Source organism: Cuculus canorus, chromosome 2 (genome assembly GCF_017976375.1).
Source record: "Cuculus canorus isolate bCucCan1 chromosome 2, bCucCan1.pri, whole genome shotgun sequence".
In the NCBI taxonomy this organism is placed as follows: Eukaryota; Metazoa; Chordata; class Aves; order Cuculiformes; family Cuculidae; genus Cuculus; species Cuculus canorus.
In genome coordinates, this window is record NC_071402.1 from 9,546,952 (window position 1) to 9,691,130 (window position 144,179).

General features: G+C 41.3%; 2 protein-coding genes across 3 annotated transcripts; one reads left to right on the forward strand and one right to left on the reverse strand.

Annotated features, from left to right (window-relative positions):
• Positions 1-32,048: 32,048 nt before the first annotated feature.
• Positions 32,049-74,546, forward strand: NDRG1 (N-myc downstream regulated 1). 2 transcript variants are annotated; one of them, XM_054057807.1, is made up of 16 exons: positions 32,049-32,105; positions 48,368-48,446; positions 51,041-51,076; positions 58,220-58,325; positions 59,990-60,110; positions 62,188-62,250; positions 63,882-63,942; positions 64,400-64,486; positions 65,935-65,991; positions 66,936-67,039; positions 67,409-67,465; positions 68,392-68,443; positions 69,202-69,249; positions 70,806-70,841; positions 72,156-72,207; positions 72,928-74,546. In XM_054057807.1, the coding sequence occupies exons 2-16, from the start codon at positions 48,384-48,386 to the stop codon at positions 73,191-73,193; spliced, it is 1,209 nt and encodes a 402-aa protein (XP_053913782.1). In that variant the 5' UTR covers positions 32,049-32,105; positions 48,368-48,383; the 3' UTR covers positions 73,194-74,546. The 2 variants fall into 2 exon arrangements, with proteins under 2 accessions (XP_053913782.1, XP_053913783.1); XM_054057808.1 differs by lacking the exons at positions 32,049-32,105; positions 48,368-48,446; positions 51,041-51,076 and adding an exon at positions 56,581-56,735.
• A 5,242-nt stretch (positions 74,547-79,788) lies between these two features.
• CCN4 (cellular communication network factor 4) lies at positions 79,789-118,580 on the reverse strand. Its single transcript, XM_009560021.2, has 5 exons — positions 118,309-118,580; positions 91,055-91,334; positions 87,128-87,385; positions 85,123-85,316; positions 79,789-84,588 (listed from the first exon to the last, which is right to left on the reverse strand). Exons 1-5 carry the CDS (start codon positions 118,354-118,356, stop codon positions 84,289-84,291), a joined length of 1,080 nt encoding a protein of 359 aa, XP_009558316.2. The 5' UTR covers positions 118,357-118,580; the 3' UTR covers positions 79,789-84,288.
• Positions 118,581-144,179: the final 25,599 nt, after the last annotated feature.

A 144,179-nucleotide genomic window follows, 5' to 3' on the forward strand; every position in this document is an offset into this window, starting at 1 on the left:
GTGTTTGAGTTGATGCTATACAGCTCTGTGTATCTCGCTGCAAGAGAGATGTAAGGGACAAACATCCTTAAATTCCTTGTGAAATCCTCTAAGCTCTACAGGTGACATGAGGGATCCTTTTCTCCTAAGATCAGAGTGAGCTGGGGCTGGGATTTCACCCATGCTTGTTGCTATTGCTACAGGCAGCAAGAGGTTAAATCAGTCAAACAGAGTAAAAAACGTGAAGTAACAGAAATCATAAAAACTGATGATAAAAGAAGGTTGCATTTGTGATGTACAGCAATTTTGGAAGTATAGGGTATTTCTGTTTTATGCCAATCTCAGCAGTTTCAGAGTTGGCAAGGTTTTCCCTTGGCCACCATGGTGGTTGATTCCCAGCTCAACAGAGGAACCAAACCAAGAACCATCCCTGTCGTGTCCCTGTGGAGTCCAGAGCTAGGGTTGGAGCAGGCTGGCTGACCTTGGCAGGGCTGGTTTGCTTTCCTGTGGCATTCAGGGAAGCAAAATGACTTTTGGGAAGAGAAAATGGGCTGCTTGAGACAGAAATCTCTCCCGATGCACATGACCAGCCAAGCTACCTTCTAGAGATATTGCCCAACTCCCATTTCTTGAATCATTAAGGTTGTTGAGGTAGCCATAATTGAAACCACACTCTGTTCTTCATTCTGTTTCCCTCCCCAGGAGGATGCTTTAGCACAGCATGGTGGTATGTGAAAACTCCTTGAGGTGCATGTGGCTCTGCAAGCCCACTCTGTAAGACAAGGGGGTTCAACAGCAGGCAGCAGGCAAGAAATCAGAGGAATTGGTCCAAGCTGGATATCCATGGTCAGAGAGAAAGCCCTGGCCTTAGCTAACAGCCTTGAAATATCTCAAAGCTTCCTTTTTCTGGCTCAAAGAAGCCTAGGAATTATAGTCCCATGGCCAGGGGATTTGCCCTTTGCAAGAAGTCACCCTGGACACAATAAATGCAGCTTCTTGCCAGAGAAGCCAATGTGATTCAAAAGGGTGAAGGAAGCTCTTAAACATTTGCTTTCTGAATTTTGACCACCAGATCTCTTGGGAGAGGTTGGACTCCTCACAAAAATGCTTGACGGGAAGAAACTCCCTAGGAAGGGATTGTTCTGTTTTGTTTTGAACTTGAAGGCCTCCAGTTGACTTGGGAAACTGCCACCAGCCACCTAAGGAAAGCCTGAAGCCTTCCTACACAGGGTGGGGTGAAGTCCTACTGTGGGCGTACAAAAGGCCTTCAGAGGCATGACTTTCCCTGGGACATAATCTCTTTGCCATACTATACTTTGTGGTTGAAAATAAACTGGCTGCTTTGGTGCTTTTAATGACAAATTTCTACTGAGGTTTCTTTTTCCCATCCCACCCCTGTGGCTTTTACTCCAGGTTAAGATGAGGTTTCCCCTGGAAATCACTCTCTATGGGTCCTATGTGCCTGCTATCACTTTTTTTCTTCCAATGACTCTTTTTAAGAAAAATGCATAAACAATCCAAAAAGGAAACAGAAAACTGGTTTCTCTGCTCAGGAATGGGAGACTTCCTTACTGTCTTCAGCATCTCACTTGCTTTTACACTCCCTGTTGCTCCTTGAGTCTTGCTTTTTAGGCAGTACATTCTCAAGAGGAGAGAACAGACTGTTTCATAGAATCATAGAAGGGTTTGAGTTGGAAGGGACCTCAACGATCATCTAGTTCCAACATCCCTGTCATGGGCAGGGACATTTTCCACTAAACCAAGTTGCTCCTTGTTCTTCATGTCCCTGGTCCCAACTTTAATGCCTTCTCCCATGAGTATGCCCTCCTCACTGGTGACAGTAGAGTCTTCTTCATCAAAAGGAGCAGTGATGCACATCAGTTCCTCTGCACGCACACTGACACTGGGAAATTGGGCAAAATGTGGACTTTAACGTGTCCAGCTGGGTGCTGAGGGCTGTTGTAGTGCAGGGTTCACATGTGTTAGTGTAGGAGCAGTGTATTGTGGTGGATTTGGTGCTTCCTGCCTGCTGTCAATACTGTCAGCACCATGGTCTATAGGTTTGAAGGTAGTATCGTGGAATTTCTAGGCTCCTAAGTATAGAAGTTATTTAGTGGCTTTTTTTTTGTGGATATCTCCTTGGGTTTAACACCCACTTTCTAAGTTCTCTTTTGTGGAGCTAAGTGCCATTTTGGACTATTGCTGCTAGATTGTCCTTGCCTCAGTTTCCTTAAGTATATAGTGGAAGTTACAATATTTTCCAGACTCACAAGTTTATTGTGATGTTGCATATATTCATGGAACTCAGTTTAAAATGAGGTAAGATGAATATTTTACATGTTCACGATAAATACACAGAACCCTGGTTATTTTGGTGGTTTACTAACAGCCACTTCTGATTGAAACCCTAGAGCCTGAGCAACATCTGTAGGACTCTGCAGATTTGTTTTGTATGAAACACCGTCAAACAGAATAGGTTGTAGTGCTAAAACTGCTAAAACTCTGGTCTCAGTACCAGTTTCTTTAAAGACATCGTCATTAAAGTTCAAATTTGTGACAATGTGAGAGACTGCAATATGCTAGGATGAAAATTTCCTCTCTCTATGGAAGGAATATGGTAGATTTGATTTATTAACCCAGAGATACAAAATAAAAACAGCAGCTGTTGTCTACTCTTTGCAACTCCCACAATTGCCAAGACCACAGCATGACTTGCCCTTAAATTTGACTAGTATTACAAAATGCAAACACAGAAATAGGGAGAAAAATATAGGCAGAGGTTGCCCTTATTTTCACTTAGTGAGGTGGTGATGGGAAACTGCCTGTAAGATGCACTAGAGCAATTCAGCTTCAGTGTAGGGCTGGGAGCTCGACCTCTCCAGGTCATGGTGTACGAACTGTGCCCATGTCCTATTTAATTGATGTTCTGCTTACCACTCTGTTAAGCACCAGATTTGGAAAGTCTCCAGCTGTGAGGAGGAGTCTATTTGCCCCTATTCATTCCTCCACCGCTGTGCAGAAGAAGGGAGGATTTGGCTCTCTGTTGAGATTTTAATCATTACTCTTCAAAATGAGTACAGAGTATTTACAATTTTCTTTTTGCCTGTCACGTGCTAAGTGACATTAGGACTGAACTGTACATGGAGTGAGGCAGTGGTAAACTGCTCTGCTTGCAGCCCTGGAGCCAGAAACTAATTTGTTTCTCATTCAGCAATGCTAACCCATTGCGAATATGCTGACGACAATTTTTTAAGTATTTTGTCAATGAGAGGATTAGGTTTACACCATGTTGAGGACATACTCCTTTTCAATTATAATTTTATCTTTCTTTTTTTCCCCAAAAAATTTATTTTATTTTTTTTCCCAAGAGAGATTATCTTCAAATTTTCTAACTACGGAAAAAAAAGAGGACTAGTGAACCAAAATAGTTCTGGTTATCAATGTTTCATCTTTAGAAAACAAATACTGTGCTTGTAACCAGCACATGTAAAGAAATGTAGTGACCAATCATGATTTACATACAGAGTCAGCCTGCTTGTGAATGGAAGGAACAGCTAAGTTTGTTTATGATATTAGTATGCAGATGTTATCTCTTTCTACGGATAGTCAAGCTGAAACTCATAAAAAGTGAATTGCTTGCCAGGAAAAGACAGAAAAAGGCAGTAGCAGGTCTGGGGAAAGATTTTGTGTTTGCTTCCTCCAAATCATTGGCTGTACTAGACAGTACCTCCCTTTAATTAATAATTCATTGTTAAGCATTTGGAAACAGTTGAGCAACAAGTACATTACACCAAAAGATATCTTGTTGGTATCTTTTTGGTCATGAAGGATGTGACTTAATATTCTTCCATTTTGGCACTGGGAAAGCCTGTATATGCTAAAAAGCAGCTATGCTTGGTCTTCATGAGTGCTTAAAGGTGAATAATTTATGACTTTTGGTACAGATCTTGGCAACTAGGCAAGATGTGAATTGCTAAGTTGTTTTTGTCTCAGTAAATGCAGTGTTTTCAGCATGATAAATATTTTTATTCACATACTTATCTCCCTGAGGACCTCTTCTTCTGCCTTAGCTCTGTTATGCTAAACCATCACGTCTCTTTTCAAACTTGTCTTTCACAGGGAAAAGTTTCAGGCTCTCCTTTCATTCATGAAAAAAGAGAAGGGGGAGAAAAGCCTTGGATTGTTCTCAATAGATCTTCACAGTACTGACCCCCACCCCTCCCCCGACTGGACTGTGTCCTTAAGCATTTCCTTTCTGCTAGTAAAGACGCTACCTCTTGCTTCTTGGTATTTGACTTTGGCATCATATGTGTGGAGCTTCCCAGGTCAGCTTCTATGAGTTACAGTCAGCTGTGTGTCCATGTGAGTTTGACTGTTTCTCTGGGTATGGCAGGTGCCTTCAACAGGGATGCTTTGCAGCCACCTAATATGTAAATGCAGATGCGCTTCCCCAGCAGAAGTTAGAGGCCATCTTCACTGCCATTTTTAAATTCATCGAAGCAAGGAGAGGAAGGCTTAACATTGCTTCAGGCAGCTTGGATGTTGTTGACTTTGCTGAGGCACAGGTTCTGCTGGCAGCCTGTGGAAAGTGTGATAGTCAGAGGCTTGTGAGGCTTCCACGTGGATCAAGGTGCCTTGTGCTCATGATGATGTCTGAAGTAGCTCTTTAAGAAAGGCACATATAGTCTATGCCTTACAAGCTCCGGCTTTCGTTTAGTTTATTTGCATCTTTCTTACACACAAACACCGAACAAGTTGCATCTGCCCACAGGACCTTATTACTTGTCCCTTTGCTTATATAGCAGCCTTGCTGCTTCAGCCAAGACTAAACATTTTGAGCAGTTATTTGGTCTAAGTATTCTTTGTGTGCCATATCTCCATCTGTTCTGAAATTGTTGTCCATGAGTCTACTTCCTCTCAGACCTTCCAAAGTCCAAGTATCAACCCCTCCCTGCACCAGCACAGAAAATATGTCTCTGTGTTGCCCAGTGCTCTCAGCTGCCCAGGTTCCTGCACGTGTAAAATATCTCCAGCAGTGTGCTTCCAGGTACAAAGAGAAAAAATACACATCCTCAAATAATGCCAATGGGCAAAGTCCAAAGGTTTCCTTCCTTTTCACTGTCCTCCTGTGAAGTTCATTGCCCTTGCCAAAGTCTTCCCTGTGATTCCACCCTTGTGCAGCTCATGTTTACCTTCTTTTTCTCTCTGTCCCACCACTTGCCTCGCAACATCAGAGTTCCACTGCTCTAGGGCCTTTCTATGAAGCTCCATCTTGTAGGACACTGATCAGTACTGTGTCATGTCAGCATAGTTTTCTGGTTGCCACCAAACCCATCTTCCTTCTGTAGATGGGCTTCTTCACCTACCTGAGCTTCTTCACCTAGATTTCATCCTTGGCAACTGCAGACAATATTTCAAGCTGTAAAACAGTTGGTAGCAAAGGGGACGAATGTCCCCTCAGTGGAGTAAATCAGGAGTAACTACATCTGGCATATTGCCATCTGAGTGGAAAAAAACAGTCCTGTGCACAAAATACTGCAGCGCATGAAAGTTTGGTGTGCTGTGTGACTGTGAAAACCATGACCTGTGCACCTCATGTGACAGCATTGCTAAATGAGCTTTGAAAAGAGAACATTTTTCTAGTGGCCTCTTAAAGAATGTGCATGGCAAAACAGCAACAGTAATCAGCAATGTTAATTGCAGTCACACATCAGTTTTCATTGGCGTTTACCAGCTTTCCATATAAAAGAGATTGTTACACTTGAAAGCCGAGGTCAAGTTAGCTAATCATTCATAGCATGTTTACTTTCCCCCAGGATTGTCTAGCAGGCATTGTACCTTGTGTTTTAAAGCTATTTCAAGCAAAGAGCCTAGAGTGAAATTGTTAAATTGATTTAAAGATCTTTATAGTTGACCTGCCAATCAAAGTGGTTCAGATAACTAGCCGGTGTGCTGCCTGGCGAATTAGACTCGACTCTGCATTACACTGATTGATGTGTGGAGTATCTCTGAGGAATTGATCTGTTGTTTTCCAAAACGTTGATTTCAGTGAAATGGTGTTACTAGGTATTTAAAACCACCCACTATGTCTGTGCTAAAAATCATGGGACCGTGAGTCAGTCATCTTGGATGACTTACAGTTCCAGCACTGATTCACCAGAAATGAATGTCTATACTGCACCCAGCATGAACTAAGCGAAAGCTCAGACGCAAAAAGCAATCTAACAGAAGGGCCAGAGGGTTTGTCACTGGCTAATTAGGATAAATTATATGGCTATAGCTTTATAAGGCTGTTTTATAAGGCTATAGTGTTTCTAGCTACCATGCATACTTGCTTAGAATGGACTTGTTCCTTTATAGTCTTGTGCCCAAGGTTACCTAACCACATGATGGGTGAATAATATATTTTCCTAACTGAGAAATGTACAGGCATAGAGAATGTTTTAAAAGGAGTATTTTAGTCATTGTGTTAGAGTAAGTTTGTTTTCTTCGAGCTATGGAATATGACTTTAATAGATTAATGGGGAAAACTAGGCTTTTAGTCACAATATGCCTGTTTATAATCCAAATATTGTATAGCTTAAAAAACAGACAGCTATAGTAGGTGTTCAACTATATGACCTGGTACAAGACTCTGAGGCTCCAGCCTCATTAACAGCCTGGACTAGCTAACACTACCTTCTGCAGACCAAGGTAGTATTGTCCCAGATTTATCTGCCAGTTATTAACAGTCATCGAAGGCTGGAGAAATCTTGTCTCTCAAACACTTCTAGGAGCTCAGCACCAAACCTGGCTGCTGTCCCTGTGGAGGGGAAAGCTTTAGCTCAGCCAATAATTGTGGCTGGGCCTCCCTTCAGGGTCTGCTCCTGCCTGCCACCCATCTTCCAGACACCTAGTGCTGCCTCCCAGCACACCACAGCCCAGTGCAGGAGGGGCTCTGCCCTGGCACCGTGGGTGGTGGCAATAGTAGAAGCACGGAGGCAGCTCTGCAAAGCATCGCACAGCGAACCGGTGCCAGGGAGGTTCTGTGTCTACCTCACAGCTCCTCCATGTCTGGGACGCTTGTTTATGGCTCTCCGCAGCAATGCCATCATTATTTTATTTTATTAGATGAACTGGCACATGGCACATGGCCCAGCCTCATACATCCAGCATAATTAAATTGTTGGGCTCTGCCTCACTTTAACCTCCATACAACTTGCCCTTAGGGAACTGTTTGGTTCATCCCATCTATACCTAATTGTGCAACATCATGGTTATAAGCATTCACAGACGGGGAGCTGGTTGGTTAGTCCCATCTGTACCTCATCGTGCAACACCATGGTTACAAGCATTCACAGATAGAGAAGAGGGACAGAATTTGCATCACATTTTGTAGAACTGACCCTTGCCAGGACCCAAATAAGGATGACCTTTCCCACCCCTTGAGGAGTTCTTGACATACACTGTATCTTTGCTTGCTTCTGTGGTGATAACTGCCTGTGACTATGCTGTCATCTTTTACATACATCCTGTACGAACCTCCATGATCAGTGAGGCATGTCTTCCCATGTCAAAGAGGAGCAGGGGGTGCTTTGCTAGAGGTTCTCTCTACTGAAAGTCTCCAGTGCAAAGGGAACCACCTCTGAGTTTCATTGGGATCCAGGGCAAGTTGGAAGGACTGGCAACTAAATGGGCACAGACAAAACTTCACATGCTCTCTTACTTAATATTGTGGTAAGAGTTTCCTTATATATTTGTGTTTGACCTTCACTGATTGCCTCTCCCACTCTCGGATTCTCTCAAAACAGTGTACGTGTTGCTGTTGATACCGTTGTAATGCTGATAGGGCACTTGTTATTTACAGCCTCTGTGCTTGCCTGGTATTTCGCAAGCATCAGTCACTGAACAAGTTCTGTGGTCAGACTGATTCAGGAAGCAAAACATTGCTACTACACGCATCTGTTTGTGTCTGGTTTTGGTACACTCTTCAGTCAACCCTGCCTCTCTGATCTTCTTTTCCCAACATCTTATTTTTGATGTTTTTTCCTCCTCCTGTCCTGCCCCCTCACTCCAAAAACTCTGAGAAAAGAGATCACTCATATCTGGACTTAAAATTATACATTTCTAATTCCTATATATTCACCTTGCTCATTGCCAAATGTCATTATGAAAATCACAGAGAAGTTGGAGATTTACAGCAAAAACCAAAACATGATGCTGATGTTCCAGGAATCCTTTATCACAGTCAGGAGAAGGAAACTCATAGTTCTACCAGCTCTGGAGGCTGACAGAGAAAATGACATGAACATTCATCTCTGCTCTCAGATATTTCCTCAGGAATTCTCTGAAAAGGAAATTATACAGGACAGTGCCATGGGATTGTCCCTTGTGTTCACACTGGGCTGGGAAATGGACTCCAAATTGCAATGGGTGATGAGCTAGGGGCTGTTTTTGCCTTGCAGTTCTCGAATCATTTTGGCCACAAGGGTACAAAAGGCTTTGTTTTGCTCAAAAAAAGGCAGGGGAAATCTTTGAAAAAGGCAAGTTTAGGCCAACTGTGCTGGGTTTAGTAGCTGGTGCAGCACACAAAGCAGGGCTTTGTGCAGACTCCAAGGCAAAGAACTTATGTGTGTTTTTAAATGAGAACTGAAAAGAAATGCTCTGTCAGCTGACCAGGAGCCGGGATGTTTCAGGATCAGTTTCCTAAGCGAGTGTAATGGCATGAGAGCAGTTAGGAGATGATTGAGACCAACACAGAGCAAAGCTCTCTGGAAGAAAGAATTGCAGTGGACATTTGATCTGTAGAGTGGATCTCAACTGAAACAGATCTTTGGTTTTGGATGACCAAACTATAAGCAGGGAAGGATACCTTTTAGGATATGGTTCTCTAGGAAACATTCTCTCACAGGCAGAATAAAGGTTGATAGGGACCCAAACGGAAATGATCACCTAGTTAGACATCCTTCTGTGCTGTGGTTGTACCTGTAGTTACCCCTTTCAGCTGCTTGTCACTGCCAATACATTGGATGATCCAGTTCTGGGACTGTTGGTTTTTTTCCCTCATGGAAAACCAGCTGGATTACTTTCACTGTTTAGCTTGTCCATCTGAGCTGATTTGCATCAGCAGTTGACTGAAGGGTGCTTCCATAAATTACCCTGACTGCAGGGTGGCTGGCAGTCACTATAGCAGAGAAAGGTGGAGACAGCAGAGTCCCTCAAGAAGAGCTTAAAAAGGTGTAAAACCACAAGCCATGACACAGAAACCCTATGTTCTCCCACTTCACCCAACCACAGTAGCTCCCTAGAGCCTAGTGCACCAAGCTGTGAACCATGAGCCTTCATAACTGCCACAGCAAAAGGAGACATATTCCTGGGATGTAGAAACTAGGTCAGTTTGGAACACAGTGGAAAGGATGGAATAGACACGCAGAAACTGTCTTCTACAGTCATAATTCTTGCTTGCACCAGCAGCACTGAGATATAAATAATGGCAGGCATCTTTTATATGGGAAGACATTTGTATTGCGCATCCTGTACCTGTCTGGAAAGTATCCTAAAATAAGTGACAGGCACTTTTGAATAGGCCACTGCTTCAGTACTCCTCTTGAAGCTGGGTTGTGGTATAGCCAAGAGTAGAAGGTGCTTGCGTTCAGAAGAACAATCCATACAAAACAGTCCTCTGGCTCTCAGAAGAAGGTTCTTCATCCCCAGCAAACAGTGGTAACTCCATTTCTCTTCTGCTTCAGGCATATAAATTCAGAGTAGGACAGCAGTGCAGCAAACCCACACACCTCTTATTTCCTGTTGGGTAGGCAGCCCTTGTTCTGCCTGTTTAGATCACATTTATGTACTGTTTAGGGGATCTTATCTCTGGATTTCATTGTGAGGACTGTGCATGTACAGCCTAGAGATGGCATTCCCGAGGTCTGGCCAATGTCTGGCTGCAGGTTTTCTGAGAACAGTTTGTTTTGTTGCAAGGTCACCTCTTAGTGCATGATGAAATGTGCTTTTGCTACTTTGTGTTCAACACTGGTCCTACATTGGAGCATCACATTTTTGATGATGAAAACACTGGGATTCAACTAAAAGTAGAACATATCTCAGTGGGTGATTACAGTCACTTTCCACAATATTTCTGCTGTGCATAGAGCAGTCTTTGTGCCTGTGCAGCTGAAATATTAAACAGACTAACAAGCCACTCCTGGCCTTTCCTTACATGTAGGCATTCCTGCCCACCACCTCTTCCAGCAGTTAACTATTGTTGGGAAGGATTGACTCCTTCACAGATAGCCCAGCAGAAGGGAGGCCAACCTCTTGCCAGGGAGTCTGAATGAAAGAACCTGTTCCTTATCCTCATTATAGCAGTAGGGTGTGTGCATATCAAAAAGAGATAAACTAAGCTGGCAGAAACCATAAATGACAATTTCATAACTCTCCTGAACAATCTGACTTGCTTGCAAGTGTGACCACTTCAGTCATACCATTGGATTACTACAGGAGCTGAACAAGAACGATGTCTCCTTCCATTTACTGCTCATCTCAGGAGTGGGCTTGGCTCCCTTGCATTGCATGGAGCAGTGACAGTCCTAGTGGAAGGAGATCACCTATCCACCTGATTGCCAGCTGTGTCCATCTTGTCTTTACACCAACAAATGCTGAGTCCTCTGAGCCACAATGCCAACGCACTACTTCCCTACTCAGTAGCTACACCACTTTTTGAAGCAAAACTGTGAAAAACGTATTCTGCATGTGTATCTAGCAAATAAAAAAAAAATCTAGTCTGTTCTGTCTTCTCCCATGTGTCTTTGGAAATCTGTACCTAATTTCCATTATTTTTTTCACAAACATTCAGAAATCAAAAGTTCGCTCTTATGGGGTTTTGTGGTCACCTGGTTTAAGTAATCTGAGGAGCTAACACCAGAATCTGTAGACTTTGTCAACCTAGCACATAAGGAACGCATTTATGAGGTTAACTCCCAAATTTTGAATCTGTGCCTCGAATTTTAGGCTGTTCTTAGAAGGCTGTGCACCTCAAAAATGTGTGCATATAAAGTCTGCGCTAGCTGCCTGCCCTTGCTTGATTTTTACACAACCCTCTTCCTTGCATCCCTCTTAGACAACCTTCTGTGGCTGATAGCAGGTTTACAAGCTGGTTGACAGCATTTGTCTTTCTGTCCTTAAAATGCTTTGATTTCACTGAAAAGTAGCCCAGGCACCAGACAACCATCCGAGTGACCCCATGGGTCTGTATTTACAACACTAAACCCTTATCAACTCTAGGAAGTGATCCTTAGGTTCTATCACAAGGTCTACCAGGACGACGATTTTATCATATGAAGCTGAGGGCACATTCCTAGGGGAAAGCACAAGAGCCTGAGGGTTCAAAGACAGCGGGGATGATGATAAAGGCAATGCAAGGCATCTGGTTTGGTATCACCCTTACTGCCAGTGGGGAAGGCTACCTGGAAGGAGGTGTCACCTACACTATGTGGGGGTTTGGTCTTGGGCAGAGCTGGTTGGATTGGTCCATAACAGATCCTGGGGGAGGAGAAGTGGTTCTATAGTGTGGGCAGTCAGTTTTATCACCTCAGTTTCTTCCCTGGATGATATTTATTTAACAGGGCAGGCATAACCCCAGAGCACATGCAGGAGATCAAACTGTGCAGAGCTTACTCTACAGTTCACTCTCAGGGACAGAGAAGACACATTCCCTGTTTTTTGAAAGAGGCTCTCCTGCTTAAAGTAATCACCCCTCGTGGTTTTTAGATGCAGAAATCAAGCATCAAGCACGAGGCATTTAGGCTACAAAAAAGTCCACCCTGAATGTTGAAGATGCCCTTCACCAAAAGCTTTTCCTTTCCTCCCTCTTCTGCAGATGGTTGACAGAAGGCCTTAGAGATTAGCTGCGTTCCTGTGAGCTATTTATACCGAAATATTTTGTGTTGAAAGATGTAAGCCCTTTGTTTCCTTTGTATGTACACAGTGATCCCTGAGGGCAAGCAAATCCTGCTTTGTTTTGGATCAGATACACTGTGAATTACTGTTGTAAAACAGCTCTGTGTGCACTTTTATGAGTCAGTCTCACCTTTAAGCTTCCACATGTCACCAGGCAGTCTCAAATGTCTATGCAGCTTTCCAATTCCTAGTTAAAACAAGTCTAGTCCCTACTTGGAATGATGCTTCCAAAACATTTTCTCAAAAATAATTATTCTTGATAATTTTTCCAGGCAGAGAAAGCATTTAGCTCCCCGTTTGAGCAAAATAAGAAAACCTTCCAATTTGGCTGGCTGATGTGTTGAATTAGGCAATCCTCATATGTAATGTAACTCTAACATCCTTAAATAAAATGCAGGGGGCCATACAGTATTCTCTGCTCCTGTGAATGGAAAAGGACAATGCCTCCACACATCCCAGGTGAAAGGATATAAAAAGAAAACATGTAGATGAGAATGGTATGCAAATGCAAGCAGGTTATGGACAGATTTCACATCAGACATCCCTTCTTTTTGTCCTTGCCCATAGCTTATCTGCTGGAATACACAGTCAGAAAGAGCTGTCTCAGAGCCTCACAGAGGGACCTTGGCACAAATGCCCATGTGGGGATTTTTATGTATATCTCTGCACTGTGGAGAGCATCTGCAAACCTGAACAACCAGAAATCTGAACAACCAGCCAGCTCCATACCAAGCCTGGGATGGGACTGGAGACCTTCTTACCAAAACTCCCATGAGGTTTCCAGCTCCATATGCAAGCATTCTGTTACAAGGGAAAATCCAAAAGTATTAAGTCTGAATATTGTGTTTGAAAGAGAGGTCAGCTAGCAATACAGCATGGCTTTTCTTATGTCCAAGTCAGAACACTTCTTACCCTCCCCTTAGCTCTGTTGTGAATCTGACAGGACCAGAGGCAATGGGCACAAAGTGAAAGACAGAAGAATTCAACTGAGCATCACGAAACACTTCTTTACTGTGAGGGTAGCTGAGCACTGGCACAGGTTGCCCAGGGAAGTGGTGGAGTCCCCGTCCTTAGAGATGTCAACAAACCACCTACACATGGTCCCCGGGAACTGGCTGTAGGTGGCCCTGCTTGAGCAGAGGGTTGGACCAGATGACCTCCAGCAATCTCATCCAGCCTCAACCATTATCTGTCATTCTGTGAATCCACCAGAAAGGTCCCTTCCCCTGAATCCTCCTGTGTGCTTTGTGGTAGCACGGAAACTCAGTGTTAGCAGCAGCCCTCTGTTACAGTCTCTAACAGGAGACAGCATTATGTGATCCAGTATGAGTTACTGGAGTTGCAGGTCAATGGCCAAATTCTTCTTTTGTTACACCCATTTAGTCCTGTGGGCTTCAGTGAGGGGGAGGGCAATGGAACTGGTCCAGATACATTTTATTAAGCAAAAATGCATTTTGGTCTAAGCAGTTTCAAAAGTGCTCAACAAACAAAGCATGCTTTAATATGATGCCCTGAAAAGGTCACCCAAATCTTATCCCTTTGGGAAGAGAAGTGATTTAAATATGACTTCATTAAGGAATAATACCACCCTAAAGGGAATTTTGCTTTTTCTTGGACAGTATAGGTGGCCATCAGTTGCTAAATCCTTCTTGGTCTGCACAATTCAGAAAATACAAACACAAAATGTTTTTATGTACAGGGCACTATTTACACTTCTAATTCCTCTGAGACGAGGTTTTATGCTGAGTGCTTCCACCCTTGACTGACACTGTGTTTTTGAGAATTTAAACATGAAGACTTTTCTCTTCACCTTAGCTTTGATTTGAGGATTTTATTTTCTGTTACTTGCAAGTTATCAGTACCAGACTTAGTAGGTATGCTGCAATCTTAATAGGTTTCTTCAAATCAACTGAAAACACCTTGAATATTTTGGTTTATGATATCCTTTGTATGACCTGGGGTGATTATTTTCCAGATTGAGAAAGCCGTACGTACCAAATGCCCCCATCCCTCCCAAATAAAAATCTCAACCAAACAAAAAACCTGTCTTTAAATGAAGTTTTATCATACAGTCTTTGTGAAACTGTTCTAAGGCCAACACGTATAAGGAAGGATAGCAGATGAATCTGGGCTGCACTGTAGTCTTATTCTTCTCTGTAAAGCAACAGTGCTGTAGGAAGAAATGTCATTGTTGTTACAAAAGTTGCTGCAAAGCAACAAAAGTTGATTCTAACCAATAGGTTTGTTATAATTGATTCTTTTTACATGGAACTATTCTAGGGTATTGCTGACCTTTTTTTGAACCAAACATTTATAAAGAATAAAACAAAAGGTATTTGTGATTTTCAATTTTTATTTTAAGAAGTGGATCGTTCATAAAAGCTTAGAAGCATAAAATCATGTTTCATCAAGCATAAAGCATGATAAAATCACAGATTGCCAGGTTGGAAGGGACCTCGAGGACCGTCTGGTCCAACCTTTTTAGGTGATATATAGTTTAAAGCAGATGGCTCAGAACCCCGTGAAGCTGAGCCTTAGAAGTGTCCAGTGTAGAGGAATCTACCATTTCCCTGGGGAGATTATTCCAATGTTAACTGTTCTTATAGTGAAAAATTTTCATCTGGAATCCAATCAATCTCCTCAGGAGGAACTTATACCCATTATCCCTTTACTTTTCCATGTGAGTCCTCATAAAAAAGGAGTCTCCATCCTCTTGGCAGACACCCTTTATGTACTGGTACATGGTAATAAGGTGTCCCCTAAGCCTTCTCGTCTCAAGGCTGAACAAACCCAGTTCTTTCAGCCTTACTTTGTAGGTAGGTTTCCTAGTCCTCTGATCATCTTAGTGGCCCTTCTCTGGGCCCTCTCCAGCCTGTCTGCATCTTTTTTTGTACAGCAGGGACTAAATTTCTGGTTTCTATTAGATTAGATTTCTGATTTCTATTAGCAAAAGGAAATCTTCCATCTTTAAAGACAATAAAACATCAGCAATATTTATACAGAACCTAGACAATAACTCCTCATTTTTAATCTATTTTCACTCTGGTTTCTTCCTGCCTTGTATGCTGCATAGTCTCCTCAGTCTAACAGACCTGATTGCAGAGATTGCATTTTGTCATCAAACATTTAACAAAGACCTTCTGTTGCTAACTGCATGGCTATGACAAACGGCAGATTGTTAAAGCAGGAGCTGTGTTATCAAAAGTGAATCAAGAGTGTGTCAAAAACTCTGGCTCCTTGTGCTGAATTCAAGTGGAATAGGCATCATCTGCCTGTTCTGGCAGACTGGAGAAAGAGAAGGCTCATAAACACATGCCAAATAAAAACATTAGGAAGAAAGAAGAACACAAAGGTGTGCAACTGGAACCAGCAAGCGTGTCACCGAGTGTGTTCTTGTTTACTTGCTTTTCCTAGAAAAGTCCTTAAATGAGGGAATCTTTAAAAGTTGACTAGAGTGAGGAGAGCCCTGAGGACTTCTGGAGGGTGGGTGGCCTATCTGCCATTAAGGTGGTGGAAGCAAAGAAAACGAATAAATACAAAGAATTCAGCTGAATGTGGAACACTACTGGAACAAATTATGAAATAGCCTGTGAGCACTTGGAAGGTAATACGATGCTATGAAACAGCCAGCGTGGTTTCATCAAGCATAAAGCATGTTAAGGGAATTTTGTTTCTTCTCTGACACGGTAATTAATTGTACAGGGTTCATGTGGTAATGGTTTGGTAGCAGGGATGCTGTGGAAGTGAATTCTGTAAGAAAATGCAAGAAACTGTCCCCCATGTGAGAAAGAGCCAGGGCCAGCCAAGATGGACCCACCACTGGCCAAAGCTGAGCCCATCAACAATGGTGGAAGCACCTTTGTGATAACACATTTAAGAAGGGGAAAAAACTACTGTGCTACAGCAACACTGAGAAAGGAGCAAGACTGTGTGAGAGAAATAACTTTGCAGACAGCAAGGTCACTGAAGGAGGAGGGAGATGAGGTGTTCCATGTGCTGGAGCATAAATTCCCATGCAGCCTGTGGTGATGCAGGTTGTCTTCCTGAAGCCCATGAAGATCCACAGTAGAGCAGATATCCATCTATAGCCCATGATGGACCCCATGCTGGAGCAGGTGGATGTACCCTGAAGGAAACTGCAGCCTGTGAAGATATCACATTGGAGCAAGCTCCTCACAGGGGAGACCCAAGCAAGAGCAGTCTCTTCCTGGAGGACTGCACCCTGTGGAAAGGATCCATGATGGAGCACTCAATGAAGGAATGTGTCCTGCAGCTGGGACGCTTTGCTGGAGCACAGGAAGAGCATAAGGAAGAAGGAGTGGCAGAGACAGCATGTTGTGAAATGACCGCAACCCTCACTCCCATGTGCTGCTCAAGGAAGGGTAGGGAGGTGGAGGAGTCTAGACTGAAGTTGAGCCTCGGAAGAAAGGACAATGGGAGGAAAGGGGTTGTAGTTTTGCTTTTATTTCTCACTGTTCTACTTTGTTACTAACTGGCAATAAATTAAATTAATCTTTCCCAAGTAGAGTCTGTTTCGCCCATGACAGTAAATGGTGAGTGATTTCTCTGTTCTTATCTCAACCTACAAGCTTTTAAACTCAGTTTCTCCCCCTGTCCTACTAAGAAGGGGGGGTGAAAGAACAGCTGGGTGGGTACCTGGAAGCCAATGAAGGTCAATCCACCACACTCATCCAGATGACAGGGAAGCAACTGACATGATTTATTACATTTGTAATAAAACTTTCAGTAGGACTTCGTTATAACGTTCTCATAAGGAAAGTAGGGATATATAGTCTACACAAATCTACTACAAAGGAACCATAAAATTCAGTGGTATGACTCAGAGCAGGCTGCAATAACTGCTGCCCAATAGGGATGGCACATCAAGTAGCCCCTTTCATTTTGCGATTTGTATCACTGTAAAACAGAATTGCAATTTACACACACAACCGGCACCAACCTGTGCAGGCAGGTTCAGCACTTAAAGTGACCTCATTAAACAGCAGAAATGGCCTAAATTCATTAATTTATTAAAAACATAGAAATGAGAAATCATAGACCAAATAAGAAAAAAAGAACTTCCAAGGCAGCAATAGCACAGAATAGGATCTGCAAACTGAATACAAAAAAGTATGATACTTGGACAACAAAGTAAATGTCAACCTGGGGCATATTAGCAGGATTACTCTAAGTCAAACACAGAAGGTAAACTTTGCCATTCATTTAGCTCCCTTTGAGTAACAAATCTGTAGAGGCACCCTTCAGCACCCTGACTTCCAGATTTCAGTGCCAGCTTTGGATACTGCATATTAAAAAAGATCTAAAGAAAACAGAGACATTTCAGTGAAGAACTATGAACCTGGCAAGCAGTTTAGGAAACAAGAATTACAAGGAAATGATTTAAAAATAAAAGTTGTCTTGCTATTCAAAATAGTAAAAATGGAAGACAAGTAGTAAAAATGCCACAGAGAATGCAAGGCCCCAAACTGCTAGCCTTCCTGAATCAAGATGTTATCAATGTTATCAAGAGTGTTACACATTAGAAGGAAAATTTGTTCTCCAAGTGTTCTCCATCTATGACAAGAATTAGCTAAAAGGAAGAAAAAAAGAGAAAAGAATTCTTAAAGTAATGTATCTCAGAAGATGACTTAGAGAAGTTCTCATTTTGAGTCTTCTTCAACTGTAATTTTCTATCATTTGATATGAAAATACAGGTTCTGTTCTTTCCAATAGAAGCTGCTTGGCAGCCTTCTCTCTTTAAGGGGAAAAAAAAAAAGTAATGTTTGGAAAGTGCTGTGAATTTCTTTCCAACTCCAATTTCCTATCATTAGAGTAAAGCCTTGATTCTTACTCAAAGCCTACAGGCTAGTAGCCTTTTTTTTCAAATGTATACAGTAAGTCAGCACTTCCAGTAGTATTTTCATCTAGTATCTTTTTCTTTTTATACATCGCTGCAGTCCTTCAGTACATCTCTTTTGAAGACTTGAGTTGTTTCAATGGTTTCCAATACAATAAACCACGTGAAGTTCTCTTAATTCCAGTTCTATAGGAAGCTGATTGAAAAACTTTCTTTCAGTCTCTTGCAGGGTCACATCCCGGTTCCAGGATGTTTCTGTCTCCCTACTCCACGTGGTCCTATGATGTTTATGCCATTTTTCTTCCTAAATATCTACACCATCAGTAAATTGAGCACAAACCAATAAACAGAAAAAGACATGTTCAGCTTCCAGAATTACTGAGTTCATGCCTGCTTTGTACAGTGATAGATGCCCATCTTGAGGCCAAAGCCCTTGCCATCTGGACTATCTGCTTCCTCAGTGGAGTTTCCTAGACTTAAAACCATCTTAAATGCAGCTAAGCTTCCTCAAAACCAGCAGAAATCCCTTCTGTTTATCCTTAATGTGAGAAACAATCTGAAGAACACAAAGTTGACTTTTATGTCAGCTAACAGATCTACAACACTTCTCCCCACCCCCTTCTTTTTTTCACTTCCTGCTACTATGTCCCTCCCTCTTATGATCAAGAAACAGGGATTTGTCCCTATCCAAGACAAAAAAGTACTGAATGAAGTACCTGATACAACGTTCAGGTTTTCCACTTAATTGTAACTACCTCAGATCTTTGGTCAATCATTCAGTCTAGGATAGACATGTCATTCCTTTCCACTTTTATAAGCAAACCTCCTACATTAAGGAACTAATTTAAGTTCAAGTATTTAAACAGAAACACATATCAATGACAACAATGAATCATTATTGTTATTCAGCTGCAGAAAGGACTTTGAGTGTTGCAGCATGAGTGAGTGTTTATCAGAAAAAGTGTTTTAAAATAGTGGCTAATCCTAACCTTAAATATTTACCAGATCTGCAGGCTCAGCATCACACCTCTATGCATTCGCTCAGTGTTGCTGCAGTACCAGGGAACATACTAACTGAGGCCCTTAAGATTATTACAGAGAGGTTTGATACTTTGCCAGGAAAACTCTTGAGTACATAGCTGCTGGATGTTGGCAATGGGCATGCAGGCTCTAAAAATGTCAAGTTCAGTACACTGCAGCTGCTAGACAAAAAAATAAAAAAGGCCACTTCCCTTTTTGGTGAAGAAAGTTCTGTTTTGACAAAATGCTCAGAAGAGTCTGGCAGCCACCAAACCCATGACATTTTTGGTACCAGCAATTATCATCAGCCGTGTTATTTGAGTTTTTTTCCCCATTGGTCTTTTAGCGTGTGGCTAGCTCTATGTGATCATCTGGGCAGGGAGGACAAGTTACTCTGCAGCACTGACAGTGGTTGGCCCCCCAACAGCCAGGCACTCCTTTGAGGCCACTTGGTCATAGGTGAGGGTATATTTTCTGCAATACCTTCACTAGACCAGCAATTCTGAGAAGTTGTTCTTGCAAATTAGCATTAAGGAGGATCAAAGCCAAGGATGTGGATTCTTTCATCTAGAAAAAGCCCTAAAGGATTTAACTCCACCATGAAGATGCATTCCAAAAGCCAAGGCTACAAATCTTGTCTTTTGGACATAGGATCCACCGGATTCGTCCATCACCTGATCAACAAGCTTGCCATTGCACTAGCTCTTGGCTGAGCTTATGAAGAGGCGGTACATCAAAACTGGGTGGACCTCCTGCCGGTGCCCCAGGAGTCTTTGTGACCCTTTCTGGAAAACCAGCATACCCACAGAACGAAGGGCTGAGTTCTGGCTTTCATGTCTGCATCTCAAAGGTTTGGATTGACCAAGACTAGGGTTAAGCTTAAAACACTGACTTGATGAAAGGTCAACAAATAACAGGTCTTGCAGGCAGCTCAAATCTGCTTATAGCCTTTGTCTTGAGTTTCTAACAGTGACAGACAGAAAGGACCTAGAAAAACTCCTTTCACCACTGAAAATAAACTGCTGTAAAGCAGCTCCACAGCTGTCCAGGGGAGCAAGTTCTGTCCCTTCTCCCAGCCTGCATCAAATGCCACTGATAGAATGTGAGATTACATTTGGCTCCTGTGGCCTTTTGTGTCTTGCAAATAACAACACTGACAACGCAGTAGGAAGAATCAGATGTGCCAGTGGTTTTGAAGACTAATTAAAGCTTCTGATTCTGCCTATACTACATAATACTATTTTTTAAAGCATGTTCCCCAATTTTACCATACTTCACAGTTTTAAATACTGCTGCAGATAGAGTTTAATGCTTTTCCCAAAGTGTTAACTAGTTGTGGTCAAGGATTTCTTTCTGAGTTAAGAATTTTTTTTCAGGACTTAATTGAGTTTCTAACAAGATAGCTTTGAAGTTCAGTCCAAATATGGCTTGAGATATCATGTTTGAAAATTGAACATAAAATCGGCAACAGATTTTTATCCTCTCTTAAATTCTGATAAATTTTAAAGAGCTGCTTCTGAGATGAAAACAACCTATGATGTTCGGGACAAACAAAGCAATAAATGCATTCCAGGAGGGAAAGCATGCTAAACAGGAAATCTTACATTCAGTAACGAATGTTCTTCAAGTCACCCCTTATCAGTTTGCTCAGGGTCTTTCTGAGCTGAAGGGACACAAAGTGTCATACAGGCAGTCTTTCAGATACGGGGCCTCATTGCTCAAAATGGTTTGTTTCAGTATATTCATACTATTCCCCCAGAGTGAAGTGAGTATCACGCTCAAATCTTTGATCTTGTGACTCAGATATGTTCATCACCAAGGGTGTGGCGATCCAGTGAAAGCTTCATGATACAGAACACTGTTTGCTGGTGGTTAGGTTCTCCCTTTCTTCAAGGTTATCCCATTCCACAAACCATGTGCAGGCAGATTACTACATTCAGGCCTTTCAACAAAGTGTATCTACATGTACTTTAAATCTACTCATCACACAGTGCTAATATTCATGATAGCTCCAGTACATGTAATTACATATTACCTTGAGGTATAAATACATGTTACCTTCAAGATTTAAACTCTGGCCTTGGTTTCTTATCTAGAGGATGTCAGGGATATGTCATCATTTCAGTAACAAGTATTTTTGCCACAAACTGTATCTCGAGATTCATTTTTAGTAAAACGTACCAAAGCAGGGTTACTAACCTTAGCTTTAGTGAGCAATGTAATGCCAATGCTAATGAATAATAATTAGTCACATTTGTAAAGCCTTGCTACATGCTATTAAACACCTGTGGCCTTGCATCCATAGACAATGTATCTCAGTGCTGGGTGATGAAAAGCTAAATTAAGCACTCCGTTATGCTGGCAGACACTTAACATGAGTTCAACGAGGCTAAACAGGGCTAAACTCAACCTTGCTGCTTAGCCTTTCTGAAAAGCTGCTTTTTCAACTTGATGTCATTGGTGATCAGCCCCTGGGACTGAGGATAAGGGAAGCAGAGGCAGCATGTGTGCATATGTATTTCACTACAGACTGTGGATGTTCATGCCCACGGAGCTGTGATCGCTGCTGGGCATTACCAGCTATGTAGTATACTATTTAGTTGTAGTAAAGAGAAATGATACATCTTAGTACTGTATCTCCTACCAAGACTATCTTTGGGTAGAAACTAGAAAGACATATGGATCCTAGCTAATAAACACAACTAAGCATTTAAGATGCATTTTTTGCCAGCAACTCTTAACAGTGGTTTTGGTTTTTCCTTCTTAACCTGCTTGGCCTATATTCTTCCTAAAAATAGCAAGTCTTTGGACTTTTTGCTGTCTTTGTTCATCGGATACCCCCCAAGACAGCCCTGAGAGTCTTCAATGGTTTTGACATGCTTGTCCTCAGCATATTCACCTGAATTCCTTCCTACTCCAGTTGGTTCTCCCCAGTCTGGTGCCTCTGAATCAAGTTCTATTCACCAGTGAGCTCTTCCTTTTCCAGCAACAACTGGAGCTGGAAATGGGCTGTACAGCCACTGCCTGCCAATAACCTTAATTAAAGTTTTCCAATCTAAGGCCCACCCTGAGCTGTAGTTCTGCCAACATTGATCACCTATTTGTTACAAAACACAGTATTTGCAGGTTTTAAGTGAGGTTGACCCTCTCACATTAAATTTCAGGTGTTTTCTCTATTAGATTATCAAACTCTGTTTCATCTTTCAAGACATATCTTTGATCCTTTTTCAGAAAAGCCCTAAGTCCCTCTGGCCTTTGGGCATGGGATAACTCCATTTACTGCTAGCAGTAACTCAGACCTTATACCTCTTTAATCTTTGCCTTGGGCTTTTAAAACTTTAAGCCTGCATCCCACATCCAGCGGACATGCTGCACTGTAGCATTTCAGACCAGCAGCTAGTTATTTTGATTAGTTAGATAAAGCCTCTGGAGTCCACCTTTTTAAGTCATCTTTGCACCCTTCATTGTTCAATCTGTTTTATGGCCATAAACACACCATTCCTGTGATGTACCGTATTCCTTCCCGTGATGCTTTCCTTTGGGCTTGCTACTTCCACTGAACAGAACTTATTTTTGTTTCCTTAGTTTTACATTAGTGTCTTAAACTTCCATCTAATCTCCTCCTCTCAAGCCACAACTTGTAGCTGTTGCCCTTTTATATTCTCTGTCACTACTGAAAAGGGTTTGGCATCATCATCCCTCCAGTTTCCTTTCTGATAGATGTAGGCTGCTCACCTCTGAGTCTCCTCTTGAAAACACTAAACAAGCCCAACTCCCTAACTCAAGTGTCCTATCCTCCCACGACTAGCTTTGCAGCTCTTTGCTGAGCTTTTTATGGTTCTTGTCATCCTGGTAGGTAAAAAAATGGTCTCATCACAGATAAATAAAGAAAATTATTTCCCTGGTTCTGCTGAGCATGCCTGTCCTGATGTAACTCAATACGCAGTCTGCAATACCTGCAATGAGAGCAGACTATTGCCTCTTATTCTGGCATCAACCAGAAACCTCAGATTTTCTTTCAAGTAGTCTCAGCTGTTCAGTTCGCAACTTGAGCTGATGCATGCAGTTATTCCACCCCAGGCACTGAACTATCCATTTTCCCCTGATGAACTTCAGGAAGTACATGTTGGCATAATTTTCATGTTTCTCGAAGTCCATTTGGGTTAAAGATTTGTCACTTGGCATGTCCATCACTTTCCTTCACTGAACATCACTTTGATTTACTGCAGGGTGCACATCCCAGCCTCATCATCCAAATCACTGATTTAGACATTGAACAATACCATACCACTGTAGTGCTCAATTTGTTACTGACCTTCTGGATATTAAGCTATTAACTATTATACTCTTCAACCTTGGCACTGCATCCATTTTTGAAGCCTCACCAATGCATCCCATACTTTCTCAGCTTGAGAGTAAGAATATTGTGGGTGATGGTTTAAAACATTTTATCAGATATATGTACCTATTTTATATATATATATATATTTATATATATACACGTATATTCTATTCACCACTCTCTCTTCATTCACATTGCCAGTCTTTTAATCAGTAGCCCTTTCCCAATTGTCAGGAACCTCCAATAACTGACATGATGTTTTGCAGATGATAGACATCAACCTGGTAATCACTTATCGCTGCTGGTTTCACTAGCTGCATGATTCTTTAGTCTAAGGAAAGATTTCTCAAAGTATGGTTTGGATTGCAGTTGCACTTTCTCTATTCTGTGGTATTGTGAGAACTCCTTTACATTCCTTTTGCTTTTTCTTTCTGATAAAAATACAATAGTTGCCTTTTCATTATGGGAATATATGTCTATATATTCGATTAAAAAAAAAATCAACATTCAGAGTTGCTCTGGAGTTAACCGAAAGCTGTTAACACATCAAAAATTTCAGCTGCTGTGAGAAATAAGGCTACTGTCTTCCTTTTGGCACCTGGTTTCAGGCAGAAATAAGCTGAAGTGCTGGTGAAATTTCCTAGTGTTTTCCACCTACCCAGAGGCTGCCAGTGGAGGTGCTTCACCAGCTGCAATTCTTCATTGTTCAGTGCTTAACTCCAGCTCGATGCATGTGATGATAAAACCTACAGAGTAGCCTGCTCAGTTCCTTCGGATATGTGTAGGCTAAAAGGGGACAGAGTTTGAGCTTGACATCCAAACCCTTGACTGCCCACACACTTAATCGCTATTTTGCTCCCTGGCCTCTTCCCAGGAGCTATTACCAGGCAGTATGGAGTAGACCACACTCTACAGCCTAAGCAGTTCCCCAAGAGTATCCCATGAGACTCTGTATTCTTGTGCACATTCATACAGCCCCATGCATAACCTGGGGTATGCAACACATCCCTTCGGTTTCATGCCATAAAAACATCATGCTTGTGGCTCGCAACACCACCCTTAGATTATTTAAGAGCTTTTTCAACTAAAATAAATATTAAAAAAAAAAAATCATATCTTAGAACCACAGGGACACCATTCGTAGCACAGAAGAGATCCAGAGCCAAGTGCCATACAATGTGTGTGGGATCAGTGTGCCGAAGAGGGCTGGTCCTAGGACGTGAACCCTAAGCCAGGCCATACCACCTAGTGTCAGGACCAGAGACTGGGGTTTATCCCTTTTATATTTAGCAGCATGGACACAGAATCTGTTTGCAATGCAGCTCATACAGACCAAAACTCAACACCAAAGTGGGATTTTTCTGTGACTCATTTGATTTGCTAATCTGAAACAGATTTACCATGTCTTGTTTAATAGGGAACAGCCTCTAAAGCTATTAAATGAATGAAATGCTGTTTTAGAGCTGGCTGTTTGATTCTGAGCAACTGTTTAGAAATGACTGGCAAAAAGAATGCCAGTCTGCTGCAAGAGTGCAATCAGCTTACCTACGGCTCTCTTCTCCTGACCCTACTCTCTTCCATTACTTTGTCTAAAAGCTAGATATCAGGTCTCTGTCAAATGATGCCTAAAGATATTCCTTAATCAGACTGTAATAAAAAAACTGCAGTTTCTGTCCTGTCTGCTTTGTAGCACCCTCTTCTTTAAAACTTCTATAAGCGAGCCAACCTCTATCTTCTTTGCCTGAACATGGGGAAGAGGAGAAATCTGAGCTATTTGTTTTATAGTTGTATTTTACGTCCAGGAGCCCAAGACCATGAACGTTACCCCAGGCCTGTTGGTACAATCAGCTCTGAGTCCATGATGCCAACAAGCAAAATTACTTTGTACTTCCTTGACTGTGAGCTCAAAGCTGTAAGAGCAGTATTTCTAACCAAAAACTTTAGAAAAAGTTAGAAAAGGCATCTAACTGATCATAAGTGATACAGGTCATTTAGGGTCTTGCAGAACCAGGCTTTCACTTCGTTAATTGGTTTTCTGTGTTGTTGCTCTGTAAATGTGTACTCAGGGCAAAAGGACGTATATTCCCACTGCATTTTCAACCAGAAATCACATGTCATTACTGTGCTGGGAAGATTAGACAACGATCAGGCCTTTTACCATCTCTTCCTTACCAGACATAAGTGAGAACAGAGTTCTGACTTGTACTTGCTTAGGTGCTCCTCAAACCGATAGGCACCGACTAACCTGTTTTGCTTGACTTCAAGCCATCTCAGTTCTGGTGGGTTCAAAAGTTCAGCTGAGACGTGAGTTGGATGTTCCTTCAGAGAAGCTGCGAAAGAGGGAGCGGGAGGGATTCTGGTACACGCACATATATATTTGTGCCTATATATTTGTGTGTATAGCAATGCTTCAGCCAGACTGAGTGGGAGGAAAAGGTGAGAGAGAGGGAATGGCTTTCCAGATTTCTAGCTAGAACAGAAACTTCTTTAAAAATATAGTAACTAAAGATGGTGACTAAAGGAAGACAGAGGGGCACTTGTATTTCAATTTTGGAGCAATTTTGCTCAGCCAAATAGTGATACCAGAGAATGATAAAAACATCAAATACCATTTGGTGCTTTCTGTCCTGATCACTACAGAAATTGCAGACACATTGGCTGATGTGACCCACCCCAAAGTGTTTGGAATTAGGAGGTTTTCTGGTGGCTTTCAAGTCCCATGATCTCTTGCTCCAAATGGAGGAAGAACAAATACTAACTTATCAGAGCACACACTCGTACCCAGCACCTCCCTAGTCACACCTCCCTAGGTTTTTTTATATAAATGACTTGAAGTCTCCCAGCTTACCACATGTTGTTTGTGCAGTCCCTAAATTGATTCAGTTTGAATGTCCCTAACGCTGTGCCTCTAGGGTGAGTATGTCCAGGTTTCTCCTCGTAATGCTTAAGTACATAGAATCCCCATTTCATAGTATATGAAAGCAGCTTTTATGAAAACACATTTACAAATTAAAATTACATTGTTGAACTTTGCATTGATTTTGCAGTGGAGAACAGCAGTTGCAAAAAATGGTCACATTCTCCTCACTCTGTGAATGGAGATGGAGAGTCCTGGCACCTCAAGGTGCTGGATGGGCAAACTGAAGAAGGATTGCAGCCACAAGAAGTTGTATATGACTAACTGTGGGGATCATTTGGGCTCTGTTAAATTGCCTACCCATCTGATGTTTCAGAAATTGAATCAGTGACCTGTGTAACTTGTTCTATTGTAGGTCATTCTGTGAAGAAAAGTAAAGATGCTCCTTCAAGAAGAAATGACAAAGGGCAGCTGTTAATGCTGAAGGCAGTGCTTTCTAACCAGTTTCCTTTAGCCAGAGTAAACATTTTCTGGTAAACACAAATTTTCTTGTTGGGAATGGGATGGAGAAGGCCACCTACCTCTGATGGAGTTGATAAAAATCGCTCCTCATTTAGAGTTTTACAGCATTTCATTTCTCCTATCTCTGGCTGCTGCGTACAGTTAAGGAACCGCTTTTAATTCACAGTTAAAACAGGTCTCTCCACTTTCTTGCCTGCTCATAGCTGATCATGAAAAGAGTCAACATGAATAAAAATAATATCTCATGTCAGCTTGGTAAAGCTATATATGTAAGGGAATTTATTGTGTTTATGTTATACATTTAGTGTAGATCTCTAAAGAAACTAGCTCTATACAACTGCACATACAGTTGCGTACATATGTACTTAACAGGTGGACAAATCCAAAAAGTGCAATATTCCTCCAGCAGGACTAAATAAACTTGGGCAAGGGGCGGTCATGTACCCATAACACCAATACTTTGAACTCCCAGAAGCCCCAGATAGCTTTATTTAGCCCATTAGGCAAACAAGAGGGCAAGTCACCACACAAGCTATGCTGGGGCCATCAGCAAGCAGAGGGCTCTTCACAGGCCATGGTGCAGAGTGCTGTACTGCTGCTTCTGCCCAGCGGCAAGCAGGTGAGAAAGAAGCGAAACAGAAGGAGCCCATCTGAGTACACAACTCGAGACTACATCAGGGCAGATAATTAGCAGCAGTGTATTGCATTCTGGTTGTAGTGAATATGCAAGCTGAATTCACCTGAATCTATTTAGCCTGAAACATGGGTATAACTTACATCTCTAAAACTCCTGTTGGGTTGCCACCAAATCAGGAAGCACTTTTCGTTACCGCTTGACGTGCAAGGAACCACTGTCAACATAGGAAGAGGAGTTGGTCTGGCTCCTCACTGAAACCCTAGCTAGGATTTCTGCTCTTTTGTCTTACCCTATGTAAGTTTCAGAGAATCCCTGCTGGCTTCATCTTTGAACAAGACAGTTTTGAAATGGAGTCTCTCTCTTAGTGTGAGAGACAGGTTTTAATCTAGATATTTGAGCTTCTTCTGTTTGGAGGAGGAGTGGAAGTATGTGGCAACTCCCAATTCCCCTTCCAACTGTAGCAGGGATATGAAACTATCTCCCCACCTTCACAGTGACATCTCTGAGCTGCAGAACCAAATTATTTCTTTTTCCTGTCTGGCTTGATGAATTTCCGTCGTTTTTACAAAACACATTAGCTCCAACAAGAGAAATTGCAAGCAAAATGTTGTGCAATGGGTATATAACCACCCAGTGGACTGTGGTTAAGGTAAGCAGAAGAACTGCACTCAAACACAACTGATTAACTACGGTAACTGAAGCCAAGTCCCTCAGATGCCTGCATTATCTGGGGGTTACAAACTGTGAGGCAGTATTAGAGAAAGCACCCAGTGATCGTAGGTATTCATCTCTCAGAGAGAACTCACAGTCAAAAACCTTATGTGGAAATAAACATAAAATCTATTTTAGACCTTGTCTTTCTTGGCTTTTACTCTTGGCTAGCTTTAATATTCACCACTCATCATGTTGACTTCTCAGAAATCCAATTCTCAGGCACTTAGTTGTCCGCATGTATTGGACTGAAAGTGTGACTTCCGAACATGGGGCTGGGCAGCCCTGTCACTCGGCAGTTGAGTCCTGCTGTGAGTTTAGTTCACGGATTCCACCCAAATCAACAGAACTTCCTGCATAAATGTTCCTCTTGTTAAAACTCTACACCAGAAACCTCTTGAAGCGACATAACTATTCAAAGTAAAACAAAAACCCCACCCAGACCCTCCATTCATTGAATGAACTTACAGATAAACCCCAATCTTCTACAATATATTAGAATAATTTACTTCCTTTGCAAATGACAGGAAGTTCATATTGCAAGACCAACTAGATGACTCACCACACATCTATTCTTTTGCCAAACCAGAGCAACCTGCCAAAAGCAGTTTCCAAACTGGAAATAAGTACTTATGTGGGGATATGAATAATATCAAGCAAATCTCTGACAAGGGCATGTGAATCTGCAGTCCACGGTGTTATTTAGTTATATTTTTTATTGAGGTCACTGCCCTTGATTCAAAGCTGCATTGGACAATTTCTGGAAGAATAACTGATCCATATGGCTACATGTCAGCATCATCAAGGGATCCAAAGACAACAACAAAAGGCTGTAGTAGAACAAAATTCCCATTGGAAAGGGTGTGAGATTTGATGGGTCACACAGGGAATTCTTTTGACATGAACTAGAAAACATCAAGTATATTTTCATAAAACATGTAGCTTGATCCAAAATTATCCCTGCTGTATTGTTAGTGAGAACAAGGGAACACCCAGTTACTTTTGCAGTGACTAATAATATTACCGTTGCTTAAATGTAAACAGTGTGCAGAGAGCTTTCTAAAGAAATGCACAACTTTTTTATCAAAAATGCTGTGCTTGTACTTTATTCAACTCATTTTCCTTCTTTGCTGCAGCAATACTGCTGAAATTTACTGTGTTAATTGCTGGCATGGGAAAGAATAGAACGTTAAAGGAAAGAATAGTCTCAAAATTGAAATGTGTTTCTATAGCATTGAAATAGATGGAGATGCGACCCTTCAGTGGACTTTGGATTAGATCTCTAGCCTGGTGGTTCTTCTTTTGTACCATACTCTTTTCCCATGGATCCTTGTAAGCATTAATCAGTTAATGGTGTTTAAGTGCTATTTAAATGATGAAATATTGTTACTGCTACGTATGGGTTTCTGCTCAGCAGTTAGGATTATCTTTCTCTAGCATGGAAATACACCGCCTCCCTTCATTGTGCATTCATGTCTCGATGTGTGCACTACCAACAATAACCCAGTTTGGTAAGACAAAATAAAACAATAAATCAAGGATTTGTTTACCTTACTTTTAAAAATCTTAGAGAATGATGCTGTCATCTCAAGTGAAAGCCATAAACAGAACTGGGGATGGGTCATGCTTTCAGGTTAGTTTAAACAGCCCATTGGCTGGTATGGGAGTGAACATTGTGGCTGGGCAGCCACCCCTTACAAAGATGCTCTTTTGAAAAAAGGGAGAGTGCATGCCAGCTGCACAAAGTTGGTGTATTAAATAAAATAATATTTACAGTAGAAGTACTCATTAGGTTTTCAGCAGGCCCACGTCGGTGGCAGCTTGCCTTGTCCCTCAAGCACAGTGGTTCCTAAAGTACACACGTCTGTACACGTACAGATACTGGTACATGAGCCACTCAGCTGCTATGGGAATATGGTATGAACAGTTGTGCAGCCCAGCACAGGGTGAAAGCTCATGGAGGGAGAGGCTGTTCCACTGTTAGTGGCGCTTCTCTGGCAAATTAAGCCTTGAAATGCCTGTTTTCCATATTTATCTTCTAAGTAGACTTTTTCAAGCAGAGAAGAATGATGTTCACCAAGCTTTCAGCTGTGCTTCTTTCTGGCACATAACAGGATTTGGCTTTCTGAGTACAAACTTCAGCAATTACATCTTCACATAGTAAAAATTCTTCCAAACTGGGATTTTTGAAATGACTTCACTTTATTTTGCAATCCACCAATCACTCTCAAAAGACACTGTAAATCACCATGTTATTCTCAGTTATAACTAAGCAAAATAGCTGGGAAGAACGATTGAGGTAGTGATTGCCCAGTTTGGATGCACATGTTCCCAAGCTTTCCTACTCACGTGGGCTTGCAGCTACTGACTCCTGGCTTCTACCTGCCTACCCAACCTTTTTGAAGGTCCAACACTACATGTGATCCAAATAACAAACAAACAGCAAAGGTCAAAGCAAAAGAAAACACTTCATCTCCAGTTTGTTCCAGACTTGGTACTTGTTTTTGCTGCAAAAGTGTGCACAGGGAACGGTTCATTCCATTTGATCCCTGGAGCTTTCAGCCCCTTCCCTAAAAAGCAGCCAAGCACAGCAGTCTGAAAACGTGCTTGAGGATGGGCCAAACCATACAGTTCAGACACTGACCCAGATCTGCTTTCTGAAGGACTGAATGTTCCTGAGCTAGGATTTTGTTTCATGGTCAGATGAAGGAAGGATTGAACCCCTGGAAAATTAGTCAAGCCCATCTTCTTGTACCAGCATATGCACTTGTTCCATAATTTTAGGAGCCACTGAGCTAGACGGATCTTCCATAACATAGTAAGTCAGTGATTTGATTACATGATTTTGAAGATGTGACTTCAAAATAGGCTCAGTTGCCAATTAAGTTATTTGTGATTGTTTCATTGGTTTCCTGGCCTCATACTTTAAAAGGAGTATGAAAAAGGTTAGACCTTTTATGTTGAAAAAAAAAAAAAAAAAAGCAAGCACACACTGGGCAGCACTGTCTTAGAATGATAAAGGCTTCTTTTGTTGTTTTAGAAATAGTTTTCCACTCTGCAGACACTAACTAATCGAAGGTAGGAAAGCATGATAAGAAATTTCCTTTTATTTTACACAAAGTGATACTTATTGCTGCACAACACGGTGTCCCACTATTTCGTGGTGAAAAAGGAATCACACTTCCAGGGTTCTTCTTCCAAAGACAGCACTTCATGACTCAGGTGCAGAAACTGGTTTAGGAGGAGAGAAGCTAATATGCATGTGAACAACAGCAAGCTTTTATAGACTGGACTAAATAAGCTTATTGTATAGCTGAGAAAACAGAGGCATAGAGTTTAACAGTTTCAGAGTTTCAGGAATTTCTGATTTCCTCTTCCGGCTACTGCGTGAAGGAGAATGATAACATGCTGTGGATTTCATCAGTCTGAGTCACAGTAACCTGCCATAAAAGTGAGGTTGTTAAGTGAAATCACACACATGGGGTAAATGTGCTTTACAGAAAAGCCACAGAACAAGCAGTTCAGGCTGTCACACTTTAACCCGCCCCTTGGCAGGTGGCTGCTCTCAGAACTGTGTATATAGGGATATTCTTTACTTGGCAGACTGGGGCCTCTTTTCGGAGTAAACGATTAGTTGCACTTCTTGCCAAATTATTGCTCGCTGGGAAACTCACAGCGAACTTGCAGCACCCGCTGCACTCTCTGAACTTCATCAGGAATATGTGAGGGCATTATTTTCTTTCTACTGTAATTAGAGTCCCTTCCAAGCAGTCACATTAATGTACAAGCACAAGATCTACCAATTCAGGATCCAGTAAAAAGACTTATTCTTATATAGGAGTTCAAGATGAGGCTTTGAGCAACCTGATACAGCAGATACACAGAAGGCGTCCCTGCCCATGGTAGGGGGGTGGAACTGGATGATCTTTAAGGTCCCTTCTGATGCAAACCATTCAGTTATTCCATGATTCTACACACCTGCACGATTTTGACCACCTGTGCCAGACCCTGCTGTCGAAGCAGCGTGTGCGCCCGGCTCCTCTGCTGATCTTTAGGGATGCTGCGCAGCCCCTCCGGACGCCTGAGGGCGACGGGAGGCGCGGCGGGGCGCGGGGCGGGCGGAGCCCCGGACAGTGCCGGGTCCGGAGGCGGCGGCGGGCGGGGCGCGGGCTATAAATCCACCCCGCGGCCGCGGGCGGCGGCTGGAGCGCGGCTGGGAGCGGGGAGAGACGGATCGCAGCAGGTAAGGGAGGGGCCCTGCGCTCACCTGCCTGTCTATTCTTCCGTCTCCCTCCCTCTTTCCTTCTCTCTCTTTCTCTCTCAGTGCATCCGCCTGTCTCCCTCTCTCCATGCATCCTCCTGCCTCCCTCCCTCTCTCCATGCATCCTCCTGCCTCCCTCCCTCTCTCCATGCATCCTCCTGCCTCCCTCCCTCTCTCCATGCATCCTCCTGCCTCCCTCCCTCTCTCCCGGTGCACCCACCCGCCTCCCTCCCTCTCTCCCGGTGCACCCACCCGCCTCCCTCCCTCTCTCCCGGTGCACCCACCCACCCCCTCGGGCCTCGCAGCCCCTTTGAGGGATCATCCTTGCATCACCCTTACCAATAAATCCCCTTTTCCCTGCAGCCCCCCCTTCCAGGCAGGGATTTCCCAGCGGGTGGCTCTTAGCGGGACCGTGGCTGTGCGCTGGCAAAGGGGAGCAGTGGATGGGGTGCTCTGAGCCATAGTCAGGCCTGTTGGGGGGGGGGGGGGCACCTGCTGGGTGCTGCTGCCACTGTTCTGGCTCCCCTGGCAGCACTTGGCTGGGTTGGGCTGGAAAACAGCTGTGAAATGAAAACACATAGTTCTCCTATGGAAGTTGAGTGCTGGCGCTTGTTGCTCTTGTTTCTCTGCTATCACAGGTCTGTGTTGGATTTGGAGTAGAGGACAGACTTGTTCCCAGCCTTGTCAGTTGTTTCAGTTGGAGTTATTGTCTTGCGTGATGCTTGCTGTCCGTGCTTCCAGGCAGTGCTCGGGTGCAGAGTTTGTAGTGGATGCACAGCCGCGTTCCGGGTCTGATGAAATAAGCGATTTCACTTCTGCTAGGGAGGATGTTTTGGTTAACGCTTCCCACTGTGTTACGGTTTTCCTATGAAACACTTGCCAACTGGCATTGCTCACTGTTTTATGAAGACCACAGTGCCCGATTTTGTACCCTATCCCAGAACAGGACTCCCTTTAGGCTTCAGAATTTACCAACTATTATTTGGACTTCTTTCTTCTCAGTTGCCTGTTAAAATAGGAACTGTCTTTTGAACCTCGACAATGCAGGTATAGCGGCATGAAGCCTTCTGTCCAGACCCTCTGCAAAGTGATGTACTGTTTTGACAACTTCTGGCTTTTGTCAACTTTTTTTGTGTGTTGTGTCCACACATGTCAAAGATGCACAGCTGTTAAAAACTTCACCATCCAGGGCAAACAAGCTTGTAAACAAGAGATACCAAATGCTCCAGGTAAACGTGAGAAGCCTGTCTTGCTGGTTTTAAGCTTGACTGTTAATATACATCACTTACATAAAAATTTCAGCCAGTGGCATTACACTGCTGCACTTCGAACTTGGCTCTGGGAACATGTTTTTAAAATTTTGTGCTCTTTTAACCGGAGTCTAACGTAGCTTGACATAGAATGACTGTGTTTTTATCTCAAGTACTTGAATAAACAGCAGGCAGCTAATGCTGTACAATGCCCTGTGCACAGCAAGAGTTTAATGACTGGTTGAAATGGTAAAACTCAAGAGTAGGTGTAGCAAAGTTGAAGTGTTCCTTAAAGGTTTATACTGAGGACTAATAAACTCCTTGCCCTTCAATAATAATATATGAATGTTTTCAGGAGGAAGTGGTATGTGTTTTGACATGGGAAATACAGATGGAAACAGCTTTTAATATAGTTATGAGAGACTACTTAGGGTGTGTATGGTTTCTGTACCTAATATTTTTTGGTATAAACTAAACAAATGCCATGGTGTAACAGTTTGTGGAACTGGAGACCGCAACTTCTGAGAGTTCCTTGCACTGCGGTTCAGCAGATACCTGAATAGGCTGGATTTCAACTTCAAAAACTTTGAACCTAAGTTTCTACAATCTGTGAACTAAGAGATGAACTCATCCCCCTGAGCATGGGAATTCTGCAAAAGTGGCTGGCCTTGAACCTGGCTAGGGGAAAGGGTTCTAGAAGCTGTTGATAAGCAGGGTTTTTCATTTGTTTCCTTTAGGAAAAAGGGTTTGTGTACTGATTCGCTACATTCCTCAGCCACTTTACCCAAGGTAACAGCAGGCTAGAGATTTCAGTGTTTCAGGTGTCCACAGAATTTGGCAGTAGCCAAAGAAGTTACACCCACTGCTGAGGGAGCACTGCTACATGTGCCTGCCTGTGTTTGGGAATCAGCTTCTGCACCACCCAAACCCAGACTCTTAAGATTTTCCACCCTTGCGCGGTGGCTTTTTTGTTCTTGCCAAAATAAAAGGAATGCTAAAACTCTGACAGATCATCTGGGTAGATGGTGTGAATGGTCACTAAACACAGCAGGATTTCCCAATTTTCTGCCCTCCAGTGGGAAATATTCTGCTCTTTGAATATTCTTTTTTTGCAGTATGAGAGTTACATGGGGAGGTAACAGTGAATCTTGGGAAGCACTTTGGCATGGGAATCTGATCCTTAAAAATACATAAAAGGTAATTGAGTAATTTACTCTTGTAGTTCAGGTGGGATTAGTAGTTAACTGTTGTGAGAAAGTCTTTGATTCATATTTTTAAACCTAAGTGATTAATTTGTTTGACTGAAGTGCAACCTGCATCTTCTCATGACCAGCTTAAGGGATTTTGGCAAACTTCTAACTTCCCATACCAAATACTGTTTTTCCACTTAACCTCATTAGAGCCTGAGAATCTGTTGCACAAAACATGGAGCCTATATGTAATAAGGCATTGCCTGCTTTTATTGTCTCAAAACAGACAAAGTGTGAAAGAAGAGACATGGAAGGGGTGAAACTGGCTTGAAGCTCTTCAGAATAAAGACAAATAGAAAATGTGAAACTCTCAAATAATACAGATTCTAGTTGTGTTGGATCAGCAGTGTTTACATGATGTGTACAGCTGGAAGCTTAAGGCAGCAAAAGCCCATTTACTGTTCAGGGAGTGTACAGCCTGGGAAACAAACAGCCTGAATCGGTTTGGTCCCAGCAGTATGCGGTCTGGCTTGACCACTTGAAAGGAAAGCCTTCCAAAACTCAGGAGATGCAACTGCTTGATAGTAATAGTGATGAAATCCTCATTCATGAGACCAAGTACCACTTCCAGATGACAGTTTGTTTACATCTAACCTCCACACTATGTCACAGCACCAAGGAATCTCAGGGAGAAATACAGAAAAGCCCACTTTGTCTTGCTACTGTTTGCTAAATAAATGATGTTGTACATAGACTACCCTTTAGCTTCAGCTTTCAGGTGTAACTTCGTAAGTCTACCTAATATGTTATGGTGCTGCTTTTGCATTCTTCTTGATGAAGAACTTGCCTGGGCTGTTGTATGGGGAGTGGATCTTCACCTGTCTGCAATTCAAGGAAGTAATAGTTACACCTTTGCCATCTGTCCAAAGCTCTGTCCCCAGAGTTTCAATTAAATCACTTTCTAGTGCTGGAAAGTCATGGGAAACACATTGAAACATTTCAAAGGGCTGAGAGTAAGGCAATTCCATTTTCAGGTTTGGTGTGTTGCTATCGGTGACTAAAATCTGGGTTAGGCCTCTTGGAAATCAATGGCCATGAATATAATGGCTATCGAACTTGGTGCTTCTCTCAAAAGCTGTTTTTTTCCTATCTGTGTCACTTCCAGAGCCCTGGGTAACTTCAGCGGGACCAGTCAGTGGGAGGTAATCCCTATTGTTAATTCCCTTTGGCTATGGAGATGGAGCAGCAGTAAAAAAAACACTCCCAGCTTCTCCTGAATGTGTGATCATGTATTGTTAAAGTGTTATTATGACATAATTAAACTCGGTACTAAGCGTTCATGAGAATCAGTGCCATTATTTGCCCTTTAATCTAGCACAGCAAGCGCTTGGATTGCAAGACTGCAATTATCCAAGTTTCAGGCTCAAATGTGCAAGCTTCTCTGTTGGATGATGAGGGAGATGAGTTTAGTTTTACTTTTAGCTAAGGGCTGCGGCAGGATCAGGCCTGTTTTGATTCTCAGCTGGCAGGAGAGTGTTGTCTTCAGATAACGCCCAGAGATTTGTTGTCAAATGGAGTGCTTGTCATGCCAAGTTGCTCAGCAGTGTGTGTGCTGATGCACAACTGGATTGCTGGTGCTGATGAAATTTTCCACAGCTGTATCTGGTTGTGCAAAGCAGGATGTATGTCAGTCTTACTGCTCTTGTTTTGTGTGGCTGATCATGTTTCCTATGTTTCTTTTGGGTTTTGTGCTACTTCCTTTCAGTTAATTGTCACAGTTTTAATATATCTTTTTCATGTGTCAGGCTTTTTTTCTCCATTTAGCTGGAAGTTGGTCAATGCGGGTCTTCCTTTTCAAGCCCTGTTTTTGAAACTAGATATTTGCTACTTTTACAAGCCTATAACTGGCTGCTTCCTGTCTGAACTAAGTATAACTTTAAAAGTATAGCACTTTTAGCTTGCTTTCTACCATGGATGTGTAAGGCCATTCTGCTAGTATTGTATGTATGATCTAAAAATTAGTGGAAAGAGCAAACGTTAGGAGCTCGTGCATTATAAAAACGTAACTGACTGCAAAACAAATCTTTCCATGTGCTTTCAGCTACCCCTTGGGGTTATTTTTGTCTGTGTATGTTTTTCTTTGCCATTTCACCACTCTTCCAGCTTGACTTCTTTAAGAAATCCTGATTTTTTTTAGGAAGAGAAACTTAAATAAGGATCTTAATCTGTAATGCGCCTGACGAAGGCTCTTTAGGTGGAGACACTGGTGTTCAAAGCAGAAGAGTGGTAATGTATTTTATTTATATAAATATGTGGGATTTGGTAGGCATAAGGTGAGGTGGAAAAGTAACCAGCAAAGTAGAATGCAACTTTTGAAGGAACCTTTTTTTGTGAACAGCTATCCAGACAGAAAATGTGCTATTAGAGGAATGACTGCTCTTGCTGTGGCTTTTTTGCTTGCTTCCTTCAGGAAGCTCATATGCATCTTGTCAAACTAATCATGTCATTTTCCTACTGCTGTAGATCTAGAGTGCGCTAAACATATTTTGTATGCATTGTATGTATCATATCCCTGCTAATGCATTTTAACATTCATTTGTGTCTTTGGACAAAGTTGTGATGTGTTGGGTTATGTGACTATTCTATGGAATAGAGGCAACACAGGGAGAGGCATTTTATCAGGGAGTGCAGAGGCAATAATGGTTTTAAGCTGAAAGAGGGGAGATTTAGATTAAATACTAGGAAGAAATTTCTACTGTGAGGGTGGTAAGGCACTGGAACAGTTTGCCTAGAGGAGTTGTGGATGCCATGTGGAGGTATTCAAGACCTGGTTGGGTGAGGCTTTGAGCAACCCGATTTAGTGGAAGGTATGTGGCAGGGGGGTTGGAACTGGGTGATCTGCAGAGTCCCTTCTGACCAAAACTATTCTATGATCCATCGGCAAATTTAAAATACTTTCCTAGATTATATATTTTAAGAATATTACATTTTTTTCCCATGTGTAGCATAATGAATTTTGTGAAGTTGTTTATAAAATTCCCCATCTTAAATACAAACTTCAGCATGTGTAACTCCACCCCCTGTTGTAAACAAAGCCTGGAAAGTGATAACAGTCAGTACTCTGCCTGATGAAATAGATGCTAACCTGTAGCATGCATTGGTAAGGCTTTGAAAAAAAGTCAGACAAAGATGAAGAATTGTTTTTTGCTTACTTTGAAGGATTTTGAAAAGCCTTATTTTGAGAAGCATGGCGTATTCTGGCACTAGATGGTGCTGGCTTACACACTCACTCACCAGTCCCATCTGTTGTGGTAAAGGCAGGAGTGTGCTCAGCCATAAGGAAGATGATATTGTATCTCTAGATGTCGCGGTTTGCTGGCAGTGGAGGACTGTTACCCAAAGCTAGTCATGAGTAGTTCAGCATATACAAATGCTTAAATTTGGCTAGTTTTATAGTGGGAGTTTCTTGGGAAGAACAAAAGATGTGTCATTAAAACAATGGTCATTTGTGCAAAGTTTAAGTCCAGTTTAAGAACTAAAATGCAAGAGTTCATGCTAGAAAGCTGACTGGGAACTCACAGGACCAAAATAATATCCATAAATTGTGTTTTCCCCCTCAAAACAAAACAAACTCTGACATTTGTCATGGAAAACTTAGTCCAAACTTTTCGGTAAAGGCTATGAAGGGAATGTGTAACAGCAATGAGCAAGCAATTTTAATAGGTGACAAAACAAGTCATATATGTACTCAGAAGCTGTAACCTATATAGCATGACCTAATAAATAAATGTAAATTATGACACATCATCAACCTTAGCTGTGATATTTTGTAACTTAAGTACTCGTAGTTGCAACATCTACTAAAAAAATGCAAAATATATAAAAAGAAACCAGTATGTATTTAAAAGGGTGCAGCCTAGAGAGCCAGATAATATTCCTCATCTGAGTATACTATGAGCCGGTCCCTTGTAGAATAATCTCGGGGGGATTGCCTCTAACTTGCACAGAACCACCCACTCTTTCAAGCAGTTGCAGCTGGGCAGAAGCTATGAACTATTAAAGCATGGCAGCTTGAGAACGGGAGGGGGTGGGGAGCATGGCCTGACACTGGTGAGCTGTAGAAACAATAGCTCATTTCTTGTCTGTTTAGACTGCAGTCTTTGTGGCAGAGGCAGTCTCTTCCATGTAATGAAATGCTTAATGTGTTTTTGCAGTATTTGTTAGTTAATCTGCCTGCACCCAGGTACATGGCAGGCTTCAGGATCTGTACCAATGCATCCCCTTTAAATTTTGCTTAAGACTTTTATTGCAGTCAGTTGAAGGAGAAGGTAGACAGATGTAATGAAGGATGTTTGGAGGGTGCTGAGGCCAAGGAAGGAGAGAGGCTGGTGAAAGGGAATGAAGCAAGGGAAGGCATCTGATTGCTCTTTGCGCTTTTCACCCTGCAGTGCTGCCACCCACAGCGTGGAGTTGTTTAAAGCTGAAGGACAATATTGGCACCAGTACAAATAGGCATAGTATGTTTCCAAATAAACTTAGACTGCCACGTGGATGTAGGATTTCTTACGAAAGCCCCAGGTTCCCCTACCTCCGCCCTGTACCATCACGTCTACAAGGACTGTTTGCAGGCATGTCAGCAGTGAGCAGTGCCTACTTGAGGAGGCAGGTTGGGATGACAACACTCTTTATAGCTAGAACATCCTGGGAATCACTAGTATTTTTCATCTCTTTAAAGAAATTATCTCACGTTATTGAAAATACCACTTTTCAGAGGTATGACCGGAAGTAGTTTCAGGTGTCAGATGCTAAAGAAACCTGAATTTCGGAGAACTTCATTAGGGTTTATAATCTGCCCCTCATAGAGTGTGATATTATTATAATGCATAGTATTGGGGATGCTACAACAGGAAAAAAAGCCGTAAGACATTGGAGGCTCTCCATTTCCCTGGCAGCTAGGAAGAGAATAGCCTCTCGTTATATTGGGCATGTGTGTGAACAACAGGGGCATTCAGCATAAGGGAGATGGGGCAGCAGCATGTCCTTTGGCTAGCACATCAACCCTTCTCACAGCCAGTTTCTACTCCAGTTAAGCATGGGATGACCCTGAGCTTTCCAAGGAACATACTTCATCACATCCCACAGTAAGAATTGTGCAAATTGTATTGCAACAGTTTTGTTGCTCAATGTCTGTTGAGTAGACAGAAGGGTTGCTTCCAGCTCATTTTGTTTTGCTGCTACTATCGATGTGCAGCTGCCAGAGCGTATCATGCGTGTGAAGAGTAACCAGTCCCTGGTCTGAAGAATTGGCAGTTTGAAGGCTGTGTCGAATACCAGAGCGATTGCAGCTGAACTGTTCTTCACTCATACAGGCACTGGCGCCAGTCACACAAGCGAAAAACAGCCAGAACAAAAGGACTGGAGACGAGCCTGGAGATCTTGTCTTTCTAACTGCACGAGTATGTCGAAGCCGCAGGCAAGCGTAGCTGCGGGAGGCACTGTGAACCTGCACCTGCGCGTTATTTGTGGGAGCCTGGTGGATTCAGCTGCCGGCTCTGTCCTTGCAGTCGTCTCCATGCGGCTTCATCTGGCTGTTGCTTGGCTCGGGCCTCAAGTTCTTAGCCAAACCATTTGGTTTCCTAATCAGATTGATTAGCACGTAGCGTAAGTCTAAACTTAAAAATGGCTAAAACTTTAAGCCCTTCTTGGTTTTTGGCTTTGAAAATCTACAAACATGTAGATGTAGCACGCTACATCATGCTCCTAAAAACCCACTGTTTAGCTTTCTGGACACCAGCCTAAGCTCTTATTTTCAACTAGAGTCTTCAATAAAGTGTGCTGGTGGAGTAGCTCACAGAAGAGGTTGAAAAGAAATAAAGCAAATTGGTTAGAAACAAACAAACAAAAATCAACAGTGTCCTGTGCTTGAAGAGGGCTGGTTGATGGCAATTCACAGGATGTCTGTGAATCAGAGACCACCAGGCAGCATAGTTGTTTCAGTTTCCTGATATTTAATGTAATGCTTTGGTTCCTGATCTTTTATGTTTGCAACTTTAGGTTATTTAAGGCTTATGCTTCTAAGCTTCCTTTGTGTCAGGTTAAGAACTTTAAGTTGCAAATCTAGATGATCACATATAACTGGTCTATGGAAACCTAGAGTCTGAAGTAGTTGAGCATCCTCAACTTTCAACACTTGCTCAGACTGTTTAGTCAAGTAGTCAGATGCTACTTAACTGTCATCTAGGCTCTTTTTAAAGGGAAGGAACTTCCATTACAATCTTTCCTGGTTTGTGCTGTGGGACTATGTCAGAGAAAATCAGTTACTAGGTACACAAAGGACCTTGTGACATCACTGCCGGTAACAGGGTAGCTTAAACGGGGCAGGGTATGGGCAGAGGCTTATGCGTGAGCTGTTTTGGATGCTTGTAAAATGAACAATTTTCAAATGAATCCAACAGCAAGGTAAGATTTGTCGAGTTTATTATAGGGAGGACGTGGATCTGTTAGAGCAAGTCCAGAGGAGGGCCACAGACATAATCAGGGAGCTGGAGCACCTCCCATATGAGGACAGGCTGAGAGAGTTGGGCTTGTTTAGCCCAGAGAAGAGGAGGCTCTGAGGAAACTTTATAGCAGCCTTCCAGTACTTAAAGAGGGCCTATAGGAAAGCTGAGAAGGGGCCATTTGTCAGGGAGTGGTAGGGTAAGGAGTAGTGGTTTTAATTTGAAAGAGGGGATATTTAGATTAGGTATTGGGAAGAATATTTCTTCCTGTGAGTGTGGTGAGGCAATGGAATAGGTTGTCCAGAGAAGTTATGGATGCATCATCCCTGGAGGTGTGCAAGGTGAGGTTGCATGAGGCTTTGAGCAACCTGATCTTTGGAAGGTGTTCCTGCCTATGGCAATGGGGTTGAATGTAGATGATTTTTAAGGTCCTTTCTGACCCAAATCATTCTATGACTCTAAAATACCTGGAATGTAAGCTGCGGCTATGAGAGCATGCATTGCAACCGTGTCTGGCTACGATTCAAATGCAAGGTCAAGCTAAGAGCTGTCTCCAAAGCTCTGAATTAGAGAGGTTTTAGTTGTTGTGAAGTTGATAACATTAAAATTATTAGAAAGTGATAGAAAATGCACAAGATTTCTGGGAAAATTGATCCATAGGCATGGAAGTGGGAAATATATTATGTAAGCAGCTTTTGTCTCATTGCACGTGACTGATGGAGATTATTCCATGTTAGCCAGGCCTGACAAAGGATGCTTGCTTTCTAAATTTCCAAAACATGTCTTAGAGTTGGATTTGCCAGCACTTTTGGTGTCATCTGGAGCCCTGGCTGCTGCCTCGAGCCTGGATCTCCAACCCCTGAGCTCTGGAGCCCCAGCTGATCTGGATTTTGGGGCTCCAACTGCTGCTTTTTGACTGTGGAACCCCAAGCTCTGAGCCCTGGGGCTCTGGCCACTTCTGTGACCAGAGACAGTTTGTTTGGGTTTTTTTTCCTAAGTAGTTCTCCAGTTTACAGTAACCATTTTTAGTTTGGAGCCAGTCAGACTGATTTACAGCATTCACAGTTAATGACTGGAAGAGGTCTAATTGACCATGTGTAAAGCTCAAATTCTGTTTAAGCCTCACAGTAACTTTCCTTGCTTCATTGTCATAGTCCTGAGCTGCTTGGCTATTTTCCTGTTCTGGAACTGATGGGGATCTTTGCTAATCAACTTCTGCAGACCACTGGAGACCTCTTAGCTCTCTCTTATCTCTGCTTCTTTAATAGTGCTTTGAGCTGCTGCAGGTGGACAAAGCATCAAATTGTCACCCCTGTCCTTTGTACCTGCTCTGATGCCTGAGCTCTGAATATACTTGTGCCTTTGAAGGGATAAAGTGCAGAGTGGTGTGGCTGGCTTGGAAACACCTCTCACATGTGGCTCTGGAGCCCGTCTTGTGTGGTGTCCCTCTCAAAAGAAAGAAAAACCAGTGTTTGGGAAGTGTGGCCCTGAGTGCTAGGGCCTTCTCCACTTTGTAATCATGCTCATGAGTATATAATCCTGTGTGTAGAGTGGTTGCTGTCTTTCCTGCTTGCTCAGCCTGCAAAGATGGAGATACCATCAAACTGCTTTGGTGAGGTTGCCCTTTTGTATATTAGTACTCAAAAGGAGAATAATCTCTGCTGCCAATGTTTGATCAAGCTGTTTTGCGGAAATTGCCTTTTTTATGAAATGCTAAGGCAAAAGGCTTTCCCTTTTCCTTGTTTTCCATGATAGCGTGTGAGTAAAAAACAGTTGAATATGAGGACAGGTAAATCCTGTCATGCTGGCTGCAGTTCTTCCAGCCCTTCAGGGATGTGAAGCTATCACACTTGATGGTGCATCCTGTGGCACAAACTTGGACAACCAAATGTGTGTCTTTAAAATTTGAAGCAAGAGATCTTTGAACTTGTTGCACGTCTGTGCTAGGAATGAATATTAGGATAACCTAATGTTTGGTACTTATGATTGAAACGTTGCTGATGTCTGAGGAGGGATGGCCTGATGTGTGGTCTCTTAGCTCCTTTGCACACCGTTGTGAAAAGCCAGGGTGTCCATCTGTCCTGTATCTCTTGCTACCAAACCAAGGCTCCAGCAGTGACTGTCCCTCCGGCAACGATGCCCTGAATCTTTAAGAGCAGAATAATCAGTCTTGGTAAAATGATTGCTGAGCAATTAGCCTTGGTTATGACGCTTGCTCTGGTGTCTTTGGAGCAGTGAGTTTGGGCTGGAATGGGTACGGAAAAAGCTTCTTTGAATGAAATTAGTGGGCAAAGCATTGCACAGATGACTTTTCCCAATGCCTTGCTTGCTTCCTAGAGACTGGCTTGCTGCCTTTCTTTCTAATTGGAAAACGTAGATATGTGATCAGTTTTAAAGCACTTCGCCAGTGGCAAAGATGCATTAAACCTTTGGTTTTTGGTTTTTTTCCAGGTAGAAGTATGATTGATTTTTTTTTTTTTTTTTAAAAACTTAATCCTCTCAGCAGCAATTGTAACCAATATCTGGGTGCCGGGGGGAGGGGGGGGCCGGTGTCCACTGTGTGGAGATGGTATGTCCCAAGAGGAGAACTTGGGACCTCTCAGCAGGCTGAATTGGCCAAGTGGAGTGAAAAAAAAAGTTGTTTTTCTCCAAGTTGGCAACTTTACACTGCTGCTTGCAGATATAAATGAACTTTGTCTTTTGAAAATTTCTGTGAGGCGAGTGCTTTGAAATGTGTATAAAAGAATACTTGTATGGTTATCTGTTTAGGAGAGTTATGCAGTTACATTAGCTTCAAGCTACGCTGTCACGTAAAAGGGGGAGCACAAAGCACCTATTTAGAGGATTATAAAATTTGTGCTGAACAGGAATGGTACAAAACCACTTCCCCAGCATCTTTCTCTTTGGAAAACAAGCATTTTTTACAGCGCTGTCATATAGCAGAGCTTTGTTTGCCAGCTCTCATGAACAAATAGCATGTTGTTCTGCTACCTTATCACGAAGTTGTTTCTTGGTAGGAATGTTTCAGGTATTCCAGATGTAGAAAAGTAAAGCCCAGAGCCTGGAAATGCCTGATCTGAAAACATTATGTAGCTCCAAAATCTGGTATATTTCCAGAAGTGAGAACTTGGTACACGTTGGGCTTTTGTTTAGCAGACTTTATGGCAGTCGTGTAATCTGCTGGTCAGCACTTCCTAGTGCTGGTTCTTTTGGAAACATAGAGCGACAACTTTGAACTATTAAGAAAACAGGATTGTTTTTTAAAGCTATAAAAGACATCCATCTTGTTCTTTTTGGCACAGTCCTTCTGGTCATTTGTAGTCAATGCTCCGAGTCCCTGAAAATCTGAAACTGTCCCATGTAAACAACTTTCTTCCCCAAGCACTAGCTGTGGCTTTGTTGCCCGAGCCATTTCTAACTGGAAAACTGCAGGGAACCCAGCTTCTTACTTTCCTTCCCTATAGGCAAAACATGGAAAAATCTTTTCTGCTTCTAGTCTCTATTGCAAAATTAGGTGTCATTTATGCCTTAACGGAATTTTAAGAATTGCAAAAAGAAGCCATCTGAGTAATGTGCAATTGCATGTGAATATTTTTGACCTCCAAATATTGCAGCAGCATTCATTTTCCCTCTCTGCCGTGCACAATTGCTCACTGTGTTGGATGGCAGATTCCATAGATGACTAATTGTGAAAATATTTAACACTGTTTCTAAAATATCATAGAATCATTAGGTTGGAAAAGACTTTAGAGATCATCGACTCCAACTGTACCTGTCTACTACTAAATCATAGCCCCAAGCACTTCATCTGTCTGCCTTTTAAACACCTCCAGGGGTGATGACTCAACCATCTCCCTGGGCAGCCTGTTCCGGTGCTTGACAACATTCTGTGAAGCATTTTTTCCTAATATCCGATCTAAACTTCCCCTGACACACCTTAAGGCCATTCCTTCTCGTCCTATCACCTGTCACTTGGGAGAAGAGACCAACACCCACCTCTCTAAACCTCCTTTCAGGCAGCTGTAGAGAGCAATAAAACCTACCCTCAGCCTCCTCAAGGCTAAACTGTTTAGCCACAGTTCCCTCAGCCGCTCCTCATAAGACTTGTTCTCCAGCCCCTTGAACAACTTTGTCACTCTTCTCTGGACACGCTCCAGGACCTCAATGTCTTTCTTATAGTGAGGGGCCCAAAACTGAACACAGTATTCAAGGGGCAGCATTGCCGGTGCAGAGTACAGAGGGAGAATCACTTCCCTCGTCCTGCTGGCCACACTGTTTCTGATACAAGCCTATATGTTCTTGGCCACCTGGGCACACTGCTGGCTCATGTTCAGTTGGCTGTTGACCAATACCCCCGGGTCTTTCTCTGCCAGGCAGTTTTCCAGCCACTCTTCCTCAAGCCTGTAGCGCTGCATGGGGTTTTTTTGTCCGAAGTGCAGGGCTTGGTGCTTGGCCTTGTTAAACCTCATCCCACTCGTCTCAGCCCATCCATCCAGCCTGTTCAGATCCCTTTGGAGAGCCTTCCTACCTTCCAACAGATCAACACTTCCTCCCAGTTTGGTGTCATCCGTAAACTTGCTAAGGGTACATTCAGTCCCCTCATCCAGGTTGTTAATAAAGATATTGAACGGGACTGGACCCAGCACCATTTATCACTGACCATCAACCCAGTATTTTACCCAGCAGAGGGTACACCTGTCCAGGCCAGTGGCAGCCAGTTTCTCAAGCAGGATACTGTGAGAAGCTGTCAAAGGCTTTACTAAAGTCCAGGTAGACTAGATCCACAGCCTTTCCCTCATCCATCAAGTGGGTCACTTTGTTGTAGAAGGCTGTCAGGTTAATTTCGCAGGACCTGCCTTTCATAAACCCATGCTGAATGGCCCTGATCACCGGGTTGTCCTGTACGTGCTGTGAGATGGCGCCCAAGATGATCTGCTCTGCACCTTCCTTGGTACTGAGGTCAGACTGACAGGTCTGTAGTTCCCTGGATCCTCTCTCTGGCCCTTCTTGTAAATGGGTGTAGGATCTGCCAGCTTCCAGTCCAATGGAACTTCCTCAGTCTGCCAGGACTGATGGTAGATGGTGGAAGGAGGTTTGTCAAGCACCTCTGTCAGTTCTCTTAATACCCTTGGATGAATCTCATCCATCCCCATAGACTTATGAATATCTAATTTGCCTAGCAAGTCTCTTAACCATTTCCGCTTGGATCAAGGAAGCCTTGTTCTGCTCTTCATCCCTGTTTACTGGCTCCTGAGGCTATGTGTCCAGGGAACATCTCACCTTACCACTAAAGGTCAAAATCACTTTGACAAACTTTCTTTCTTGTTTTTTTTTTTATTTGAGTGGTGAGACACTGGAACAGGTTGCTGAGGGTAGATGTGAATGGCCCGTCCCTGGAGGTGTTCAAGGCCAGGTTAGATGGGGTCTTGGACAGCCTGGTCTAATGGGAAAAGTCCCTGCCCATTGCAGGGGTTTTGGAGCTGGGTGATCTTTAAGGTCCCTTCTAACCCAAATTATTCTATGATTTTATGATTAAAATTTGTAATGGGCAAAACTTACTGGAAAACATGGAGGAAAAAAGGGTGAATTGGAGTAACTGCTGGGGAAATAGCTGTCACGACTCTTATGACTATCTGTTTCTGGTGTCTTATAGTAAATTTGAATTACAAATTACTGGCAATAGGATCAGTTTTGTTCCTGTCCCCATACCTCAAGTGGTAGGGTTGAACGTTCATGAAGCATTTGACTAAGCTTGAAATCTTTAGTCTGATTCTTTACCCAGTATCCACCCAATTGCATAGCTAGAAGAAGGTTTCCTAAAAATATGAAGCTGTTTGTATCTGCAAGTACACCGGTGTTTTTTTTCAGCATTAATATTCTTAATCTGTGTGTGCCACTTCATAGCTTTCCTGCAGAATCCAGGCATCCTGCAAACTTTCTCACTAGAGCATCTTTGTGCAGGGGAAAGTCCATTGAGTTAACCCATTGGACAGAGTGAAAATGTTTGTGCTGCTGCCACTGGCAGCTCTTGAATACTCCTGTGGGCTTCACAGCCTTTCTTGAGCACCATGTAATTTGTGTAGACAGGATTGATTGGCTTAAATCAGATTTAAGTCAGGAGGTGGGAAATTACGGTTTAAAGAATTGATTTTAATTCTGTTCTGTAGTTTTATGCTTATCTTAGGAAAACTGTTGATAATTAAAATGTAGTCACACTTAGTCAATAATTCCTAAGCATATTTCAGCCTTCTGGTTTGCTTTGAGTACACTTACTCATACGATTCACTCAGGACAGTTCTAAACTTTTCTTATGTATTAAATAATTGATTTGCTTTGTAGTTGTGTAGTTGATAAATTTCCAGTTTTATCCAAAGGACCCAAACCACCCATGGCATGCATTTCTCCAACAGGCTGAAAATATATAACAAACATGCTTGGGCTTTGTCATCATGCGGTTAAAACGCTTCTCAGTATATCTTTTGAGAAGCGTTTCTGATGATTCATTAGAGCTTCACAGAGAGTAGCCCTCTGCCTTTGGCACCTTATGTCTGCCAAGAAAATGAAAAGATGCAGTTGGTTTCAACACCCAGTTTGGCCTGATGTGGCTGCTGAACTGAGGTGCCCCGGTTGGTCCGAATGCAGAAGATGCAGAACACCTGCAGCACAACCTTCTGCTCCACCTGTCTTGGCAGTCATCTTTTCTGGGGTCCAGCTGTATCTGTGTTCCCAGTTAAGCTTCCCACAAATGAGGGATGGGTATCATGATGCTGGCCTTTTCCTAGAGCAGGACACGTTGATCTTGTTCCTTATTTTGACAGTTTTGAAAATAGCACTGCTACATGCACCCTGTTATTGTCTGCTTAAAGGAATGTGTTATTCTTGATACTCTTTGTTCAGATCAAGGAAGACGTTTCTGTGCTGAAGAATGGAGTATGTAGGTCTGAGAGTAGAGTAGTGGTTGTGCAGATTTGGCTATGTCTCCTTTTAACTGTGAAACAACAGTGTCCGTAACACACTCTGTTTTGGTTACAGCTCTGTTTCCTTCATCATTCTCCATTTTGAAGCTGCCAAACTTATTTGATCTTGCAGTGTTAACATTTCTTCAATTTCTTATTGTTTTGGAGTGTGTATATAAATAAGCCAGGGAGGGATTTTACCTGAGATTCATAACCTTCTTGCAAAGGTCTTTAAACTATAACCTGAAACAGTGGGTGATTGGTGGGGGATGGGAGGGTGGAGCAGGATCTTTCTTTGTTCCTGTATTTAATCTTTGCAAGCTGAGAACAAATCTTTTTTCATTTTTGCAGATACCAACTACTAACCATGTCAACAGAGTTCCAGGATTCTCACCTTGCAGAGGTGAAACCTCTGGTGGAGAAGGAGGAGGTAATTACTGTAAAGCTTTTTAAATCTTGCATGTTTTATTAAAGGGCTACTGTTGGAACTGCGTGAGTTCTTAGATTAGTTTTAACATATTGTACAGAAGAAACAAGAGAAAGTAGAGGTGAATAAGAGGGTGGGTTTTTTAATAATGCAAAACTGAGCCTTAATTGTTTTCTCTTTCTCGGTCTCTGGTTTTACTCTTCTGTAGAGCTAATCTGGTGATGACATTTTTATTTTTTTTCTTTTTAGAATAATGGCAGTCTTAGGTGTCTTTAGCCACTTTGGATGATGCTAATTGAGCAATATCATATAGATCCATCTACACCTATAGGCTTATCAATGTAGTGGTATAAACTACTTTGTCAGCAGGGAGGTATGGAGAGAGCCTTTACTTTTCCTCTGGGCACATCTGAGTCCAGAGGTACAGCTGTGCCCCATCTGGTCCCTTCTGTATGCACTGAGTTATGTGTTACAGCCAAACTGCTACCAGGTCTGCAGCTGGCTGGGTGTGCAGAAGCCACAGCATTTACTCAGGGGTCACAGTGTAGAAAGATCTTAGCCTTTTATTGCTTAACCTTTTTATACTTCTTTCCCTTTGCTTTCGCACCATTTCATTCAAAAATCTGCCCACGGTATCTGGGTTCAGTGGCTGTCTGACTCTACAGTGTTAGCAATACTCTGTCCTTTATGTTCATAGCAAATAATTCACTGTAATGCATGGAGGAACCTCTCTCTTTTTTTTTTTCTTGAATCAAACCCAAGATTTTCCTGGTTTTCCCAATGATTATAATTCTTGACAATGATGTATTGAGTGTTGAGTTTGTTCTGTTCCACAATAGAACTGTTCATTACTCTATCTACTACTTTCTTTCTATTCCCTACCTCTTTCATGTAAACACTTTGGAAAACCATTTCCACTTGTTACTGCAGTGAAATGACTGGAGAAACTTTAAACACAACTCCTTTGCCAAGGACACTGTGTGAATGTAGAGCTTGTTTGGATACCAGTGAAAGCAGTACTCAATTTTTTTCAGAAACTTAAGAACCCTTTTTATTGCCAATAGTTAAGTAGTAGGAGAGAAAAGGAGATACTAAGCTGATGTCTGATGGTTACTGAAATGCCTTTTTAAAGTTCAGAAATATCCTAAAACATTGATTATTTTCCTGGATTCCTGTAGCACACTGATCAAATGTTGAAGTCTTGACAGCCCTGTATGCTTTTATTCATGATGTTTCCTTAATTTTTGTCTGCATGGTAAATGAGCAGAGTTTGATTTCCTCTGTGGCCATTCTTAACAGAATGAAGGAAGTTACTGAATGTGTTTTGAGAAAGTGGGAAAGATTGCCCTGAAGGACACTCAGCACATACTAAGCTTTGCAGTTGCATCCTAGCTTGTGTCTAGGTTTCTTCTACAGCCGAGTCTTCATTCCTGAACACTGATGGAGCCTTATTTCATATGCTGTCTAGAAAGGTGCCGTATGTACTTATCCTTTTCAACTATAGACCTTGCAGGAACACCAATGTATGGAACTAGCTATGCCTAAAAGATCATGAGACCAACAGTGTAGTAAGATAAAACACAGTGTTGTCTAAAGCTAAGCCTGTGTAAAATGACTTCCACATGCTCAGTCAATTCTTTAGCTATGTTTTTATATGTAAAAAACGTTTACTAAAAGAACACAGCTCTAGAGTCCTGTCGTAGTTACAGGTTGAACTGTGATGCTTTGACATCTGCCATCTGAGACTATATTGCCCAAGAGGGCATCTGTATTGCTTCTAATGTCTTCTGTCCTTAATTTACTTGGGCGTCTGAGACTGTGTGACCTTCCTGCCTGACCTTCATCCTAAGCTTTTTATCTGTATACTTCAAGCTTTGGCTTCCCTGTGGTACTCTACAGCATAACAAATGTTGTCTTGGCTGCTCTTCCCACTGTTTTCAGCCCTTTAGTGGAAAAATGAGCTTGACTTCCTCTTTTTTTGGGGACGTTGTCAACCTACTCCTTTTCTGGTGGAGATCCTTAACAGGTGTAGGAGCTTGTCCATAGTAGTGATGGCTGGTCACAGATTAGAACACACCTCTTTGTGTTCAGTTGCCTTCCCAAACATAACAAGGGTGGTTTTGGCTAGGATAAAACCCTTCTCACCTTTGATATCATGTAACCAAATCTCAGTTCTTACTGCCTAACAGAGCTGCAGGTGCTCAGTGCATGCTCATGAATAACGGCTTTCCATCCTAGGCAGAACTGAGGTGGGTGTTGGCTGTCCTGTGGCTACAATAAACAATGGAGAAAAGTTCAGTGTTTTACAGCTCTGATTCATCCAGTGATTTAACAATAACTGAAGATGTACTAGTTTTTGTGCTTTATTTTCCTGGCCTATAATCTTGATGTTTTACTGCTTTCATGTTCTCCGTGAAGATTAGTGGGTAAAAGCTCTTGGTGATTTTTGATCTTCAGCAAGTGAGCTTTTATTGAATAAAGGGGGTCAGGGTGGAACTCTTGGCTGCAAAACCAGTGGATTAGTGCACTCATGTCCCAGAACAGATTTCTTTAGCTGCAAAAGTTACCCATATTAATGCTTTAAAATCTCTTCACAGGCTATCACTCGCCTCCTTCCAGACTTTGACGTTCAGGTAGGTAAAATTATTCTTTTTTTCCCTTTTTTTTTTTTTGTAAAAGGGGGAACTGAATTGACACTTGAAAACGGCAAGATGTGATCAGAAATGACTGACTGTTTGCCAGAAATACTGTTACTGTGGGAGGAGGGTCTGAATGGGGCTCTGACATAGTGATGTGAAGGGGACTGCAGGAGGTCTTTTCAGACGGAAGCTGAGAAAGTTTTATCCAAAAGAGGTGACTGGGCTGCAAACAGTTCTGTTCTTGCTAAGAGAATAAGATTCTTTTGCAGTGGCAGTGAAAACAAAATATTCCCTTCCCACACAGACACACATTTGCCTGAACTAATTTGCTTTCATTAGCAGCCTACAAGTATTTCCTTGGAGAAAACATCCCAGTCAGTGTCCCATTATGTCATTGAAAGTTTCCAAAATATTCCTGAAGCCTATGGAAGGTGAAGGTGCTAAGCAGTCAATTTTGCACATAACAGGCGTGATGGTAGTTTCAGTATGTTTGTTTACACCCAGAACATAGAAGTTCGTAAAGTGCACCACTAAGTCAGACAGTGGTTTTCCACTTACCCTGCGTGTCATGCTTTTGAGAGCTGGCTTTGTAAGTCTCTTAGCTTCCCTTGTATATTATTTTGTTGCCCTTTGGCAACTGACTAGGAATTGGTGGTCCTGAAGCTGAGGCTAAGGAAGTCCATGGCTGTTGGAGTCAAACCGGGCTGAGCTGGGAGGAAGACCAGTGAGCTTGTAGCTACCTTGAGAAAGAGCGAGTGGTGAAGTCCCATCACTGAGGTCAAGGAGTATGTATGTGTTGGCAAAAGAGGCTTGCTGAGCGTCTTATGTTTATCAAGGGAGTGCAGGGACGGAGGTAGATCATGCAGGACTAAGGAAAGCATTAAATTGCTCTAGTCTCTTGAACATGCAGATGGAGGTTGTTGAAGGAGTTTGTAACTTACTTTCTAGCATATTGCACTTTATTTGCACCTGTCTGTTTGTATTGAGTGCTGTGCAACTCCAGTAAAAATGCAGGATGAACTCAGCAATCTTTTCCTTGGAAATCAAGTGGGATCATTATCGCAAACATCTTTATCATCTTCCAGTGGCTCTTCCTTCTATAGTGAAGTTATGGTTTATATTAATCGTGTATCTTCCCCCTCATCCTTTTTAATGATAAATTCACTGCCTGAAGTCTTGATAAGTGTAAGTTAAAGCTGTCACCCTATGACTTCTTGCAGGACTGCGCAGAGCATAGGAGAAGCTTTCAGCTTGTGTCCAGATTGATCACTTGGTCTAAATAAATCTGAATCCCAGATTAAGTCTAACAGGAATACTGCAGTGTTTTGATTAAGAATCCAGAAGTGGCCCATATTTAGTTCCTATTCTTGGAATAAATTTTCTTGGTTTGTAAGCCATGTGTATATATAGAATTTTTAACTTGCAAGATCAAATTCTCTAAGCCTTTTTGGCTTTTTCCCCCTCATGTTTTGGATTAACCGTCACTAATCCAGAGCAGTGGTTCTTGTCATTTAGCCCTGCTCTGCCAGCTCTTTCTTTTTTAATGATCTTTGCTAGAGTTTAATCTTTCGTTGTTCTAGTTCAGGAAGGAAAAGTGTAGAAGAACAGTCTGACTGTGTTACATTTAAAACAGCTGCTGGAAAGGAGGCTTAGCTTTTTGGTCCTTAAAACCACAAGTAACCTAGCTAGGTGTCTTTAAGTTTTTACGTGGTTGATTTATGAAAGAGGTGTTTTGAAGCTGTTATGAGAGACTGGATTGCAGTTCATTACAGAAGTTCTTGTGTGGCTCTTAAGGACTCAGATCACTTGGGACTGGCACTGAAGTTCATGTGTGTTCTTAACAAGCAGCCGGTCCCTTGAGCTGCGTTTGGGAGGAGGAGGGACCTGGCTGGGGAAAGAGATGATTAGCGCTTGGCAGGATGGAGCTTCTTTCTCAGTGCCTGTGGATGGATATGGGTGTCTAGCGTATCTCCTGCAACTATTTGCGTCCTATTGGAAGAGAGTTTTGCAGTGTTCAGTTAATAACTTTGTTTCCACCAGTGGTGAAAAGTAGTGACTTCCTGTGAAGTGTTTTGGTTCCAAGAATAAATTTTATCAAGGATTTCAGATTTAGAAAGAATTAAACTTTTATTTCACTGGATATTGTAGACAAACTAGAGTTTTCCATTTTTCAAGTAAGCCACAGTATAATGCAGTATTGCTCTCTGAAATAACACACTGCAAGATGTGTATGTGGTTATTCTCTGGGCAAAGCTTTCTTTTGTGGTGTTACCAGGGGATGGCCAAGACAAAAGAGAACAGACAGCTCTGGACTACCTGTGGTCAGCACTGTATGTCTATGGCACCCACCTGAAAATTTAAGTGAAGGTCACCAGCCCCATAAGACAGGGAGTGTTCCTGACCAAACCTGTTTTAGCACAGTTAATGATAAACTGGTACAGGGCAATGTGCCCTGTGTGGCTCTATGTTGGCCTAATGCCAGGCGTTTTTTAATTGTATTTGCAGTTTGATGTATTTGCCTGTTCTCTAGCTTGGTAGCATTGGAGCCGACGGAGACTTCACTCCTTGTCACTATATGTAATTCTCTTAGCATTGTGTTTTATAAGTGAACAGTCCATCAGGAGACTGCTTTCTCAGTAACTAAACAAAACTTTCCAAACTGTGCAGCAGCTGTGGGTAGCAAAGATGAGTTTTTCCCTTGCAATTTGTGGCTCATGGCTATCTAAACCCACAGGCATGCAAGGACCATTTCTGCTTTCCCTCCACCTGTCAGAGAAAGAAAGAAAGAGCCCCCTTGCAATGTGAGACAAATCTACTGGTCCTCACAGTGCAATGAGGTGGGCTTCCCTCTGGCGTCAGTGATGCAGTTTGGGGCTTTGCAGCATATTACATGGATTTCCTCATCCTTTTAGGTCCCTGAAGGAAAGGGATGGTGTTGGTTCTGGTTTTGTGCTTTTGCAGAGCAATGTGACCCAATAATAATCAGACTAGGAAGAATCACTGGGCAGAACTATCACGATAATCTGCTTGAGTTCCTGCACCAAAGTTTATGGGCTTCCACCACAATCATTTGCATTTACATCTAAAACCTTATTAATATAATCAACTCACAACGTGAATTGGAGAACCGTTTTCTTAATGCTGCTTATTTAAAATAGAATCCTTAATGAGGGGAAAAAAAAAAAAGAAAATATCTGCAATAGTGAGTGTTGGGGTTTTAGAACATAAGATGTATTTAAATAGCTGTTTGAGAGTAGAAAAGCCTTGAGGGAAAATGAGAAATAGCTTCAGGGCAAAGGGGATTTGAAATCCAATGTTGCAATACCACATTAAAAACTCACGAAATTTTGATCTTCAATATATTGAAAAAAAAGTGAAAAATAGCATGTGCAGGTATTAGTGTATTAAATTTCTTAAGTAATATGAGCCTAAAATATACTGTCTCGGAGAAATTCAAGTGACTTGTATCCTTTTTGAAAGCTCTGAAAGTTTTGTCTTGCTTCTGTAGGCAAGAGAAGGAGGTGTATTTAACAGGGAAAATATTATAAATTAAAATGAAAGCATGAGATGATGGTTGAAGATTAAGTATGTTTGAAAGCTTTAAAATAATCTTGATGGAATGCAGTGTTTTACTTAACGTGTAAAATATGGCATTCTTAGCAAAGTGTGCAGCGTCTGTGGTCTTCCTTTTTAGATCTCTAAATCATTTTGTTTGTATATCCCATGCTTCAGAAAACAACTGCCTGTTCATAAACACATTCCTCAGTCTGTGCTTTCTTAGCCAGAGGAGAGGGAAAGGAATAATTGAGCTCTCCTGTGTAATTGACTTAGGAATTGCCCTGCCTTCTAACCTCCTGGCAAATTGTCAAAAAATGTCACTTGGCCCTTACGGAAATCTATTTTAGAATGGATCAACTCCTGGAAACTAATACATCTTCACTTGAATTACACATATCAAAAGTATTTCATGTGTGTTTTTAGGGCAATAAGATAAGGCTGCACCTCTGCTCAAGTGAGAGATGTGAACAGATGGTGTGTGTCTTTATCCTTCTATCGGATTAGTGTACCTTGGATTTTTTTCCAAGATAGTGTTTTAATACAAATCAGTTGGTGAAGAGCCTCTTACTATAACGTTGACGTTGATTGGGATGTGCTGCCATCTGTTTTCAGTGCTCTGTGTTTTGAAAACATCCATCCCTACATCACGTAGACAAATCTCTTGATCTTTAATAGGATCAATAGGGATGTGAACTTGTTGGTTTGATGTCACTGAAGAAACTGGTTTGAATTGATTCATTATTAGGACAACCTTTTCAGTATTCACCATTAAGAATTTGTGCTAGTGGAAAATAGCACAAAACCCTTGAATTAGGGGAGTCTTACTGTGAAGATAACAAGGAATTAAACCAATTGTTAGAATGACTGTGATTTATGCCAGTAATTAGGAGTGTGGTTGCTTGTCTCTGAACTATTTTTAGTTGACACTGAGTTTGAACTGGACTGAGGCTACTAGTTCCAGAAGAATTAGCTGTGGAGGTCAGTGGGATGTGCAGGTTCAAGGGCTTTATTTACTATGGACTGTTTTTTTATTTTCGTGCACAAGAAGGAAGATCCCAACTCTTGAAAGGTGGCCTCTTCTAAGAAAAAACATCCTATGTTTTCAGTGCTCTTACTGGAAGGGTCTAGCAATAAAAATCTGACAGTACAAAATGCCTATTAGTCTCTAACTGAGGAGGAAATAATTTCTATATTCCACACTCAGCAAGTGACTGGTTACACAATAATAATTAAGCTTTCTCTTGTTAATGGTGTCAAGGTTGCCAAACTATTGATTTTTATGCTTTGTATTGAGAATTATCTAAGTACAGAAGGAAGGTAGAATGTAGAAAATATTTATTGCTATTATTAATTTTTATTATTATCTGTTGCTGCTACAAATCTCTTCGGGAGCATTGAATAATGAACATGCCTACAATACTCTTATTTTCTACCAAAAATGAAATGCAAAGTAACACAACTGATGTAGGAATACTTTAGACTAAATGTTGCTTATCTCCGTGGGAAATACTACATTTCAAACATTTAAAGTCCTCGGTTTTGTAGTTGTGGAGAATTATTTTGACTTACACTAATTTTTCGAAGTTTTTTGCGTTTGCACTTGAAACTTTAGTCCTGACTTTTAGGAAAGAACTTGCTTCTGATTTAATTTAGAGTAAGTTTGGGGCATTCTAGCATTTGAGATAAAACCGGAAATGAAGCTAAACTTATCAAAACTTGATGGGAATAGCAACAGGAAAGACTGTACTAATTTCCAGGTCTGAAATTTGGCACTTCATTCACTGCGTGGCAGAGACTTAGTTCATCTTTGATGTCTGAACTCTATTGACTGACTCTATTCTGCCGGTCAAACCTGACTCAAATCCTATTTAAGAATGACGTCCTCGTGTATTAGTCTGTTTCATTTTTTCTAGCTATGCATTATGGGAGTCATAAGCCTATGCAGGATAGCAGCTTCTCTATATAACCCAGTTTCCTACTGGGACAAAGTAGAAACCAGTTACTGTCTTCTGTCTGACTTGCTGGACTTGTCACCCTGTTTTGCCTAAAGATGGTACTCGATGTGGAAGATACAGCTTACCTGCTAAATAATGCAGTGAGTATGCAGAGGAATGAATCTTTAAGGAAATATAAAAGCTAAAATTTAGTGTTTCAGTGGAGTTCAGATAGTTGAGGTAGCAGTGATGCTTAGCTTGCCCAGTGTACAAGGGGGGGGTGGGGGCACATCTTGATTCATTGCTGTAATTGTTACTTAAAACTAATGTAAATGTGTAATTGCATGGAAATAGGTGAAATGTGGAATGGTGTTGCCTAGCATTCTCATTTGTAACAAAATGTGCGGTGTATTCCCTGTATCAAATTACTGCCTCAGATGTCTGAAGAGCTTTTGGGTTTTACTCTGTAAAGATTTTACACTCCTGATTTCTACAGCATAATATTTAATAAATTTGAATTTGACTTGGACTTTGCCTCTGGGCATTACTACACATAGCAAGTAAAGCAAGCCCAGCACCAGGCTGAATGACATAGATGTATCCTGTAGAGTAAATAAAGAATTCTGGTGAAATGCTAAAACTGGCTACTAACTATATACTGCCTTGACTGTTAGGTGAGCGTAATGATAAATAAGTGTCATAATTTATTTTTGTGATTCCCTTTATACATGCTGGCAAAATAATGAATTGTTTATCCCTATCTCAAGTTCAAGTGCAAAGCAAACAAACCGCTCTATATGTTGTGGTTGTTACTATGACCCAAGTCATATCTAACTTACACAGACATCCACTAAATAAAAGATGGTACTTGTGGGGAGATCGTGAATTGGATAATAAAGGTGTCCTTAGATTTAAGATCATTAAACACTACAAACCTCTTATCTCAGATAATAGCAGTATGCTTTTAAATGTTGTTTCTCTGATAATCACTAGGACAGTGCTGTGGATATGGTGTTCTGCAGCAATATTTAGACAGCTGGGTTCATGCTCAGGTCTATACATAGCAAGCCATAAAGCTAATAAGTGGCTTTTGTGTTTATTGGGGAAGGCTACTACAATCACAAGACCCCACAGTGTGGTCTGTCTTTATGGGAAATACAGGCCACTTAATACTGCTTTCTTTAGGGAATAGTAGTTATTTGCTGGGTTAAAGTCCTTTCCCTTGAAAACAAAAGTATTTTATCTTGACATCTTGCACTTTTGTAAATGTTGACATTCATAGTTGTTAACTGTTGTTATTTTAGGTGTTATTGCACCAAAGTGTGTTATTTTTTTCTCTCATATGCTAGCTTTTAATGAGGTTAAAAACTATTTAACCATTTCCTCAGCATCTTGTTAAAGCTAGCAGCTTAAGTGCTCCTGTACTGGTGTGCGGACTGGAGTAGATGCCATCAAAATGTAAAACATCAGTGGGAAGTCGCCACCATGGGGAAGAACGGGATGTGTTAAGTGCAGAGACCCCCAGAGCTGCAAGCAGCCCCTGGGATGGGGCAGAACCTATGCTCGCAGTCAAAGGTCTTCTGTAGTGAGTATTTAGTGGAGCACTTGGGAAAGCCCCTGACAGATTCCTCCTCTTCATTGCCAGGAGCAAGATGTGGAGACTGTGCATGGCTCAGTCCATGTCACCATGTGTGGTACTCCTAGAGGGAACCGGCCGGCCATCCTTACGTACCATGACATTGGGCTGAACCGTAAGTAGACCTTTTATTTAACAGTACAGGTAATATCTGATTCCTTAACACTACTGCCGTAATCAAAGGTAAGGAAGCAGTCATGGTTAGGACACCTTTCCCAGGTCCTTGCTTGTTTATATGCATTGCAACCTGTTAGATGATACCTAATTCCTCTCTTACAGCAAGTTTGTTTCTTAGTGGTGTTTTTTTTTTTAATTCTCCCAAAGTAAATCAGAATATTTCACGTAGAGGAGCAAAAGATCTCTGGCAGCTTATAATGACCAGGTATAAATGCTGTAAAAACGGCTGTAGGGGGTAGCTGAGGGTGTATTGCCAGCAGGATTGAAAACGATATTGCTGGTGCTTTGGCTGGGGTTCCTGTCTGATAACCAGTCTTACGCTGCTGTGGGTTTATACGAATTACATGTCAAATCAGCATAACTACATAAGTGCTGGCATTGTGTTCTCAGACAGTATTAAGAAAATAACTAAGTGCCTTTTATCGTGTATTTCAGATCCAAGAATATAATATCCTAATGTCCAGATCCGCTCTAATTTGTTCTTTTCACCAGTACTGTTTTTCACACAAGTTACTGTTTAGTAATATTTACATTTAAAAACACTTGCAGATCTTTAAAGTCTGACTATTGCTGGGGGGCAGATACTACTTGTAAGAAAAAAATAAGCTTTCTTGCCTGTTTTTTGTGGAACTGCCTTACTTTATTTTGGATTCTTGGTGGATCAGGACAGAGCTTGATCTGAATCTCATCTTTGAATAAGGGTTTTTTCTTTCTAGAGTTACAAAGTCTATCTTTATGGTGAATAAACTTGCCCTTTGAAAGGTGAGGAACATTTTCCCAAACTTGCATATTCTGCTAAAACTTATTTTAGCTAAAAACATTTTATATTCTGCAGTGATTTTATTTGCACGTTGTAGTATGAAGACATTCAGAAACACATACAGAATATTGCACTGTCTTCTGGTTATCTCAAAGGCATTGCTACAGAATGCATGCTTTCCACGCCAAGAGGGAAAATATGCTAACCCTCTCCCCGCATTAATATTTCCCCACATCAGAAATAAAATCCCTTCCAAGTTGGGAGCATTGAATATCCCAGAAGGACACTTTTGTCTTTAGCTGCCTGCAGCAGCCACTCATGTAATGTTTATCTTGTAATATTTGGGCAAAAGCACAAATCACGATCTCAGCCTTGGCCACTTTTTTCCTCCATCTGTTTTGACACAGTACAAAGAAAAAGGACTGGATAAGTAAATGGATAATTGCATCTATGCCAAAACCAGGCACTCCTGACTGCATTTTATTAGTATTTTCACTTCACGTAAAGAAACATATTTTTGTGATTTTGGTGTACCAGACAAATGCTTTTGGCAGGTACCAAAATAATACAGATAAAGCTTAGTTGGCCTTGAGAAAGAAGGTGTTCAGGGTTTTGGGTTTTTTTTGCTTAAAGGAATTAAGGTGAGTTGGCACTAGTTTTACTAGTATTTCCTCCTTAGAAATAAAGGAGTACCACTTTTCCCAGTCTATAACAGAGCTCACCTGATTGAACTAACTTTTCATTAAGCTGCAGGACAGCTTAATACATTATTTTATTATGGCTACAACCTTACTATTTCCATTCAGGGTAATTAATTCACATTTTTTTTTTTCCTTCTCAAGATAAAACCTGCTTCAATCCTCTCTTCAACTTTGAGGACATGCAAGAAATCACCCAGCACTTTGCAGTCTGCCATGTGGATGCACCTGGTCAGCAGGATGGAGCACCGTCTTTCCAAGCTGGGTAAGTTGTCAGGGAAACAGCTCGTGCTGTCAGTGTTATCTTCTTGCTGGAAAAAGAATCTTGATCTGCACTGTAATTAAAAAGCAAACGCAGTAGTTGGCTTTTGAAGTTAAGTCCTGATACTCTGAAGTTACTGGAGCCCTGTTGTATTGTGCCAGTTCTCAATAGGCTTTGGCACTGTAATTTTGTGATTTACCTCTGATAATAGACTGCTTGTAAAGCAATTCCTTCACAAATGCTACATCGATCAATTTAACTGTTAAGTTACCTTGCTTTGTAATGACGTTCTGAATACAAATACAGAACTAATTGGTACAATAAACAAAGTAGGCGTTAGCTGCTATATAAGGTCCTTCCTAAATATGTGGTTTTTGCTGAAATGGCAGCATGCTAGATGTTGATAGGTAGACTTGATAACCTATGTGGAAAATCCAAGTTGTTGGAGAGTAACAAAGTGATGTACCCCTATAAAATATCATAGATAGCTGCATACTCCTGACTGTGTCATGTATGGTGCTGTAACTCTTGTAAACCTCGAGTGATGTGCTTGTCCCATTTAGTTGAAGTGAGACAGATTTGCCTTAAGATGCCCCTTGGATAGGAATCAGCTTGGTTGAGGAATTGAGCTGCCAGCACGCTGAGGGGAGGGTACAAGGCAAAGAACAGTTGTTCTGTAAGAACTACGTATTAAGGAGCTTATATGTACCCTTATTGCATGAGCCAGTCTATTTTCCTTCTTAGTTTTTAAGCTGGTCTGATGCTGAGGAGGTCACAATGGGCCAGGTTTTCACCTAGTGTTGAGTGCAATGGCCCAGTTGTCTACCAGAGCAGCCTACAAAGCTATTTCAGTCACTCCTCCTTATATTGATTTGAATCACAAGCTTTTAAATGTCATAACGTTGGTGTCCTGAACAAGCATTAACAACTGAGTTGACAGCTGCATGGGCAGACATCGTGGTCTATGTTAGTAAAGACCACTGCTTAATAGCATCATGATGACAGCACAAATGTCTGTATTATCTTTTTAGCCCTCCAGCTGGAAGCCATTGTGCTCAAATTAAAAGTCATAGTTATTGTGGTGACACTAGCTTTTTCATGACAAGGTTTAGTTTTCCAACAAGGAAGTAGATTAAAGTAGGTCTGCACTGTTTGGGTTCTTTTGTTTGGTTTTCCTTTGGAGGTCAAACTAGAGAATAATTAGGTGTAGTCTTGGTAGGAAGCAAAGATTTGAAGATCTTCTAGACATATATTCTCCAGCTACTCAGGTGAATTCTTTTCCATGTGCTGCTCAGATGAGATTTTGTTCAGAGTTTCCTTCCTTCAGTTTTCTTTCTGCTCTGCAGAAGGCCAAAAACATTAACTGACACCTGTTTGTATTGAACGTATTCAGTAGCTTTGTAGCCCTTCCTATGGCTTCTTTTTCTTCATCAATATAGATAGAAAGCTGTCCTCACTTTATAACTGTGGAAACTTTTGTCCCTGAAAACATGCATGCAAATTATTTGCCAAAGATCTAGATCTCATTGCTCTAGTCTGATTCTGCAATATGGGAAAATTTTTTTTTGTGGTGGACCAGAACTACAAGTGTGGTGAAGGTAGTTGGAAACTCACCTGTCAAGTTCAAACTTTTTCGTAGTTTTTAACTGCTAACCTCTTTTGGAAGAGATTCATGATGGCATGTTTTGTTCTCAGCCACACCAGACATCTGTCATAGAATCATAGAACTGTTTTGGTTGGAGAAGACCTTTAAGATCATCAAATCCAACTGTAAACCTAACACTGCCAAGTCCACCACTAAGCTATGCCCCTAAGCACCGTAACATTCTTCTGTCTCTCGCTTACCAGTTCTGGAACTGTCTTGGTTTGTCTTGTAACTCACGAAGTATCATACAAAGTATACTTATGTTTCTGCTAAATTAATTGTTCCTGTTCCTGATATAAATTCAGCTCATACTGTCAGTGATCTGGTAGTGAGCATATTTGATATTAAATCTATAGTGATCACTGTTTCTTTAAATATCACAGCCCACTATACTGAAAGTGGTAAACTAACTCCACAAACATTTATTTGTTGTAGGTATGTGTATCCCTCCATGGATCAGCTGGCTGAAATGCTTCCTGGAATCCTGAAACAGTTTGGGTGAGTGCAGAATTATTTGGCTATTTTTCTCTTTCTTCTCTGGCACACTGAAAGAGCAGCGCAGATATTTGACTATACTGTGCCTGAAAGTTTGATCTAGCATTTTGTATGCTAGGATTAGTTACAGTTAGATTTTAATTTCTCCATTATAGATGAATCACTTTTGCCTTTGTTTCAGAAAGACTTTATTTTATGTCCTTTTTTGAAATATCTGTTTATTTTTAAACAGGAAGCAACTTTCAGTGAAATCCCATGTGCCTAATTTTAGGGGCTTCCTCCAGTGTTTTCTGTGCATAGCCCCTACAGGGGCAGGGCACAGGCAATCTGTTCTTCCTGTTGTAACAACCCACGTTTTCCTGTGTGGTTAGCAGAAAAAAATTTTGTCCCCTTTTGAAGACACTCAGTATTTTGTTTCTGTGGCTTGAGTGTCTAGAGGGGTCAGTGTAACCTTAAGCATCATCTGCTACGAAGTGCAGATGCCATCCTGCCATTGTCAAGGACCTCATGATAGTGTTCCTCTGTCCACCCGCAACAAGTTTAGATGTGTGTCCTCCCACAAAGCTTAGCTTCAGCAGGAGCTGTACCTTCTCTATGGTGTTAGTGTTCCTGGTACGCGATGAAGAGTGCAGGTGGGCACCTCCAAGGGGTTTTTGGTGTAAGCAGAGAAAACCTGGCATTCAGGGTTAGGCAACCTTTGGAGAACAGACGGGCTGGACTGCTGGTGAAGGATGTAGTCTCAGACCCGCACTCCAATTTAGACAATTGTTCCTCTGTTACAACAGCTGTTGCAATACGTTGGACCGTTTACGTCACTATCTTCTTGAGAGATTTGTTTTTTGAAGTGGCTAGTGTAAGGCACCGTTCTGCCAGTTCTGCTCTTGCACTGAAAAAAAATACTAACATAACTTCACTACCTTGAAAATAAATTAAACTGGAGTGTAATTACAAAGCCTTGATTTAACATTGCTAATGAGAATGAAAACTATCATCAGGTATTTTCCTAAAAGCAATGTTTAACCTGTTTTTCTGAGTGGTTTTGTCTAGCATTGCCTTCAATGTATTTTCTAAGAACTTGAAAGTGGTGCTTTATAACAAGTTTCAGTTAATGCAAATATTTGGTTTGTCTCTGCCCTGTTTGGTTATGAAGTTTAAACTTAATCATCCCAGTGTCTGGATAGCGCAAGAGATTTCTCTGCCAGCTCCTGTTAGACAGGAATCAGTACCCCAGTTGGATAGCTGTATTGGGGAGGGCGGGGGAGACTGGGGATGGGGAACCTTTGTATTTCAGATTTCAGAACTGTCTTATAAGATTTTCTAGTAGAGAGTAACCATTTCCTTCCTGGATTAGAAGAATGCTATGGTTGCTCAGTATATTTACTTAAAGATAAGTGAGAATTGCTGTTCTGCTGTTCTTGAGGACCAGTGTCCTGCAGATCTGCTGAAAACAAACCAACTGCTATGTTGAGCTCCTTACTGGGGCTGGTGGCATTGCTTAGGGTCCGTGTTTTGCCTGAAGTGCAGCCCACCCTCCTGTAAATACATACTGACATGTGAAAGAGGAAGGCTGCTGCTGTGTGTTTATTTTCAGCATTGTCTTACTCATTTGTCTCTTCTGTTTAATTGCTGTGCAGGCTTAAGACCATTATAGGAATGGGAACTGGAGCCGGTGCCTACATCTTAACGAGATTTGCTGTAAGTTTCATGGAATTTCCGTAAAGCCTAAATCTGATTTCCCTGATGTGTTGTTGCCCCCATAGTGTGTGTGCAGACAATTCCTGCTCTGCCGTGCCCATCTAAGTAAGCAGTTAGGCTTTTAAGTGAAATACCTCAGTCTGCGGGACAGCTAGTCCAGAAGACCTAGATTTTCCATTTTAAGGCCTGGGCTCTACCCAGTTAATTCGCAGAAGGTTTTTTAAATGGGAGTTCTCTATTTAAACTGAGGGTGGAGAAGAAGTTAAATCTTAATGTTCTCCAGCTGCTCAGTTGAAATGCTTTAATGATTTTTTTTCCATACATATGCTTGTTTTGTGCAAGATAAAAACCAGACCTGCCACCTTCCTCCTCAGGAGATAATTCGATAATTTAAATTTTATGCTGACTGTCATGTTTGAAAGGATATACAATGAATTTTAAATCTTTTCTTTTGCAGTTAAACCACCCAGAGATGGTAGAGGGATTAGTTCTCATTAATGTCAACCCTTGTGCTGAAGGTTGGATGGACTGGGCAGCAACTAAGGTAAACATTTTTAAGTTAGAAAAATAAATTTTACTGTGAGCCTGAAGAGCTGGGTAAGCTTGTGTATCAAGGCATGGCTGCAGAAACAGAATATCCCAGACTAATCCCTTAGGGGTTTATTCTTCCAGTTGCAAATATACCTCCTGCAGAGGCTGGTGATAAAAATAAGTACTTCAAGGAAACAGATATCAGTGGATATAATGGAGCTACTGTATATGGACAGTTCTTAAGAGCTGGTCACTGCTGGTGAAAACCTGGTTTAGCCTGGACACAGAGTATTTTGGAAACAACTTCCTTTCAAGTAAAAGTCAAGCATAGTATTACATTCAATTCTTTCCTATCCATGGCTTTGATTACCAGCACAGTCCTAGAGTACAGAAAAGTGTTCAGAACACCACCTTCCAGGTTTCAGTCATCTAACTGAGTCTTAGAGGCCAAAAAGACTCAGAAAAGGGCATTAGCTATGGTAACTGTGGACAGATTTTCCATGCAATCAGACTTTTAAGTAAAAACATTCACATACAGAGAACCTCTTCTTAACTATATGTGGGAAAACAAGCATCAAACCAATTTAAAAAATCTTTCTGGAACCAGTATTTATAAGTATAAAAACTACACTACATGTCACTCAGATTTAACATGTTAGAACATTTTTTGGAGTAAACTGATAGAAAGCCCTTCGAATTATTCAAGGTCACGTTTAAGTGAATGGTAGTTGTTTTAAACACTCTGAGAAGTACAGAACTTAGTACATCATCTTTTAACCACACAAAGTAAACCTATTGTAAGTTCAGTAGGGTGATATTAAATGTAATGACAACCTTAGAACACGGGGAGAAACTTTGCAGAATTGGGCTGTAACGTACCTTTTAGGCTTAGTCACTCATTACTTTTAGAAATCATTTTGCATACCAGTTTATTTTGCTAAGTTTGATCTGGAAGTATATTTAGTAACTCTTCTACATAGAGATGTACCAGTTGATCCATCTTAATTCTCACCCAGTCATCTCATAGTAATTAAATTCTTCCATATCTTTGCCTCTGTCTTCTGCCTCTCATCTATTGCTGACCTTAGGGCTACAGGCGGTGAGCATTAGGTACCAGCCGCAAAGTATTGTCAGTGTGACTTGTCAGGGAGGAGACTGGGCAGTAAGATTAAATCGTGCCCATCTGACTGATTTGCTAGGTGTTCTTATGGGGAGTGATTGCAAATATGCCTGTGCCACCTGTAGTTTGTTCCCAAAATATTTGTATTAGAAAAATGGGTGACTCAAAAGACACCTACTGGTGTTATAGTTGGGCTGAGGGGGGAAAAAATATCGGTCCAGGATATTGTACATATAAGGGCTGCAGAGAAACATCCATTGGTCTACTTAAGGGTAACTGAAACATTTCAGTTGTGCAAGGATTGTTTTAATATTGAATACTTAAATAATCTCACTGTTCAGATTTCAGGTTGGACAAATGCTTTACCAGACATGGTCATTTCACATCTTTTTGGAAAGGTAAGATCATTCAAAAGATTACTGTGTGCGCAGTTGTCTGTGTTTAACTCCTGGGACTGGAAGGAGAGGAGAAGCCTTCACTTAAGCAACAATGTACAAAGCTGAACTGAGATAGGATTCTTACTCTTGTTCCCAATATCTTGGAGGGGATATGCTGCCACGGAGCTTGCTGCATTCCAGCAATGGAAGTGCATCCTCAGTCATGACAATCCCAGCAGGGGCAGCTCCGTCTTTAGACAGCCAGCACTTAAACATGAGTATAAGTGTTGTATGTGCTCATGTTCTGAGCAGAATTATCCCACAGTTTTTTTTTATACCATAATATGCTTGTAACTCTGGGAGAGTTGCTTATTAGTACTTATGGTGCTCTTCAGTGCAAGCCTACTTTAATGGAAATTGCTATACTCTTTTCTGAGGCTACTCAACTATACTTGAAGCTGTTGGTAGATACAATGGAAAACACTGTTTCAGTAGAACAAGAAGTAATCTATAAAGACTTTAGAATCAAACCATATGAAAATGTTAGTGATTAAATTCCTTGAGAGTTATTTACTGTTGTGAAATTGAGTTCCATGTTACATATGTTTGTAAGCTTTCAGCATCTGCTTTACCCTGGAAATGTTTATTTAGCTTCTTGTCCTGAATCTTTTTCTGTTTTGAAACTTCACACTTGTTTTGGGTGTAACCATCTGCACTACAACTACATGTTTTGCAATCATAAGATCTTCACGTTGCAACATACTCAAGTTCTAAAGAAAAAAATGCATTACTGCAATTGGAGACTTTTGTTAGTTCTGAGTGACACCACTCAGTGCTAGAAGTTGTCCCTTCCCTAAAGCTGCACTCCTCCTGTGTAGATGAGTCTGATACGTGACTACTCTGCCATGTCTTCAGCTCCTTTCAGAAAATAGCCCCTATTCTGAACGATTCTCTCTCCACTGTAGGAAGAGATTCACAGCAACCATGACCTGATCCATACTTACCGTCAGCATATTACTAATGATATGAATCAAACCAACCTTCATCTCTTTGTCAACTCTTACAACAGGTAAATACATTTACCTGATTTCTAACTGGAAACTGTTTTAAGAGGCTGTCCAGCTCTTAGAACCAACATTATATGATGGAGTTACTTGTGTTCCCCCAGTATAAAGTTCTACTTGACAATGCCTTAAGGTATCTCAGGTGACTTGCTTATGGGAAAAGGACCTTGTGCATTGGTGGGGAGAAAGGTAGTACACTGGGACTGAACTAAGACATTGATACTTCACTCTGAGAATGTTTCATCAGTTGTGGAGGCTAAAATGTGTATCAGTAACTTAACATATGTGTCAGCTTTCTCTGAACTTGAAAAAAATGGAAGTATCTTTAAAATTTCAGTGTATTAAAAGCCTTTGTCCTTTCAATGTTTTTTTAGTCGGAGGGACCTAGAGATTGAGCGCCCTGTTCCTGGAATAAATGTTGTCACCCTTCAGTAAGTATTTTGTTTCCTACTGTTTCACTTGTATGCGATATGAGCTGTGAGATGTGATCAGTGGGTGCATTGCAGAGCTGTAGCTGAGTATGCTCATGTGCTAGAGAAGGATCTTGGAACTTTGTGGGGGAGATAAGAATTTACTGCAAGTCAGGGACTGCTATTACAAAGAATTCTGCTCTTCAAGCTACATGATCACATTAGTTGAAATGGAAAGTTAGGTAGCTCCTGTCACTATGTTTCTGTAAACTTAGGCTTACAGAGTAAGTATTTGAAAGGTAGGTGTACTTAGCTTCATTCAGAAATACATTTTAGTTCATAAGAAATATAGCTTTGAATGCACTTGAGCTGCCCCTACACAACTGAAAAAAATCCCAAATAAAAACCATTTAAAAAAAAAACCCAACAAAACATTCAGGAAGATGGAGCAGGTATGTGAGTGACTGTCTGCCAGATCTTCTAATAACTTTTTACTTATGCGGCAGCTTGTGCAACTTAACAGTTTCGAGTCCTTCTCTGCTCAGATACTGATTTTTACCCACAGGAGACTTTGAGACTCTGTTTTTCTGCCGGTCTGGTTGAAATTGAATGGACAGGTGCAAAAGTTGGAGCTGAGGGTCATGGAGTATAGGGGGTGAGGCTTTGATACTGATGACCACATTCTATTTTTTTATGATAAAAGGAATAAGACTATGAAGGTCTGATTGTTACAAGGTAGAGAAAAAGACAGGTTCTCAGGCAGTGTATCAGGGCATGTCAGTAAATCTCCAGCTAATACAGCAGACTTGATATATAAGATGTCTGGAATACAAAACAAATCATTTTCACACACTTGACTGTCTCATCCTTCCATCAACACAAAATGAAGCTTAGGGCAAGTCTGGGCCAGATCAGAGATAATACATCTTTTTTATGCTTCCTTGCAGATGCCCTGTCCTCCTGGTGGTTGGTGACAGTTCCCCAGCGGTGGATGCTGTGGTGTGTATATCAAGTTGACTTTGTGCTTTTACAAAGCCAAGGAGCTGTGCGAGGCTGGCAGAGCTCATGCTTGTGTAGCAACCTTGCTGGCTATCGCTACAGCCCAGCTGGCTCTCCCCTTTCAAACTGTGGGAGAGCTGCTATTAATTCCTCACTGTTTGTCCCCTGTCTGTGCACCATTCTTTAATAGCTACTGCACCAGGAACAATCGCCACAGCAGTTCCAGTGAACCGCAAATATTTTCCTTTGGAGAGGAATCTGCTGCTGGTATTTTAACTTGTTCTGTGGCATTGGAGCTCTGCCCTGGGTCACTATGGAAGTGAAGAGCTTCTTTTTGACCATTATAACTCGCCCCAGATGACTGACTGACTTCAAATGTTATGCTTTAATGGGCATGCCCAGTCTGTTGGCCTGGGGCCACGTGGCTGCTCACCACTTGGGACGCTACCAGATGACCCCAAATCACAAGATAAACAACACTTGTTGCCACTGGAGTCCTAGAAACAGATTTAAAACAATCTCAAATACCCAACTAATGGGTTGGTTTGTACTCAGAAAAGAATACAGTTGGAAATGTGAACTGACTTACTTGGTTTTACAGATGTATATATGCATAAACAGAGTCTTTGTACAAAAGCCTATTAGACCTAATTAAGTCTTTATTAAGCCAGAAAACAAAATATTTAATAACTTTTCATCAAGCAGTTCAAAATTAAAATCTTGGGTGTAATGCCTTATACTGCTCTGTTTTACTATAGGTTGAATGCAACTCAAAGCTGGACCCAACAAGGACCACACTTCTGAAGGTAATAATAAAAGTTAATTTCTAAAAGAAACATTTCCATCATTTTGAAACAGCTGGCCTAACGAAAAAAGTAGAATTGGGGCAATGCACTGTAGTGTAGATAACATAGTGAGAATCTGGTTCTGATGTGGAAGTGTAGTTTCTTCAGGATAAGAAAATTTTAGTGGGATAAACCAGGCTATGGGCTTCTTGTCAAGATTAACAGGGAATTTCTCGGCTCCACCATTTTTAAACACTGGAGGTGAGACTCTAAGTGCTCAGTACTTCACTAACCCATAATGAGTTTGACTAGAGCTTTCAAAGTTGTTCTTGAGGTATTTGGAAAGCTTTAAAAAAAGCCTTCATCAGAGTGGAAGTGCAAATCGACTCGTTCTGTTCCTGTGCTTGCCTGCCCCTCAGTAGCAACATCAGGTGAATATAGACAGCTGATCTATCAGCCACAGTTTTGTCATCCTGCCTTTTATGTGGACACAGTTCCTGAGACATCTTACTGTCGGAAATTACTCTTTTTTTTTTTTTTTCTCCAAAAAAACTGATAAAATGTGCTTCCAGACAGAAAAGCACAGTGCAATGACTTTGACTGATACTTGACATTAAGGCTATGGGTGCAATCTTCAGCTCGTTGCTGATGAAATAAAATGCAAGGAGTGTAATAGCATGCAAACAGTGAAACAAGTTTGGTCATGCTTCTGCTGGGAACTTTTACTGTATCTCTTTATTGAACTGTAATAAAAAATTATTTTTTTTAAAACGTTCTTTCTTCCTAATGCTGAGGAGTTAAACTACTGACCTACCACGTGGACGTGGCAGACTAAGCTTAAGAAAAAACCTGACGCTGTCTCAGATCCTCAGTGGCCAGCCTTTGCTCAGTCTGGGGATAAGGCTGATGACAGATACTGCTACCGACTGTTTTGGAGCTAACTAATCCTAGATAGGACTTGGGGTTTCCTGTAATTTACAACTTGACTGTTTTCAGCTTGTGGTGTTCCTTGGAACAGGACTGTTTTTGTTGGGTTGACTCTGAGGGGTGGAGTGACAGGAAACATGAAATGCTCTAAAAATATTGCATGCACTCAAGATAGCTTTTATAGTTTGGCTTTCCCTGCTTCCCTTGGCAAGTCAGGCTGATTTGCCATCCACAATCTCAGCAAATCATTTTTCATTCTCACCTCTGAGGTTTAGGTGTTTGTTCTCTCTCTTGTTTGTCATTCAGGTCAATATTGAGTAATGCTATTGTAATTCAGGAGCTGAACTTGTAGCCAGGACTCATCGGCTTGTTTCTAAGAAACTAGTAATCACTGCCTAGCAAAAACATTTATTTGTAGCTCTAGCCGATGCTTTGCTGGAGGGTCAAGACATCGGGTTTCTGGGGCGCAATCATAGCGGTTATAAACCTTTAACTGCTTGCTTTGATGCACTCATGTATGTGTACATTACTCACATAGCTAAAGGAAATGTTTTTCTGCCAGGTGGCTAAAAAGGTCATTTTAATATATCCTGAGCGTAACTTATTTCCTCTGGCATTATGTTAACTGGCCGTTCTTGTCCCTGTTTCAGATGGCTGACTGCGGTGGGCTCCCTCAAGTTTCCCAGGTGGGGTTTGGCTGACAGAAACCTACTAATCCTGTTCTGCAGCGTGTCAGACTGCAACAAATGGGTGTTTTCCTTTAGGGTACTTACTGTTCCCAAATGTCAGCCAAAAGGATGGTTATGATTTCACGAATAATGATGTCAGTTGGTCATCTGAGCTTTCTTTTTTCTTTAAAGACCAATCAAGTGCAAAATTAAGATTGAGAGGGGATATTGTTTCCACTAATTAAGTCTTAACCAAGTAAAGATCTGAGGTGGGAATGCGGGGGTATTTTATGCCTGTCTACCAAGCTAACATGGATTAAGGCTTCTAGCACTAGTGTTTTAAAAACATGTTTTTATTTGGACTATTTATAGTATAGATCAGGAAGGTGGGAGGCAGGAAATAACAATGCTGACCCAGCTTGATGAGAATGAACTGAAGTTTCTGAAATATATTTAGGCATAAATTCCAAGGCTGCTAGTAAAACCAGGCTGGGTATTGCTCCACTAAAACAGCTGACCTGTAAATCAGCTCTAGGATGTTGTGTTTTCTTAACAGATTTCTAAACGATATATTATGGTGTTCTCAAACTTCAGGAAGAAACTTAATTTGTAATTGCCTGCAGCTGAGAAGACCCTGTACAGGCAGAGCATGCTCTTGTAGGACGAGTAGGAAAAGAGCTTTTTTAAAGCCACACCAGGAGTGTGGTCATAGCTCCTCTGTAATGTGAAGTCCATTCCTTGCAAGGATTCTAATAAAATGATAACCAAAAATAGGCAATATTTGCAGGGGCAATTGAATTTGTGGCTTATTTGGCAACTGTCAGCAGCAGAAAAAAAACAGTCAGTGCCTCATTGTAAGAATGTCAGTCATAGGCAGTTGTGCTTGCATATTCCTGCTGAGCTCTTTTGCCCTATAAATGTAACTATCCACTGTAACTAGCTGAATTTGTTATCTGATGATTAGGAATTGCCCAATTACCAACCCTATGTGAATTGCCTTGTATGTTTTGAGGGCAGTTGTTTTAATTTGGCTCACCTGCCTCAGTAACTGCTTGAGCAAAGTTTGGGCCAGGCTTCCACCACTTGTAGTCACGTCTCTGGAACTCTCATGCTCAAATGCATGTGTCCACTCAGTAAAATAGTGGTGCAGGGGAACAGACTAGAAAGGAGAATGGTGGAAGCTTCTCATGTAAATGAAATTTTCAGGCATTCAGTAGAACCCAGAGGATATTTAAGATGTCCCCGTTGAGACAGGCTGGCTGTGGCTTCTGTAACATTGTAATGTAACTAACTTGCTAAGCATTGCATACAATTGTACTCCTTCTTTTCCAGCCTGCCAAGCTTGCAGAAGCTTTCAAATACTTTGTTCAAGGAATGGGATACAGTAAGTATTTGTTTTGTGGAACAGTTCACCTGGCCAGCAAAGTTGGGGCATCAAAGCACCCAGAGTCCTACCATCCCAGATGTATGATCTCTTTGCTGTTGCATATGAATTTGTTGGGTGTGGGGAGGAACCTGTCGTGTCTGGGCAAAGGTTTTTCGGACCAGATGTTACTAAATATTAGAGAACTTTGTAGACTGCTTACGATCACGAATGCCTGTTTTGCTTGGTATTTTTACTTTGGATATCTGTAACAGCATCTCTTTATGCATCAGGACACAATTCATGTGCTGCACACTTCTAAAACCTTGTTAGTCAGAGACATCTTTAATTTGTAGCTGTTTGTCCTCATGTGTGTGCTTCTCACAGCTGCTGTTGTGTAGATGCATTGCTGGCCTGGGCTGCAAGCAAAGGTTCAAGATCTGAAAGTAATGGGAGGTCTAATGGGTCTCTAGTTTTCCTCTGGCTTGTTGAAGCCACAGCCCTATGCCATGAAGCTCTGTCTTGAGTCCTTCAGTCCTGGCCACCAATTTTGCCTGAATAGTTTGGGCTCCTTAACAGTATGCCTGGAGCACTAGTACTACTTCTGCATGTGAGGCCACCATGAAAAGTATATATTGAACCCTAGAGACTTTTTCAAGGATAGTTAGGGCTGGAGGGGAAGGCAAGGGCTTCCTTCCAAGCCTACAAAACAAGGCATTAACAAAAGACTCCTTCTTCCAGTCCCCTCTGCTAGCATGACCAGGCTGATGAGGTCCCGCACTGCTTCTGGCTCCAGTGTAACCTCTTTGGAAGGACAGAGGAGCCGATCTCATACCGGGGAAGGCACAAGGAGCCGGTCTCACACTGGTGAGGGAACAAGGAGCCGATCCCACACTGGGGATGGTGCCAGGAACCGCTCCCACACAGACACACGCATTGAGCTGACGCCGAACTCTGCAAGCAACGCTGAACAATCAAGCCCCAAATCCATGGAAGTGTCCTGTTAAATGGCTGTGGGAGGTTTAAACTGGTCAGTGTGAAAAAGTAATGGATGCCCCCTGTGTATCACAAAAATATAACTGGTATTAATCTGAAGTTATTCTTTAGTATGAACTTTGTTCACCAGGGTCTGACAGGGACCAAAGAAAAGAAGCATCTCATTTGCTCTATCATTATTCTTGTAACTCAGACAGTTGCTGCTATTGTGTCCTCCTTCAATGGATGCCAAATTCTAAAGGATACTTGCCAAAAGCTGATGTGGTTGTAAACACTTCAGAGTCAAACCAGACTTGCTGAATATCTTCCTTTAAAAATCAAAGCTGTTACATGCCCCTTTATCTCTTATTCTCTTGAGTAAACTGGCACAATTTGAGACAAGTTTCAAAGAGGGGGAGAAAAAAAATCACTATTATAGATGGTTTTTGAAGAAGGAAAAGAAACAAATGTGTTATGGCCTCATGTTGAAGCTGGAGTCGAATTCATTGTATATAGCTTGACTTCAACTGATAGAGAAGTTAATGTATCGTGCATTTATAGGCCTTCTAATTCATTAGTATTCAAGCCTGTTTTCCTATGTACAATAATATACTACTAAAATAGGCAATTTTAATGTGACTTTGAGACGAACTAAATCTTTAAGCTTTTTTATTTCACTTTTTTGAGATTTAGTTCCAGTCTTCCTTTCCTTCCCCCCTTCTAGACCCTAAAACTTGCTTAGCCAGATAAGGACAGGATTTAAATTTAATAAGCAAGGTAGCATTTCCTTGGATCTTGGGCTAAAGAGTTTATACCATACTGCAAAAGTTGGTGTAGTTATAACAAGTAGGGTAGCTATATGTGCCAGCAAAGCAGAAACGGCTTGATTTTCTTCCTTCAGACAGCCTCTTATCTTTGCAGCTCAAGTTTTTGTGTCCAGCACAATTGTGATAAATTCTGACTTCTGTAAGTGAAGTCGGATCCAGCTGTTCTTTGTCAGGAGAGATGAGTAACTGTGGGATGGCATGTAATTAGATACTGTACATTCAACTGCCACTAATTACTACATTTGAAACTCTTGAGATCTCAGTGGTGCCCAGAAGTATCTTCCACAAAGTGGCAGAGCAGCAACACTGTATCTGTAAAAGTGTTTAATGACTGCATAAACATTAATGATCTGCTGGTTCTGCATCTTTTTAGGTAGCCTCCTGATACCTTGGGTTACTTTCTTCGATGCTAGTGGTTCAATACCCTTCCACCAGTCAGATTTTCACAGTTGAATGTTCTGAAGTTTGTCCTTCCTTAAGTAGTGGGATAGGATTTCCTGAGTTCCGATGAGTACCTGCTGATTGCAGTCCTCACACAAACAAGAAAACTCAAATGCCGAGCAGTTTAAATAGTGGATGTTAATAATTTGGGATCGCTTGTTCAGAAGAACACTTTCTAGGTTACTTTATATTGACTAACTTCAGCTCTTGTGTAGAATATCTGTAATGGTTTGCGGGAAGAACAGACAATTTCAGAAAGAATAAAGCTATTGTGTAAAGTCTATCAAGAAAAGTTTCTTAATGAAGTATTTGTATTTATTTCAAAACAAATAAATTTGTAACTTTGCAATGTCTGCTGTCTTCATGTTTTACCAAGGGTACAGTGTTCTTTCTCAGTGGGAGCATATTCTTGTTACTTCTTTTTATCAATGAAATCTTTTTTTTTTTTTTCTGTGCCTCATACCTCTGCCCTTCCTTACTTTTGTGCTCAGAATGTTTGTGGAATTTTTCTTTTCCGCTCCTGTTAATTATACTAAGAAAATGCAACACTTTGGTATTAGGTGTGACTGGCTATCCAGAGTACTAAAGGATAATTTTCTCTAACAAATGCATAACAAAATGGAAGACTTAATATGGAGCACTATTTGTTTACTGTTTGAAGTTTTCTTTTTCTCCCTAGATATAGTACTGTCTAGTGTATATATCTGTGATCTGTACACTGACTTCCACCTTGGAGCTGGTGCCATGCTTGTTGCACTCTTTCTGTTCCAAACCTGATCTGTAAATCTGTTGATGTGCAACATGTTCCTCAATGACCTCTGGAGGTAGTAGGGCCTCTTGGTTTAAATTGCAGATGCCACTTTGAGTTTCTAAAACCTGTTTTTCTTTGACCTTTTGCAATAATCTAACCTCAGAAAAGGAAGGAGAAGTTTAACCATTCACAGATAAGATTTGAAGAGACCCCCCAAATACAAGAAGGAGAGGAATCTAAAAGGACTGGCAATAATTGAAACTTTATTTCTATCCTTAAAGCAGAATTACAGTTGTCCTTTCTCACCTTAAGCTTGTATTTCTCTCAGTGGTTTCATGGTAAAAGATTGGGACTTTTTGTAATGAGCAGTATCTGCCCTTCATGGGGAAGCATCCCTCTCCAGGTTTAGTTTTAAGGTCCTTTCCTTGTGTTATGAGGGAACTGGAAGCACTGATACTGTTCAGTACGGGGACCAGTTAGAAAACAACAGCTTGGTCACCAAACTGGCTCTTGGCTCTGCTGCTGTGCTCTCTGCGTGGGACCTTAGTGAGAATGTAGTGCACTTACCTAGTGACTGATTTAGTATACTGGAGTTTTCAGGGACAGCTGGATTTATAGTTGTGCTGGAACTATTTTGGAGTGTTCCTTCCTCCTGTATGTCAAAAAAACCTGTGATAGGAAGAGCCAAAAGCAAGTATTTGGTATATGTGAGCTAGGTCTATGCTAGATGTCATGATTCAGCAGTTGTGATTGGTCTGATACCACCAAAGGGCTTAATTTGGTTAACCACAGCCTGTGCTGGTGCCAGTGCAAATGGAAGGAACCTGTGCCAACACATCTTACAAAAGAAGGACAAAGTTAAGTTCTTTGCTGAACTTTTCTGGGAATGGCTAATCATTCCTTCCACAAGGACACCATAGTGCGCCTGTCAAGCCTTGGCAGTTTATTTTTGTTTAGTGGGGAGGAATACATCCAAGTGTTCTTGCAGCACAAAGGGATCTGCAAGCACTTCTGAGCAGCGAGGGAGGTGTTGCTAGGACCACTGTAAATGTCAGCTTTGCAACAAAAAGTATTCATTTGGCAAGGAACGGTGTGTACCTGTACAGAAAAGCTGGATGATAGTACAGAGAAGTGGTGTCTTACCTTTTATAAGGAGTTATGACTCCTGTTTCCCTGCAGTACTGGTCTGCTGGTATCCTTCATTTGTTATGTAAGTGAAGAGGTGCATGTGGCTTGCAGATTTGTTAGAAAATTCTGTAAAGCCTCTTCCTAGAGCTAGCACATTCTGAGTTCTGCATTATTCTTTGAGACAGATTTAGCTTGGATATGGAAGTGTCATTGAACCAGAAAAGATGAGGTAAGATTTCACCTTTTTCTCAAAGAATGAAAGACCACCATGGAGCAAGGAGCTCTTGTAGCTTAGAGGAAATTTGGATGGGATATTGGGAAGTTTCCAGAAAAAAAAACAGTTTACCCTCACAGTGCTTTTGGACTTGTGTAGGATAGAAGAGGAGAATGGGCCCTTTGGGACCAACAGGATTCCCGACTGCATTAATGTATCTCAATACCAAATATCTGCCATGGTGGTGCTTTTCAAAACTATTAGTAAAAAGGATGTCATTGCTGAAATGAGTCCGTTCCATCTCTGCCTGGGCCTTGACATCTACTGTAAAAAATCTGGCTAAGCTTCAAGAATGCTTTCCCCCCCTCCTTGCACAGGAGGAGTGGGAGAGGATGTGCCAATACCATGTCGTCACAGCAGGACTTTTGTTCTGAAGGATGCTTCTTTCCTCTTTAAAAATCTCTGGCGACTAAAGAGCTGGGAACTTTAACCTAGATGTGTTTTGCGGGTTTTATGACTAATGTTGTGTGTTGCAAGCAATGGACTGAGCTTGAGAGAGAACTGTTCATAGCAAAGCTGCTTATTTTTTCTCTCTACTGCTGGAATCCTCTTCGTGCCTGTTTTTGCATCTTGGGCAGAGTATCTGTAGCAACCCTCGATGTGCTGGTGACAAGGTCTGTTGTTTCTACCAATACAACACATTGAGCGGTGGCTTGCAAGCACAGCTTACAACTTGGTCCTCGCCCTTCTCACATGCTGTCTGCTTTATTTTTGCACTATTTTGTACTTTTTTTCCCTCTTTCATATTCACTGGAAATGAAAATCTCTGTGGATCTGTATACATGAACAGCTGTTTTGATGCATGGATTTAGTGTTTCATTGAGCCAAATATAGGCTTTGTGTTGATAGCTGATCACTGCTGTGCCTAATGTTTAAATAACTAAGAGAAAAAAATGTCAGGGTATTTTAAGAGATCAGCCCTTCCCCCTCAGCCCTTTGTAACAAACAGACACAGCCTCTCAGTGTTTCTGTTTATTGCTTCATTGAGGCCTCCATTCATTTTATAAACAACACAGCTGCTGACCAGTGTTGAGGAAAAAAAAGAAGGAAGAAAAAAAAAAAAAAAGGCTTCTGATTGCAACTGCCAAACAGTTCATTGTCTGTTCCCTGCAAACCAACGTGGGGATTGTTTTCTCTCCCAGCACCTCCTGCGGGCTGGAAGAGAGTTGTTATTTGGATGTAATTAAAGCAGCAGCCCCTCATCCCATACCGCCGGTATATTTTTGTGGGAGGTACATAATACACTGGATGCAGACATCACTGGGCTTCTCCAGAAGAGCCCAAATGTTTGGAAAGGAGATAGCAGGTAGTTCTTCATTCCCAAGCAGCACCACCACGGAGAGCTGTGACGCGCGGCAGAACTGGAAAAAAATATCCTTGGATGACCTGCCACTCTCTGAAATTGCTTATGGCTGAAGTGGATTATGGTATTCAGGTCAAGGCCACAGCGCAAAGGGGACTGGGGGAGGGAGGGAAGGGCTGTTTGCTGGGCGATAGCACTCAGGAAGGGCTAGGGCAGCTCTAGCTGAAGCCTACATGAGCAGTGGCACTAGCAGGACAGCAAGAGCTGCCACCAGCCTGCAATTTGCAGCCGTTGGCTCTCTATGTGTATGTGTGTATGCACAGGTCCAACTGAGGCTCAACACTGCACACAGCAAGATAGGCAGCAACGGTGTGGTTGCCAAGCTGTGGTTTCACCCCATGTGTAGGACCCAGCATTGTCATGGGCCATGACAATGGCTTAGTGAGCCTGCCCTAAGCAGACACCCAGCCCCTTGCACACTGGTGGGATGTGTGCAAGTCAACCCCTTTGCCTTACACCTACGCTTGCATTTCCCCAGCTGCAAGATTGTAGTTCATTGACTGATTGCAATGTGTTTTCACTTATTTTTAATGGTAACCAGTGACCAAACCAAAGAAAATGATAGTTCTTGACCACTAGCTGGTAATCTTGAACTTCGATCCTGTGGTGAGTCCTTCCACACCGCTCACACAGGCTCAGTGAGGTGGGAGGTCTTGCAGGGATGGAGTCTAGCACAGTTGCCACAAGGTCAGTACTTCATTTGGAAAGTTCAAAGTACTCAGGAGATAATGGATTTCCCAGCCTAGTCCAAATGTGGTGGCTGAGAAAGCAACCAGGAAGTCCTTCATGAAAGACAGTGTGCTTAGTGGCTGCCACGTGTGCAAGCAGAAAACCAGATGGGATTTCTGATGCCCTTTGAAAAAAGCAGGGAAATGTGGTACCTTTGCTGAAAGCCATTGAAAAGAGGCATGGTTGGCTGGAATGCCCTTAAAATTGTAGAGGACATCCCTTCCCAGAAGAAAGAATGCACACTGAAGGAAGAGGCTGGGGAGAAGGTGCTTTCTTGCCTTATGCCCCAGCAGCCGTAAGCAGCCGTAACACAGACCCATCACTGAGCAGGACAGGAGGCCACTAAAAGTATTGAAGTTCCCACTGAGGCAGGTAACCTACGTCAGGCTGGAAGGTAAGCCTCATTTGTGGGAAAATGCAAGCATCAATATGATGGATTTTTTTTTCCTAGAATTAAATGGTAGAATACTTACTGGGGTTAGCCTTGAGGATATGTAAATACAGGGTTATGGAATAATGGTTCTTTAGTTTAAATGCTTTTCCACATGTTTGATAACTTTGAACGGTATCTGTATGGGCTTTGCAAACAGGTTACTCCTGCAATGCCTCAAGACAGCTGATAAAGAGGACATGGTTGTTCAGGTTGAGTAACACACTCCACTTTGCTCAAAGACTCTAACAGGCTATCCCAATTCCAGTAAGAGTGTGAGGAAAGGAAAAAAACACTGAACAGAGTGAGAAACAGACCAGCAAACAAGAGTATGTGAGTTGGGGAACCCTTGACTTTTCCAAGCTGCCAAAATGTTCACATTGAAGGAAATGCTCTCAGAGCATCCTTTTTTTTTTTTTTTTTTTTTTTTTACCATATTACTGGCTCTTTATTTTTAAGTGTCTTCCAGTTCAGGGCTTTGTCACACAATGCAAATGCATGTTTGGACATTCGCTAGGCGAGGAGATTTGAAAAGGAAAAGAAATGTCAGTGGCAAACACATTTCACCTTCTTTTGCTTGCCTAAGCTTCTAAATGAGGTGTCAGTCACAGAATCATTAATCATTTACCACTTAGGATGTTATTTAATATATTTAAGCTGTAGCAGCAGCACGCCACCTATAAAACCTCACCATAATGCAGTACGAACAAGTAATACATGTTACATAGTTGATGTAAGTCTAACAACGCCAAACCAATCTGTTTTCTGCATTAATTTTTCATATATTTCTGCCTATGATGCTTACAGAAGCAACTCTGTAGAACCATTTACACTGGAAAGTCACCATTTGAAAAGGTATGCGTATGGATATGTGCCTATAGTTAATGAAAGCACTCTGAGTTTAATAAACTGCCTGTCTTAAAACTCCTTCCAGAAACTGGGAGAAAAAAATCTCAGGGTTTAATTTACAAGATGACACAGCATTTCTAAATATCGTGGTCTTCTTAGAGTTATACATATGAACAACAAAATCCTGGTGAGGACATCAAAGTAACTTCACCACACTCTTTTTCCGTTGTATGCACACTGAAACAGTGTTTTAAATACTCGTCAACACTCAATGTAAAGACATCTTCATAAGTGACATTCTAGCTTCTTTTTATCTTGCAGTGAGTGAATGACCTGCTTTCTGGGGCTCCCAAAGAAGGCGGCTTGAGTCACCATATTGATTCTGATAAAGCTACAGAAGGCTAATGGCTATGGTCACTGGAGCTAGCTGGAGTCCTGCTATTCTTATTAGCATGAATTGATCCTGAAATCCTGTCCTCCACACTTGTGCCAGCCTACAATACCAACAGGATAATTTACATGAGCAAGATCTGTGTCAAACTGTCTTGGCTTAGCCTGGATTGTGAAATTTGGACTGGATGATATGCTTGGACCAGACATTATGGTTGAGCTGGATGATCTTAGAGGTCTTTTCCAACCTTAATGATTCTATGATTCTATGAAATTGTCACTCCTATTGTTTCTCAAGCCTTTCCCTGGACTGCTGCACCACAGGGGTCTGGGACCATTTCGGAGCCTAGTATCTCCTCAATGCTGTTATTGTTGCTTTCTTGGATGGTGGTACTGCTTTCAGGTCCCAGCAGAGACCTGAAGCCATTGTACAAGGCACTGCACAAACATACAGTGAGCATCAGTTCCTGCTGGAGGAGTTTTCACTCTCAATAGATGCAATTAACAATGGGGCTTTGTTGTTCTGGCTCTGAAGAACGAAGAAAAAGCAAAGCAAAGGGCTGGATCCGTGAAAGGCTTTGAGGATCTAGATTTAAACAGTAACCACAAAAGTACTTTTGTAAAGATAAATTATTTGCTCAAGCACACAGGGAGCTGGGGAACTGAATCTGACATCTACACTATTGCCTTAGTTCTAGGGCTAATCTTCCTGTAAACATCCATTAAAACAAAGGATTTCTAACGCACTACAAACTGCAAGACAAGTTCACTCGCTCTTTCCCTTTCAGTATCACCAGAGAGACAAGCAGTTGCACAAGCAATAGAGCTAGTGAGGCTTCTTTTCCTAAAGATTTGTGTCCGATGTCCTCAGAAACTTCTGTACAGCAGTGTAAAGGCCACTGTTCCCCGTTCATGATGCCTTCAGCTCTTCCTCTTCCATGGCTGCTTGGTTCTACCTGGCGCATCTGCTCAAAATCCCTTAAAGCTGCTCTTGTGTTTGGGCTGTGCTGCAGATGTGCTGGCTGCCTGGCAGACGTGCATGGGCTTGGTAGGAGCAATGTGGTGGGTCCCTCCCTTGTCCTGCTATTTTATTTCACTTTTTATTTCAGGACCCACAATATTTCTGAGATCTTTTCTGTTTTACCTACTTTGTTTGACATTTCCCACAAATGGTCTGACTGACAGACAAACAAATGGATGGTGCCGTTGCACGTGTCTTGTTCCCTTAGGAAACCAGGCTAGAAACAGAAACATCTTGGGTCCGTTGGGTGAGATCTGTGGTTTCCAAGCATTCACTTCACACACGCTGGAGCTGTTGGACATGCATTAGCTTACAATAGCTTCTTTTATCTTGCAATGAAAGCTGTGTTTCAGCCATGGCAGGATTTCAGTATGGTGGTTACAGTGTCAGCTAATTACGAACCAAAGCAAGCCTATTAATTTCTACAGTTGGTCTATGTCTGTTGACCCTGTTTTCTTGTTTCCTTATGTGCACATGTAAGATAGTGAAAAACTGATTATACATATAAACACACATTATATATGCACTCTATTTTAGGCAAAACAGACTGCAAAATAGGAATAAACATATGCAAATAAACACATACATATTCATGGACATGTTCATATATGGTTTAATATATAATGTTATATACAACATTATATAAATGTATGCATATAATATTTTATATGTACCTATACATATGTGTGTACGTATGTGTATTTATGTATATATTTGTATATAGGCATATACATAAATGTATATAAGGAGACACACACATATATATATACTATTTTAAGATGAGCTAGAATGAGAACGCAGGATTTCAAGTCGTATTTAACTTATATGACTGAGAAAGAGGTCCTAGTATGGCTTCTCTACCAAGCATCTCAACAAAAAACATTTTCCCTTTTGGAAAACATTGTCAACTTCTTTGCCAAGGCTTCTTTTCCATCTATTCTCATGGATTATTATTTTTTTTTTTTACCAACTCATGAAATTTTGAATGTAACATGCTTAGTCTTGCAAGTACTGAGGCCTCATCTGAGGGGAGGTAAAGATGTGACCTCTCCTGTTACACCATCCAGGCCAAAGGCAGTCATAAGGCTGAATCTTCCAAAATGTTAGTGTCCTTAGGTTCATTATCAATGGAGAAACAAATAGATGAGGAACTTTGCACCTGCTCTGGAGCATGCAGACAGGAATCACGCTTGCCCAATCCTTGTATACAAGAAAAGATGCCATTGAAGTTAAAAGCTTTTGAAGATCTACCTCGTTTCTCCTAGACTGTTTTACATAGGGACTGCAAAATTTTCAGCTTGCTCGCATGAAGCTTTTATTTGTCATAGCCAGAAAGATTTCTGCCTCCTGCAAACTAATCTAGCTTCCTCTGGAATATCAAGATAAAGACAAATAATTTGGCAGCTGGAACTAAAATAAAATAAGTGACTGATTTTAAATAATTGTATTATATGAATTTCAGTCCTGTACTAGTCAAACCACCAGAACATGTTACTCAGTAGTTCTGCTATGCCAGCAGGGATTTTGGAAGTAGATGCTACTGTTGCCCATGCAGAAACATATTTCTACTCTCCCAATTGAAGCAACAGCAGATGTGCTATGGTACATGGGTGCTGTACTAAACATCTGTTGGAGAAAAGCCTAGCTCTATCATCCATCAATGGTGATAAATTTATTGTCTGGAAAGGTAATGACGGGTCTTTTCTTCTCTTAGCTGACACTTGCATGTGAAACCACTTCTGCAGAAAATGTTTACATTGATGTTCATTCTAAGAAGCAGCCCAGTTGCAACTGATACACCAGAAGCTACGCCGTGGGTTGTCCTCTCCTTCTGAATCCATTTGTACACAGACCTGATGTGGAAGCTGAAACCCGTTTTGTCATTTAGCATGTATCTCCTTTCATTTACTGCAGCCAGTGTGTGTCACTGGCAAGTTGGCAGTGGGAAACACGACCTGTGTGCTGTTGACACCACAGGGAGAAGGAGGTGGTAACCCGCATGCACGGATCACATAATTTCTATATGAATAAATTGGCACATGAGTTATTGTCATTTACCTCTCATCTGACTCTCCATTTCATCCTTCAGCTCTGCAAAGCTAAGCTATAAGCTATATGTAATCCATGGACAAGAATATCTGTTCTGAAAACGTGAGCTTTGGGGTGACCATTTTGGATGCAGAGCATTCGGGCTGCTCAAGATCAGAGCTGATTGAGAAAATGTGCAAGATATTCCAAGAGATCCATGTGAGTTCAAGGAGAACAGGGCACAGAGGATCACACAAAGGCAGTGAGACAAGGACTCCTTAAACAGATATTTGAAGAGAAGCCATTCATTCTTCCTATGAATTAGACTGTGGGGTGGGATCTGATAAAAAATGACAGAGGAGTTCTATGACTAATATCAGTGTGACAGAGATCAGAGTCAAGTCCCCAGGGTCAATTACATCAAAGAATGAACTAATGTTGAAGAAAACGTATATGCCAATGCTCATTTTCCAGCCTAGACCACATTATCTAAGAAATGACAGTAAATGAACAGTGTCTGAAGCTCGTGTCTGAAGCTCATGTCTAAGCTACTGACAGCCATGCTTTTGCTGTCATACTAGTGTATCATTCTTTCTTTTGGGCAAGTAAACAAACTGCTAGCCTAATAAATGGCAGCACCAACAGGACTGTCATTTAAGTTCTAGAATCTGTGCATAGAGTAATTCCTGGCTGTCATTAATGGATGGAGGTTTATTGGAGTTGAAAACCCTGCTTGTTCAAGACCTCGCCGAAAATGGTGTGGCAAAACAAGGAGATTTAATATCCTAACTGAGGAAAAAAACAAATTGTACATTGGCAGTGGATGAAAGATTCTCCTTTTATTTTAAATCCTCTGTAAAATCAGAGCAATGGGTCAATTCCAGCATTCAGCCAATTTAATTAGCAATCTCAGAGTAATCGTGGTAATGAGCCAAGTCAGCAAAGATGTCATTGGGGTTCTTGCAGTTCAGGTTGCAAAAACAAGCATTGATCCACATGATTTTCCAGGAAAACTCAGTTCCATCTGGGCAATGAAACCTCACTTCAATAGTCTTGGACTTGTAGGGTGTGCAGCACCTATTGTCTGTGCAGATGCCACAGTACTTGGGTCTATATGGACTTTTGCTGACACATCCTGAGATGGTGTAGTTCATTGGTTCATTGGCCCTGTAGACAGCCAAGCACTTCTTCCCAGGCTAAATCAGAAGAACAGAAAAGAAGGGTCAGGTTAATATTCATGGTTTACACAGGTAAACACATGCAAACAACCTTCCCAATACGACAGGTTTTGAAGACATTAGGAAGGATTTTAGAGTCCTGAGCTACTGGGTGTGACAGATTCACATATTTAGATATATGAAGCCAGAAGCTGCAAGTAGGATACTTCCAAAATACAGTTCATAGCCATGGCAGTAGTGCACCATCACTTTTCCACTAGCTGAATCACAGGTCTTTCTGAACCCGCAGTAAGCATGGCAGACTTGGTTTGCCTTTGCTCACAAGGACCTTTTGGCTGAAATTAATGCTCTCAGGGGAAAGTTTTCATACTGGCATGTGAAAGGACAGGAAGGACACATTTGTTACCACTTTGCCAGACAGAAAGTCCACGTATACTCTCTAACAGCCCTCAAGATTAGAAGTGCAGCCCTCAGGGGCCTGAATGCTGCCAAGCAAAAGTTGACCCCATGTCCAGGCAAAGTTCAAAAGGCATGTGGAGAAACAGTCCCGACCTTAATGTGCTGGGTTATATCCACCTCGCAGGGCCGCATGTTGCATAGGCGGCTTTCCTTCAGGAGCCGACACTGGTCATTATCGTTGGAAATCCTGGTGGAGATGCCTAGCCCACAGGTCTTTGAACAGGGACTCCAAGACGAAGTGTGAACTATGCAGTTCTTCTGCCAGGCTTCATCCTCTCCCTCATATGCTGCAGAGACCAGATTAACCCTGCGTTATGCAGCTGGGGCAGCTTTCCATATTAAACGCCCTCTCCCCAAGTCATTATACATTCAGGCCACTAATCCAAATAATTAAACCACAGCAAAGTTGTTCAGCATTCCTTCGAGCCTTCTCATCCCATCCCCTTTGCTGCTGACCTACTTGTGTCAGACCCTCCAGCATTGTGAGCGCTTGAGGCCAGGGCTCAATTCTTTATTTCCCTTTGCAGCTTCACACAAGGGGGTCCTTGTCTGGGGCCCCCAGGTGCTGCCTCAATACAAACACTTGATTACAGCAGCTTGTGCCAGCCTGTGCACAAGAGGGAGGAGACCTGATCCCCCCCCCCATGAAGTTTTATTTCTGAGCCCATTCAATAGATTCCCTGTAGCAAAAAGTGGTTGACAGTCTTTGCTGGATGGCTGAGGAGCTTGGGAAGCGGCCACAGCCTTTCACTGGGAGGAAGAGCAGCTTGAATAGCTCTCAGGGAGCTTGGCAGCCACTTGAAGAAAGGGTGGGATCTGTTTTGAAAACAGCCCACAATGCCAGTTCAGGTTCCTTCACAGCCTTGGCCGAAGTCCCCAGTTTTCTGCAACTTACAGAGCAGACCACAGGCAAAACTCTGACAGAAACTCTGCTGCAGTGAGCTTGCTCACTATTATATTTATTATTATATTAATTATTATATTAAATGTAATAAATTCTAGTCTCAGTTCTATAAGACTTCCACTCATAAGAGAAAAAGTAAGGAAACGAAGGCTGTGTTAAGCCCATTTTGAGACACAAGCCATGAAGACATAAGGCCAATTTCAATAGTAGATGTGAATTTGAACCTATCTTGAAGTTCAAAGCTACCAGCAACAGAAGTGAGGGCCAAACTCTAGTGATTTTAACCCAAAGAATGGAAGCTGGGGCTTTGTTTTACGCAGCAAAAATACAGACCAAGGACTGGGGAAAAAAATTTACCATCAAGGAACAAAAATCCTGGTCTACAACAAGCACCCTATTTCTCCTTGAGCTCTGTATTTGTCAGTCAATCTTTAAAATGGGGCTAATGTGGGTAACATCACTACATTACGTCACAAGTTGTTAAGAGGATAAACTTCAGACATATGGCAAGGCGAGCCCATCCTAAGTATCTGGGGCCATGTTTGAGGCAAATGGTACCATTGCTGTGCAGTGGGCTTTATGATCCCCATTATGAATGTGACCGTGAGGCAAGAAGATACCTTATGTGATACGTAAAATAGGTAGTTCAATAATGTCATCAGTCCAGAATTGTTAAAACACTAAACTAACACAAAGACAATATAGCCCAATTGTCAGTGAAACTTCTACCAGAATAACTGTTTTTGAAATGTTACGTAGATTTGGGCTTAATAAGGTAAAGGGGCTTTAAAATCAGACAACTAAAGAAATATAACCCAGGTAGAAAGCCTCAGTCCCAAATTAAACTGACTCCATTCTGTTTTCCAGGAGGCTTAAACTGAAAAAATAAAATAAATATGGTGAAGTAAAAAGGACTTGTGGCATCTTAAAAGTACCAGCAGATGTATGCTTCAAAGCCGACTTTGTCACACAAGCATGTTTGATGAATCTCATTTCGCTACTAAGGAGTTCAAGCACATCACTGGTGTTTGCATGTCCTGTGCTTCCCTGCATGGTGTATAGGAGTCTCTATGCCTTGTTGAGAAACATATTAGCTGATTGACAGATCGGGCAGTACAAGTGGATGCTTTGATTAAAGAGACTGATTTCAATTTCCTGACGATGAAGGAGAGGTCCACCTCACTCCCACAATACCTGCAGAGGAGATGTGGCGTGGAGATGTCTTCCTGATTTTCTTGGAGTCATCACAAATCCACTGCTCACAGCACTTCCCTGCCATCTTAATCAGCTTTGGGTTTGGGCACCAGACAAGGGGAGGACGTGAATTTGTGCACATGGGAACACATCCCACGGCCCCGTTAATGCATGTGCAATTATATTTGCAGTTGGGCTGAAATGTGTCCCCGTTATTGTACCTGACTCCATTGAGGACACATCCAACACCGACAATCTCTGAAAGAAAAGGAAAAGAGAGAAAGACACACAGAGCACCATTAAAATAATGCTGACTACAAACAGCACTGATTGTTTCTTTACCAAGCTGTTCTCTGGTCTAATGGAGCCAATGTGGAGACACAGCTGGGCTGCAGGGTGATGTATTCAACACGATGCTGAGCCAAGCGTGGTTACACTGTCTAGGAAGCTGTTTTCATCCTGAATCACAGCATAAAACCGAATCTTTTAATTCTTCATGGAAAAAAAGAAGTTAGAAATTGAAACAAGTTTTATCCACAAATGCTCACTTTAAAATCATTTCATGGCATGCTGGTAAAAGCTATTTCACAGTACGTGCAATCAAAGTAATTAAAGCAGATACTGAGTGAAATTCAAGGTTTCCAGGGATACATGAGAGGACTGCATGGAACTGCAAATATGACACAGCTCTTCACAACATTGGTACCCATCTGAAACAGAAGGAGGAAGACAGCCAAGGGAGCAAAAAAGCACGTAAAATGGCACTGAATTCCTATATTTATACAATTCGGTCCCATTCTTAAATTTATCACTAAGTAATTTTCTTGGAAAATGAGGTAACACATTTTAAAACCATGAAACTCAGTATTTGATGTATATTTTTTTAAAAAGTCAACAAAAACACGAGCTTTTTTATTGCCTGTGAATAGGAATCACATTGATTCAAGAAATAGGATGCAAGTTGTATAAAGTAGCAATTTTTTTGTTTGTTTCAAAGTTATGGACAGTTATTTGGAATCAGTAGCTGAAATCTTTGAATAGAACATTCAAATTTCAATTTCATGTTTGGTCACATGGAGGCAGTGTGCATGCACTGATCAAGTTGCTCAAGCTTTAAGTCTGCTCAGAAATCAAAGTTATTGTGTGGCTGCTTAGCTTCAGGGCTAACACAAAGTGAAATGCTGATTAAAATTCTGCAAGAGCTTCCTAATGTTAGAATAGGCTGAATGAAAATATCAAACACAAATCCTTTCTGCAGAAAAATGAGACTTGTCAGAATTTTAAGCACAGATCTAGATCTCCAGTTTGTGTTCAGCTCCAATTTTCATAAGGCTTTAGCCTTCATGTTGAAGAGAAATTGCTCAGTGCTGAGGCTGGATCTGAGGATTCAGTTAAACTTCTAGATGTCCACAGGGATTATGAGAGTTTGAGAAAATGCTGTATTTCCTGGTGTCCCAATATGTCCCCCCTGGACTGTGTTAACTTAGCCTCCTGCAGCTCTCATACATGAAGAGGTTTATCATGAGAACATCCTCAAACATAGACAAAGGGGCTGTTGAATGCCTTCATGCAGAACCATGACGAATCTGCGTCTAAGTCAGGCTATTTGGGAGTGCTTCACAATTCCTGACCCTATATACGCAACACCTGCCTTCCCACCTGGGCATGAGCTCAGCACCTTGCTCTCCCTGCTTAGGTGCAGAGAGAAGCCAACAACCAAAGGAGATCTATAATGTCCCAGCAAGCTCCCATCTGATGTCCAAGTGACCAGATCCTGAGATATATCTCAACACGCTAATCCAAATACAACCTGAATTTCCAATGGTTTCACTACATTCCCTTTGTAAATAACAGTTCCTAGCCCTTTCATGTTCTCTATTTTCAACAGATTATACTGTTCCTTTATTCCTGCACGTATGAGATTTTCTAGACTCTTTCGGCATCCAGTTGCAAAGCAACTTCCTCACAGCAGTTAGTCCCCAACACCTAGCACAGAAGATCATCTCTTGCCTTCTCCCACCCTGTGGTCAGGGCAATAGCTGGTGTGCTCAGAGTGGAGTGATGCATCCTATATACTACCCAGTGCACAAGAAAGAATGTGTCTGCAGATCCTTGATGCTGATAGCAAGGGGAGGACCACAGCTTTCTACGGCAGCCAGAGACAAGCTGCTTCACTTCCTAACCATGGACAGACCTACTTCTCGTGGCCCTCAACTGTGATCGCCACAATGCTCCCTACCATATAACTGTAAATGCCAAATGAGAGGGGAAATATTGTCGTGGCAGTACTCATGAGAAAATGCACTGGATTGGGAATACTTTCAGATGCCGCTGGGGAAGCTGTGGATCAGTCTTCCTACATCACAGTGCTGTTGACACAGGCATATCAAATGCCTGTGATGTGTGGGAGGACTAAAATAAAGCAAACAAAAAAGTCAACTAAGAAAACACACACTTAAATAAATAAACATAAAGCAATGTGAAACTCTTTAAAGAGGCCTAGGAAGGCTGGGGTAGCTTTGAGACATCATCCACATTGTTTTCCTTTCCCAACACAGGGCTAGCTGTAACGACGTCATTCTTGACAGATATTTGTCTAATCTATTCTTACAGACCTCCCACGAATGCTGTACATACGCTCCAGACAATACAGTTGAATGATCTCATATCCTCTTTTGTTAACCTTGGATCTTTTTTTAATCTTGAAAAACAGATTATACCTCTTATTTTGCCCATATCCTACAAAAATCTGGTTAGACTGTAGTTAGACTATCCTTCTTCTGCTGATGAACAGCAACCCCTACTATCATTTCTGTGAGAAACTGCCATCTACTCTGAACCTCTTAATTCTTCTGACTTGGCTCTTCTAAAATATCTGCTGTTTTTCTAAGTTTATTGAAGCTTACTGTTTGCAATCTTTCTTCTTTCCTGTAGATCAGTTATTCTGTCTATTCATCTCACAAGCAGGTCACCTCCACATTTCCTTCCACCTTTACTTTTTATGTTGGTACTTCATTTACCGCTATATTCCAGACTAGAAGACTCTAGGTCTAAATGACTTTTTGTGATTTATGTATCTAAAGCCACAATTAATGTATTCTAGTCACTTGCTAAACATCATCTTTTCTGATCAACTATCTGAGTGGTTGCATTCATGATCCTTTCCTTTTCACTCATTTCCAGAGTAATGATTTTCAATCATTTATGACATTTATGAGCAGATCAAACTCCTACCACATTCTGGATTTCAGAACAAGTGGATATATCCTTGATATACAAAACACTATGTCATTTCTTTTTTTGTATTCTTGCGGAATAAGAACTTTCCAGTTACATGAATTATCCCAGCAAGAGTTTGTTATGCCAGGCAGGAAGAAATCCTTCTACTTCATGGTAGCTAACAGAACAGAAACCACTGTAAGATTAAAGCTCAGATCTCAATTTGTCTCCAAGAAACTTTGCTAGGAGATGACTCATCCTGGCCTTCCTGACAGGACACCAAGTGCTATCCTTCCTAGGGATCCACTATTGGGAATAAAACAAAATCATCTCTTTATTGTCATGGTTTACGCGTAGACATCCATGTTGTTTGCCTTTAAAGCTAGCTGCACATCTGTGCTTCCTTCAACCCTATCCCACTAGAGCTCCTACTGTTATGGGGAATACAGAATCATCTACTTGCAAATATAAAGACCTCCAAATGCTGGTTGATCCTTGCTTCTAGCTGCAGCCAACTCAAAGAGATGTCGATTCGCGTTCAGCCAACTGCACTGAGAATAAAGACAGCTATAACGAAATGGATGATGATGAATGGAGGAGTTGATGAGTTTACAATCAGGTATCTAATGAGAGAAATACCAGGCACTGTTCAGACTAAGGAGAGCTGCCGATGTATGTCTAAGTCAAAAATATATGTACATCACTTACGTGCACATACTCCTATTTCGTACCTAGGTCTGTCTCCACTGTAGTCACAGTACAATCCCCTGTGGAAATCACAGGTGTCGGCCTCAGTGCAACTTTCTCCACGCTGTTTGGCACACATCTTGCAGCAGTCGCAACCGTCTGTGACCAGGCTGATGCCTACTGAGCACCGAGGTGGGAACTTCGGACACTCACACGGCCACTTACAGTACTGAGTCCGTGTGTAGGCCTCTGTCACGGCAGGGATGGTGGGGCTCATGGTGATGGAGGTCTGGGCAATGGCCTACAAACAAAGAAACACAGCTTGGAGAGCGTTCCAGAGAAAAGGGGGCTGTGAACCCTGTGGTGATTAGCCCTCAGCAAAACCCCACTCAGGTCTAAACAGACTGCAAAGAAACCAAAGAATAAATGTCAAAGAGCTATAGAAAGGGAGCAGTCACTGCTGTCTTGTAAACCCCTTCAGATACCAGCTGAGGGCAACTGTTCTGCAGCTTGGACTAGCACCTTTTTCAGACCTCTCATCACTAAACAGAGACCTTTTCCCACACAGGAACACAGACACGTATGTCAAGACCCCTCTGATACATGAGAAAAAGGTGATATATGTCTCCGGTCTGTGTCACCCTGTGGTGCTTGGCTCTGGCAGAGGATAGTGCCATCTCATAGCTGTCATGCCTATCCATTGAGAGATGGCTGTAGGGCCTCTTGGATACTCAAAGGCTAATCAGGCAGCAGTCACTGCCCTTCAGGTCATTGAGCAAGATAAAAGTCATCATGTTGCTGTGCGAAAGAATGTGGCATATGGCCCTGTTTAGCCTTGTCTTCCTCAGTTTTATTCATATTCGAGTAGGTCTTGCAATCAAAACATGGACCCCATAAATACACAGGTGCACTGGGAGCAAGCCTTTGAGCCCACAATCCCCACAGACACCCAGTCACGCACCTCTGCATTGTGAGGATGAACGGAAACCCACAGCCCTAGCACTCCACCATGGACCTCCTGAGGAAGTCTTGGATATTTTGCCTCTTCTTGCAGTGCACTAACAGCACAGCAACTTCTGCCTGACAGTATTCCAGCCCTTTGACTTGAACACAGATGAGATCAAAGGCAGGAAAAGATAACTTCTGAACACAAAATCTGTCTAATTGTCCATGAATGTTTTTATGCACAAGTTCACACACTTCCGTCTGAAAAATGTTTTTCTTGTCTGCACACCTACAATACAATACACATTCAGTTCAGGTCCCTGACAGAGTCCCAGTCCTAAGTAACAAAGCTACACTGGGGCTACAGCATTTAAAAAAAAAAAAAACTGAACAACAACAATAGTAATAAATAAATAAACAAATTAAAAAGTCATGCATTTCCTCTAAGCACTCTGACAAGTAACCTTATCCATCTTTTGCAGAGTCAATACCATATTCAGCAGAAACACACTCTGTGAATCTTAAAGTAGCCATGAGGCTCTTAAATCTGTCTGTGATGGGCACATGTGTTTATCCTACATGGAGTCACTGTGGGACCTATAAGTTGGATGAGTGTAAATGAAGCTTCATTATGTTAGTGTTTCTCCCATTCGTCATGCACAATTATTTGCCAGCATGGTGAGCAAGGAAGGAAAACTCTTAGAAGGAGGGTATAGCCAAGTTTCCATTTCCTGATCTCCATTTCCTTGGCACATAAGGCAAAACAAACTGAAAATTAATGAAATTTGACAATCAGATAACAAAATTGATCAAGGTAAATCAAGGTAGAAAAAGGATTTTGTTTAACTCAGTAATGCTACTACAGTAGACACATTCAGATCACTATTACTGAGATAATGGAGTGCTGGGGTGCCTTAGCTCATGGGAAACCCCACAAAGGGCAGAGGTTCATTGACTTCTGAACCCTCCAGTCCCTGCAGAGCAAACTCTGGATGACTAGCCATGATTGTGGTACAGGAAGGGTGCAAATGATGACAGTTAACAAAGCAAAGATATGCCTTTTCTACTAGGATCTCTGCACAGAAAACCTGAGCTACACATGGAGTTCAAGTAGGGCACAGAGGTGCAGGCACAGAAACAAATAAGTTTACTTACAGGCTATCAACAGCAGCCAGAACATGGCCGTGCTTGGGCACATGCGATCCAGAAGCTCTTTCTGGTGACAATATGTGAGGGCTGCAAAGAGTGTGTAAACCTACATAGCTCAGACAAGGAAAGTCAAGGTCTAGAAATTACTAAGGCAATCCTATCCACTCCTAGCTACCTTGTACAGTGCTACATATTCCCTGGTATTTTGTCCTCTTTACAGCTTCAGATGTCTCAAACTAAAGACTTTCCACCACCTGTCCATAAGAAAATGCCCCATCCTAAGGCTTTGCAGGGAAAAGCCTCCCTAAGAATTGCAAAATCACAGCTGATGAGCTATCCATCAGGACACCTCTGCAAAGCTCTTTTTTTTCTGTCTTCTATAATTTCCTTACTAGCAGACTCAAATTTTGTTAAAATATATTTGTAAACTTGCTGTATCTGAAGGCATATTTAAGTATCTTAGTAATTAGTTACCCCATATTTAGAACACTAAATTGTTAACACACTGCTAATCACTGCCAAATAGGCAATGTGTTTTCTCTGGGCACAATTCCCAATTCCATTAAGGCCCCCTTTAAAAACAGTTGGCCTTAAAGTTGGCTTAAGACCACATTTAAACTCATGTTTAAACAAAAACATACCAATATAATTTACTCCCACTTTAAGACTCCTTGATGCTGCCAAAGCTGTTAAAAGAGGAACATTCAGATCAACGAAAAGCCCTGGTCTTTTAATAGTGGTATTTTTCATTCCACTCACAATGATCTGAATAGGTGGAAAAATATTTCATTTCGGAAGACAGACGTCTTCAAGTGCAATAAACCTGTTTACTTTGTTGCTGATCATTAAAAAAGTGCTTAATAATCAAACCCAGATACATGGACAAAAGTTGCACAGCTATTTAAAGAGGCCATTGCCGTGGCCCAACCCTTTAAGTAAATCCCTTTGCAGTCTTCAGTTTCTATTGTCAGCATGAGCAAGCAAACAGCTTCTACCCTGTGCAGATACAAAAATGTCTGTGAATCAACACACACAGCAAAGATGAACCAATAAGCTACGGTTTTAGCTAATATGTCAAGGACTGAGGCTCAATTCTTGTAAAAGACTGGGTAGCTGGGAGCCACTCTGTGGCTAGTGGTAGAGAGGTATTTAGAGTAAATTATTTAACAGCCATTCCTCTAGGTCTAAAGCCTGAACTGGTCACTGTAACTGTCCTTATAGTGACTAGCTGTTGTAGTTTTACACGTTCCAGCAGAAATCTCCAGTAGCTGAGTAGGCTACAGGAAGGACACTTAAAGTGGGCCACATGTGTCCAGAGAAGAGCAACGAAGCTGGTGAAGGGGCTGGGGAGCGAATCTTACAAGGTGTGGCTGAGGCAACTGGGGTTGTTTAACCTTGAGAAGAGTAGGCTGGGGGGAGACTTTATTGCTCTCTACAGCTACCTAAATGGAAATTGTAGAGAGGAGGGTGCTGGCCTCTTCTTCCAAGTGACAGGTGTTAGGACAAGGGGGAATGGCCTCAAGCTTTGCCCGGGGAGGTTCAGACTGGATATCATGAAAAAATTTTTTGCAGAAAGGGTCACCGGGCACTGGAACAGGCTGCCCAGCGAGGTGGTTGAGTCATCATCCCTGGAGGTATTTAAAAGATGGGTGGACGAGATGCTCAGGACATGGTTTGGTGGCAGATAGGGATGGTTGGGCTCGATGACCTGAGAGGTCTTTTCCAATCTGGTGATTCTATGATTCTATGATCTTCAAATAACCAGTGTGGACAGGCACCAAGATACTATGACTATCCTGTTTTAAAAATAGGGAAGGCGTGGGGAGCTGGAAGTGGCATCGTGTCCTAGGCTCCATTGTCACCCAACCAAAACCCAGCCTTTGGAAGCTAATGTCCACGGGACACTAGAACAAGTGCAAAACTCATACAACTTCCAGGCCCTCCTCCTGTACCCTTCCAAGTCCCTCAGAGCTTTGCTATTGGAGAAAATTCTATAGATTCATAAAACTCTTGGCTTTTCCTTTTCCATGGTCATCTGTCACCATCAGAATATCTAAATTCCTTAGGGAAAAGTCATTCAACCTTCCTAATCTAATGTCCCAGAACATTTTGCTACATAGATATTTTCTTATTAACAGATATAATGGTTAAGACATTATAAGTAATCATACTTTATAAATATCACAATGAAAACCAACTTTTTCCACAGGTGTCATCAACAGTAAATCACAATGTAACGGCTGTCATTTATAGCCGTCCTTAACTAGAAACAAGCAAAGAGAACCCCCCTCATGTTAGTTAAGGTTTCAAGAATCACATTCAATAGGATCATAGGGTCAATAGGATGTGTAGGAAGATGATGGTTTTATAAGAACTTCAAAATGAGAGTGAAGAGAAACTCTACACCAAAAAGCACAGTGCTGGTGAATTGACAAGTTTATTTTAAAATGTCAGAAAGACAAAGGACTGTGCCTGCTAGGAAATTTTTTCCAGGTACTAGTAATTAACTCATTTTTTATAATTACTTTTCAACTAGAGACCTGCAAATTTGTTATCTTGGATCCTAAGGTCAAAATGTTCCACCACAAGTTATTCATGAGCTCTAATTTTTCTACTCTTGGAGGTACAAGCTCATTCTCATTAAATCAAGATGAAGCCTTTCTCATTCTGCCATGGGTGTAAACTTTTTATTAAAGTTGCTTCTGGTTTATGCTTGGTAGGCTCCAAAATTACTTTCTTTTTGCATCTGCATAAGATACTATTTCACTAGCAACAATTTCCAGCTAATTTTTGTGTTCACAATCACGCAGAGAGAAGTAGAAAATAAAAAATTTACTCACTGTCTACCATGGTCACAAACTCAGTATTTTTAATAGCCTTGAGTTTTACTATCAAAATCTCAAAGATATGAAGTGGATACCAGCATTTCAGCAATGTCTACCTACTGGCAAAGTATATTTTCAATTTGATAGAAAATACTGTAATTGTGAGGAGGTTTGAGTTTTGAAAACTGAGAAAACCAAGCTACAGTGTTGAAATTAGTGCATAAAGCCAAAATCGCAAGCCAGCCACTTAAACAACAGAACTTTTATATGATGTATGAGGAAAACTCTACCTTTGCTTTTAAGCAGGAAAGCCCTAGATGCATTGCAATATGTTCCTTTTCTTCTGGTTTTTACAGGTGTCTAAAAATATATAAAGTGTATTTACTTCATGGTTTCAGTGCTGCAATATCTTAAAGCTTTTTTCTTTCAAGTATTTTTTCCATCACAGTGGGCACGGTGAAGAGGGTGAGTGGGAAGAAGTTATCCATGCTCTTCCCCTCTAGTTTCCTGATAGGAAAATGTCCAGGATAGATGTTGACTTCCAAATTCAATTCCTCGCTGCTGGCAGAGATGGATATCTGGTTATGAGAAGTTGGCAGATAGAGGTTTGCTCAAGCCATAGTACCTTGTCATCTCCTGCTGTTTTCTCCTTGGTGGTAATTCACTCTAAAAGAAGGACTTTTGAGCTCACTCTCAGCTGCACAAGCAGTAATTTGCAGGACAAGTGCCATTGACTAGGGTCCTTTAAATTTCCCATGGTAGAAGACATTAAAGGAATACTTTTAACCTACATTTCTGATACTGCCTTTCTAAGCAAATGCCAGAAGTCATTGATGTTGGGATACAAAGTGATCTGGATTATCCTCTGTCCTGCATCTTCGGCACATTCACAGGAGAGAACAGTCAGTGAGGAAATCTTTACTACAGTGCCCTTCTTAGTACTATGTGATCAAATCAGCTCATTTGCAGACTGGTAACAAACATCCTCACTGATGGGTGTTCATGCACTAAGGCCTGACAACATCAGCCTGCCACTGTTAGAAACAACTCCAGATTTTCAGTTTGTCTGTCCTGAACAGGGATTTTGAAGGTAAAACCGCAACTCTTAAGTGGACACCTAGGGATGCATTTCCCAGGAAAGGGCTAAGCAGTTGCACTGTCCCTCTGCCAGAGGACACATCTGCTCTCTCCTGGTTCCACCTACTGGCTGAACTATTTAGACTGCACAAGCAGAAAAGCTTGTTGAACCAACTCCAGCACCACGTACCCCCTCTAAATGTTCCAATTAACCAGAATGATTTTTAAAAGCACCCCTGGAGACTCACGCTCACAGTCACAGAGTTGTAAACATCCTAATACTAACCTGACATAGCACAGTTCCCAGAGGAACAGAGTGTCTGGAGCTTAACAAAGAAGTAAAAGCAAAAAGACAAAATAAAAGATCAATAATTTATTAAATAAGGCCATATGCCTTTCCATCTCTCATCTGCATCTTTGGGCAAGGACAGAGATTGCTTAGTTTCATACCAGAGCAGGCAGAGATTAACAACTTGCAATGCATGTCACAGAGATAGGCACATCAATGGAAAACAGGACTTGGCTTACATCAGGGGGCTTAAATCAGGCCCTCTGGGTAGAAGTTTGGTTCTTGATCTTGGTCAGTTTGAATATCTGACCTGAACATTGCTGAATATTTGCACTATTATTATATCCTAAATCGATGGGTCAGCAAAGAGTGAGTTCTTACAGCAAGATCAGCAGTAATCACAGTGGACTTCTGTGCTGTTATACTCTTGTTACAAATCCATAATTCCTCATGAATGGTCATAAACTATCACAAGGTAATACTAGTGAAAAGTAGGCTAGCATCAGAACAGAGATACAAATCAGATTCCACAGGACACGTAATATGAAGAGGAAAATATGGTTATTTGGGACTCAGCTTCCCCAGAGCACACATGAGCTTCTACATGCCTCATTGAAATTGATCCCAGACATGAAATCTCCAGAACATATTGTAAAATAAGAGACTCCAAAACCAGAAAATGTAAGACAGTTTCACAGATGTCAGACGCCAGTTGGATTTATTTCTTATTGTGCACTGCAGGCTAAGCAGAAAGGAACATTCTGCATGAAGCATAACATTTTATAGCCTAAGAAAATAAAATATTCACAATGAATTAATCATTAAGATTTCTGTGGGTCTGTGAGTGATAAACAATCAACTTCCCATAACTTTATTTTGGGAAATATATCTATGGGAAGAATGTAGGCAGATGTTTGGAATAGTCTTCTCTAGCTCAGTTTAGACAAGTAAAGTTAGTTTAGAGTAAAGATTACATATATACACATCTTTGCCAAAATAGTGCTGGCAAACTCAGTGTGGCCTCACATTTTCTTCACATTTCTCCATGGAGTGCTCAAAGGAAAATAACTTTCCCATTAAAAAGCAACCTGATGTTTCCGAAGTGTTGTCCCAGTAAAAGTAGAAGTTACTTAGGATAGGGTAACCTAAAAATGTTCAGGCATCATTAACAAGTTGACACTGCCACCGCAGACTCCGCTAACTGGGATATTAAACAGCATATTTGCTGTGCTCTCATTTCACCAGTATTTAATATTCTTTTTAGTCAGAATATAGAAAACAGTCTGGTCTTGGTGAAATCTTAATAGCTTAATTCACTGCCCAGACTACAGTTTTGAGCTCTCACTTTAAGTGGAATATCAAGGAATTGGCAGTCCAGAGGAAGGCAACCAAGATGGTCAGAAACACAAAGATCATGACCCAGAACAAGATACTGAGGGAGCTAGGATTTGGCAAAGAGACTAACAGGTTATCTAACATCAGTTCAGAGAGGGCAGCAGTCACAAACTGTAGCTGAGGAGGTTTAGTCTGAACACCAGGACCGTGACTTCTTCACTAGGAGGGAGGTGCAGCACTGGGGCAAGTCACCAATGTTCAATCCTCAGCTGTTGGATTAAAGACCTCCAGAGGGCACTGACAACCAGCCTTTCTGTCAGCCTGTGACTGCATACTTTGCCAAAACCACATGTGGACTATGGCCATCAATCAAATGACCAACAAGATGTCTTCATCAGTTCAGTCCTGTGTTTTGCCACCTAAAGTCTGGTTCTGGCACAGAGAAACAAAATCTAATGTTTTTGTTCAATGGTGCATTTATTACAGATGAAAGAATCCTATTTTGCAGGTCCATCCCATCTTATAGCATGAGGACAGAAAACAACGCTATTTGGCAAATAATTATTATTTTATCTGATAACAGAAAATGTACCAGAAGTCTGGTTGTGTAGCTGGAAGGTGTTTGAGATAATATAAGAAAAGAGAAGCTGCTGCTACTGTTACTATAAAGCCCCATTTGGAATGCATGGCATGCGTAGATTAATCAAAAAGCCCTAAATGCCATTTAATATTGTGTTGTATCATTATATCAAAAACACTTCAAGATTCTCTATGAAAGATGAGTAGTAAGATTGCATAACCCCATGGTTAAGTAAAAAAAACAGATGGAGCCAACAACTCTTAAAAAAAACAGCAGCAATTCCAAGTAGAGTCTCATCAGGAAAGAATATTTCTGCTCCAGGTGTCCATATTTGGGAAATTGTAGCTTAAAGTATTAGATGAGATCTGCTCTATGGAGAATACAGATGAAAGACATGTAGATCAGCGACATTCTTAAGACCAACAGAGGATGCTGGAGCTTTGTACATTCTATGAGGAACTGAAGCCAATTTAGGGACTGATTGCAGGGCATTAGGACTCAGCTTGAAACGATATATATCTTACCCTTTGCCAGGCAAAATCATGGCAAAGTCTCTTGTAGCATTGGAAGCGAGTTTGCTCTGTGTGTGCAGAGAGATCAGTAGAGCAGCATTAGTACTTTTGCAGTAAAGGCATCCACACCAAGCCACAGCCTGTTCATCTGATCTGGGTATAGTCTGGTCACACTTTTTGAAGGAAAGCAGATTTTCTCCAAAGAATTATGGAATCTAAGTGTTCAACCAGTGCCTGAGGTTGTTGCTAGAAAACCAGATCAAGAACCGACTTAAACCCTGGAAACGGGTATCATCAGATTGGATCTTACACTGAGCAGTGGCAAAGAATAGTGGCAATACTGCAGTTTTAAGTACCAGCAATGCCAAACCCCATGCTCGTGATTGCTGTGCTGTACTTTCAAAGGCAAATCTTGCACCTTGGTTTGCACCACTCTGCGCACTCAGTCTAGCTCTCATGCACTTCTGGGTCCATCGTCTCTTCCACTTCCCACTACAGAGCCAACGTGATTTCACTGAGAGCATGGGTACAGCTTCTCTGCTTCAGTGAAGCTGTGAAGCAGTCAAATGTGGCCCCTTCTTTCATTCTTCCGGACCATGACACTTATTCCTCTTCCCAGCCAAGTGCCAAAGCAGATCTGCAGTGCATAGAGTTTACAAATGATGAGAGAACATTGGAGGAGATCTTTTGGTTCAAAAGAGAAGAAGTATTACCAAGAAAGTGGGAGGAAGAAGAAGCAGGAGGAAGAAGTTGCAGGGTTCATCACTGGATAAATTCTCCTTTGATCAAGATCAAGTCTCATTCAGACCAGAGAGAACAGGAACAAGAGATAAAGTGAGGGATGAGAGATGGGTCACAACAATCACCCCGCTGACCTTTGTTCAATATGTATAATAATATCACTGTACTTGGAGACCTTGTGATACTTTCACACCTGTATTGTGAAAAATGCAGCTTGTGTCACCCACCATGAGATCTCACTAGAATAAACAGAAAAAATTCCAGAGATCATGGACTGATGCTTACTCAGCTGAAATTTCCATCCACAGAAGCATCTGTGCAACAGTCTACTAAATCATCTGTGCTCACTGCACGGAGGTAGAAATGAGTACATGATGTACCAGACAGTGGAAAACAAGTTCCTGTGATTAGCACAGATGACATGGAGTTACTGATAACTTTATGGGGAATACAGAAAGCTTAAGGCTTTTTTATAGGGCCACAGCAGTATAAAAGAACCTTAACTGCTGCATATGAAAATCAGACTTTTTTTTTTTTTTTTAAATGAGGGCTATTAGGTAAATTATTTTGATAAAGTAATATGGACAGATATAGGGAAGACTGAAGAGACAGAAAGAGCTGCAGCTCTCCTCATCAGTGACTGTGCACAGTGTGCAGTCTGACAGGAGAAAACTCAAGGGGGTAAAGGAAGTGTTTATGGTGTTAAAAACTTATGAACCAGGAACAGCAGCATTTAAGGAAGGAAAACAGACTTGAAGATGATGGGATGCATCCAGACAGCAAGAGGTTGGACTTATGCACATAGTCAGGAGCCAAACCACAAAACCTCCCTTCAAGTTAAAGCCATATGAAATGGTTAAGGCAGTGTGGTAGGGAACCACAAACACAAAATAAAGTGAGTACCCATGTTGTCAGAAAGAGGAAAAAGGAACTGAATGCCTTCTACCTCCTCCCCCATCAAATTCTGCTGACATCTCATCACATTGGCAATGGGACAAAATAATCTAATTCAAGATCAAGGATCTGAAAGAAAGTATAAAACAATTCACAGCACAAAACAGATGCTGCTTTAAGTCACTTTCTCAAGGAACTCATGTATTGAATTCCTTGAGAACACATTATCTTCCTAATCTGTTTTCTTCCTAAAGCTGATATCAAGCTTTTAGACATATCACTGGATATCAATATATAAAAAAAAATGCCTCTTAAATTCCCCTTCAATGGATTTAATTACACATTTTTTCACTGTTTTAGTTTGTGCCGAAAAGGAACTCTAAAAGGAAATGTTAGATCCTTCACAACAGTAATATCCAATGTCTTAAAAGAGAAGCAAGCAGCAGAATGCTAAGCATGCACTTCTGAGCATTTTTTCTTCTGACTCAAAAAGCAAAAATCCAGAGAATAAGAACACACACACACAGAGAGAAAGGCTAAAGCCTTTTAAATAAACACAGTAAATTCAGTAGGAATGTAGCTGCAAGCTCTGGAGTTCAGATGCATAGAACCATTCAGAACATAGCTGGAAGAGAGTCTGTGCCCATGCACATTGAGTATACAACAAGCCAGAAACATGGTGACCCATAAGCTAGAGAAATAATGAATTGTCATAAGTTCTTATTAGACATTAAAATGAGAACAGAACAAAAAACCTTGCCAAATTTATAGTGAGATCACTTAGCAGGACTGTGGTGATTAGCTAGAGGCCTTCTTTTCCCAAGCTTTGCTGAGCTTGTTTGCCCCAAATCCCTGGAACAAGCCCAGCCTAACTGAAGGAATTTACTAGCTCAACATGTGGAGAAGAGACATTACATGTATAAGAAGACCCTTTACACAGATGATACTGGAAATCATGGGGGCTAAAGCTATGGGGATGGAAGACACCAGTAAACAAATCTGGAATTTGTTTTCTAGATGATAGTTGGACCCAAATGTAGAAGGGAGTACAGGTTTTGTAAGCAGAAAGGAGGAGGTGATAAATTGCGTACATTCAATGTACTCATCATCAGATGTACTAGACCCAGGACACTCCTGTGCTGAGTTTTTTATGATCTGTTACAGGACACAGGCCTTGCAAAGAGTTTACAGTCTACCAGAAGGAAAATGAAGGAAAGAAGAATCCTCTTTCTTTGACATCTCAGAAACTGAGAGCTAGCGTTATTCTTATCCAGGTCCTCAGCTCAGTCTCAGTAGTAGTCAGGTGTGCAATGCTGTACAATACATGAGCCTAATAGATATGCAAAAGGACATCAGAAGACCACAAACTGAATGCCAGCTAGTACAAAACTAATCTCTTAAATCTGGCACGGACCTAAGATGAGTGCTTCACACAAGACTATAACCTATCTGGGGATCATGTTGAAAACAGGCAACATCACCGCTTTCCGTCAAATAAAAAAATGATAAAGCTATTTCAAAAAGGGCATCTAATAAAACATGGAAAACCATGAAGTGTGTTTATATTAGTATTCATTTTCAGAATGCTGTAATTAACTTCATCTGAGCAACTTCATCAACCAACAAACTAATCTTTGTTCTTTCTTAAGAAGGGAAAAAAAAATGCTGCGTTCACAACAAGTCCATCAAGAAGGCAAAGTTTTGGAGTACACAGCCATTTGAGAATCAATTCATCCCATTAAAGGAAGAAAAAGAACTTCTTTCTTCTCAGTGAATGTAGAAGCTACTAAGTTCTTACACAACCAAGAGGATATGCAATCAGCTTTCCCCTAGAAAATGCAAGAAATAGAAAAGCCCTGCTGGAAGATATACTCATTTTTATTTACCTAGGAATGTAGCTGGAGAGAGGAGTAGAGTGGGAGGAAATTGGTTTTGATTGAGACTTGGAGGTGCTAATGCAGTAGGAAATAGTTACAAATCAGAATACTAAAATGGGACTGTGTAAACAGCTTGCTTCTAACAGGAGCTGCTTAAGAGAAGGGAAGTTCCTTTCTAACGTAGACTACATAGCCATGCTGTTATTGCACATGGATGGACATTGTGTGCTTCTCAAACTCACTACAAAGGATAAATAGCAGCCAGAACAGTGTGACTAAAATATGAATGCCTTAAAACAGTATTGAAGCTAATGAAGGTCAGATGATTTGCAGTCAAATTAATTCAGAGTCAGTCAGCAAATAAAAACCGCTGACTATCAAATGTATATGCACAAAGGCTCCAAAAATGTGCCTGAGCAAATCATCAGCTCATGTCCAGTGCCATAAAAGATTGCAGGTTTGGTTATAAGCAACTAGCACATTTGCAAAACTCTCAGTAGACCAGTGGGATCTTTTGCACTGTAGAGGCTACGTGTGAAAGGCGCCACACTCCTCAGCTTCTCCGTTCAACTAGCTGTGCTCCAGTTGCTGTATGCAGCCCACCCTCTCTGCTGACAGCAGATTATTGCATTCACTACACGAGAGATTAGATAACTGCTCTAGATAAAACTCCTAACTTTAGGGCTGTTAAAGGTAGAGAAGGTAAACTCTAGATTGAAAGACTAGGACATGACTTTACTATTTGAACTCATCTTTTAGCCTCTCTATGTCTGCAGAACATGGTTGATAATGCTTATTTTGCTACAAAAAAAAAAAAAAAAACAAAACCCTGAAGATTGTGAGTTGCCCATACCACGGAGGAACATGCAGCTGCCATCAAGGAAGATGATAGCCAGAGAATAAGGGCAAGAGAATTTCCAAGAGAGATCCTCTATGAAGGTATCAATATGGAAAAGGAGAAGTAGGAAAACAAGAGCTGCTGAAGGGATGTAGACCCGTGGCTGTGCGGGTGATGCATCTGGTTAAGAACAAATTTCTATCCATTCACCAATAAAAAAATCAGTATTCAGCTTGTAGCATATGGATTTTGCTGAATATGACTTTCAGAGGCATTTAGAGGACTTTAAATGCAGGGGAACACCACAGTTGAATGTCTTCAATCAATCTGCTTAGGAAAAAGACAATGTTTCTCTATCTTATTTACAGAAGGGAACAATTATCTGACAGCCAGCATATTCCTCAGCCTGGATATACTTGCAGCTCCACACACCACCAGCAGAGAAATTACACTCAGGATGCCACAGCCAGATGCAGTCAGATCCCCACCAGTATGTATGATGCCACCAATGCCGTCAATTAAATAGCTCCATCAGAGTGAAAACAGACACAGATATGATGAAGATTTAGTTCTGATATGAACGTCTGGAATGCCCTTGGCATGTAATTTATCCCAAGAATTACGGTAGACACTTTCTCATCTCATGCAATAAAAATTCTATTTACAGAATTTTGGTACATTCGTCTTCTGCTGATGCTTTTTCCAGGGAATTTATTTATTGAATTTTAATTATTTTCAGTTAGACTTTGAAGTTATTACTTTCTCCTTTACAAACCCAACACCAGAAAGTATAGGTTGCGAAAGAGAGAAGTGTTTTCACTTAAAGCAAGAGGAAATCCTGTTCTTTTTGAATAAAGTGTTAAACCACAACAGGATATGAAATATGTGGGGATGTGCAGAAAAAAGGAGGAGAGAAAAAAAAAAAGGCTGCTTTGGACAGACACAAGAGGGTAAATTTTCTGTAAGGAGAGAAACCAGTGACGCTGAAACAACACAACTGAAAGATCTGAAGGGTTAAACTGTCTATTTACTGAGCCATCAAGTAGGCAACACAGCTGTATCAACAGGAAAGTGGAATCTGGACTCAGAAGTGCATTTTTAACTTGTCCTTTTCTTTCTCAAATCTACCAAGGAGATTAACAGTTCAGATTTAATACAAAAATAAAGATCTTGACTGTGTAGTTTCTGCAGCAATGAAATACAGAGAGGGGAGAGAGCAGGCTCCATTGTGCTGGCAGCTGAACAGCACTTATCAGCAATAGCATTCACTTTCCAGGCCACCACGAAGACATAAAGCCTATTCAAGGTTGAAGGAGGTCTCACATGATGGGAATTTACTGGCTTGAGGATGACTGCCAGGCCCTAAGGTCGAACTGAGCCAGAAGCAGCCAAAACACTGCAGATCAGACCTCCTGTGACTGTCCACCTCTCATCATACACATCCACATTTTGCCTCATCTCCAGGTCACTTTTCTACTCTCTCTACTACTCTCCTTGGCTGTTTAACCTATAAAGCTGTAATTTTAATTTCCTATTTCTCCATTTTTTCAGCCAAGCTAGCAGGTTCAGGAGAGTCTAAGTCTCACTGGTTTCAATTCGGATTCAGACACAAAGCAGAGAAAAATAAAGAAATATCAGAACGCATATGTGGATGCAGTCAGAAGTTCCTGACTCTACAAAGACCTCCCATTACCTTTCCAAGAAAACAACTGAATTCAGAATTTTGATTGTAACACGCAAGGGCTTTTCTCCCCACTGTTTCTGTTACAGAGGATACCTGCTAATGTACTGTGTAAGCCTGGGATAATATTCATTTTCTGAAATCCCTCTAGCTCATCAGAACAATAGAAAAAGGCAGAGAATATGTTTGGCTTTATCAGAAGATGAGTAAAAAAATGTCGGTCTTGCTACTTACATGTCACTCGGGGGACCCTGCCTGTTCAGCCTCTTTTATTGGGAAAAACAAAATACAGACACACAAGCCACAAAACTTTTATACAGAAACTGATGCAAAATGAGAACGAACAACACTAATTTTCCAAATGCACTCATGAGTTTTTAAGCCAACAACCAATAATTTAAAGCCTGCTACAAACTGCACTGTGGCTGAGGGGAGTTCAGGATTGACCCGAGGCTTCAGGGAGACCTTATATCGACCTTCCAGTACCAGAAGGGAGCCTACAAGAAAGCTGGGGTGGGACTTTTTACAGAGGCTTGTAGTGATAGAACTAGAGGCAGTGGGTATAAACTGGAGAGAGGCAGATTTAGACTAGGCATAAGGAAGAATTTCTTCATGATGAGAGTGGTGAGGCACTGGCACAGGTTGCCCAGGGAAGTTGTGACTGCCCAGTCCCTGGAGGTGTTCAAGGCCAGGCTGGATGGGGCCTTGAACAGCCTGATCCAGTGGGATGTCCCTGCCCATGGCAGGAGGGTTCGAACTAGGTGATCTTTAACGTCCCTTCCAACCCAAACTATTCTATGATTCTGTGACCCTTGAGGACTATCGTCTCACACCCCATATTCAAAGATGCCATAACAGTTAACTCCCCAAAAGAAGGCAACAGATACTGTCTGCTTTTTTAGTGGTTTTTCAGAAGAAGATGTCTGGAGTTTGCATTCATTCTGCCACATTTTTGTCTCGTTCTTCATCTTCAAGAGTGATTTAGATCCATACCCTGTATTTTTTCGGGTGATTATCCAATCCAGTGTATATGTTGATCTACTATTTCATGCAGTAGATCTTAAGCGTATCAGACAATCCACTATGGTAGCAGTTTGGGGAAAAAATGTATGAAAACTGTAGGAAGTGTACATAATTTAAACTTTAATAGCCTTAAAAGGAAATAATAATCACAAAATATTATGAAATTAAAAGATATAAAAAGCCACAGTGGTTTTCCACAGGCAGAGGCTGAAAATCCAAAGCAAGGCATCAGGTAGGTTTGTTACATTAATATCATTCAGAATGACTACTATTCAAAAGCATGGTGTTATTCCAAAATAGTGTTTCTTCAGCACTGAGCATGGGGTTAATGAATAAATTCCCATCCATCAATGCTCTGAGATCATCCCTGCATGGCCATTACATTGAAAAACAGTTTTGTAGCAGGCATTTGACCATCTCATACTCTGGAGACTCATATGAAGAGGAGGGCACCTGAGCCTGTGGGTGCATGGGCAATGGGGTCACTGGTCCTGGTTTAACTGCCTTGGCCAGCGCCACCCACACCCCAAGAAACAATGTGTGCCTGATGCTGACAGGGTAACAATGTGGGGTTCCCCCACCCACATTTTGGCTGCTCATAGTAGTAGCTGAGTAGAGCATTAAGGATGAGGAGCCAGCAGGATCACAGGGAGAGATAGCCAAGGGGAGCTTGGAGAAAATACCATCCATGTGAATTGACCATTTGAGGCTTGAGAGATGGGCTGATCCAAACAACTTTTCTAAAGCACATTCACTTTTTTTAGCAAGAATCACTACAGGGCAGCAGTCAGCAGAGTGATGTCTACAAACAGCATCCTTTCCCATGTGTTGTGAAAAAGGAGGAGGGGGTGGTGATGAGTCCCTGAAGAGGGGGAAAAGGCTGTTCCTGAAGAACTGGCCCAGAAATGGCAAAAAGAGCAAACTCAGGCAATAGGAAGGAGGGGGCTCGGAAAAGGCCAGAGCTAGCTTTCAAGCCAACCTAAGTTTTGCACAATAAACACTATTCCAGACACACTCGAAGCTCAGATTCTGTTTTAATAAGCAACAGAAAGCCCCTAAAAGCATCTGTACCTTCCCTCCTGTCCCCAACAAAAGCTGACCCATTGCAAATGAGGAAGGAAGAAAAGAAGAGAAGCCAGTATCTTTGCCTTCAGCTTTTACAAGTCTTTGGGAACAAAAGCACTGCTTTCAAATTAAATACAGTGGAAACTACAAGTGGGGAAACTAGCACACCTCCTGGCACAAAATCATGAAGAAAAAAGAAAAGGAATGGAGACATTAGTATAGGAAAATTATGTATTGTGCTGGAGAATGAATCCTCCTGCCCCTTAAGTCAGTGGAAACAGAACTGAAATAAAGGGTTTTGGTAAAAAAGCTGCCAGAGAATGAACTTAAAATAACTAGTGAAACAGTAAATGTGAAGGCTGATATACTCAGAGGTATCAGCTCTCTGGATGGGAATGCACGAGCAGCACTTGCAAGGGCAAGGAGACTGTGTCACAGCCTGCTTCTAGGAGAAATTTCTCATGGTGGAAAACAGCACCTTTTGTGATGAGGAAATTGTTAAATAACCTGGTTCTAATATGGGTCCCAAGAGTGAAGTGACTGTCCCAAAGACAGACAGGATGTCTGTGGCAGAGCTAAATATAGCAGTTAGATTTCTTGTTCCTGCACTGCAACCATACCACGATCCCTCCTCCTACACACAGCTAATAAACTAAATTTTTTAGTTCTTACTGGATGTGAAAAAGAAATTGTTCCACTAAACAGACTGTCAATTCAGAAAAGTCATGTAAATGTGAAGTATTTTATCTTTCAACCACCACATTCACCCAATGCCTGCAAAGGGGCAAAACTCTTTCACCTCTCCAACACCTTCAGATCCAAACAATCAGTAGTGATTAGCAGTTTATAAAGTGATGCATCTGTACAAAGTGATTAAATGGGTTATGCTGCGATGCCTGCTGGGCCACAAGTCTAAAACAAACAGGCAACAAAATTCTTGTTTCTGATCCAGAGGCCTGTTGACATTATGAACGGCACGAAATAATGAAAATAAAACCCCAAACAAGCAAAACCCAACCCGCTTTCTTAGGCCAGGGTATTGCTGCAGCTCCACCACAACCCACTGCTGCTGGGAGTCCTGGAGTGTGGCACTGGAGCGCTTTGGCAGGTTACAAGGAGAAAGTTGCTTAGACTTCATGCCCATCAACACCTGTATTGCCTCCCAAAAAACACACCATGCAAATGCTGTCACTCCCCCGTCCTAAACAACCCTAGACTGGAAAGGGGCAACATCACAACCTTTCAACTGTCAACACTGCTGCTTTCACACATAGAGGAGGATATCGGCTATGTGTTTTGTCTCCAGGAGAATGAAGATAAATTTCTAATTATATGGGTACTGACATTTTTGCTTGTCTCTGCATAACTAGTGTTGGCTGCCTGTAGCCCACAGCCAGCCAAGCAGGAGTGGGAGCTCTGAGCAGAGCTGAAACACAGGCAGGAGTTTGGTCTCTGAAGTCACCGACACGTGAGGGCAGTGTTGGTGCATAAATGATACGGCTGTGGTGCTTCCTGCAGCCCTGCACAGCACTCAGCTCCTTCAGAGCATTCCTCCTGGGCCAAGGCTGCTCCATAGACATCATTTGTGCCAGAAAAAAACACATTTGGGAAGTGTACAGGGAGGGAGGTGTTAAGACAGAATATTTAAATTCACACAGCACCAGCTGTAGAGGCAGTTTTTCTAAGAAAGGTTCCCTTTTATTTTACAGGGTGAACAATAAAACCAAGATCAACACATTTATGGCCGTACAGTCACGTGGGAATGAGACAAATGCAATTCTTTAATTATTCCTCTATAAAATGGTAGAATCATTGAGGATGCAGGGCTTTAAAGGGATCTTAACTGTGCTGCTGTAATATACATTTATTCCTCTAAACAAATACTCCAGCCTCCCAGGTGATACCCTGGAAAGCATTTTAATGTTGCAGGAAGGCTGGGGAGAAACAGTCAGAAATACAGCATGAACATCTTGAGTGCAAACAGACTGCCTATAGGATACATATGGAACAACTGACACAAACATAAAAATACAGGGGCAAAATGGCCATATGCAAACACGCATGATATGTGTGTCTATGTAAATCACACAGAATTAAGCATATAAACTAAAAGAAGCAGCACGTTCTTATCTGAGCCTGAAACCAGGCACGTAATGCACTGTTCCACTGCACGCTCAGGAGCTCACCCACACCCAGGCAGCTTTGGCGGGTGAGGAACTCACCAGCCTGCACTGGCTCAATCACACCACCTCTTTGGGGAACCCCAGTGCACCGAGGAAGCTAAGTACAGTTTTTGACTCAAGATCTGGAAAAATAAGTCAAGTGACCCTCAGAAATCCACTACCTTATAGATATCAGCTTGTAGCTTCTCTGACCTTTATGTATTTTAAAATGTAATTTTAAATATATATGCTTGGCAGTCTAGTAAAAAAGCGAACATTAATATTTAATTGTCTCCATAAATGTGTTAGATAACAATGATGTAATTACATATTTATACAGTAAATGAAATACCTAGGGTCGAATGTGCAAGAGTAAAGAAAGAAGGCAACTAAATTTGCTTTCATTCTCTTACACTACAGTATATCAGCCCACACACAGATGCTATAGGTATGACCTAGTCCTCCCAGACCAAGATCCAGCAGGAAATATTGCCAGCAGTGCTTATAAATATATCACCTGCTGAATGGCCAAAATAGTTAATGCAACCTGGATATTTTCCTAATTAATTTTCCACCCTTTTTTTCTCATAAAAATGTAACCAAAGAGTTTTATAGTGTCATCCACTTGCAGATTTTCAGCATTGGCTACAGTTTTTGTGGTTTGATCCTTCCTTGCTAAACAGCTAAAATGACACTTCTATTACTCTAAACCCAAAGAATTCATAGTCTGTGCGGAGCCAAGTACATTTACCAGCCTTTCAGAGCAGCGCTTAATTGCCCCCATATGGATTTTGATGTCTCTGCCTTCTTATCTATCCAGATACAGAAGTTTCCCTTCTTCATAGCAGATATAAGGTGGTAAACATAAATATGAGTTGTACCATAGTTGATCATAATAGACATCCAGGAATATTTTGGTGGGCTTTAAAATCCAGAAAGGAGGATCCACAGATCCAAAAAACAGAGGTGCAGAGTGACCTTTTGCATTACAAATACAAGAATGCCTGAGACACCATTTATGAGGCATGGCTGTGACAAGAATGCAAGTGTTCAGAGCACAGTCACAAAATGCTTTAAGATAGCAATGGCATTTTAGAGGGAAGTTACCAGTCTCTCTGCAGAGCTCTGGTGGATTAGTGATCTGCCCAGTGCAAGAAGGCTGGTCCCTTCACGGAGTAAAACAAATTCACCAGTGTCACTGTTTCAGGTGCTTAGTGTTGTCTTCAAAAGGCACTAAACTGAGTTTCAGCAAAGCCATGCTCCCTTCTTTTTTCTTTAATATTCTTTTCACAGGTCAAGCATGACTTTACTGTGTTCTTTCGATTTTATATATATACTACATATAACAGTTCCATGTTTCTAAATCTAATGTAGCTACTAACTCTGTCAAGTTAGACAGTTGCATTGTAGAGATGTAGTAATCAACATAATGCTTCATATCCACTTGGAAGCCTTTAACTGGAGATTTGGTCCAGAGCAAAGGAGGCTGAGGGGAGACATCACTTTTTACATGAAAGGAGGTTTTAGCAAGGTGGGTCTTGATCTCTTCTCCCAAGTAATAACCAATAGGACAAGAGGAAATGCTCTCAAATTGCACCAAGGGGGGTTTAGATTGGATATTAAGAAACATTATTTCAATGAAAGAGTTGTCAAGCGTTCAAAGAGGCTGCCCAGGGAAGTGGTTGAGTCATCATCTCTGCAAGTATTTAAAAGGCATGTAGATGTGGTGCTTATGGACATGGTTTAGTAGTGGACTTGGCATTGTTAAGCTTACGATTGGATTTGATGAACTTAAAGGTCTTTCTAAATGATTATATTATTTCAGTACTCTCGGAAATGAAAGGTTCACACTGAGTTGACCAGGAGTTTGTTTCAGCTCTAAGAAAAAGGTATAAAAGCAGCCAAAGCATTAAAGATATTGTGAATTTTGTTCATCTGAGTGTCAGTGAAATGTTGGACCAAGTGACCTTGCTATGCTGTCCCATCACCAAGCATGAGATATTTTTTCTTATAACTCATTCTGAATCTGCAAGGCAAGCTCTGAGGGAAGGTCATTTTGCAGGGCTGGAAGTGCTCCATGACAACAAAACACTAATTGTGTACATGTCCAGCAACATAAGGATCAAGGAGACTCACAGACCTCCATAGACGATGCATGAGCCCACACTTATTTATGCAAATGCCTCTCAGGTTCCCCTTTGGGCTCATCACACACCATCCTGGAGTTCACAAAACTTGGCCCTCCAAGTTGCTCATACTTCATTTGCTTTATAGGTTAAGTAGAATGACAGACTAAGTCTAATAAAACAGACGTGGGAGACACTGAGAAAGAGAAGAGGAATACAGAGATGATCACACAGTCCTGGAATGCATTACCAGCCCAAGTATTAGAAATTCATTATTTAAATTGTGCTTAGCTTAAGTGTTATCTTCTTCCATAGCTATTTCAGCCCAAAGGCTCTCCTTTCCTTCCTCATCCACAACAAAAATCACTTGTAGAGCAGAGCCAGCTGTTGGCACCCACAGAGGTAAAAATGCCTTTTCCCTCTTCTACTTTTCCATATCTAGCCCAGAAGCAAGGATTACACGTCAAAGCCCAGCAGTAGTCTGTTAGAAGGCACTAGGGATTAAGAGGACTTTAGAAGCTTCACCCAGGACGCCAGAACAAGCTGCAGCCATGAGGGAAATACATAAGGTTTCAGTATGGATGCAATAAAGAGACACCAATGGAGGTACCTCCCAGAGTGGGAAGACCACCAACCAGGGTGCAGGAGAACCAGTGATCCTCATGCACAGCCAGGAAATCTGGAGCAGCACTGGAGAACATTTGCACAGAGCTGCTAAAGCAGCAAAGTCCCTTGTCCTAGGATCATATCTGTAAAAATAAAGCCCTGTGATCCCCCTACTAACCTACAGCAATGGGAGGCTGAAGGCAACTCATCCCAGGACGCAGTAAACCCTGAATGGGACAAAAATTCAAAGAGGGAGTGATGGGGAATTCAGTGATGTAAGCCGAGTCCAAGAAACGGTGTCTGAATTCACAGTGGACATCAGAACACAGAAAGAAGACATATGAGTAGACTTCATTTGGGCCCATCACTGCCAAGACAACAGCTGTCAGTCCAAGTTTCTATTTAAAGAAACAGAAAATTCAGCTTTTACCATAAACACCTAAAGAATGATGATGGTTGAGCTATATTATAAGAAAGCAAAGAGGGAATCGAGTGGAACATTTTAATCCAAGGGAGCCTACCTGCAGCTCTCAGTGACAAATCTGAAAGACTGAGGAAGCCTTACTTTGCTTTCTGGTCCACAACATGAGACACTGTCAGGTTTGATATTCAAATTTATCTTCAGCTGAAGCTGTGGGCATCCAGCTTTCACCAGGCCACAGTTGCCAATGTTCACATACAGGATACTATTTCTTTTTTTTTAAAAAAAAGCTTCATTTCCACTTGTGCATGAGAGTCAGGGCTGTCCAGACAGGAATGTTCAAGACCTCTATGGGACACTGAAACCATCCAAGAAGAGCAGTTCTCCATAAACTGAGCACTGGCAGGATGCCAAAGCAACTCTTAACATCCCCAGGTGGGAGCCTGGAGCTTCTGAAAAAAAGAAGTCATATGTCCCATGTGGGTATGGAGGACTTCTGAAATTTTTGACTGAAGTCTTTTCATAGCACCTGGAGGAAGGTAGAGGAAGCTAAACATACACAAGCCTTTCAAAGGACAGACACACAGTATCATCATATAAATCTCATGCTTTTGCTAAACCCCACAGCTATGATTTTTAACTAATGCCTTTCCCTGGACAACCTCCCACCCCACCCCAGCAGAATACTTGCACTGCAGGCAGGACTGGCACAGTGTGAAATGGAGGCAGGACCTGCCCGAAGTGACAGAAAAAGGCAGTGGAGCAACTGCAAGGGGGTGAGGGAGCCAGTTCCTGTCCCCAGCTCTGTTTTGGCTGATGTTTGCAAAGAGACTCTTTCACACTCTCAGCTGATGGCTATCAAAGCAAATTCAGACACTGACAGGGGAAGTTATGAAGAAGATGTATAAAAGCCTGCTGCTTTCAGCAAAAATTCTGTGTTTGTGTTCTTAGAAGGTATCTTTGCTTCATCAGAAACAAACTTGAACCTCTGATCCACTGGAAGCACATTCAGTGCTACTTTCAGGATCTTGCCTTGGAATGGTTTCATTCTGCAAGCGGTTTTGTGCAGAGGGACTGCAAAATGAAAGCCTAGCTTTGGGAAAGCCCCAGAAATGATCCAGTCATACCTATAGGGATTACGTCTACCAGCTTTGAGCCACGAGGTACTCATATGCATAACTGAAAGTTCAGGTGTTACAACCAGAGTAGTTCTAATTGACATTTACAATATGGAAGTGGAGGATAGAAGCCCCTCTAAAGAGAAGTGTTTTGTCCCTGTCTCTGGTAACCAGATGATGTCAAGCAACAAGGAATGATGAGAAGGTTAGAGGGACAAGACACATCCACTTTGAGCCCATGCTGCCTGAGGTGCATTATTATCCATAATGCAAACCTGTAGCCTTCCGTTAAGAAGCATTCAATAGACAAACCTCACCTTCCCTAGAGAGCCATGTGATTTTTGCAGGCACGGAAGAGGTGTCTGGAACTTTTACCATTAGACTATATATGAGCTGCTAGCAAAGTAAATAGATAAATGAATAAAGCAATCTGTAACCTTTTTTTTTTTTTTCTTTTTTGGTTCGAGTTTGATCAGAATGTGGTTTCATTTGGAATAGCCCAAAGAAATGTAATCATTTTTTCCTGCCACTAAAACCAAAATTCTTGGGCTTACATCTGTGCCAATAAGTCTTATAAAAAGGAGAAGTTATAACTAGACATTACGGTTCTCAAACCACTTTCCACACAGCCTGAGGCTGCCCTGATCTTGGGTCATTACTGGAGACTATCTGGTGAAATTAATGGTCACAAAGGAAATGGTACCTATATAAATCCATCATCAAACAACACTCTGCCCTCTCTCTCCCACTAAGGGCAAAAGCCTGGTGGTTGTGTGATATGACTGCCATCACATCAAATAAAAGTGTCAATACCTGCCTACTAGTTGATGCTATTTGCTCTTTGACCTGTTGATTACCAGCATCTTTAAAGGAAAAGCCTGAAGGTTGGTATTCACCTCTCTTCTACACACCACCCATTCCTCCACTTCAAAAACTTTAGAAACTCCCGATGCTGTTCTTCCTATACTCATTATGTACAAAGTGCAGAATTGCTCAACCTGTATGGGACATTTTGTCCCATTTAAATAAGGATTCTCTTATCTGCTGGCTCATCAGGACTAGATGTTGAAGATCCTGGCTCTGATTCTTCAATGCACAGCACTGAAAGAGGACAACACATCCATCCTTAAATTCATTGCTGTACAGATGACTCAGGCACTGAGGGATCTCTACAGGACTCGGACTCCCATGGTCTCTGCCCTTATATCTATGAAAAAAAGTATTTTAAGAAGTACTTGAAAACTTACACATGAAATTCCTATTATGCTCAACTATTGTTCTCTTCCCAAGCCCATCACCTGTGCAGTTATGCCTTAGTAAAAAAAACTTGTTGATAAAACTCAGTAACTGCCTGCAGCTTAATACAGTACTGGAGGATGGGTGACACACTCACAGAACTTGATAGCTGCCTTCTGAAATGCCCTTTGAGACCTACCTGACCTTCCCATATCAACTCCGCTGCCTTTCTCCTTGGAACAACTATATATATTCCAGATACATTCCAGATAATTAACGCTCCTCTTTCCCAGTGGAGTATATTTTTCTGTTTGTATTTCTTCACATATGTGAAGAGTGACAAGTTGACAGTGAGACTATAGGATTTTGCCTTTGCATAGTGAGTGACCTGCCAACACTATCACTCCATGAATACCTCTGCAAGGAAAGAACTTTATTACTATTGTGAAGATGCCATCAAGGATGAAACATAACAGACAGTGAGGGGGACAGTGTCAGAGCTTTATTAGCATTCATCTTTCATGACCCATGTGACTTAGCTAAGATACCTCTTGTGAGCAGGGTGGCCATGCCAGCTGAATATTCACAATATTCCACACAAATTACAATATCCCTTGCTCCATCAGAAATCCTACCCTTAAGCACACCAAACTAAGCCTACTCTTCTCCCAAAAGTCCTTTAAGTATTGCATAGGCTAGTACTGCCTCCCAGTTGTTCTCCCCAGCCCCCTCTCATCCCTCCGTGCTATACATCCCTGTTCCCTCTCTCCCTTATGCATGACAGACAGAAATCTGCCATTCATCAGCCTACCACCTTTGCATTCCACCCTAGTTCAGGTGTGGAGAAGACCCACAGCAACTCTGGTTATTACTTGAGAGAAATTGTCCCTACTCAATGGTTTCTAAGCACAACCCTCTAAGGTCCAACTCTGCAGGTGCATTCAGGAGGTGACAGTACCCCGGGATGCTCTGGAGGGACACAGCTTCACTTACCCTATTCAATGGAGAGCTTGAACTAAATCAGTCAAGACTCAGGAATCTTTTCAGGCTACTTTTGACACTCTTTCAAACACTTTTAGATACTCTTTAGACTGAATATGGTGCCAGAAATATTTGGATTGCACTCACTTACTCACCCCCACAGCAAGCTCATATGTCTGCATGTGCTCACACATACTTTCATACTACAGCAGCTTTTTTGTAAAAAAACAGGGAATATCAAGGGAATCCAAGACAACCACTGTAAAATTTTCAAGGCTCACTCAGATCTCCTCTAGTAACACTGTTTGTGCGTGTCAGGGCGGGGGTCGCTCCCTCTGCATGACTTTTTACTTGTTCAACAAAAATCAACCAAGGTAAGAATTAACTTACCTCAGAGAGCCCAAAAGGTGCATTTGGTTTGCATGTTCTTAGTTCTGTGTTTTGTGTCATATTTTTTTTCTAGCGGTGGCACCACTATCAGTCCATCTCCATGTTCAAGCAGGACTTACCGCTTTGCCGTCTGCTTTCACACAGGTGCATCTAGTGTACCACACCATGCGTGCTATTTTCTTGCTTTAATGCCTAGCCTTATCTCACGACACACAAGCCAATCCCTGACACCAGCAGCCAAGCAAAGCTAAATCCCCCCTGCGCAAAGCGGTTGTTGTTACCCCGTCTCTCTGAACAGACGTGATGGTCTGACACTGCTCCACGTGTGTCCGGCTCAGGGAATGTCCCAGCCTCAAGTCGGGCAGCTCAAGTGCATCCCTTGGACCCACTCTCTTGTATGTCTCTTTATGGTCCCCAGGGATGCTTGACCCCTGAGTCCAGAGACGCCTGTAGGGATGGGGATGGGGGTGAGGAACACACCAGGTCCCTCTGGGAACAGACAATCCCAGCACCCACTGCCTCCCTCTCATGGTGGTCACCTTCCTCAACACAACAGCTCTCAGCAACCAGCTCTAATCCCTGAGGATGTCACACTAGCCACAAGCACGCACCAGGAGAGGAAAAGCAAAACAAATCATCTTCTGAAACAAGTGGCTTTTCCTTACAAATTTCTCCAGAGAGGAGGGGAAGGAAAGCAACTACTGCCTGTGTGGATCGGGCAGCTCCAGAGATAGGGAAGAGGGGGAAATAAACCCGTCCTCCCCTGCCGGTGCAGAAGCATCTCCGGCAGCTGCTCACCTGCACCGCTCCTGCTCCCGGTCCGAGTTCCTGCTACGGCTCCCCCTTTCCCCTCCAACCCACTCCCCTCACAGCCTCGCTCTGGCTGCTTCAGACAGAAGCAGCTGGGTGGTCACCCACAGAAGTGGGTGATCTTTTCCTACTTGTTTCCACAATACAATTAGAAGCAATAAAAGGAAGGGAAAAAAAATTAAAAACCGCTTACTATTGATTTCTGTTCAGGTCCACCTGGATGCTAAGCAGAGATGGACTCAACTCAGAGACACTTCTGCACTCTTTCCTTTTTCCTCTCCTCTCCTCTCCTCTCCTCTCCTCTCCTCTCCTCTCCTCTCCTCTCCTCTCCTCTCCTCTCCTCTCCTCTCCTCTCCTCTCCTCTCTCCCTCTCCTACTCCTTCTTCTCCTTTCCTCCTTTCCTTCCCTCCCCAGCTCGCCTTTTCCTCCCTTTCATTCCCTTTCCTCCCCAGCTCACTTTTCCCTCCTCACTCTCACGTCTCTCATCCCCTCAAAGCTCACCAGTATCCATGCACCACACTCAGCTCTCCCAGCCAACTGTGCACTAACTCCAAGAGTGTTTGCAGAAGTCTCTCCTGCAGTTTCCAAACTCACCTGCAAAATGCTGCTTGTTGCTAGAATCCAGGGCAAAAGCCACCTCATCCCTGGAAGCCGGGATTAAATACATTGATTGAACCCAGATTTAGAGCCGTTTTGAACAAGAACACCACTTTGGGAAATGCAGAGCAATCCTGAACTGGCAACCTATCCTAAGCAGTCTGCCTTTTTCTCTTGGCTCTTTGGGGATTTTATTAAAGACAGATCTGACGTCAGGGAGAAGGACAAGCCCTGCATTTTTCCTCTGGAGAAACTTTTCCTGCCTTCACGTCTTCATTTTTGTGTGTGGTGTTGTCCCACCTCCTGCACTGCTGTTAGCCAAAGGGCTCTTAAAGGGAAAGCTGCAGCACTGTGGTCTGTTGCACTGCAATTTTATCACTGCAATGAAATGCTCAGAGCTTATGCCTTATGTTGCTTGTGGCATCCAGAGTCTTGCAGTTTAGCTAGTCTGAAAAGAAACATTTGATCTGGCTTTACTGATTGTGGTCAAATATTAATGACCTAACATGCGTGCAAACACACACAGATGTTTAATTTATTTTATCTTTTAAAAAGAGTGGCTTAATATGAAGTACTGAAGGGTCTATGTCCTGAAATGCACTCCAAGGGAAGCACTCTGCTGGCTCCCTCTGGACCCTCCTCTTTACAGAGCAACCCACTTGGGGAATGAAAGGAAGGGCATACTAATTCCCTGCCATGCTACGCATCCCTTCAATGGTTTTGGTGGAGTGTATCAAAGTATGCATCAGCTCCTGGACCAAGCTGTATTTTTATCCTGTGTCAGTAGTGGGCATAACAAATATTGCCCAAGTACATGGAGGTGCAAATGCCACCCTGAAAAGAGCTAAATTTTCTGATCATCTGTATCCCTGTTAATATAAGGATTTTGGCTGTCTCGTCTGTGCTGTGGTTTTCTCCTTTTACCTACGTACAGATACAGTATTTTCCCTCACTCCTCTAAATCTGAATTCAAAGAATTTAAAGTTTCTTTCATCCTTAAAATGAAATACAATAGTGTAAGGCAAATTCCCTTGCAGAGGGAATAAAAAGCATATTAAACAATTTTACAGATCTTAAACCCAAGAAAGAGTTGACATGTTAAAAAAGAGATGTCAAGTTAAATTTTGAAACAGACAAGCCTTCCTGCTTGTATGGCAGGCCGGGCAGTGATGTGTGGGTGAATGCAGATGGGCAAACTAGAACTGAGGTGGTGCCTTAACCTCTGCTTAACCTTGGCTTCCTTCTGTAACTCTGGCGTGCCAAGTCAGATTGGGGTGAGCCAGTCCCAGCCTCATCTCAAACGGTGATCCCATATCTCCAGGGGAGTTGGTGCTATGGTGAGGTGTCAAAGTGCTACCTTCTCCCTCCTCCAGCACTTTCACCCCTATTACAGCCCCTTCCCAGGACACACCATCCTGAAGACGAGGTTGGGATCGTATTTTCTGTCAGGATCCTCCTTCCTTTACAACCTTTCCTCTCTTTCCATGCTTGCTCCATTCATTCCACCTCTCTCTAATTCAATATTTCTCTCCACCCTTCTCTGTCACCAGCACACATCATCCCTCCTAAATCAGCAGTACTCAGCCATGGGGACTCTTTCTCTGCTGAAGAATCTAGAAAAGCCTGTTATCTTCATGTCATCTGCAGTGGAATTCACCTGCAAGTGGCCATCTCTCCATGCCTGATTTTGAGGTCCAAATCCCTGAATATTTTTTTTTTTTTAAGTGAAAAAAGCATTTTGAGACTGTAATTCCTCTTACCTAGGTGAGATGTCCTCTTAAAAAGATTCTAGAAACTGGATGGATTAGCCAAGGGTAATATGGTTGGATGCAAAGTGGGCAACTAATACTTGATACAAGTGCTTGCTGGCTTAGAGCTGAAGGGGCCATACTAGCAGCCCTAGCATGGAACAAGAGTTCAAAGCTCCTGGATTATTAGACTATAAAATCAAGGGAAAGAACACTTTATAAATGACACCAGAAATGGCATTGTGTTAGGTTTTGGTTTTCCAAAAAAAAAATTTGTTTTTCTCACTCTCTTTTGACAATTTCTGCTGTGTATTTCATTCCCCTCAGTGAATTCCTTAGCTAATGCTGTGGTTAAGCATGTCAGCGAGGATGGAGTCTGAGATGTGGGCATCTGGCTGCTTGCATCTCCACAACTTATTTGATATTGGTCGTGGGAGTCTGTCATGTGGTAACCACAAGCCAGACACTGTCTTATCTCGGATGAGACAGGATTCATGGAGTGAGCCTGCAGCTCCAGGGCAGGGGTGCTGAAGCATCCAGGTACCTCAGCAGCCTCTCTGATAAAAAATTCTGTATCAATATGGCACATCAGTGAATATACAGTTGTTACTGGGTGTAAGGCTATTTCATTAAGTCTCGAATAATTGGGATATTTCGGCTCTTGTTTAACTCAGTGATGGCAGCAGTCTGCATGTTTGCTTCTGCTTCTGAGGGCTTTCAGTTCCTCTAGGATGCTAGTGGTAAAAAGAAATCATTGTAATACTGTCTCATCCTGACTTAATCCTTGTATTGACACCAATAAATGATAGCTCTAAAGACACCCCTGTCTCTAGTTCAAAGACTTAAATTCTATTTAAGACCTTCAAATGATAAAAAATCCACTTCGTGTTTTGGTGAGTTCAGTTAGATTCACTACTAAAGTTCGTGCCATATTTTAAGTCTGAGTTTGCTAGTTTCATCTTTTTGCCAATGTCCGCCTGGCTGATGAGAATTCAGTACATTCTTCTGACATATAGACATATAATTCAGTAAATCACTGCTGACTCTTCTCTTGACTAAAATAATGAAGCCCATTGCTTCTAACTTTCACCATCTAATTGGTTTTCTGGACCATGAAACAATTTTACAGTTTTAATGACTTTTGTCTCTTTGCTTTTCACTTTCCATGGACATTATGTCAGTGAATGCAACTATCCACCACTTCGCAGTCACACCATCCACGGTGAAATGGAAACAGGTAGTACTTCCTAGTGCAAACTAGCTCTGATTCTGTTAGCCTAATACTTCAATATCACTCTTTCCTCTATATGTCCCTGAGGTCTCTCGGCCACATAAACACATTTCTCAATTTGACTCCATTTTATAGTCTTTTTATACTAAATAAACAAGGAAATGGATTGATTCATTTTATGCTGTTTAATTTACTTGACACTTTTACTGAGGGCTGTAACTGGCCAAAGAACACAGGCACTGTAAAGAACAGAATGAGAGTTCAGGAAGGACGGATCCTCCTCTTGCTCACAAATATGTGGCAGGAATGGTTCCTTGTCTGTAGCGGATTTAGCCTGTAATAAGTGAGATCAGAGTCTGCCTACAAGTCCAAAGGAAAAAAAGAGCACCTTGGAATTTCCTGACTCATAAAAGGTAAAGGCTGAGTCATGAATCTGGCTTTTAAACAAGTCAAACAAGTAGCTGTGTAAGTTTCTATCAGCATGCCCTTGTTTCTGCCTTTCTCCATGTCAGGTTGATGAAGGATACACCACTTCCATGTGGGATTTCCCTGCTGGGAAGTGGGGGCCCCTCTAGGCCTTCAGTAAGCACCAAGGCTAGGAACCTCACCTGTTTTAGGAGACACATACTAGAGTGGGAAGGGAAGTGGTGAAGAAATTCTTCTCTTCTCCAGGCTGAAGAACCCCAACTCACTCAGTCTGTTCTTGTGTGGAAGGTGTTACATTCCTCTAATCATCTTTGCAGCCCTCCTCTGGACCCGTTCCAACAGTTCCATATCCTTCTTATGTTGAGGATTCCAGAACTAGACACAATACTCCAGGTGAAGTCTCACAAGAGAGGAATAGAGGGGCAGAATCACCTCCCTGAACCTGCTGGCCACGCTTCTTTTGATGCAGCCCAGGATACGGTTGGCCTTCTGGGCTGCGAGCACACATTGCCAGCTCATGTCAAGCATCTCATCGACCAGCACCCCTAATTCCTTTTCCGCAGAGCAGCTCTTAATTACATCACCTCCCTTCCTGTATTTAAATCAGGGATTGTCCCAACCCAGGTGAAGGACCTTTCACTCGACCTTGTTGAACCTCATAAGTTTCTCACAGGCCCACTTCTCCAGCCTGTCCAGGTCCCTCTGGATGACATCCCATCCTTCTGGTGTGGCAACTGCACCACTCAGCTTGGTGTCATCTGCAAACTTGCTGAGGGTGCACTCAATCTCACTGTCAGTATCATTGATAAAGATATTGAACAGCACCTGTCCTAGTACAGACCCCCGCAGGACACCACTTGTCACGGATCTCCATCTGGACTTTGAGTCATTGACCACTCCTCTTTGAATACGACCATCCAACTAGTTTCTTATCCACTGAACTGTCCACCCATCAAATCCATATCTCTCTAGTTTAGAGAGAAGGATATTGTGGGGGATCATGTCAAAGGCTTTACAGAAGTCTATATAGATCACATCTGCTGGTTTACCTCTGCTGTGGTTACCCCATCATAGAAAGCCACTAAATTGGTCGTACAGGACTTAATCTCAATTAATGCCATTAATCTTGATAACATCAAGCATCTGAACACTAAGCCAACCAACCCCACTTCAACACAGGTGAATATGTCTTTTTCACAGTTATTGGCCTTTGCAGATGATACTTCACATCATAGAGTGCAAGAAGCTCCAATATAGCAGGGGGACAAAAGCTAAAAAAACTCTGTTAGTCCTGGTAAACCAGCCTGGGTGTTAGCACTCTAGGACTGAAGGATTATTTCTTCAAAGACTTGGTATAAGTCAGATCCACCAATACAGCTGAAGCCACAGCTAAGTCTGAAAAATGGAACCTTCAATATTTAATTCATTCAGGCATAGAAAACGATTTATAGTCGAGTGAGAGTACTGCCTTTGGGGAGACATGACTATGGTTTTATCCCCTATAAATAGATTCAGATTTATTGGGACACGTCTTCAGCTGGTGTCAATCTGTGTGACTGTTGATTTCAGCAGTATTAATCTGGCTGACAGCAGCCAAGCTGTTCCACTAACTAAATGTCTACAGTCTGAATGACAGTAGCAAAAAAATATGGCATTAAAATACTAGTTTATGTAAGTGCCCATTGAAAAACAAAACAAAATGAAACAAAAAAAATGGTAGAAATTTAAATTGATTTACAAATATGTGTTATATTAGATTTTCAGTTATTGATACCAGTAACCTCAGATATTGTATTTTCTTTGCTGCCCTCCAAGGCATTGGTCTGATTGTTGTGCTCATCTATTCTTAAATTGTCATAATTACCTGTTGGATGTTTACGTGGCCATCATGTGAGCACAAAAGATATATTGATTGGTTTGATCCAGTACCAGGCATTTGTCACAACAGCATCAGTACTCTGCCATATCCAGAGTTTTTCATGAACCTGTCTCTATCTGTTCTCAAAAAATATCAGTTTCTTAATTTAAGCTTTCAAACAAAATTTAGAATTAAAAAATAGAAAAAAATCCCAACAACAAACCAGTATGCAAATAAGATTTCAAGCTCTGAGAATAATTAATAACCAAAACAAACAGGCCACAGATAATGAGAAACCTTCTAAAAATATGAACAGGCTCTGATAAATTCTTGTTGTAGAAAAGCAGTCTTCTGGAAATAAAGATTTACAAAGTATTTTCTAACCAATAAAAGAAGCTGGATTAATAACACATACTGAGTCTGAGCCTCAGCTGGTATAGAAATGAAATCCTTGGAGCTGCATTGATTTGTGAGATTCATGGGTGTAATGCATTATTCATAAATATTCATTCAGCTATTTGAACAAATGAGGGAAATGGAGAGGAGAGATTAACTTTTGGGTTTACCTCTTGCAATTGTCTTTCTTGATGCACATGAAAACGGATCTTACATATCTTTGGTTGGAAAAAAAACCCAAACAACTTACCAATGAAATTTCATTAAGTGTAAAAGAAAGACAACTATAAGACACAACTGTCTCCTGTCTCAGATAGGCTTGTTTTTCTGCTGGAGAGTACATTTACCCTTCTAGACCAGGTGTATTTTTTTAAATATTTTGTTAATAAATGCAGACTTTTTTTTCACATTAAAGAAAATAAGCAAGAAATCTTATGAGATGTTTAGAAAAGTTGTGAACAGACCCTCAAGAAATAAAACCTGTTTTAAACATGAAATACTCAAGGATACAGTATGGCCTGAGTATCCAAAGTCTGTATTCTAACTCTGGTAACATTTTATTCAAAGTTTCCTTTGGTATTTGGTTAGTAAACATTTCTCTTTGAACAGAGCTGCTTTCAGTCTCTATTTCCTGGGGAAATGGAGCTTATGCAATCACTTCGTATGTGTTCATGTCTGTCTGTCTGCATCCCTTCACAGTAATTTTTGAGTATCTTGGCCAAAATCAAGCCAAATTTGACAGAAAGAGAGATATCTCTCTGATGATCACATTCCTGAGCATTTTGTGAAAGGAGGCACCGAGGAAGAAGAAAGAGGCCATGGGAGTATCATACCTTTGGGAAAAGTGGACTGCTTATTCATGCACTATTAGACGCCAGAGAAGCCACACAGCTGAGACCTCTCATACAGCCAACTGCAGGGAAACAACTTCAGCTGAAGTTTGCAGTCAGCCATCAGACACAAATCTGTGGAGAATGAGGCTTTATTGGTGTAGCTGTCACAAAAATACTGCTACTTAAGGCACACATAGTCAACATGCTCTCAAGTTCGCATTTTTTTTATTTTTACTTGCAAGCACCACTTCAAGTTTCCTCTCTTCTCAGACCATGCCAATATTTTTCCTTAATTTAGTCTCAGTTATGAGAGCAAAAAGGGTGAAAATAAAGGTATCCACTTTCCCATAAACACCTTGGAAATTGAAATATTAAGTACATCACAAATTCTTCCACGGACTCTTTTAAGTGCAAAGACACAGTCACCTTCCAGTGGATATAGAGTGGTTCTGCCTAAAGAAGATGAACAAATTGAGGGTCTGATATGGGCTGTTTTAGAGATCTCAGCGGAAGGAGGTTTCAGCTATTGAGAAAGTTCAGGATACATGCATTTTCATTACCAATAATAATTACACCTGAAGTATTTAAAAAAAATTATAATGAAGATAACAAACTACTTTTTCATACCCTGGAGAGTGTTCACCACAATGCCTGCTAATGTTCATTATCAGCTTTACAAAGTTTTCCTGATTTCATTTAGAGCACTGTTGTTTGCCAACCCAAAAGACACAGTCCTGAGGCCAAGAAAGGGAACGGGGCGCAGGAGTTGATGTATCGCACCCAAAGTGCTAGAGCAGGTCACTGTTACAGGTTCTGCTGTTCGTGATCAGTGTCTACCTTCCTCTATCCCTGCACAGTGTGATAAACCTTTCTACCCTCTCCTGTACTGAGTGGACCACACAGAATAATCACTGTTTCCTTCTGGCTTATTTTTCCTTCCTCTTCCTCCTGTCAGTGATTTGAAGCAGTTGGGATGATACAGAGTTGTATTCAGCCTGAGAGAAAGGAGAAGAACAGGCTGGAACAAGAGCCTGAGCTCACATGCTCAGGGGAAAGGTTGGTGGAGGCCCAGTAGTTGATGTCTACCTTGATCCAGCAAACGGTTTTCTTCTTCATCTAGTAATAAAATGGTTTCGTGTGTCTGGCAATACTTTCCCTTTAACATGGCTTTAGGTCAATCTCCCTTTAATCACACCTAAAATTGTTGAGTCCCTGCTAGGCTGCACATGTTTAGCTAGGACAGGCTTCAAAAAGGAATTTGGACAGGAGAACATATTTTGGGACACCATGTGAGGCAGGCACAGCAAAAGAGCAGGGGAAGAAAAGAAGATCCCACAATGGGATCAACAATAACATGCTCCTGAGGCTGCATTACTTATTCGTAGAACTATAGAATCATAGAAAAGTCACCTAGTCCAACCCCCCATGCAAGAAGCAGAGACGCTTTCAACTAGATCAGTTTGCTTAGAGTCCCATCCTAGTTTTGGCCACCAGAAAAATGTACAGAGGGGTAATTCTGTATCTCCTGCAATTAGCAAATGTTGCGGCCAATGTGTTTTGGTTTGGTTTGGTGGGATTTGGTTTGGTCTGTTTTTTTTTAACATGAAAGTTAAATATACAATCTGTGCATCCATCAGCCCTGAAAAACATCCAGTTTCACTGATATGGTTGTACCTTTTACTTGTAGTTGGAACTCTGTTTTACATTAGTAGGAGAATTAGATGCCAACAAAGAAAACTCTTCACCATGTTCAGCAAAGCAAATTTCTGCTCTAAATTCATTGTGATACTCACTCTTGACAAGGGAGAAGTTTGTTGCTATAACATCTCAAAAGGAACAACATCGCTTTGGATACGGTTGAAGACTTTGGGGTCTTATTCCAGTGAATTAAAGGGTCTTTATCACTCTGTACCCACTACAGCAGTTTTTTTGATTTAACTCTTCCTTTCTATTGAGTTACAAGGTGTAGTCTTTACATTTGTAAAGCTCAGGACTATTGCTTAGGGCCTATCATAATAGGTTTTCAGTCCCTTAATAGTGTGTTCAGGCTGCGATACAGCGGGAACTATTTTAGTTGTAGTGACTCCACCATGCACCAGTCCCATTGGGTTCTTCAGCTCCATGCAGGCTGGTTTTCATTACTTCCACTCACTCTGACTCCTTGACCTTCATTTGGTGCATCACAACATGACTCATACATTTCAGATTGTCCTTTGGGACATTGCACAGAAACACCTTCAGAACAAATGCAAGTACTCAGTTTTGCTGGCATTTCAAGCAAAATTGATCATTTTTGCCTGTTAAATTCTAGCTTATTTTGGCAAGCTCTTTCTGCTGCCTTTTGCAGTTTTATCTCTCTGTTTTTTCAGTCTGAAATGCTTTTTCCTCTGTTGTGACGTCCCTGGTTCATGGTGATAACTATTGAGAGACTGGCTGGCTGTACTACCAGCACCTCACAAAGCAAGATTTAACATAGAGCCAGGAAAATGCACAGATCACACCAGTGACTGGGACACCACAATGCCCTTGAAGGGTAGACAGTTTTCTTTATTTTCAGTTACTTCCAGTTGTTGCAGGACATGGAAGCAAGAGGTTTCCCAGGAAAGCCACACATCTCTTTGCACACTGGAGACGGTAGTCCTCATCTTGTATCACCTTCCAGAGGCATCTTAGTAAGAAAAATCACTGCCCTGTTTGAGGCTTCAGGGTGGCCGCTGAGACTACAAGTGAGGTGGCCAGCTGAGGAGAGCTTTCATGTGTTAAAAGCCTTTTAGCTTTATTTATTTACCATGTTCTGGGCCACAATCCTCAAAACGTGTCTGGGAAAAGTGTCCGCCCAAATAATGGAGAGGGATTGCTTTCCTCAGGGTATCAGTGATTCCAGATGCTGGGAAGGGACCTCCTTAGATGGGATCCATCATAACCTCTATCCTGCCCCAGATCTAGCCTTATTATGCTTTGAGCAGGGAATGGCATGGGCTGAGAGTGAGGCCAAGGCATTGAACCTCTAGTGAGCAGACACAGGTGCTGAAGAAGAAAAATTGAGAGGGAAGAGGAGGCGAGGGAAAATGTCCGAGGCAATCAGAGGGCTGGAAGAGGCTCAAGGGCCCCTCTCATATCTTCTCTGCCTCAAGGCACAACCTGCATTAACTAAACTGTTCCTGACAGATGTTTGTCTAACCTTGTCTTCCTACTGCAAGACTCAACCTGCTCTGCAGTAGCCTATTCAAGGCCTTCAGTGTCCTCAGAGTTAGTTAGGCCTCATGTCTACCTTAACTCTCCCTTGCTACAGTGTAAGTCCACTGTTCCTTGAGCACCCTAGAGGAATTATTTCTTGCCTTTTCGTTGCAGCATTTAACCAGTTAAAGACAATACGCATATCTCCACTGGAGCCTTCTGTTCTTCCCCAGTTCTCCCACTCTGCTCAGACATCATAATATCTTGCTTTGGGATGCTCAAAACCTGGACTAGCACTGGACTAGGTAAAAGACCTTGTGTTTATATTTCCTAGAGTTCATTTATTTCCAACCTACTTCTTGACCAGCAATCCCTAGATGACTTCTCCAGGAAGCCACCTATTCCTACCACACTGGTTGCTACCGTTGGTGTGGATGACTCACAAGCCAAAACAAGTGGTCACCTGAATGGCCACAACACTGTTAGCATCTAGGGAAGCAAGTCTGGTCACAACAGGAGGATGTTTGTAACATCAGTTAAATCTGGTGGGGTAAAATGTTCAACAATAACATGAAAATCTCAACAGCAACAGTAACCACCCTCAGATATGCCCTGGCAAAACCGGTAACCTGTGGGGCTTTGCTTCTCTCCCTCTCTATTATTTCCTCTGTGTTAGTTTTCCTGTGGCAAATCCATGTCAATCTTATTCCTTCATCCTTGGAGAAAAAAATGTCAGTGTTGTTGATACAATTGGGGATCTTGAGCCAACCCTGTTCCTTCTGTTGTCCTGAACTCCTTTATGAACTGACTGTTTCAGAGAACCTCTGCAGGATCATTTTTTTAAAACTGTGAGTCATACCATCAGCCAATGTATTTCCTATTTACTGTTGCCCAAGACAGGAAGATTTTGAAAAACCCCAGGATACATCCAAAAGCCTTGCTCCAGCTATTCCTCCAGGGCAGGAAAGAAGCACGAATAACCCTCACTGACAATAACTCCCCTGCCAGATAGCCATCCACACTACAAGATTTGGTTGGACTTGATGATCCAGTGGGTCCTTTCCAATCTAGTGATTCTATGATTCTATGATTTAATCTGGGCTAGATTCTCATCTCACTTAAGCATATTTTATGTCAGTGCCAAAAGTCTTGTCACTGTCAAGATGCAATCACACCACAGCAACTTTATCATCTTCTACAGCATGTACCCAGTCTCCCATATCCTCAAGATCTGTCACAAATCTGATGTTCTTTTCATCGTAAGTTGTTTTTAACCAACGTATGCTTGGTGTTGCTAAGCTCCTTCTGGTCTTCAAAGTGTTCAAAAATGGTATATTCCAATGCTGGTTTCAACATTTTTCTAATTGTTGAAAGTATGATAATTAGTTGAAAATTCCCTAGTTCTTCCTTTTTCTCCACATCAATAAACCCATATCTGCCCTTTTCTCTCTCTCGTGTCTCACATGTCCTTCAAGACAGTGGCTAGCCAGTTCTCTGATTTGAAAAAAAATCAAATACCTGTTCAAATAATTTCCTTAGCCTTCCTTTGTGTTACCATTGGCTGAATTCCTCTTTCTCACTCATTGGTGTTATCATATTAGCCATTGGCTCATAGTAGTTTTTGTGAAGGCTAATATGTGAAACGCATTAACCACCTCATCCCTCCAGGCATTATCATCTTTCCTTTCTCACTAAGTGGAGGACTAGCTTCTTCCTTCATCTTCCTCTTTCTGCTGAAATATTAATAGAAAGCTCTTTGTTACCTTTCATGTCCCTTGCTAGTTCTATTGCATTCTGTGCTTTGACTTTTACGATTTTGTCCCTACATGCTCCAGCAATTCTTTTAAATGCATTTTTAGTAAATTGACCTACTTTCTACTTCTTCCATGTTCTCATAGACCACCTGTCTGATGCATGCAGTTGCCAGAAGCTACCAGTACAGGCTGTTTTACATCCAATCTAAAGACTGGGTGAACTAGGATTCACTATCAACTCATTTTCACGAGGACGAGGATCCTAAGAAGAATTATTGTAGGGTCATTGCTTCTTTGAGTGAAGTAAAGAGTTGCACTTGTTGTTGCACTTGGTTGGAGAAGTAGACACCCAGAAAAGAGTTGTGCTATCAAATGACAAAAGTGTTATCCCTCTTTATTCAGTTATAAATGTCTCTTAATTACATACTACCCTTGAAAATTCGGGCATGGGAATTCTGAAGAGGATATAGGGTATTAAGTGGTCTCAGACACACACATGAATCCTTGCTCAGCTTTTTTGAAAAGTTTTGCTCCAGAAAAAGTCAAAATGGTAGCACATCCATATTAACAAGCCCAAAGCCTGCATTTCTTGTGTCATCTCCCCTGTGAGCGTTCCTGGGGGCTTACTGAGGGACAGTTGTTTCCACTGTCCTTTCCTGTGGAGAGCTATGGTGAAGAAAGTGCTGGAGTAAATTATATGCTGTTTGACTCATTGTCATGAATGACAAAACAGATGTTTCATATGCATGGACTTTTCATGATCTTGGGATGCAGGCTGGCTAGATAATGTAAAATCCTATTACTGCATGGAACAAGGGGTTGTAATGGGCATATAATTCCCAAATCTAGCTGCTGATGATATAGTTTTTCCACAGTTTATGCCTTAAATCACATGTGTGCTAGTTCTTGAACATCCGGCAGTGTTTCTGTACCCATTCTTAGCTGGAAGTGAGACTTGTAGCAAATTATTTGGAAAACTCCATAAAATATGTATTCCTGTTTCCCCAGTTCCTAAGCTCAGTGCCCTTCAGTGTGCTTGGGGTCTCTAGACGGTTTCTGAGCATGCTTGTTTCTACTGTCTTGTCCCAGATGAGAATTTTATTCTTGCACTTACCATTAGCCGGCCCTAGGCTTTAGAAGAGAAAATGCATCAGACCCCTTTGCACTACCCCAGAGACACAAAACATCTATAAAGCAAGCTTAAGCAGTTAATTGCTCTGCTTCCCCAAAGCAACGTAAAGGAGTTTAAGTACCCTGGAGAATCTGGCATTTGCAGAGTAGTTTCTGTTGTGTGAAAGGCATAACTGTTAAAACCATAGGCATAACCCTCAAAGGGATTTTAGGAGATCACATAGTCCAACTTTTCACATTGAGGTGAGCTCAGGGTTAGAGATGATGGTTTCTTAGGCTTTTTTTCAAAAGGCATAAGGAGACTGATTTGTCATTGCACATGCAGAATGGCTGATGTCTCAGAAGAGGGTTACACACCAAATGCTTCAGTTTGTTCTTTCTGTTTGCTGTGCAGTTTTCATACCAACAATACAGTGTCTGACAGGAACCAACACTGGAGAAAGCAGCAGAACTCATTTCTCCCAGTATTCCCTGGGACTTGGACCAGGACTCACAAATCTTTGGGCTTGACACCATACTTGGGAATGATGCCCTATTGCCAGCTACCTCTCCATTGAACCTGAACACATGTAGAGCTGAATATCTCCAACTTGCTATATATATTGATCTAAGATCAACCTCATATTATGCAACTGCCATATTTTCTCTTTGTAAACAGAATTAAACGTGGTGGAGTTTTGCTATAAATGACCCTGATCTTGAGTAATTCCTTGCAGCACTTCCTTGCATTCACCCTACTAATCATGAGATTAGGAAAATACTGTTTGAGAGATGCAGTAATGATCTGGAGTCCAGCAGAGGCAGAGAAAGATTGTTCTGCTTTCGGAAATACTGTCATTATCTCATAAATATGGCATATCTGCATAGTCTCTGCCTTAGCACATATGGACCACAGAGAGGAAATTATATTACATCATCAGATTGTCATGTGCAGTTGGCAGGAGTTCTGGGTGCCGTTCCTTAACTCCACATTCAGATAAGAGGAGAACGGGGAAAGAAACAAGTGACAGGTAAGATATATCAAGGTAGAAGCTCTTTTTAAATAACTTTCCGTCTGAGACAGATGTAAGATAATAGATATATAAAACCACCTTCTCCCAATTTGGTCAAAATTTCTGTGTAATAAAGACTTTCACATGCAGTTTATGCATGTGTGGAAGGAATTTCTTGGCCGTATCTAAAAAAGCAGACACATGTATTTTACTTTACCATATGAAATAAAAGTAGTTGCAATGTAGGCCAAAGCAACGTATTCCTTTTGGCCCTATATGCTATTCACTTCAATCCCCTCAGCAACAGCATTAAGGAAATATCAGTAGGACCAAAAACAGTGGAATTCATCACATCTGTTATTGTAGGACGTAAACCTGAGCTGAAGTCTGGGATGTTTACATAGCCATTAGGGCCAGTGGAGTTTATGGTTCAGTTTATTCACATGTCTATAGGTGAGTACTTCAGGAGATCAACCACCTTCTCATTTCTGTGGCTTCTCCATTGACCAAAAAAGAAGCTTGGGTTTGTTGGGTCACTTATAGACACCTCATGAAGATGTGCACTATGTGATGTCAAACCCACCTACTGACTTTTCTGGGCATCTGCAGAAGTCATCCTTCCATGGAACTGCATGGTTTTGGAATTTGGGTTAAGGTTTTTCTCAGTAGGAAATTTTTCACGTGTTGGATATGCATCACTGTTGGATTTGTGGTGCCGGATGCATACATAGGTATCTCAGGCACCAGCTAGATGAGTTGCTTGATCTAGTCAGAGGTGTTCCTGCCCGTGGCAGGGGAGTTGGAATTAGGTAATCTTTAAGGTCCCTTCCAACTCAAACCATTCTATGATTCTATCATTCTATGATTCTATCATTCTGTGATTCTATGTTTGACATGCTGAATTGCTACCTTTAAAGGAAGAGAAAGGGATCAAAAAGAACAGAGAAAAATGAGGAACTCTTGTATATCCTGCTTCATAATCCTTCATTAAAAATTGAGATATGCCTAAACATATTAAAGCAATGGGATTTGAAATGTCTGTACAGTAACATATAGCTATACATTAAGCATTACTAGTGGCTCAGAGCAGGGCCATTTCTATAAGATTTCAGACCACCTTTCTTATTTTGTGACTTGTGATTCACCGGAAACATCCTGCAGTTGTCTATGATCAGGTCATGCTAAAGGGTTATCTTGAAAAGCATTTGGTCATGACTGGAAACAGCAGAAGACTGAGCTGCCACCACTCCTCCTGCTGATTTGTTCCAGTGATCTAATTATTCTCCTTTTGGACAGACTGATAGACTTTACCTGTACCTTAACCTCATCTCATTTTAACTGCTAGCTGTTGTTTCTGGTGTAACTTCTCTTTTTATTTTCTCTGTGCCTTCAAGAGGCACCTCATTCTTCTTATGTAGTAACTTACAAAAGCCAGATTTTCTAATACCTTACTTATTTCCTTGTCAGATATTCTAATGCAGCCCTTTAGTTTTTGCTGTGGCTTTTCTCTGCCTCCTGCACAATTTTTCAACATCCCTTTTGAAACATGGTTATTGAGTCAATACGTAGTATTCAAATACACACTAATGCAAACCCCACTAGAAATTACATCCCTTCTCCAACTCACTTTGCTTCTCTGTGTACGTCTGACGGTCACATCAGCGATGTCATTTTTCCCAGCATCATTCTCAAGGTTAAAATTCACTGAGTATCCAATATTATCTTTAGGTCTGCTTTGATCTGTGTTTCTAAGATGCAGGCGCCAACTTTGTTCAATTGCTTTTATTTTGTATGGACCCAATTTACAAAATGTTTTATCATCTTTTTACTATTGCCTGGTTACAGGATAATTTACAGTCATTTTTTCTTTGGAAACTCTAGATTTAATCCCACAGTTACTGATAAAAACTTAGAAGTTTTTCCACCAATCTCTGTAACATCCACTAGAAGATCTATTGCTTAATAAAAACTACTCACTAAAGATAAAATTTGGTAGCTGTCAGTTAAAGGGTTCTTTAATATATTAAAAATATGCTTTAATGTTGTACAGGGCATATTTTATCTTATTTTATTTATAATATTGTATGGTACTAAAAGCCTAAAATATCTAGACTATGTTCAAACTATGCAGTCTCCTTAATCAGTCATTTTACTGCCATATGTAAAATATCAATTTTGTTAGATAAGAACTATTTTCATATTAATATGTCATTAATAGTCATTAATTATAGACCTAGCCTTCAAACTCATTGTTGATTTAAGAACAAGTCTCTGTAGATATAAATGGCTGTTTGGCTTGCAGCCTATCTTTTCATTGTCTTGTTTGTCCTCTGCAAATATTGGCAGAGAATGAACGTTTTTCCAGTCATTTGTAATTTCCCCAGTATCATGAGACTAAAAGGAAACATCAGGGAATCAGAAGCCACATCAGCTTCACTTTAAGTCACTCAAGTCAACTTTATCTAGGCCTGCTGATTTCAAAAAAGTTGTTTCATGTTCTCTGACTCATTACAGGCTCCGAAAGTAGTTAATCATCCTCATGTATTCTTAGTGTATCACCTACTTGCTCCCAAATACAGACTAGAAGCATGGTACCTTTACTGTTGCTAGCATTTAATTTGTTCCTGAGACACCTAAACCCCCTCTATTTCTTCCTGTCTTCGTCCTTTTCAGCTTTGAATAGCGTCTGATATCTTCAGCTTCCCTTATCAACCACCTAATTAGAAAGAAGTTATATTTCCAAACTTGTCACTTGTTATATTCCACTCATTGAGTTTACTTGCTAATTGTACTAACTGAACTAAAACTAGTGTGGCTTTTTTCCTTTCTGATGATCTGAAACATTCTTCATAAATGAAGTTCAGCAGTTATTCCTGATGATTCCTATTTTTCTTTCTTTCAGTGCATTTCACTGGTTACAAGTCACAGTCTTATAGGTAAAATTCGCTGCTTCCATTTCTGCTGTGGGCAATGATGAAGGAGTGATAAAGAGAGTTTGAAGTTTCAGCAGGGATGTCTCAGCATACACACATAAGTTATGAGCATAATAAATAAATAAATAAATAACTATATATCAGTGCAAGTAATCTATTGGTGATTTAGTTCAAGTATCTCCCTGTGGACAACAGCACCGGACACAGGGCATTGCTTTGATTATTGGGAGAAATGGTCATCAGTTGACCTCTGCCACCACCTGGCTCTGTGACCACTGTCAACTTTTTCTCTTAACTTCTTCTTTGTATATAAATAGATAACAACAAATAAATTGTATAGTAGATATCTTTGCCCACGATGAGTTCAGTGGAGGTTGCAGAAGCAATCATAAATCTGGTATTCCTGACCATCTAAGATTTCACTTGCAATTAAAAAGTTTTCTTCTGTGTATTTCTTCTCATTTATTTGCTTTCTCACATGCTGTTTTCCAGAGATTAGGGTTTTTTTTACTGAGGGAAAAAAATAGATTTCTTTTCATACATTGCTGTTTGTTTACTTGCTTTTTTTAATATTCTGCTCTCATGGATTTCTCCTCTTCTGCGATACGTGAAGAATCCTGCAATGTATTGCATCAGTCTCCACACTATGCACCAGTAACAGCTCAAACCACGTCTTGAGTGCTGCAGCAAAGAGCAAATATAGAGCCAATATTAACCACTTGCAGGAAGCATCAGGCCACAGCCAGCCAGGTGCTGAGAAGAGCTGTGTTGCTGAGCTTGATGTGGTAGGCACAGGTGAGTTTACTGAGAGATCTTGTCTTTCTCTTTTTGCCTCCTGCTTTTATGTCTCTGAACTACTGCCAGTGTTCTTTTACTGGTAGAGACCCTGCTATATAAACTATGAATACATGGAGCAACACATCCATGCTGCAGCAGCACAGCAAACTCACAGAGTATTCTTGACAGTGACCCATAATGGAAAAGAGCTGATTCTTATGACTAAACATAGCTTAAACTACTATGGTTGGAATTCCACACAACAAAAGAAAAACACAAATATCTAGACTCTAAGCTTCTTGGCAGCGGAATGTCAAAAGCCAGCAAACAGCAAGGCTCTTCTTGAATTTCTCAAAAAGATTAGAATAATTCAGGAAGTCTGACAAATGTCTCTATACTTCTCTCTGCTTCATGACAAGGTCAAGGCAAATATTTGGTTTGCTCAATTCTTATGCTGTGTCACCATTATGGCTATTGCTAAGCATGTTGTGATCTACCAGCTGTGAAACCGATGCAGGAGACACAGGGACGAGAGGAGAGAAAAATAATTTACCCCCTGGGAAGCTATTGAAATCTGTGAAAGATTCTTTTACAGATGATGGGTTTACTCCTGGCAGGGCACGTTCTCCTCTATAAAGCCATCACTGGCTGATCTTTTGAGGGCTGAGTGACACCAGCTGTGCTCTTCTACTCTGGAACACTTGTTAGGAAACTATTAGAAAATATGATATCTGCAGTCTTTCAAATTAATTACAGATTGTATAGGAAACTTAAACGCATGGCTCTATTTCCTGACTATCCTCAGCATCTTTTAAAATGGATTTTGTTCTGAAGATGCTGGAAAACAAGTTTTTATTGGAAAGTCCATTGAAAACTTGCAAACAACATGTCATCAACTTGAAATATTGTGTCTGTATTTTTTTGCTGAGGCCACTTATAAATTCCATGTTTATTATCTCGTTTTGATTATTTCAGCTGGCAGGATGTGAACTGTAAATGACAGAAGCAGAGGATAGTATGATTTATTGTTTGACCCTAATCTCTGAGTGACGTACTTGCCTTTTTCTACTCTTCCTTAGACAATCTTGGGTGATATCTTGGGTGATACACTCACACTGTTGTGTAATATAACCCAAAATTTTCTTTCAAGGCTGCTCCCTTAATCATTTGCTTTGATTAAATATTCATTGAAACTTGTGCTTTCTTTTGGAATGAACTCTCTCTTCATCCAAGATAAAACCTATCATGGATGATAGCTCATTTTAGGGACAAAACAAAAATAATGTACATAAATGGAAAATTGTATCTTAGAGGCACATAATACCTGATGCTCAGAAAAGACCAGTGCTGTGTAGTGTGACAACTAGTAAGTGAATGATGTAGATAAAATCTTTCTGAACCACTTGGCGTTAGGCCTATCTTCACACCCAAAATGGCTTTAATAGCCATATTTAACAATATAAATGCAACATGACATGTCTTTACGGTGGCTATCGAGTTTATAAAGACTTTCCATTTAACATTTCTACATCCAATCCTCCAGGCATATGAAAGAGATTTTACCTCTCTATTTCTCCTAAAATACTCAGAGTAACCCTTCTTAAGTTGAAATATCCAAACAATATGTCTCAATCCATGTTTAACACACATAAATAATAGGATCATTTAGGTTGGAAAAGACCTTTAAGTTCATCAAATCCATCCATAAGCCTAACACTATCAAGTCCACCACTAAACCATGTCCTTAAACACCACATCTACATGTCACTTAAATGTCTCCAGGGATAATGACTCAACCATTTTCTTGGGCAGTCTGTTCCAATGTTTGACAACCCTTTCAGTGAAGTGATATTTTCTAACGTCCAGTCTAAACCTCCCCTGGCACAACTTGAGGCCATTTCCTCTCATTGTTACTTGGGAGAGGAGACTAATGCCCACCTCTCTACAGACTCTTTTCAGGCAGGTGTAAATATTGATAAGGTATCCCCTTAACATCCTTTCCTTCAGACTAAACAAGCCCAGTTCCCTCAGTCACTCCTCATAAGACTTATGCTCCAGACCCTTCACCAACTTTGTTGCCCTCCTCTGGACATCTTTCAGCAGCTCAATGTCATCCTTGTAGTGAGGAGCCCACAAATGAACACAGTATTCAAGGTGCAGCCTCACCAGCACTGAGTACAAGGGGAAGATCTTTTCTCTGCTCCTGCTGGCCACACTATTTCTGATACTAGATATATATATATATAACAAATTAACCTACTTAATTTTTGACTAAACAGTGCCCCCAATACGGTAGAATATACCAATATCCATAAATGGTGAAAGAACCCTGGAATCCCCAGCAGCCCTCTAAAAATAAAGAAATTACTGTTATTATCACAGTATGTAATGGGAATGTTATTTGAGATACATCATACACTTTACACACTGCAAGAAGCATCCTCCGGTGTTTGAATCTCACAATTTCCCTTGGAAAAAGGTCATGGAATTAAACCCACAAACCTTATGTTTAAATAACATTGTAGGCCTGGCTGCAACCCATGACAGTATTGAAAATGCTTAATTAAGGTCTCCAGTTTACCCCTAATTCATTCCACATTGCTTAACTATTAGAGCACATGTCTCATGTTGTGCTTACAGTGAGATCTCTCAGAGACTGAACTGTTCCTCTGCACTCAGGAGTCTGGGGGAACTGAAAAGTATTTTATCTTGCTTTGTGAACATAGTATTTCGTGGGTTTCTGAGTGATTTTAATGCTATTTAAATACTGCAGTCTTGATAGTACAATCTGTTTACAATGGTGTTCAAATAATTCAAGGGCAGCTTAAATAAAGCAATATTATTAGCAAAATTTTTAAAGACTACTGCTTTTTTTTTTTTTTCCTCTCTATCACAATAACATTCAAAGGTAGGGCATTTTCTCACAAGGTTTCTGAGTGACTTTGGACAATCACCTAGGTCCAGGTTTAGCCCAGCTAGCTTTGATTCTAGGCTTACTCTATTGTCAAAGGATGAGAAAGACAGACAAAGAAAAAACGGAGGGTAGAGATTTTCAGAGAGGAGTTCATACCGCATCAAGGAGGATTGCCCAGGTGACTGACTGTTCTTTGAAAGCTGAGGAAAACTTAGCCACCTGCTTTCCTTCTTGAGGATAATCACTCAAATACTGAATAGAAGCTATTTGGGCACATATCTCCAGGCTGCAGATCCTTAAAGTGCTATATGTTCGCCTTTGTGACATGAGGAGCTTTGAAGAAAGATTAATTAGTGAGGAGGAGATGCAGCACCCACAGCAGCTCAGCTGGGTAAGTGCGCAAGCACAAGTCCTGCCAATGGGATATGATATTCATAAAATCTTTAAACTCACACAGAGGGTATCTTCCTCATTGGTCCACACATTGTTTTCACAGACCTGAACCCATATCAGTAATAAGGTCTGGAATATTTTAAGTCCTATCCTGTCTGCAGAAGAGTCAAATTTCTCCAGCATCCAGTACACAGGGTTGTACTCCAGGTCCTGCAATAAAAACACATCTTCCTGTGAAAGATTGTCGAAAAACTTATTTTAAGGGTAGCTATATATATATATATATTGGTTTGTGGTTATTTTGAGATTAGATTGTGTTGGCTCACACAACCATGCAGAAGTATGGCCTGTCTTGAACTCTCATCGCACCTTCACCACGGCTGGTCAGACTGTTCTGGAGAGAGTTCTGGGATGTCATGAAGAAGTGCAGTAGAGTCATGCAGAATGACTCCAAGAGTTACCTGCCCAACTCTAAGTGTTGCCCTGATGAATAACATATTCCAGAGAAGCACAGCAGTGCAGCTAAAGCTAAGCTGAAGCTTCGCTGTTGCAGTTCCTGTTAACACCTGGTTTGTCTGGTCTGCTTCAAGACTGTGATTTATGAACTCGGCCCACCCATCTTGCTGTAAATTACTATTTACCTAACACACATTTCTTTAATAGCAACTCAAGTTTATAGCAAATTTAATACAGTGAAACACATTTGACTTTGTAAATCTTCAGTGCAATGTTGGCTTTTATTGACAACTGTATATATTTTTACAGGGATGGTGTTTTTCATTTCCCATTTCTTACAGCAAGATTCGGAGACAGGCAGATTAACCCTTCTACATCCAGAACATTAAAACCCATAGCCCACCAAGCCAAGATGCAGTGCCATACACAGACTCTGTTCAGGGAAAACCCACTAAACCTACAGGGCTTTTGCAAACCAGGGGCATCTTTGTTCAGAGGGAACACATTAAATTATTATAAGCAAGTTTATAATAATTAGGCTTTGGCGACTTTCTCAGTGAGTCGCTTTGCTTAGCACAGTCCTACTGAATCTAGAAACTTACTTCAATTTTGAAGAGGTCTGTAAGCTCTGTCTGCAGCAAGTGACAGCTAAGTAGCATATAGTTACCCAGATATTCTTTAAACTGACTAGACGAGTATCAGCAGCCCTAAGCTTTAAGGTGGATTTGTTTTCTCAGGCAGATAAGCTAGCCCAACCCTAGACCATGGACAGGCTGCCTCTAATATCCAAAGAGAAACATTGATTGGCATGGGCCAAAATTGTACCAGCATTTGTGTTGGCAATTAAACCTTAGGCATGACCATGGCATGATTAAGCTCATTCCCCTGTTTTAATACTATACCTGTAGCAGTATGAACAAGTTTGATTCTAGCTTGATGTTCCTAATACTGAGGAATGCCTGCAAGTTAGCACAGACACTAATAAATCCAGAGGGTCGTACTTATATTAAGACCTCATGTTATTTCATGAGACAGTGTTATTTCATGGCAGTTAAGGCTCACATTTTTACAAGACATAAAACAAAAAGAAGTCGGTTTGCCAAGAATGGAGGTGTTCATTGCTATTCCATATATGTGTCACAGATGTCTCACAAGACAAAAAGCTAAGACTACTCTGCAGCAGTGCAGACAATTTATGTTCCTCATCCACAGCTAATTGTCCTTCCATGATTACAAAATAGTTCTGTCTTTTTCCTCTTTAAAAAAAAAAAATGATAAAAGCACTGGTTAGAATTCTTGGTGGGATGATGGAATGTCTGTTATGCTGAAATAGGGGGCTGTATTGGCTAAACATTGAAGTGTGGAGTGTAACTTTTATGTAAGTTGTCATCTTTAAACATTTAACAGCTGCTCTTTACACAGGATGCCCTCTTTCCCTGCTGAGTGAGGACACAATAAAGCCTGTAGTGCTGGAATATTTTTCATTCTGGGATTTAGAACGTTTCTTCTCCCAGGGCAGGATATAATAAAAAAATTAACCTATGGATCATTAGGAAGTGTTTAGCGAGGGTAGGAAGGCAGGCAGTGTTTTTGTACTCAACTGAGCCTCTGTTACATCGTTGCTAACAGATGTTTTCATCCTGAGATTATATGCAGATTTGAGGTTCAAAAGTAGAACTTGTGTTTTCAGCTTGCATTTCTGAGAGAGCTGTGGGGTTTTACTGAGACTAAAGCGGATAATGCCTTCCAAAATAAAAGACACTAAATACAGCAGATATATGAGCCCAGTCGTGGGATGAGAAGTCCATCACAAGCTGAAACATTAAAAGGATCTAATCAGCCTTGTATTTTAGCATTTTTTCTCATGACAAGACCAGTTAAGGGCAAATCTTTTGCAACCTCTTTTTAATTTTTGTTCTTTGTCATTGTTTATGGGGAATAGGATGCAGAGGTTTTATTGTTCTTGGGTTTGAGTTTATTTGGGCAAGTTACTCATCTGTGATTAATTATATTTCTTACAAGGCCATGGACATGCTATTCTAGAGGAGGTTTTCTGTATGTTTTTTTTCCTTCTTTACAGTGGACTGAATATGAATTTCTGCTATAAAATCCTAGCTAGGATCTCATAACTCTTATTAATTATTATTAATCACAATAATTTGCTCAAGATCCAGGAATAAAATTACTCTCATCTAAATATCACATATACCCAGGAAAGAAGAAAGGATATGTCTTCAAGATATGCATTGTTGTCCATGCTCCAAGTGCTGCTCTTTAATAAGGCGGTTATCTCAGACACAGCATGAAGGAAGAGCATGTTAAAATAAACACATTCTTTCCCTGCTTGTCCTTCACCAGTAATTCCAGTTCTACCACTGATTCAGAAACCACAGGAGAAAGTCAACATTAATACTGCTCTGCACTCAGAATTTGAGGCTCTTTTCTTATGATTTCCACTTTTTACTCAAGCAGGTTTACTTTTTCAATGAAACCATGAGGGTTAGAAATGTTCTTTTATTTAAAAAGAACAAGAAAATCCTTGCAAAATCACATGACCCCAAAAGCTTGTTTTTGAAGAAAAAACCAAAGTTGTGGGTCTTTCAATGGTATCATTCTCCCTAGTTTTATTCTTATCATTAGTCGAATTCCACATCTCTTGCTAAATACTAAAGACAGGATGAAGAGAGCAAGAGAGACAGAGTTTATCAGTTTGAGCACGAAAATGTTAAGATGCCTGAGTTAACTAATTATAGGCACATTCCAGAGTCAATGGAAGAAGACAGGTGTGGAGAATTGAGCCAATTTATTTTAAACACCTATCTTAGTAGGACAACAGTTTCCCTCTGGGACTCAACAAAGAGGGACCCTAGTTCACTATTTGGAATACATACATAATGGATGCATAGACTAACTATTTTAGATGACCTTAATTCTACCCTATATGCCTTCAACAGAACCTTTGAAGTCATGGAACACCTTGCAGTATAAAATCTTGCTGGGAAAATACCAACCTTTGCAAAAGGCCAAAGCATAAACCACACATGAAAGAGTGGTTCAAACTTGCATGGAAGTGGAGCATAAACAATGCTCCTCCTCTACACAAGATGAAATCTGCCATCCCATTGCTGTCATGCTCCTGAACTTTGGATGTTACAGCCCTCTGGGATCTGATAACAAGACTAAAGTATTTCTGTTGTGAAATTAGTTCTTATAGCACACACGGTCATCTTAAAAAAGCCAAAATCCTATGGAGTAGTACAAGAAGGACAGTGAACCCAAGATGGAAACAGTTCTAAGACTGCATATTCATTTTCAGTGCTGTGCAAGTAATTACCACATGCAATACATATACACACCAGTATCTTTGAAAAACAGAAATACACTGAAAATCTGCAGATGATCTTCAGCTCCATCTCCACACCAAGCTCCCCCTAGTCTGATGTTGAGGTATAGTTAGAACATATAATTTCTTTCATCACACAAAGCCAAACCACAACAATGCACGGTAATGGGTACTTCCTTTGTTGTTAGTACTGTGAGGCAGACAGGGTCTAGCTCAGAAGCACCATGGTGAAAGAGTGCAACCCTAATTGCCTTGAAACTAGGTTTAGAGGGAGCAGTTTCCTGTCTAAGCCTCCTGTGCTAATTATAGCCCTGCAAAATGAACATGAACTTTGACCTGTGTTCGCAGACATAGCTTGAAGACAGACCTGGCCCTGATCCAGTAACAATCTCCAGGCTGATGGGTCCTGACACTCATGAATCACCACAAAAGCAGATCCTCCATGCATGCATGGAAAGAGGTGAAAAAAAATTCTGGCTGAACAAAGAGTTTATAAACAAAATCTCTAATGCAAACAAGGTGGATGGAAATGAACAAAGCATAAAGATGGTCGATGGACCTTGTGAAAATACATTTGTCCTAGCACATCTTGGAGCATCAAGATTGTTTTATAATTAAGATATGAAATTGAAGGGAATCCAAGCTCAAACTCTGCCTCTTGTAGACACTCGTTTCATATTTTTCATCAAGGCTTTGGCTCAACCCTTCAGAGCTAACAAAGATCTCTGAAGAACTTGGCCCCAAGTCCCCTTCTCTCTGCACACGGAGATCTTGTAATTCCTCTCTATGCTTCTCGTTTCTTGCAGGATCTCCTCCCACAGTCTTATAACCATATAAAGGATCGTTAAAGTATGTAGACAGCCATACAATTTTGTTCATAACTGCTAAATAGAGATTGCCATAAAAATTTAAGTTCTGAAATAAGGAAAAAATATGAATAATGCTTAAGAGGAGTCATTTAAGAGTGTCAGAATTTTGATTTCCTGAAGCTATTTCAGCAGCAGCAAAGTGAGCTAAACCTTCTTGGATACTTGGTAATTATCAGGCATCCTAAACTGGTGTTTTAATTGGTAGTTTAGATCCATGGGCTTTTTCTGAGTTTCCATATTTGAAATATAAATGGCAATTATGTCATTTAAACATTTTGAATGTATGATAATATCCTAGAGGCCATGAATACAGTGAACATTTGATGGCTGTCAATGCATAAGAGATGTTTCTGTCAATTAGATCAGCAATGACGTGTAAATTCCCTGGAAGTACTCCATAAATAAGGGAACAAATAGGCTAATAAATGTACAAAATACTGAGTGTGAAGTTAACTCATCTTCTGATACTTACTTTAATGTACTCATAGTTTATATTGCCTCCTGTCCTGTCAGCCCTGACTCTGAAATGAAATATGTTGATATGATTTGTAATAACACTATATTGCTATACTAATAAATGCAGCTAGTTTGCCTATGCCCTCCTATGCTTAGCTGAACATCTGAAGTGAAATACAGC

Coding starts and splice junctions, on each gene's coding strand:
- NDRG1 (XM_054057807.1), top strand. CDS start 48,384: ATGTCAACAGAGTTCCAGGATTCTCACCTTGCAGAGGTGAAACCTCTG. Junction 58,326..59,989: donor CCATGACATTGGGCTGAACC/GTAAGTAGACCT, acceptor TTCCTTCTCAAG/ATAAAACCTGCTTCAATCCT. Junction 72,208..72,927: donor TGTTCAAGGAATGGGATACA/GTAAGTATTTGT, acceptor TCCTTCTTCCAG/TCCCCTCTGCTAGCATGACC.
- CCN4 (XM_009560021.2), bottom strand. CDS start 118,356: ATGAGGTGGCTTTTGCCCTGGATTCTAGCAACAAGCAGCATTTTGCAG. Junction 91,335..118,308: donor CAACAAGCAGCATTTTGCAG/GTGAGTTTGGAA, acceptor CTTTGTTTGTAG/GCCATTGCCCAGACCTCCAT. Junction 84,589..85,122: donor ATATAACCCAGCACATTAAG/GTCGGGACTGTT, acceptor CTTCTGATTTAG/CCTGGGAAGAAGTGCTTGGC.